Below are 144179 nucleotides of genomic sequence, written 5' to 3'. Positions count from 1 at the left end.
ATTGATTTGGAAGCTTCCTCCAACAATGGATTTTCATGCCTGCCCATCCTATAATATTCTTGACCACACCCTCTAATAAGTTTGCCATAGGCTGGCTACCCAATGCCTTTTAAGGTGTTCCTTATTTTTTGTTGACATTCAAGAGTATCAGAGAAGCTCTCTGTCTGCTTGTTATTTGTTGCTTTTGTCACATGACCAGACCATCCTCTCCTCCTATAGTAACATTCCTTGAAGGCATCTTTTACTCTTGTTCTTATTTGAAATTTTTCATTGGTTTCATGCTGCAGCCTGCTCACACCTACCATATGTCTTCCCATTGCTCTCTGTGTCGGATTCATCTTTAATTCTTCAGAGACTGTTGCATTCCATTTTTCATGGACGTAAAACAACACAATAGAGTGCTGGCAATAAAAAGCTTTTGTGGGAAGCTTGAGTTTATTGAAAGAAATTTTCAATTTCCCAAAAGCAAGCTAGTACACTCTCTTCCTATTGTTTAACTCACTGTCCATCTGTACTGTCTCTCAGATATATCTATAGCTACACACACACACACATGCTAATATTTCAAATGTTTAGGTGCTATCTGCAGACTTGCAATATTTACATTAAGGATAAAAAAGTGACAAAAATTCAGAAATGTGTTTCTAATTAAGCAAAGCATTCTGCAATATTTAAGGCAATTAGTGGTCATTAATTAATGAAATTATATTTTGGCTTTATAAATTTGAATTTCAAAAACATGAGGTTTCTTTCCTAGGAACCATATTAAGTTATTCCTACCCCCAATCTCCCACCCCCTCCATCATTTACTAATACTTCTGTCCAAGAACTTAAATTTTCTTGAGCAGAGAAAGAACTTGGGATATAAATATGTTTTAAAATGTTTAATTTTTTATTGAAAAAGTTTTATTTTTTTTTGGTTTTATATGACAGTCATCTCCTGTTAGACCCCCTTGTATCAAGTCCCCACCTCGTAATACAAGAAACTTTAAGCAAAATCAATTGCCACAGCAACTGTATGGTAACATATACTGAATTTCAAATCCAGTCTCCCTTATTTTTCCTAAGGCGTTTGCTTCCCCTAATTCCATTCTTTTCTGTCTCTGTGATACATTTGTCCAATGTCCACTAAGAAAACTTGTCTAGAAATACGTTATTAGAAAAAAGCTCGATTGGTATCATTCAGATGATCAAGGTTATGCTATTTCTGAGCACAGTTCTCATCTTTACCTATCTCCCTAATTCTCATGCAGTTCCTCCAGAGCAGCAGAGAGCCTGACTTTGATTCACCACAGGAATTTGTGAACATCTACTCACGCTACAATTATGGAAAAAGAGCAGGGTAAAGCCAAGTTAAAACCTTGCCTCTCTCAGGATGTAACCAGCCCTTTATTATGCATTTACTTACTCTCACCACTAGCAGATGATTGAATAACAATGGAGCAGTTTCTGATTCAGCTCTCCAGATGTAATTCGCAGTAACTTTATTAGTGGTGTCCTTATAAAGGTGCCTATCCCTATCCCCACATCACAACTTGGGAGTAAGCATAACAATGGAAAGAGAAATATTTAGAGCATGAAGACCTGGGTTCATATCCTGGCTCTGCCATTAACTACCTGTTTGACCTTGGGCAAATCACTTATCTCTCTGGGCCTCAGTTGCCTTATCTGAAAGGTGAGGGTAATAGACTCCATGACTTCTAAGATCTATTCAAGTTCTAAATCTATGATCCAATGGACTTATAAGTATATTATTTTTCAAAGATACAGGAAATGAAAGTACAGATAAAAGGAACGAGGCTCCTTTATTTCCAGAACTGACATATGAGATTCACCAGACACTTAAAGGAGGAACTGATCTTCCTAAGAATGCAGAATCAGCAGACAGCGGGTCAAGATAACTGAGGCATTGAAATACATGGATGTTAGGGCTTTAGTCAGGAATGCATTGGCTGGGTTTTAGACTGAACATATGAAAAATTCTGCAGATTGAAATAATAACAACAGAAGCAGGATGTCTAGAACTGGCATTCTAGAAATGACATTTAGGGAGGGTGAATTATGATTATACATGTTTGTATATATGTATCATACACAAATACATATATATGTATATGTATATATGTATTATACATAAACACACACACATACATACATACATATATACAGTGTGTGTGTGTGTGTGTATATGTGTGTGTGTGTGCCTCAGCTAAAGATGTGAGCTTGTGGCTTGAGAGTCAAATTATATTTATACTGTCCTAAATGTATGCCCTACTCACTCACCTCTCTGTGGCTTCCCACTCAGTGAAAATGAGGTTGAGATAAAATACAGTATGGAACCTGGAAGAAACATGGGATAAAGTCATACAGCTCTGTTTAATTTCCTGAGTCCTAGAACTAACTTTGATTCAGAGCTGATCTTTTCCCTTCATCTTTCCTTGTTTATGGCATTTAGGACACTTGGTACAGCCAGATCTCAATTAATGAGAATAATGAATTACTTAAAGCAGTCACATTATTCTAATTGACACTGCATATTTCTATTGTACTGGAGCCAATTATCATATTTTATATCATCATAATTTCAAATAGTGTACATCTGAATATAAATGATTACTTCATAGAATTCATTTATTAACACTAATTGAGATCTGACTATATTTGGAACTCCTTTTGGACTTGACATTTCATTTTATCTTGACCTCCACCTCCTACGACTAATTTGGACTATGTTGGTAAACCTGGTCTCTACTAATATCATATACATTTCCCACAGACCCAGGTACTAAATCAAATATATTTCTCACAATTCCTTGTGTGTGGAGAGGAAATAGATGAAGTACAGTATGACAAGGGAATGTGGCCATGGAAGTCAGTGATGTGCTAGTGAAGAACTAGCACATTCAAAAGGGCCCGTGAATCGGGCCCAATGTGGATGGCCACATTGCATGGAGAAAGAAGAACAAAAGCAAGTAAATAGTAAAATCCTTAGTAAATAGCACAGTGCCTGGTAGATATCTCATAAATGCTTGCTGATCGATTGATTTGTTGTCCATGTACAAGGAGTGACATTGCCTATTGTGTTTGTACTAGTCAGGTCCACAGAAAAGGTACTTGGACACTTAGCACATGTCTACTTTGAGAAAACAACATTAACAGCCTCAAACAAATGATGGCATGATCATTTTAAATTTCTATCATTTTAAAACTCTGTTTTCCTATTTTCCCTCTCTCTCTGAAGGAGAGCAAAAGAAAAAGAAAAAAAAAGCATTTTGAGGTCAAACTAGTAATACAAGTACTAGATGAAGGCTGAAAGCAACTAACAAAGGCTACACATGAAAATAACTTGAAAAAGAGTTTGCTGGAAATGAAAGATGGAATGAATTTCAATATCTAAAAAAGGCAGAGACAGCTGTAACCATCCTGCTATAAAGGCATAGAGGAAAAAAAGAGAAAAGTGAGAGAAAAGTAAATAAGACAATATTCTTATTAATGCCACATTGCATCAGAATTGACGCCATCCTTAAGCCCCTCATGGGATTCTTGGCACTTGGGAGATTTATAAGGTCACTGCTGATATCTTGACTAGCTCCTGATGTCATCATCATGTACTGAATCAGCTTCTCCGTCCTTGCTGTGCATGTTCCCTTGAGAGACAGAGCTTTTCAGACAAGCTGAATGCCCTCCACCAAGGCACTGGGACATGCAAATGTTTAAATTGTGGCATCTAGGTCACTTACAAAAAAAGTACATGGACAACTATTTCTGGTAACATTTTAAATTTATTGTGATGAGTCAAGGCTAATGCAAGGTGAACCCCTTCCCTTTATGATCATCTGCATGAATGCATTAGCTCATCTGTGAATTAAAAAATGGACCCCTAGACAGTTAGTTGGCAATGTGGCAAACAGCTCATGTAAAATGTAACAGAAGATAAGCAAGCACCAATCCCTGATGATGCCCCTTCAACTTTTCATGAACGATTTTGATTTTGTTATGAAAATGACATATCAGCTGACAAAATGAACATTAAAAATAGCTTGATCTTTGTTTTTCATTAACTGAATTTGTGAATTTCCATGAATAAACTACATTGTGCTTGCCTTATTAGTGAATGAAGTTATATTGCTTTCTGGGAAACCAAACCATAAACAAATACATTAATTCAGCCTCTCAACCCTGCTCCGTTCATGTTGTTCATCCATCTCTATCTCTATGCCTGTTTTGAGTGCTCTGTGAGAGCAAAGGTATCATCTGAGCCTTTTGTGTAACACAATCTAATTTATTGGCCAGTGTATTTCCCATTTGGGAAAATTCACATTTAGTCCATTGGTTTTATGTACTTTTATCCTTAGTAATGAATCCTATTATTTACCAAAAAACCAAAAAAGTAGTCAGCACAATTTTCTGCCCTTTTCAATCTTCTGGAGTCCGACAAAATCTCCAAGGAAATTCTGGGGTGAGGGGGATCACTTCTACCTGCCTCACCTGTAGTGCGAGGTGAGGTCGAATTCTCCCAGAACTATGTAAATACTGTCAATATTTAGAGGAATTCTCTCAGTGAGTTTCGATGATTACGATCACTGACTCTGAGTGAACTTTGTATCCCCAGTGTCTGAGACAGTACCTTAAACATAGTAGGTGTTTAGTATGGATTGTTTTAGATCAGATTGGACTAGTCTGGAAAACTAGATTAATTCCTAAGAACTTTAAGTAGATACAAGGATGTTGCTGATTAATCATAGAATTATAAATGCCAGACAAAAAAGTTTCCTTTAAGGACATCTAATCCAATCCCTTCATTTTACAGATGAAGAAACTAAGATCCAGAAGAGCTGATATTTATCCAATGTAATAAGTTTATTTAATGATAGAATTGAGACTAAAACCTAGGTTGCTTGACTCTTATCCCTAGTCTCTTTCCTGTTGCATTCCAAGTCTATAGTTTTGGGCTGACATTCAAACTCCATCATTTGTTCTCAATCTACTTTTCCATTCACATCTCACATTATTCTGCTAAAGCAGGTGTTCCAAACTGTTTAAAAATCAATTTTATTTAATTTTCAGGTTCACATTCTCTGCCTTTCTCTTTTTCCCTCTCACCCTTGAGAAAGCAAGAAAAATATTTACATACTGTTTAAAGTCAGTTGCAAACATGTATAGCCAAACAAACAAAAAAATCCTGCATTGGCCAGGTCAAAATCCAAGACCCAGTAGCAGTACCAAAAGATATGCATAGTTTAATAGCTTTTTGGAATTAGTTCCAAATCACTTTCCAGAATGAATGGATCAGTTTACAGTTCCACTAACAGGGCATTAGTGTAGTTATATCCCATAGCCATTCCAATATTTGTCATTTTCCCTTTTTTTGATCAATTTTTGTTAGTCTTTATAGGTGGTAGGTGGTATCTCAGAGTTGTTTTAATTTTTATTTCTCTAATTCTTGGTGATTTAGAGCATTTTTTCATATGGCTATTGATAGCTTGGGTTTCTTCCTCTGAAAACTGGCTATTGACTATTTATCAACTGGAGAAAAGCTCTTATTTTTGCAAATTTGAATCAGTTCCATATGCATCTTAGAAATGAAATCTTTATCAGATCTTAAACCTTTTCCAGCTTAAGATCCCTTTGAGAGTCTGGTGAAGTCTATGGATCCCTTCTAATGATATATAGATAGATACACAGTCTTTTTCAGTCATTTCTAACTGTGATTCCATTTGGGGTTTTCTTGGTAGAGATACTTGAGTGGTTTGACATTTCCTTCTCCAGCTCATATTACAGATGAGAAAAGTGAGGCAAACAGGGTAAAGTTACTTGCCCAGTGTTGCATAGCTAGTGCCTAAGGGCAGATTTTAACTCAGGAAGATGAGCCTTCCTGACTCCAGCCCTGCTATTCTATTCACTGCACCTCCTATACTCATAATAATGAAATATATAGGATTATGAAGGTAATCAATTATAATGAAATATAGTTACAAAGCATTTTTTAAAAACAAGTTCAAATGTTACTGGTTAAGAATCCTTGATCTAAATGAACTCTTCCCTCAAACTAGTTTGCTAACCATTCCCACAACATGACTCATTTTCTTTACTTTGTCCTTATACTTTTGTTCATGCCCTTTTTTCTCCTCTTAATCCAAATTTTTTGAGGACCAGCTCATATCCGTACTCTGGGAAGCTCTCCTTGGCCACCCCTTCTGGAAGGAATGCTTTCTTTTTGAACAAGGATAATTGTTATTATCATCATCATCACATCATTTACACAGCAATTTGAAGTTTGCAAAGCACTTCACAAATATGGTATCATTTTATCCTTAAAACATTTCTAAGATATATTATTCCCACTTTATAGGTGAGGAAACTGAGGCAAACAGTAGTTAAAAGTGATATGCCCATGGTCACAGATCTTTTAAGTGCCTCTGGTGTTCCTCACTACAGCACTCCATGTACCGCATCACCTAACTTCCAACCTCTGCAAAGAACTCCCAGAATACAAGATGCTTACATAGAAAGCAGATCATAAGACCTACAAATGAGAATTCCACTTTGGATCTGTATCCTCAAACCAATATATATTAATCACAGACCAGCTATGTGCCCAGAGCTATTCAGACACAAGAAAAACATAAGTCATAACCCCTGTTAGGAAAGTATTTCTACCTTAATTGGGGAGATGATGAGTACTGAGGACAATTAAAGACAGCCCAAAACAACATTAGAATTAGAACTGCTAAGTGATTTGGGGGCAAATTGGAAATATAGATAGAGTTTTAGTGGAAAAAGACAACAGAGAATTGAATGGTTGGGGAAGAAATGAGATAATTCTTGAAGAATGAGTAAGAATTAGGTAAGCATGGCAAAAGTACTTTAAATATTCAGCTTCTATATTTCAATATTGACCTTCTGTTGCTTTTTAAAATCCAGGCTGCTTTTAGCAACAAAGAGAAGACACTGATACTGCCCTGTCTTTTCTCTTTTCTCCTATGATTCTGGTGAGAAACTCTGAGAGTCTTCCCCTCCCAGACTGACTCTTTTGTGAAGGCAAACTAGGTCATCTTTTGCCTCAATTCTTGCCTAGCCTTCATCTATTGAATGGGTGTTGCCTCAGGCAAACTGAGACCTGGGAAAGACCCTTAGCTTAAAAAGGACAAGGTTTCCCCTTGCATCTTGGGCCACAGCCAGTCACCCTGACCTATGTCCTGGACCCCAAAGATTTTGGAGGAGAAAGTGAAGCTGATGACTTTATACAGCTCTGCCTCACTTAAATCCAATTCACTCGCAAGTTAAGACATCACCCTTCTGATGTCATTGGTCCTCTTTGAAAATGAAGGATGAACAAGAACAATGCTTCTGGTTTTTCTGTCTGCCTTATGTTTAAGCTAGTACTAACTTGTCATCCTACTCTACCTCCGAGTAGAACTCTCCCTCATAACAAAATACATAATGTCCGCCAAAATGAATCAACAAATTGATCCTGCTTGAGAATTCAGATCTTGTATCTATTTCTCTTGGTCTGCAGTGTGGTATAGTAGAAAATTCCTGAATTAGAAATCTGGAGGCTTGTGTTGAAGACCTGTCACTCATTAGCTATGTGACCTTGTATAAATTATGTAATCTCTCTAAAGGACAGGTTTATCATCTGTAAAATGTAAATAATAAAGCCTCTACTATCTACCTTGCAAAACTGCCATATCAAATGAGATAATACATGTAAAGCATTTTATAAAATGCTTTGTAAATGTAAGATAATTATTAGTCTTCCTCTCTGTATCATACACACATAGTTTCTGAGAAATGTAAATTATATGTTATGGTATTGTTCTTATTTCTTGACAGGACTTGTGATTTTAATGGTGTTTGGAAGAGCAGATTAGGAAACTCCTTCTGCAAATGTAATAGCACCTACTCAGCCATTTATGATCTTAGAGAGTTGTTTGGGGGCACTGAAAGTTAAAGAGATTTGCCTAGGGTCGCATAGCCAGTATGTGTCAGAGTCAGTCAGCAGCTGAATTTGAATCCAGTTCTTCCTTAGTCCTAGAGAGTAGTTAGGCTGTCATATTCCCTTTTCTCCTTCTCATGGTCAAGATTAGTCCTGAAGCTAGGCATGGGGCTGAGTCTGCAGGTAGGAATTAAATAGATTCAGCCTTCAGGGTTACAGGGCTGTGGGGAATGGAGTCAGGCAGCTCACTACAAATGAATAAGGGGTAAACTGGCTAAGTGAATCAGATCTTCAAAGGGCAATCTCTCTTTCAAGGGAATACCCCCTTCCTCTTCTTGCTTGTCCCACTTGCCAGCTGGCTGGCTATACTGACTGATTCCCATGCAACAGTTCAGGAATGGACCTAAAGACTTAGTGGTGGGAGTCTAGATTCATTCAGTCAATAAGAAGGTATAGGCATTTGAATTTAATCACATCTGTCTTCATGACTAGAAGCTATTACAGGAAAAATAATAATATGCTTCTAAAGGAACTACATGGAATACTCATTTGGTTTGACTTTTTTTGTGCTGAAGTTTTCATGTTTAATTATCATGAGATCAATCAGAATAAGGAATCTTCATTCTAATAACAGTTTCACTAATAATCTAAGTGAGATCTATATAATCAATTGAAACCAACAAGGTAACTTTTAATTCTCTGTTGATTCAACACTATAATTTCCATTTACAAACAAAGAAACTTGAAATAAAACCTTTATCTAACTTTCTATCATTTTTTTTTTTCTGAGAAAGCTATTAGGCTTCCCTGAAACCTCCTTTTGGTATTTGAGTTGACTGAATTGCTTCTCAACCTATTTGTAACTTCTAGATAACTCGCATTCCTTCTTTAATTTTAATATATTTTCTTGCTTTGGAGGGCTAATTAGTCTAGAAGCAATAACATGATAACAAGATAATTTATTTTCACTATATTTTTGATCCTTGAAGAAGCAAAACTTGTGAAGGAAGGGAGTATGCTGAATATTTGAGTGTGATGTTTAGATGAAAGAGATTCAGATAACCATCAGGAAAGTTATTTTCAAGTTCTGGGAAAAAATCTAATTTAAGCCTCTGAAGGACCTTTTTTTGAAATTTTCCCATCATTGTAACAAAAGCTTTAGGAAATATATGGAAAAAAATCCCCCATAAAATTAGCAACAATAACACTTGGCAAAGCATCTGAGATCATAAAGTATTTTTGTGAAGTATTCTAATGCTGACATTTTTACTAACATGGAAACTGAGGCAGTAAAGTTAAAGGGAAAGATTTAGAATTCAGTGACAGAGTAATAATTATCCAATATAAATAGTTTTTAGAGAATACAATAACATTAGTAATTATTAGTATATTAATAACTTCATAATTATTATTTTAGTAGAACTAATAGAACATGCATAGATATAATTTGAGTGCTATCATTACTATTGATAAGATTATAATTCCTAGTAGAGTACCTTTTGTGTAGTGGCAAATAAATAACTATTGAATAAATGAATGAATTTAACAATTTAACATAGAGAAGATTTTTTTTTACTATGTGGTTTTTTTCATGTGTGAGAAGAACATCACTGAGAAAGTGTATGGAACTAAAAAAAAGATGTAGTTAGAAGAGAGATAACTTATGGATAGCCAGAGTGCTACATATCATATACTAAATTCCACAATAAATGGAAAATAGATAAATAATCTGAATATTAAGGATAATGCCATAAATTAATTAAGAAAGAACTAGATCCTATGCCTTTTACTACTTTGGGTCAGAAATGAGTTCTTAACTACAAATAGGAGGAATTGCAAAAGATTACAGAGTTAATTTTGGTTATGTGGAATTGAAAAACTCACATAAACACAAAAATTATTGTATTTTGGATAACAAGGAAGTGGTTGTCTTGGGAAGAATCTTTCTATCAAATATCTCTTGGACTCTAAGGTTAAAAATAAAACAACAAAACTATGTGCAAACAGGGAAAATACTCTAATACCTCATTGGGAAGAAAAAGAAAAGCCATGCAAACATGAAATGAGTAGGGGAACTGGACATCACTTGAACTTTATTTTATTCTAAACTGGTCAAATGAGGGCAGAGCACATACATGCAGTTTAGTGTAAAAATATATTCAACTCAGTGAGGATATAGGTAGGAATAGGAAGAAACAAAAGGAGTAGTGTTAGGGGGCTGGAATTAATCACAGAATGAAAATACTATAGAAAAGGTTAAAAGGAAAAAAATAGAAATGGCAACAACTTGAAATAAACAGAGAGTGAGAAATATAGGGAAGAAAAAGTATAAGAAAATAGGATGGAAGGAAATAAACAATTAATTATTATAACTCTGAGTGTGAATAGGAGGAACTTATCCACAAAAGGAAGAGGTTAGCAGAAGAGATTAGAAAATATATTCCAACAATATGTTGTTTACAAGAAACACACTTCAAACACGAAGATCCACAAAAAATAAGTGGTTTGGATCAAATCTATTATGCTTCAGCTGAGCACAAAAAAAGCAGGGGTAACCATGCTTTTTGAGACAAGGCAACAGCAAAGATAGACTTGAAAAGAAATAAAGAGAGATACTAAATTTTGTTGAAAGATAAAACAGACAATGAATTGATTTTAATACCTAGAATATATGCACTGAATGACATACCTTCTAAATACTTACAGAAAAACCAAAATTATTTGCTAGGAGAAATATATAATAAACTCAATAAAGAGGCATCTTATTTTCCACCATCAGTCCTAGATAAATCTAACCAAAAAATAAATAAAGAATTTAAGGACCTGAAAAGAACTTTAGAAAAATTAGATTTAACAGACCCATTATAATTACTGAATGGAAATACAAAGTAACATACATATGTTTAAGCTGTGCATGGCACCTTTACAAAAACTGACCATTCATTAGGAAAAAAGCTCACAAAGTGGGACCTGTGGGTGTCTTTGAGACCATTTTAGGGTATTTGTGAGTTCAAAACTATATTGATCATAATATTAAAGTGTATCAATTTCTAATATAGGAAACATTGATAGATATAACCTAAATAAACAAAAGCTCTTTGGAGAAGAGTGTTTAAAAAACTTTAAGTGTATTAAGACCTGAGGCCAAAAAGTATCAGAACCACTGTTTTTTGATATTAACAACCTCATAAATAAATGCAGATAATCAGAAATATTATATACACTCTTTATTGCCACAATGAAACAAGAATAAAGGCCCCTGAAAGAAAGCATAAAAATCAGTTGGATATTAAATAACTTAATCTTAAAGAATTGGTGGATCAAAGAACAAGTAATAGTAACAACAAATCACTTCATTAAAGATAATGACAACAGTAAAACAACATACCAAAATTTTTGGAAAGTAGCCAACACAGTTCCTGGGAGGGAGGGGGAATTATCTCTACAGAAAGTATTATTATAAAAAGAGAAAGAACAAGTCAATGAATTGGGAATGCAACTAAAAATGCAAGTAAACCAACAAATAAAAAAAATCCAAGTAAGCATCAAAATAGAAATCCCAAAAATTAGAGATTAGTTAAGCCGAAAGAGAGATAATTGACTTGATAAAACTAGGATCATTAAAAAAAAATGCAAAACAGGTAAACTATTATTAAAATAGATAAACCATTAACTAATTTGATGAAAAATAAGAAAGGAAAACTAAAAATGAAAATAACTCACAATAAATGAAGAAAATATAAAGAATATGATTAGAAAGAATTTTGCCCAACTATATGCCAATAAAACCAACAACTTAAATGGAATAAATGAATATTTACAAAAATATAAATCATCTAAGTTAATAGAAAAGAAATAGTGAACTTAAAAAAACCCCCAAATTTAGTGGAAGAAATTGAATAAGTTATAAATGAACCCCTGAAGAGAAAACCTCCAGGATCAGATAGACTCATAGGTGACTTTTATGAAACATTCAAAGAACAATTAATTCAAATACTACATATACTATTTGCAAACACACACAAAAAAAGGGAGAGAAAAAGTCAAAACAGAAGTAGGAAAATTAGGCCAATATCTCTGATAAACATAAATGCAAAAACTTTAAATGAAATATTAGCAAACAGACTAAAACAACATCACAAAGATTATACACTATAAGCTAATTGGAACAATACAAGAAATGTAGTGTTGATTTACTATTGGAAAACTATAACATAAAAAACCATGTTAATAACAAAATTATCAAAAATCATATGATTATTTCAATAAATAAAAAAGTCTTCAATAAAGTAAAACATCGTTTTTTGTTAAAACACAGGAACAGATGGTCTTTTGTTTAAGATGATAAGTAGTATATATCTAAAACTAAGGGCTGCCATTATATGATATGTAAATAAACCAGAGTTTTTTCTAATAAAATCAGGGGTGAAACAAGAATGTGCACATCACCACTTTTATTCAATATAGTGCTAAAAATGTTGGCTATAGCAATAAGATAAAAAAAAATGAAGGAAGAGGAATAGGGGAAAAAAAGAAGGAAAATGATCGCTTTTTGCAGATGATGGAATGGTGTACTTAAAGAATCCTAAATAGTTATCTAAAAATTAATTGAAACAACAAAGAACTTCAGCATACTTGAAGAAAGTAAAAATAAATCCACACAAATCATCAGAATTTTTTTTATAATAGCAATAAAACGCAGCAGGAAAAGAGAAAGAAAAATTCTATTTAAAAATATTAAAGAAGATATAAAATGCTTGGGATCCTATCTGCTAACATAGACACAAGAAGTATATAGATACAACTACAAATCACTGATCACAGAAATAAAGACAGATCTAAATTGTTAGAAAAATATTAATAGGTGGAATGAATCGATATAAAAAAGTACAGTTCTACCTACATTAATTTATATACTCACACCTATCAAACTACCAAAGGATTACTCTGTAGAACCAGAAAAAATAATAATTAAATTTGTATAGAGGCAAAAAAGTCAAGAATCTCTAGAGAAATAATGAAAATGAGTGGGACCAAAGGGGGCCTAGTAGTTTCAAATATCAAAGTATAAGACAAAATAGTTATTCTCAAAACAATTTTGTACTGGTTAAAAAATAGAAAAATTCATCAGTAAAACAGATTAGGTATATATCATGTGAAAGGAAATATATTTTGTTCTAGTATCTGATAAATACAAAGACACCAACTACTGTGCACTATTTGACAAAAACTGCTGGGAAAATTGGTTAGCAGTATGGAAGAAATTAGATTTAGACCAACACCTTACATCTTATACCAAGATAAGCCCTAAATAGATAGGTGTCTTACATATAAAAAGTTATTTCATAAACAAATTAGAGAAAAATGGGGAAAACACTACCTATCAGATCTATGGATAAGAGAAAGTTAATGACCAAAGAAACAATAGAGAGGATCACAGAAGATAAAATGGATAATTTTGATTATGTAAAATTAAAAAGATTTTGCACAAGCAAATCCGATAAAGCTAAGATTAAAAGTCAAATAACTAACTGGGAAAAAAAATCTTTGCAATGAGTTTTTCTAATAAGGGTCTTGTTTCCAAGACATATAAGGAACTAATTTGAATTTGTAAGAAAAAATGCCATTCCCCAGTTGATAATGTTCTAAGGATATGAATAGGCAGTTCTGAAGGGAAACAATATAAGGCATCTATAACCATGTGAAAAAATTTTCCAAAGTGTTACTAATTAGAGGTATTCAAATTAAAGCAATTCTAAGATTCCATCTCATAGCCAACACATTGGCAAAGATCACACATGCAAAAAAAAGGGAAAATGATAAATGTTAGAAAGGATGTGGGAAAACAAGCACATTGGTATATTGTTGGTGGACCTGTTAAGGAGTAAAACCATTCCGGAAAGCAATTTGAAATTATACATAAATAGTTAATAATACCGAATGCCTTTTGACCTAGTCATACAACTGCTAGGCTAAATAAAAGTGATCAAATAAATAGGAAAATGCTCTATGGCTATAGCTCTTTCAAGAAACTAAAGAGATACCCATCAACTGAGGAATGGCTGAGTAAGTTGTGGTATATGAAAGTGACAGAATACTATTGTGCTATAAGAAATAAGGAAATAAATGATTCCAAAGAAACATTTAAAGTCTTATATGAACAGATACAGTGAAGTCAGTCGAATCTGAATAATTTCTTCTATAATATTAATGTTATAAAAAAGAAAAATTTGAAGACTTTCATAAACTAACAAAGAATTAAGTAAAGAAACTGGAATAACACTGTATGTAATCATAAATGCAGCAAATACAATATAAAGGCAAACAACTTTAAGAGCTATAAGACTTATGACTAGTACAATGACCATCCGTGATTCTAAAGAATAAATCATGAAACATACTACCAACTTCCTGAGAGACAGATGATGTATTTAGGGTGTAGAATAAGACAAAGATATGTTGTATATAGCCAATAAGGGAAATTGTTTTGCTTGATTATATATATTTGTTCAAAGGAATTTTTTTTCTTTACTTTTTTTTCAATGGAGGGATGGACAATATGAGAGAAAGAAAATAGACCTGTTAATTTTAAAGAAATAATTTTTTAAAAATAGAGAGATTGGTGGATGCTATAGATATGGAATGTGACATGTACTTTCAGATGAAATAAAACTTTTTAATAACTCTCTAATAAATATTTGATATCCAGGATAAGATAGATAACTAATAGAAATATATGACCAAAAGCCATTTCTCAATAAAGAAGTGGTCACATTTGAACTATTTGAACTATTCTGAAATGAAGAATTGCAAATCATTAATAATCACATTAAAGTATGTTCTAAAACACTAATAACAAGAAAAGTGTACACCAAAACAATGAAACTTCACTTCACATAGAGAAAATTGGCACAGATGATAAAAGATGGGAATAGTTGATGTTGAAGAGGCTGTGGGAAAACAGGCACAGTAATGCAGTATTTGTGGAGCTAAAAATTAACTAAGAACTTCTGTAAACAATTTGGAATTATTCAAATAAAGTGGCTAAATGCTTTGACTCAGAGACTTCATTGCTAAACATATACACCAGCGTGGTCAGGGACAAAAAGAAAGGCTCATATGTATACCAAAACATTTCTAGCAACTTTTGTTTTTCATAGTAGCAAAGAAGTGTGAATAGAATTGATTGGGGAAAGGCCAAACAAATTATGGGACATGAATATAATGGAATATCACTGTCCTATAAGAAATGATAAGCATGAGGAATAAAGAGAAGAATGGAAGACATGGACTGATGCAGTGAGGTAATTGGAGATTGAACATGACTGCAAAGATATAAATTAAAAAAATGCCATATGGCATTTTTGCATATCGCAAATTATTTTTTTGAAAAACCAAAGTTGCCCCCAAAGTAGAAATCTGAGAAGACTCTTCCTCCCACTAATTTATAAAATTTGTGGTCCATGAGTATAAATCAATGCATATAAAATCATGCTTTTTCAATGTGCAGAGCCATTTTATTAAACTTTTTTCTCTTTTTTTTTACCCACTTTTTAAAAAATCTTTTTTTTTCTGTTTGATACAGAATATCTTGGGGAGGCTTTCAGGCAAGCAGACAGAGGGAAATCTTGGTGATGTAAAAACAGGAGACACAATCTATTTTAAAACAATCTGTCAGTTCAAATATGGCACCACAGTTAGGATCACACAGGATTTAGTGGCTTCCATATTAAAGGAGTGGAAGGCTTGGAACATGATATTCTGGAAGGCAAAGGAGCTAGAATAACCTATCCAGAAAAAATGAGTGTAATCCTTCAGGGGAAAAATGGATTTAATGCATAGAGGACTTTCAAGCATTCCTGATGAAAATATAAGAGCAGAATAGAAAATTTGACATTCAAACAGAAGACTCAAGGGAAACATAAAAAGATAAACATGAAAGTGTCATCATAAGAGTCCCAATAAAATTAAACTGTTTATATTCCTACATGGGAATAGGATACATGGAACTCTTAAAAACTTTATATCATTAGTAGGGCAGTTAAAAGGAGTTTACAAAGTTAGAAGGCACAGATGTGTCAATTATGTTGGGATGATCTCCAAATATCTATGTCTATATCTGTATCTATATATATCTATAATGCATACATATATATGTATACACACACACACACACACACACACACAAAATGTGACAAAGAGGAATTCACTGGTAAAAGGGAGAAGTGAGAAATAGAATGGGGAAAATTTTGTCACATAAAAGAGATATACAAGGAAGAGCTTTTACAATGAAGTAGAGAATGGGGGGAGGTGGCAGGCAATGCTTGAACCTTACTCTCATCAGAATTGATTCCAAGAGGGAAGAATACTCTCTTTCTCCCTCTCCCTCCCTCCCTCTCTCTCTCTCTCTCTCTCTCTCTCTCTCTCTCTCTTCTCTCTCTCTCTCCTTCTCTCTCTCTCATTTGTGTATAGAAATATAACTTGCCCAATAGGTAAATAGGAGAAGAAGGGGATAAAAGAAAGGAAAGGGATGATAAAAAGAACAGATTAAGGGAGGCAGTGGTTAAAAAAGTAGACTTTTCAGGAGGAACAGAATAAAAAGAAAGAAAATAACAGAAGAAAATTGGATAGAGGGAAATACACAGTTAGTAATCATAGCTGAATGTGAATGGAATGAGTTCACTCATAACACTCATAACAGATTGCAGAATGGATTAGAAATGGGAATCCAATGATACGTTGTTTACAAAAGTTACATTTGAAACAGAAAGACACACACAGAGTCAAAATGAAGGGATGGAGCAGAATCTAATATGTTTCAGCTGAAGCAAAAAAGGCAGAGGTAGCAATCATGATCTCAGACAAAGCAAAAGGAAAAAGAGACCTAATTAAAAGATAATTGAGGAAACAACATTTTGCTAACAGGTACCATAGACAATGAAGTTATATCAACAAACTTTAGAACATTTTTTTCTAATAAAAGCCTCATTTCTCAAATATATACATATGCATATATAGACTATAGAACTGAGTCAAATTTATAAAGATAAAAGCCATACTCCAATTGAAAAATGGTCAAAGAGTATAAAGAAGCAGTTTTCAGAAGAAATCAAAGCTATCTATAGTCATATGAAAAAATACTCAAAATCATTATCGATTAGAGAAATGCAAATGAAAACAAATACTGGAGGAGATGAGGGGAAAAAATATACACAAATGAAATGCTGATTGAATAGTGAACTTGTGAGACTATTCTGGAGAACACTTTGGGACTACAGCCAACTTTGCATACCTTTTGACCCAGCAATACCACTACTACGTATGTACCCCAAAGAGGTCAAAGAAAAAGGAAAAGGCTCCATATGTACAAAAATATTTATAGAAGCTCCTTTTGTGATGGCAAAGAATTGGAAATCAAGGGGATGCCCATCAATTGGGTAATGACTGAAGAAGTTGTGGCATAGGGTAGTGATGGAGTACTACTGGGCTATAAGAAATGTTGAGGGGCATGGTTTCAGAAAAAAGAAACAAACACATATCACACGACCTATATGAATTGATGCCAAGTTAAGTGAGAAGAACTGGGAGATCATTGTGCACATTAACAGCAATGTTGTAGTGATGATCAACTGTGACACACTTGGCTACTCTGATCAATGCAATGATCCAAGACCATTCCAAAGGATTCATGATGAAAAAATACTTCCACCTCCAGAGAAAACTGATGAATTATGAGGGCAAATTAAAGTATAATTTTCTCACTTTCTTTTTCTTGCCTTTTTTTAATAGCTAATGTGGAAATATGTTTTGCACAATTTCACACATATAATTGATATCTTATTGCTTGCCTTCTCAGTGGGTGGGCAAGGTGTGACAGGGAAGATAGGAGAGAATTTAGAACTCAAAATTTTTTTTAAAATGTTAAAAAAATAAATAATAAATCAAAAAATGATAAAATAGTCATCCAGTAAACTTAGTTAGCAAGGAGATTTACTCAAATACCATAACAAGAATAGGATTTATAATCCTTCCTCCATTACCTGGGAGACACTCTCCCACAAACACATCCTATATCCATGGAAAAAGTAGGCAAAAACTTAAATTACGAAAATAGAGAAGCACTTCTGTAAAGAACAAATGTAACCAAAGTATTTTATAACTGCTGGTACTGAAAGTCTCAATGTCCTTTCAATCTCCAAAACTGCAGAGCCTTGCTATTTGGTTTTTTTATACCCCTGAATTGCTGGACTTCAATGTCCCATGTCTATTTAGATAGTGTTGAAGAAATATACTGCTGTGTGCAGTATCTCTACCAGACAGGTGGCTCTTCCAGCACACGGTACTTTCCCCTCATAGGGAGCATCTTAGCTGGAAAGATCAGTTGCCTGGATTTTACATCTTCACACTCAGCTGCTATCCTCAGCTGCGGTACTGCTATGCTTTTTCAAAAAGAGCAGTGAGCTTTGGCTTAGAACCCTGGGCCTTGGATCTGAGGTTTGTTCAAGGGAATGCTGGAGCCAAATCAAACCAGCTTCTGAGAGCCATCCTTAAATTATTAGTGAGAATATTTATACCTCAGAAATTGACAAATATATAAAGCAGAGTTTGATTTATTGTTTTGTTGATTTTCTAGACATAGGCGAAAATGTTAATATTGCATATTAAACTTAAAAGTGCATCAGGCACACTTTTATTTATTTTCCAGAAAATTGGTTAACACTTACTAAAACCATGGGAGGTAGGAATGCAGGAGTACAGCCTTCCTTTTAATGACTTTTCCTGGTTTAGAGCTGAGTCACCTTAGGGAAAAAATTCACCTTACCTTATATAGACCATTTAGTACATTTCCCAAATCTTCATCTCTGCAGAGTAGGCAATCTGTCTTAATTTTAGCTCTTTTGCACCTAACAGAAAGCACTACACAGGCAGACCATAAGATGATAGGAGCATAGATACAGAGCTGAGGAGACCTCAGAGGCCACATTTTCCAAAATCAGAGGAAACTGAGGCCCAGGGTGGTTGTGACTTGTCCAAAGTCATACAAGTAAGAAACATCAGAGGGGAGACTTGAATCTAGGTCCTCTGACTTGAGTCAGTACTCTTTCTGCTGTATGACTTTACCTTCCACAATTGAATTTTTTATGAATATGTAGGAAATGAGATATTTTTTGAAAATGATTTTTAAGAAGTATTTGCATGAATTTGTGAAAATATAGTCTTCTTTATAGGTCATTAAATATCAGTACTACTTAAATGCCATCCTGATACCACAGAGTTCTGGGTTTTATTGTGAGTGAAATTTAACAAAATGGTAAACTGAGGCAATTTTCCGTGCAAGATAAGTTATTAATAGGATACCAAACCTATTAGTAAAGGTGTTTCTAGCCTGCCTCCATCTGTGCCAAAAGACCAAGAAATGAGAGCCAACAGGCCTCTTAAACCTAGGTGAGTCTTCTTTCTGACTGGCCTGACAATATTTCATTTGGATCTCCTCTGGCAAAGGCAACGCAATCCCAATTGGCGGACATTTTATTGAGGATGTCCCTTAACAGTTCTTAGCTCCTCCCTATTTCTTCATTGTTATGTGTGGGGTGTGGGGAGGAGAGGCCAAGACTAATCCTCAGGTGAAAGGATTAGTCTGCAGCTCAGGAAAATGGGATGGCCACACCTCTCTGACATTTGAAGAATGCCAGTGCCTTATGAGACCCAGCTGCCTTTAGCAATCTTAACTAGAAAAACCACCACAATCAGGATCTCCCTGGATTGGTCTCCTTCTTGTAGACCAGATCACCCCCAACTTCAATGAAGAAAAAGCAAGGACAAGGGACATATCTCCTGGGGAGAGCCTAGCTCAAACTGACTTCTATTTATGGGGTAAACAGAATGGAGGGTCTCATTGGAAGTGGTCTAGCCTAAGCTGGTTAAAGAGTAGATGCCTTGCGGGCTGGGAGAAACTTCAAGACCTTTAGAAGTAGGATCTGACAAAAATGAGAAAAAAAGATGGATCACAGAATAATATAGTAATATCAGTTATTAAATAATACAGCATAATACTAATTTTCCTCAGTTTTGAATCAGAGTACTGGAGTTTGAATTCTGGTTCTGCCACTTCTTACATGCACAACCTTATGTAAGCTGATTAAAGTTATGGAGAAGGATTTGATATCCACTAACGTCCCTTCCAACTTTATACCTATAATCCTGTGATGCTTAGCAGTGTAATCACTTAGTACAATTGTGAAAAGACTAATGAAACACAATGCATCAAACATTACTATATAGTTTTTGCCAGCTGCAGAAAACCTATAAACGACATCTTGGGTTTTGTCCCCAAGGCTGCTTTGAGTCATTAGCACATACAAAACTCAGTTCCTACTCATCTTTCCTCATTGTCTGATTCTTTCCTTTTTCTTCTCTTTTTTCCTTAGCTGCTAAGTCAGTAAACATTCCATTGGCAAAGGTTAGAAATGCTGTAGCACTTTTCAAGAAGCCTCTTTTCTTGGCATCTGTGAAATGAAAGTGACTATGACCCACACTCTTCACATCCACTCAAAGTCAAGACAATTGCCTAACTGGAGTTCTTCAATATCCTCCATGGTATGCCAGCCAAGGAAATTAGAGAATTGTTGATGGGCTAAGAAACTGTGTGACTGATTCATACTGTAAGAAAAAGGGAGGAAAGATGCTGGAAGCAAAAGAAAATGTTTGGTGTTAAACCAAGGTCAGGGTGAAAGGAAGAAAGGGTAAAATATTAATAGAGAGGTTTGGGGAAAGCCTGAATTGGTGCTCGGTATCAATAGTCCTGGAATATTGCAGAAGCGTTCACCTTAAAGCATAACGCTGGGCTCACTTTGGAAGAAAGAAAGAACACTACAATTTGGTGGTTGAAATGGAACAGCATAATAGTAGAAAATGAGACACTGATGAGTTCAAAAGGTTTCCAAGACAACCAACATTTACAAAACATGGCAAACAACCTACAGCATTCTCCTCAGTGGTAGAGTAAGAAATATTGCCTACAGTGAAAAGGGATATAGGAGGAGAAGATCTACCATAGACTAATAATAAAAATAACAACAATAACAATATTTCATATTTCCATAACAATTTCTAAGTTGATAAAGTGATTTCCTCAAAGCACCTCTGTGAGGTTGAGAGTACAAGTCTGATTATTCATGTTTTAAGATAAGGAAACTGATCATCAGAGAGTGTCCGTAATAATATAAATGTCAGAACTAGGATCAAGCCAAGTCTCCAACACCAAAGTCGGATCTCTCCCAAGAACAAAGATTTAAAAGGACACAGCATGGATATGAAGATAATTTCCATTAGTCTGAAATTTTCACCTTATTTAGCAATAGATATAGAGAATACAAATACGTATTATATTCTTTTAATTCTTTATATCTGGTAAGTTTTTTATATGAATTTTCTCTCCACTGGAGCAAACTACAACTTCCCATGCTTGCTTTTCCCATCTACCTCTTTTCAAGGTTCTCTTCTAAATTTACCACTGGCTGGCACACAATTTTTAGGTGGTGATGGGTACTGCAACTTCTTTGCACCCATTGGAGATCTCTTGGTTGTATTTTTTAAAATAATATTTTATTGACTTTTTTTTTGCTTTGTTGTTTCTTTCCAAATTATCTCTATACCCCTAGAACCCTAGCTTGTAATAAAGTTCAATTAAGCAAAACAAATTCAAATAATAATCATATCAGATGTTCTATGCCTCATTCTCTGTTATAACCTTACTGCCCAGAATATTCTTTTGTAATAAAAACAACACCAAAAAAGCAAAACTGACTTTTCTGTCTGTACCTGTCATATCTGGCAACTGTCATACATGGCCCCATCACCCTTTTAGTAAAAGAATTCCCAAACTGAGGTCCATGAATTTATTAAAATATATTTTCATAACCATTTCAGTATATTGTGTTTTTTTGGTAATCCTATGCATTTTATTTTGTTCATTTTAAATGATTATTTTGAGAATGGGCTCCATAGACTTCACTAGATGGGAAAAGGGTCTGTGACATAAAAGAAGTTTAAAAATCCCTGCTCTAAGGAGAAGAGGAAAGAGTATTTCTTTATCATTTTCCTGGAATCAAGATTGGTTATTGAATTTTGTTTAGGTATGATTGCTTTTTACTACCATGTTTTTTATCAGCATTATTATAGTCATTATAGTGTTCTCTCCAAATGCCTCTTATTTATTTACTCTTTCTTATAGTGCAATGATACTCTATTTCAATTAGATACCAACATTTTAATAGCCATTCTCCAATCAGTGGGCACCTATGTGGTTTTCAAGTTTTTGTTACCATAAAATTTGTTGCTATGGATATTTTAGTACATTTAAGAATTTTCTTTTTGTGTTGACTTTCTTTTAGTATGTGTCAAGTAGTGAAATTTGGGATCAAAAGCTATAACTGGTATACATTCATTTATTACATAATTTCAAATGGTTTTATAAAAGAGTGAGAACTCTTCAGAGTTCTCTCGAGTATATTAATGTACTTGACTTCATGTGGCCCCCCTCATCACTGATTCTTTCTATATTTTGTTATCTTTGACAATTTAATGAATTCAAGGTGGAAAGATTAAAGTTATTTTAAGTTATTTTAATCTTATTGCTGATTTAGAGCATTTTCTCTCTCTCTCTTTTTTTTTTAAAATTTTTAGGCATTTGGGGTTAAGTGACTTGCTCAGGATCACACAGCTAGTAAGTGTCAAGTGTTTGGTCTGAGGCTGGCTTTGAACTCAGGTCCTCCTGAGTTCAGGGCCGATGTTCTATCTACTACGCCACCTAGCTGCCCCCTTAGAGCATTTTGTCTTAAGATTGCTGAGTTTGTATTTCTTCTTTTTAAATACTTCTTATGTTTTGCCCAGTATAACTACTAGGGAATAGTCTTTGGTTGTAACGTCCTCGTTACTCGAGGAGGGCTGCCTGGGTCATACTCACCTGCAGTGTTTGGGCGTCCCCGGCTAACGGAGTGGAGTCGACAGTGAGGTGTAGTTTCAAATGGTTTATTCAGCCATTAGCTCAAGCTGAGTAAGCAACCCCGCTGGTCCTGCCTTCAGCGTTTTATGTCTTTTACTCATGGGAATATACCCCAATGTAACAGTGAATAAAGCAACAAAGTTTACATATCTTTACCAATAGGCAACACCGAGCATTTTTCTCATGCGAATACCAATCAAAGTTATCAACAAGTAAATTTCTTTGCAACATTATCCTGACCGTGTCCTTCTCCCGTGCTGTTCCCGTAAAACACCATGTACTGCTCATTCCCAGAATGTTCCCAATACTTGATACATGAACTAGCAATACTTGATACATAAGTTAGCAATACTGGATATATCTTTGTGCTAGAGCTGACTGTGCTTGAGCTAGCAACATTGTTTTATAGCTTGAGCTTGCCTAGTATCAGAGTTCTGCTGATTGGGGGGTGCAAGGTCCGCGGACGGAGAACCAAGCCAGGATATTCTGCTCATGTACTAACACCCAAGAGGGGCCTTCGCCCATCAGTGAAGCCTCATGAACAGCCTGTGGTCCTCAACGTCCTACAGATCCCTAACATTTGGTATTACACATTTGTATTCATTCCTTTTATATCTTGGAAATCAGACTTTTACCTGATACTTGTGATGCATAGATTTTGTATTCACTATATGGCTTTTCTTATTATTCTGGATGTATTTATTTGTATAATTTAAAACTTTTCAATTTTGTATAATAAACAATGTAGTTTTTCTTCTATTAATCTATATTTGGTTTTCTTAAGAATTTTTTCCCTATTTAAATATGAAAGGTACCATTTTTATTTCTAATTTTAAAAATGCTTTGACCTTTTTTATTTAAGTCACATATGCTAGGGATTTTTGTGGTATATGATATAAGAAGATGAACTGAACTTGCTTTCTGGAATACTGTTTTCTAATTTTCCTAGAAGTTCTGGTCAAAGATTCTTTCCACTACTGCTTTGTGCTCTTGGGTTTATAGAACACTGGGGTACTATGTTAGATTCTGGATTCTGCTAATCTATTTTGTATCTTTTTTTTTCTTTTCGTCTATCTATCTATCTATCTATCTATCTATCTATCTATCTATCTGTCTTTAGTTTTCAACATTCACTTCCATTTACTTTTGAGTTTTAAATTTTTCTCCCTTTCTCCACCTCCTCTCTCATAAACAGTATGCAATCTAGTATAGGTTTAGCTTGTTTTCTGGACCTATAGGTCTATTTTTTGAGGAGTACCAAATATTTCCTATGACTATTACTTTGCAAGATTTGAGATCAGACAAATCAGTTTGAATGTCTTCATCATTTGATGGTTTCGTTATCTCCATGGAAATTCTTGACTTTTTCCTGTCAGATAAATTGTATCATAATGTTTACTAGTTCTTTAAAGCATCTCTTTGGCAGTTTGATTGGTATGGCACTAAGTATGTAATTAGTTTAGGTAGTATAATAATTTTTATTACACTGTAATAATCTGGCCATTAACAGTAATTATTTCTACAGTTATTTAAGTCTTCTTTTATTTATATAAAGGACACTTTGCAGTTGTATTTATAAAAATCTTTAGTATATCATGGTAGTTTAATTGCTACATATTTTCAGCATTTTGCTATTGCATGAAATGGAATTCCGCTTTAATATATCCCTACCTGAATTTTCTAGCAACATGGTGAAAGGCATGATTTAAACATTTTTCTTTCTTTGTAGTGACTTTATTGTTATTTTAATGAACTTTTTTCTTTATAAAAAAACCATCACATTGGTTGCAGAGACACACTTTTGCCTTCTCTTTGCCTATACTTATCCAATCATTTTTTTTTACCCTTTTGCTATGGCCAGCAATTCTAGTATATATCAAATCATAGTGGTAGCAATGGACATTGCTACTTTATGCCTGATCCCATTAGGAAAGCTTCTACTATTGTGAAAATACTAGCTTCTAGTTTTAGATGTATACTATGGCTGATAATTTTATTTTATTCCAATACTTTCAAGCACTAAACTACCAGATGCTGTATTCTGTTGAAGATTTTTTCTTTCATGTATCTACTAATATAATAATGTAACTTTTGTTATCTTATAATTAAAAATGAACTTTTTTTGGTTTAATTTCTCCTTCATTTGAGTGTCTTGTCTGTAATTGTCCCACTTTGTAAGGTCTCTTCTTGCCCATTTTTTTTTTGGTGAAAAGTTTGTATGGCATACGGGTTAATCATTTTAAAATGTTTGATAGAATTCATTTTAAATCAGTTTGGCAAAGGATATTTTTCTTTGGGAATTTGTGGATTACTTGCTCGATTTCTCTTCCTGAAATATGACTTGTTTTTAGATCATCTATTCAATGTTCTAATCTGGGAATTTTATACTTCAATAAATATTCATCTGTTTCATTTGAATATACAGTTTTGTTGACACATAATGAAATACAATATATTTTAAAATTGTATTCTTTATTTCCTCTCTATTTGTTGTGATTGATCCCTTCTCTTTAAAATTTTGGTAATTTTCTTTTCATCGTTCTTTTTGAAAAATGAATGGCCAATGGTTTGTTTCTTAATATGTAAACACTATCTGTTTAAAATTAAGAGCCAGCATAATGTAATGGAGAAATACTAGAGACCTCAATAAGATTTTCTAAAAACCAAGGATGTCCATTATCACTGCTATTATTTGATATAGTAACAATAATTCAAATCAAGGCAATAAATATTTGTCAAATGCTAACTACGTGCCAGGCAATGTCCTAAGTGCTGGGAATACAAATACAAGCAGAAAAGACCCTCAAAGAGCTTACATTTTAACAACGTAAGACAACATTTAAAAGGAAGTTAAGAGGGGTTTAGGTTGGGGGGACATAATGAGAGATAGATGGGGGCATTGTTGGAGGAAGTCTCAGAGGAGAGTCAAGAGCATAGGGGAAAATGGAGAGAAATGAAGACCACCATGTAGGTAGACTACATGGCCTACATAAAATGGAGGTTCTGGGAGGGACCAACAAAAGCAGAAGGAGGGGCTGAGAAGGGTCCTTCTTATGGGTGATAAAGACAGGAAAAGAAACTGAAGTACTAAAGATAATCAAAAAGATAACGAAATTATTCTTTATCAGTCTCCTAGTTTTTGAATACATTAATGAAGATCAACACTGATCAAAAGAACATTATTTCATAAGTTGAAATTGATAAGTATATTGCCAGAGGTAGGGATAGAGAGGAATGCTATCATCCAGGTACTGAGCTCTTTGATGGGGGTAAGGGGTGTGTGTGTGTGTGTGTGTGTGACCTTGAAGCCAATATATTGCAGCAATAAGGATATGTATAGTATGATGCATATCAAGTCAGTCTCTATTGAGGAGAAGTTATAGATTATTTCAGCAATGGGAGCTTGGAAGAGGGGGTAGGAAGGATTAGACAACCTTTTCCTCTTCATCCAATATGTCTGGAGCAAGACTGAAGGAGCAACTCACACTAGAGCGGGGAATCACTAGAAATCCATCATCTCCTAGAAAGATCCTGATTTCCTAAAGTGTCAAAAGATGTAGAGTGATAGAAAGAGGTCAAGGATAAGGAGCACTTTATTGATAATACATCAGGGGTGCCAGAAGGCACAATGAAATGGGTGGAAAGAAGAGCTGGAAGGGAGGCAAGATAGATGGAGTCCAGAGTCTCAGAATCTCTGATAAATAGGCTAGGCATCTTTGAGTGATACATACAAGTTTTGGGGCAAAACTTCTATTACCTTTCAAAAAAAAGGAAACATGGTTGGTCTATATAAATGAAGCCATACTGGTGATTACTGTTTACTTTTCTAAGTGTTTACAAGCCATCCCTTTAATAATACACATTATGCATCTTGAATGATTGAGTGACAAGGTCAGACCTATGACCCAGAAATACCATTTTTGGCAGCTGTTTAAAGGATGGATTGAAAATGAGACAAGGAGACTTTTTAAAAAAGCTTTTGCAATGGTCCAAGTAAGAGGTGATGAGAGTGTGAACAAAGGTGGTAGTTATGCCAATGGAAAGGAGGGGTTGCACACCAAAGATTTTTTGGAACTAGAATTCACAAGATGTCAAATTTGATATGATTTGATATGCAGGCCAAGGCTATGTGAGGAGTTGAGGATGACACCCAGGTTGTGAACCTGAAAGACTAGAAGAGTAGTGTAATCCTTGAAAGATAAAGGGAGAAGGGGTGGAGCCAAGATGGCTGAGTGAAAGCAGTGACTTGCTTGAGCTCTCCTCCAAAACCCTCCAAACACTCATAAAAAATGGCTCTAAACAAATTCTGAAGCATCAGAACCCACAAAAACAGAGTGAAACAAATTTCTAGCCCAAAACAATCTGGATGATTGATCAGAAAGGTATATCACGCAAGGCTGGTAGAGGAGCACAGCACGGTGTGGGCGCGCAGGTCGCAGCAAACCTGGAGCAGGTCTCAGAAGATTGAATCGCAGGCAGCTGTGGAGGTTTCCAGATTCCTCAATCTAAAAATGCCAAAGACCACTTAGAAGGTCAGTGGGAAAAGTCTGTTTCTGCGGTGCTGAGAGAGGAACACAGGGTCTCAGCTCCATTCTCCAAGAACATGGCCCTGGGGGGGAGGCAGTTGCCCCCTGAGCTTCTGGCCCATAGACTGAGGAGGAATCTAGAGTCTGATCAGAGGGGGATTGCAGGGATCTCTTTGCCAGTGCTGAGGCAGGAATCTCTTGCTTTGCCCGGGCTTGGATCTGGGTCACAGTTCTGGGTGGCGGTCCTGGGGTGAGGAGGAATGCTGGTGTACTGGAGCTTGTAGTGGCTGTGCAGAGGAACCCCTCCTCACAGTTACAGGATAGAAAAGAGGACTTGTCGTCACAGGCCAGGAAAGGAGTAAATACCCCACCCCTTATCATACCATCTTGGAAGAACTGAAAATTTACAGGTCCCTACAAGTATATCTGAAAACAGCTACACAAACCCCTGAAGCTTGGGACAGTACACTCTCCACATTGGAAGCAGACTCTTACCTTAACAAAGAGTTTAAAACTCAAGTAATTGGCTGGGATCATGAGCAAGCAGCACAGAAAGAGTCAGACTATATTATCTTACTTTGGTGAAAAAGATCAAAATATACAACCAGAAGAAGACAACAAAGTCAAAGCTCCTACATCCAAAGCCTCCTAGAAAAATATGAATCAGTCCCAGGCCTTGGAAGAGCTCAAAAGGGATTTTGAGAAGCAAGTAAGGGAAGTAGAGGAAAAACTGGGAAGAGAAATGAGAGTGATGCAAGAAAATCATGAAAAACAAGTCAACAGCTTGCTAAAGGAGACCCAAAAGAATTCTGAAGAAAATAACACTTTAAAAAACAGCCTAACCCAAATGGCAAAAGAGGTCCAAAAAGCCAATGAGGAGAAAATGCCCTAAAAAGAAAAATTGGCCAAATGGAAAAGGAAGTCCAAAAGATTACTGAAGAAAATACTTCCTTAAAAATTAGAATAGAGCAATTGGAAGCTAGTGACTTTATGAGAAATCAAGACACTGTAAAACAAATCCAAAAGAATGAAAAATTAGAAAACAATGTGAAATATCTCATTGGAAAAACAACTGACCTGGAAAATAGATCCAGGAGAGAGAATTTAAAAATTATTGGACTATCTGAAAGCCATGATCAAAAAAGAGCCTAGACATCATCTTTCAAGAAATTATCAAGGAAAACTGCCCTGATAGTAGAACCAGAGGGCAAAATAGAAATTGAAAGAATCCACAGATCTCCTCCTGAAAGAGATCCCCAAAGGAAAACTCCTAGGAATATTGTAGCCAAATTCCAGAGTTCCCAGGTCAAGGAGAAAATATTACAAGCTGCCAGAAGGAAACAATTCAAGTACTGTGGAAACACAATCAGGATAACACAAGATTTAGGAGCTTCTACATTAAAGGACCACAGGGAATGGAACATAATATTCTGGAGCACAAAGGAGATAGGATTACAACCAAGAATCACCTACCCAGCAAAACTGAGTATAATCCTTCAGGGGAAAAAATGGTCATTCAGTGAAATAGAGGACTTTCAAGCATTCCTGATGAAAAGACCAGAGCTGAATAGAAAATTTGACTTTCAAATACAAGACTCCAGTGGAACATGAAGAGGTAAACGGGAAAGAGAAGTCATAAGAGACTTATTAAGTTGAACTGTTTACATTCCTGCATGGAAAGATGACATTTATTACTCATGAGACTTTTGTCAGTATTAGGGTAGTTGGAGGAAAAAAATTATGTGTATGTATATATAGATAGAGGGCACAGGGTGAGTTGGAGATTAAGGGGTCATATCTGGAGAATAAAGTAAGGGATGAGAGAGGATTATACTCAGAGAAGAAGAAAGGGAGAGGTAGAATGGGGTAAATTATCTCACAAAAAAAACCAGAAAAGTCTCTTACAGTGGAGGGGAAATGGGAAGGTGAGAGGGAGTGAGTGAATCTTATTCTCATAGGATTTGGCTTACGGAGGGAATAACATACACATTCAATTGGTATGGAAATCTATCTTACCCTACAGGAAAATAGGGGAGAAAGGGACAAGAGAGGGGGATGATAGAGAGGAGGGCGGATTGGGAAAGGGGGTAATCAGAAGCAAATACTTCTGAGCAGGGACAGGGTCAAAAGAAAGAATAGAATAAATGGGAGGGCAGGATAGGATTAGGGGGAAATAGAGTTAGTTTTTCACACCATGTCTACGATGGAAGTGTTTTGCATAACTGCATATATATAACCTATATTGAGTTGCTTGTCTTTACATTGAGGGTGGGTGGGGAGGGAGGAATGGAGAAAATTTGAAGCCTAAAGTTTTAAAAACATATGTTTAAAAAAAGTGTTTTCACATGCTACTGGGAAATAAGAAAGACAGGAAATGGGGTACAGAAGCCTATCCTGTCCTACAGGAAAATATAGATAGATAGAGGGTACAGGGTGAGTTGAAGATTAAGGGGTCATATCTGGAGAATAAAGTAAGGGATGAGAGAGGATTATACTCGGAGAAGAAAAGGGAAGGGGATAAAAGAAGAGGGGGAGAGATAGAAGAGAGGACAGACTAGGGGAAGGGATATGCAGAATGCATGCCATCTTGGGATGGGGGGAGGAGTGAGATGGGGTGAAAATTTGGAACTCAAAATCTTGTGGAAGCAAATATTGAAAACTAAAAATAAATAAATTTATATTTTAAAAAAAGGAAAGATAAAGGGAAATTCAGAAGTAGAGTTGGTCTTAGGGAAAATATAATAATTGAATATCAATAGCAAATTTTAAAAAATTGCCATTCAATGTCTGATATAATCAAAGACCAAGGGAAAATTGTGGAAGCAACATTACAGAGTACATTAGACAAATTCAGGATTTTAAGGAAAAAGAACACTGTCATACCTATGTTAAAGTAATTACAGGATTTATTTGGTGATATACAAGCCATGTAGACTTCCTGGCCAAATGGTACAACATATGTGTTCCCTCCACTTCACTGTCATCAAGAATCCCCACTTTGGTTTGTTTTGTGGGCATAAAGCTATATTCAGGTGTAGCTGAATCTCTGGGAATCAGTTCATCTCAGGCACCAAATGGTTATAGATGTCCTATAGATTTGGGAGGATCTGCAGTTTTATACTGAGGTAGAAAAAGGGAGTTGGAACCTCTTAGAAATGTTTGAATATTGATTAGGTCAGATAAGGCACAGCACAGGGGGTGCCAGAAGTCCTATGGAGTCAGGAGTTGTAATCACGGACATTCATTGGTCACTGTAGCTGTGTCTACTTGTGTAATCTCCCTTTTCCTATGGGCAAGAGATTTCATCAGAGAGCTATTCCCTCTCAATTTACCCAATGCAGAACATGAAAACTCAATTATCCAACAAGGAGAGTACACCTAGGGAAGACACTTGAGAACACCATTGTTTTAACTCTGTAGATCCATTCAAGGAACATGCCACAAAAATCAGCCTCCTTTTGTATTTCCCTTCTTTCTCACATTATGGCCATTGAATTTATCTTAGGTGTGATTTTAGGGGTAAGCAGCACACCCACTTTGCCTCCTCCATCACCCTTATCATCTCTAATCCTCTGTACTGCTGCTTTGCTCCAGTGCACTGATAATCTGGTTTATTCCACTGTTCCTTTTGGAAACACAATTCAATTGTCAACAATTCTGGAAACTTTTAAACAAAAGTTTTTTTCTGCCATCTTCTTATAATGAAAACCTGACTCTTTGCTGAGAAGGCCAAATATCTTGTAATCCTAATCAAGTTAGCTAATGATTTATTGATTTTGTTGGGAATTAGCTCTTTGCTTTGTTTATGAGTTCAATAGTCTATTTTTCATTCCATCTCTTTATCCTCTGATTTTAATTATCTTTTTATTTTTGTGCTTATTTAGAGGTTAGTTGTTGATTAAATTTTTTACAAATTATTTTTGTATTTTCTTGATATATATTTTTAAAGATTATTTTCCTTTTTGGATTACTGTGGTGGCCCTCTATATAGATTTAGGTATGACTCCTTATTTTTGTCATTCTCTTAAAGATAATTATCAATTGTTTCTTCAGTTCATTCTCATCATTTAGGATGTCATTATACAGGCTCCATTTACATCTGTATCTTTTCCCCATTCTTTTATTCTTTGACATTTTTAGAGGATGTGATGTTATTTCTTTATTTTTTACATATATTTATGACTACTTTGTGCCCTAATCCATGATCACCTTTTAAAAATTTATCATGTCATGCTGAGAAATATGAATTCTTATAGTTCCTCTCAGAAATTATCAAAGGCCTTTTGAATATAATTTTCCTAACATTTGTTTAAGCTCTATATTTTCCTTATGATTTGTCTTTCTATTAGATTCATCTAACTCTGAAAGAAGATTATTAAAATCTCAAATAATTATGTTTTTATCAATTCTTTTTTTTTCATTATAGCTACTTTTACCTTTAAAAAATTTAGCCACTTTGGTGTTTGGTACACATATTTAGTAATTCTACAGTGTCATTTTCTAGGATGTCTTTATATATAATGTAGTTTCCATATTATCCTTTTTAGATGCTGTCCATTTCTATTGTGATTTTATCTAAAATCATGATTACAATTCCTGATTTTTAATAACCTGAATAAATCTTGTTCTGGTTTCTCATTTTAATTAAGAGTATGTGTCTTTAAACATGTTTTTATTGAAAACAGTAAATTGTTGGGTTTTGTTTTCTTATTTAGTCCCTTTCTTTTTACTTGAGAGTTTAATAAATTCACTTTTAGGGTATATGTTGTCCTTGAAAATTAGAGCTGGTCTCAAAAAGGCCAGAAGTCCCTTGTTCAAATACCTGACATATATTGGCTGCCAGGTCCTGTGCAAATCAATTAACTGCTCGAGGTTGTAGACAATTCTCTAAAATTATAAACTACAAAAATAGTGTTTACCTACATTGTTGAAGCAGTTTCTTTACTTGAGTGTTCACAGCTAATGTCTACATCAAATTCATTTATTCACATATTTTAAATCAGTACTTAGACCCAATGATTCATTTTTCTTATAGTCATAGAGTCTTTCTCTTCCTGTGGACCCTCAAGCCTCCCTCCAATATGTTGCTTAAAGCCAAATTTGGGGACTTTGCTTTTATTGTTATTAAATCATCATCATCATCATCATCATCATCATCATCATCATCATCATCATCATTAAGAGCAGCAACAATAGTATACTCTTCATTCTCCCAGCCAGGATAAGAGTACAATATACAATTTTTCCTGCTCTGTCCTCTATTTCCTTAGTTCAAATAACTACTTCATGACAATTTAAACTGCTCTTTTTTAAAGTATCAATGATCTATTGATTGATAAACTCACTGAATATTTCTCAACTTATCAACATCCTTAACCTTTCTTCAACATTTCACACTATTAAAAAGTTATCAGTGTAACTTATTTTAAATCACACACACACACACACACACACACACACACACACACACACACACACAGAGCAGTATCTAAAGTAGGTTTTCTTACCCTGGTGCCCATGGATCCCCAAGGGATATTTGGATAGATTTCAGAGAACTTGGAAGGGATTTTTAAAATATTTTTTACAACTTTATTTTCACTAACCTCTAATTCACATTAGGAAATTCACATTTCCTTCAATGAAGAATTTTAAAATAAAATATTAATCTGAATATGATATCCATATATCCATAGCTTTCAAAAGATTGTCAAAGAGGCCTGTGATGTACAAAAGGTTAAGAACCTCTGATCTAGAGGAACTCATCATCTATATCTCTATATATGCTGCTCCTTGGCACGAAATATTCCCTTAACATCCTTCTTTACAATGATATGTATATCATCTTGTTTTATCTCTCACTTGATAGTAATGAACAAATGGTTGATGAAGACAACTATCACTTCTGCAAGGAATTTAGTATGATTTTGTTACATAAATGGAAGACATAATTTTGGAGGAGAGCCTTACAGTCAGCATTTTGTCCTACTAAATCAAATATCCTCTTTTTTTTTTTTCAGGATTGGGGGAGAGGTATAGTGAACGAACAACACATTCTGTGAGATCTTGTATATTCTAGACCTTTCAGTGAATTGGAGGATTGTTAAGATGTGGTCTGCTGTGGAATAATATTTGTGCGGACAGGCCTGATCCTTCCTCATATCTTCATTAAAGACATTCTCTCTGCCTATCTAGATTATTTGCCCTTTTTTAGTGATTATTTTGGTAGTAATGAGATATTATTGAGTTTCTTTTAGTGATTGTTTTGGTAGTAATGAGATATGATCCTTTTTCTATGCTTTTGCTATTTTTCCCTTTCAAATACCTTGAGAATTAATCTCTCAACACCACCAAAAAGTAGTTGCTTCCTGAATAAATGTCCTTTGTGCATACTTGTTCTAGTTCAGATGATTTTTCCATCTTTGTTTTTTCAATGCCATTTCCACTTACTTATGTGGCATATGAAAGCCTAACACGTTAAAGTTTAAGAATCTGATGTGTGTATATACACACACACACACACACACACACACACATACACACATACACACACATACATATATATGTAGAAAATATATAATTATATATATTTTCCAGTTTTTAATTTATTGTTATCTTTCTAGTTTTATACATTTTATACTCTCACAATGTTTTAGTTTAGTTGGTTCTTTCACCAAACTTTATTTAATTTTTTCCCCCCATTGATTCTTGGTGTTTTATAAGGGAATAATTATTCATAATCATATGCCAACCTCCTCCGTAAGATTTTACAAGTGAGTTTGTTATAATCTGCTGCTTCTCTTGGATGCCAGATCTTTCTTCCTGGCAAGGAAATCTTTTGCTGGCTGAAGTAGTTTCTAGTCTATTCATCTCCTTGTTATGACAATTGATTCACACTGCTTAATTTTTTTTAATTTGGACTTATTTGGTTAATTTTTATAAGTGGGAAAGGGAATGGTAGTGCTCCTCTCATCTAGAGTTGAGCTCTGGTTATACATTTTAAGGAAATTGTTATGATCTACATTGTTCTCCATTTGTTACTCATACTCCATATATATTTGTATATAGACATCTAAGGTAATGAATTTTCTTGCCCTTTCTCTTCATTTCTCTTGTATCCTGTGAATATGATTCATATTTTATTTTTTCTATTTCATATATGAAGTCTTTAAGATACCAGACTTAGAAAATCTGTCTGGGTATTCTCTCCCTCTTACTACTTTATCAGTACAGATTTCTTTTGATTCCAGGAATTTTCTATCAGCTGGCTTTTGTTAGGTGCACAGTGTCCTGTCCCTGGCTAAGAAACTACCATTCCTATATTTTAACACATAATCAAGAAATAAACACCACTTTCTCAGATATTGTCATCCTAAACTGGGATTTGTTTCCCAAATTTGCATTTTTCTTCTGAATTACATATCTATAATTGTCAACAATAATGAAAACATCACCTGTATGCCTAAGAATTTTAGTTTTTTGCCAAAGAACATAATTCTTAGTCATGTTTTCTAGATTTCTTTTTGATGGTGCAATCTGTCCCCATATGAATCCTTATGTCTTTATGTAGTTAAAAATTCCCAAATAATGTTATTGATGTATTGAAATTACACCAAAACAAAATAACATTCTAGAAAATAAAAACAAATTATGGAACAGTTTATTTTATAATCTCATGAAAACTATGTGATGGGAAGTATTCAACCAAGGATTTAATAAGTAATTTCAGGAATTCTGCAGAATGGATTCTTTATTAGGTAGAAAGTTATGTCAAATGACCTCATTTTAAGTTCCAAGATTCTAAGATATGCATAAATATGAGTGTCCAATCTTAAGAAATGGATTTAAGTAGTAGTCAAGTATATGTGATCAAATAAGAAACATAACATTTTTTTATAGATAGAATTAGAAGTTATAAAACTTAGTCCCTAAACACCATTCTTAGATCCAAAGATGATTACAGTTTTTGTGCTTTTGAACTCTTTGAAGGCAAGGAATTTGCTTGTAATTCTATATTCACCCTTCCTTAATATCTCTGAAGCATTTACCAATGTTGAAAAATTTTGCTTTGGAATTTTTCCTTCCCTTCTTTCCATGACATAGAACTCCTATGATCTCTCTAGTTATCTCGTCCCTTCAGTACTCTGAAGGACTCCAGTTTCTCCTCCTGCCTTGAAAAGTAGTCAGTCACTAAGACCTATATATTTTATCTCCAGGATAACTCTTAAATCCATCTTTTCCTTTCCATTCCAATTCTTTATTACTTCTCATTGGGACTACTACATTATAGTTCCCTAACTGCTCTTCCCTCCACCTTTCTTCTCTCCCCTCAAATCTATTTTTTATTTTGGATAATTTCCCCCAAATAGTGCTCTGGTAAGGTCATTACATTGCTCAAAATTCTATGCTGTTATAGCGATACCTGTAAGAAGTCCAGACTATTCAACCTAGCATTCAAAGTCCTCTTTCTCTAGTCTCCTTCATTTGCTTATTGTTTAGCTAAAGCAGACTGCTTAAACACCTCCAAAACAAATCTTCATGTTCTTGCTTCCATATCCTCTCCCTAGAATATTTTTTCTTTTTCTCCTTTAACCTCTCATCCAGATCCAGGAAAACAATATGAACAATGACTAAAAAATGTAAATGGAAAGAAAAACAACAAGGTGTAATTTCAATACCCATCTTCACGTGCCTATTTCTTCTGAAAGGGATTATGTCACAATGGATAGAGATATGACTTTGGAGTCAGGAAGACCTGGGTTCAAGTCTGACCACTAAAAAATATTATCTAGGTGATTCAGAGCAAGTTACTTAACTTCTTAATGACTCATGCAAATTTCTAAAACTATAAATTAAGTTGAAGAGCTGGAATAGGTTGGTATTCTGCATTGCCGTATGTAGTGGGAGTTTTCCAACTGTAGCATTATATACTGATAAAATTATAGAACTATTCAAAATAAAATTTTAAAAATATCAATTCTTTCTATCAGTTCACTAGAGTGTTTAGTAGAGATCTGCGGAAAGCAGGCATCTGATTGAGAATTTTTTTTTTTGTAATTTAGATCATCCAAAGGGAAGAAAAAGTATTTCAGAGTATGTTTAAAATGATTAATTTACCCCTATGATGCATCTTCCCCTTGGGAAGTATGACATATTTCATAAAGAAAAAAAGGTTCCATTTGAAAGACCTCCCAAATGTTTCTGAGATCTGTTTAATCTACTGACATAAAATGTTAATTCTAGCAGTATAGGTAGAAGTCAGGTGCATATAAATATTTGGGTTTGTACCAGGTGCTGCTGAAAATTCAACTCTAACTGAACCATTCATGCTGATGTAAAAGGATTAGCCAGTGGTGCAAACCTAATCGCCCAATTTGCAGTTGTGAATATCTTAACTCTTTCTGAAGATGAGTATTTAGAGTACCATGCATGTTCTTTCTCTTGAAATGAAAGTGCAGATACATTAATATTCTTAAAATGCATGCCAGTATCTCAATTAGCACATATTTTACTACTAAATAGGTATGTAAATATACTAATGTACTACAGACAATTTTCAGTATTTGTTTTATTGATACCCTAGTTCCTGTGTATAGCTCAGTGTTTAGACCACAGTAGGCATTTAATAAATGCTTGGTGATTGATCACTTATTTGAAATGCACATTTTCTAGGAAAATATGCATTTAGTCTTAAACATAAGGAAACACAAATGTACTTAATTCACGTAGCAAAATGATATAATCTGTTTCCAGTGACAAAAAAGAATCTCTGTTGAAAATATCAGTGGGCAAGACACTTAATTGCTCTAAGTTTTAACTTTCTTATCGAAAATGCTTTTATTATGTGAAGGCTTTCTTTAAGGCATAGGGTATTGAGAAGTCTAAACAACAACAACAACAACAACAACAACAACAACAACAACAGCACTGATAGCAGCAGCAGCAGCAGCATCCACCTCAGATTCCATGAGTGTGGGGATCACTCTGTGTAGAAACTCTTCATTGACTCAGAATAACATCTCATTTGTAATTTATAAGCCTAAGTTGTCTGGGGCACTGAGATGCTGTCCATAGTCAAGGTCTTGAATACAGGACTTCTGCAACTTGATGGTTTTAATAATTTTAGTTATTCCTTCCACATTATGGGGGTTAGAGAGATAGTACCCTGTGATCTGGAAAATCTGCATAAAATTTTTTGGCTTTCCTTTTCTACCCGAAAAGAGGTCTGAATTATTATGGTACTAAAAGATAAAATATGATGATATTTTGTAAAATATAATATATTTTATATGTAATATACACAGATATAAAGATAATATAAGGTATATAATACATAAATATATAAGTATATATGACATAAATATATAAATATAATATAAATATATGATATAAAAGATATGAAATAATAGATATAAAATATGACAATACCATAAATATATTTCATGCATTTCTGAGTTTCTAAACTTTTTCTGTGTCATCTGCTGGTCTTCACATGTCCTCTGTGACTTCCTCAAAACTCTCCCAAAATTCCCATTTAATTTCTTATGCCAACCCACATTTATCAAAAGTACAATGGGGAAAGTCATAATGTATTACTGTCAAAGGCAGCATGCTTTTGGGGTTTTTTGTTTGTTTTTTTTAGGATAGGCAATGGGGTTAAGCGACTTGCCCAGGGTCACATAGCTAGTAAGTGTTATGTGTCTGAGGCTGGATTTGAACTCAGGTCCTCCTGAATCCAAGGCCAGTGCTCTATCCACTGTGCCACCTAGCTGCCCTGTGGTTTTGTAATGGATAGAAATCTGGTCTTAGAGTTATGAAGACCTTAGTTTAAGTTTTACCTCTGACTCACATCGGCTACTTTGTGCACTTCATTGAATCTCTCAATGCTCCAAGTGACTCACCATGATCTTCATGGGATGGATGGTGTTTCCACATTAACATTACCCTCTACTTATGAATTCATGAGTCTGAACCTAATTAAATACTATTTCTAATATCTACTCCACAGGGTTAGTGTAAAGAAAGAGCTTTGTATACCTTTAAAGCAGTATAAAAATGTGGACTAAGACATGAATTTTCCCAGGTTCTCAGACATAAGTTTGTTCACCAACTCATCCTTTTTTTTGGTTTTCTTTTTCAAAGTAGTGTTAGGCTAATTTGCATGACCTATGGAAGTTGCCCAGAAAGAAAAATACATAAGTCCCCCTCATCTCTCTCCCCCCAATGAAAAGTTCTTATTGGAGCAGAAGCATGCCACTAAACTACTGGAGAACAGTTAAAGTAAATGGCTAGGGATTCACCATGGGCTAGTTCACAGTGAATATCAGGGACTCACTGAAGCAATCTCAGTAGGGCGCGTTGCCATAGTACCTAAGATGGCCATTTGTTTGTCAGCTGGGGCTGTGGGACCCAGGTGTGAAAGACTAGAGAAAGTGTAAATACTCATGGAAGAATCATTTCCCTCATTTCACATTAAAAAAAAAAAGACAAGTCAGCTCTAATATATTATTTGAAAACTTTATAATCCATTAAATATTCAAACTAAAACCCAAAGTTACAGCTTGTGATTTTTGGTAGAGAATAATTTATCCAAATTTCAGAACAATCTTGATTTGTTCACCTCTGCAAGTATAATCTTGTCAATGTGCTGTAAAATGATTTCATACATAGAAAGGAAAGGAAATTTTTATTCTTGATAAATGTATATTGATGAAATAAGCATTTGTATTATATTTCTCTTGTCTGTTTAGCTTGAATGTGAATTGACCTGTGTTAATTACAGAGAACACTGCATAAATTTCTATTTGAAGCAGGCTGTCACCTAGGGAAAATAAAGTGATTTAGAATAGAAAATTAAGTTGCAGACTCATCTTTATCCTTCCACAGCACTTAAAAGAAGAATTAAATCATTTTGTAATCTGGTGTCTTATCACAAACAACTTCATCTATTTTAATTCAATTCAACTAATATTTATTAGTGCATGCTATGTGAGGCAATGTGATGGCCATGGGGAACAGCAAGATAAAAGCAAATCATTCCTTACTTTCAAGCAACTTACATTCTATTTTTAATTAGAGAAGCGTTTCCATCATGTAATAGGTATTTTCTTTTCCAGTGGCAAAGCAAATGTATGGGTGGGCAAAAAACAGAGGGTAAGAGGCTGTGTTGCTACCATTCATCTAAGTTCTTTAGCTGGTCGGAGAATGGACCTGTTTATTTAATTGATATTAGGAAATCCTATTAGGCTAACTCCCTCTGACAAAGGAGGTTGGTACCTTCTCTACACCCTATTGTTTTAGAGAATGAAAAAGAGAATCGAGAGCTAACAAAGACTTGCCTAGGGCCACACAGCCAGTAATACATTTCAGAAGCGGATCCAATTCTTCCTGGTTCCCTAATATGCCATGCTGCCTCAGTCAGGCATCATTAAATTGAACGAAAATAAAGACAATAGGCAAAGCTTTTATAAATCTTCTTTTCTCTTCCCCACATATTCAATTCCATACAAATAGGGTCTAAAATGATTCCTATTTTTATAGTTCTTCAGAGTTTCCAAAGGGCTTTCTTCCATGGGTAATGCATATACGATTATCCCTATTTTACAGATGAGACAATGGATATTCAAAGACACTTCAACTTGATTTTGGGACAGTCAGATAATAAACAGCAGAGTCCATTCTCTTCGAATCCTGACTCTTCCTCTTGATAGTTGGATGACCATGAACAAATCATTAACTTCTCTGTCACCTCCGAGATAAAAATGTGAAGTTATTTCTGAAGGTCCTTTCTGGCTTAAAATTAATGATTCGATAATATTCCAATTCCAGTGCTTTTTTATTTTACAGATACTAGTATCAGAATCTTATACATTGAATGTTTGGAATAAAAGGCCTTCTCTGAAAGCTATGTTGAGATCTTTAATTCCACATTTCCTGAGTTAAAAATGAAATATTTGGTGCAGAGATGTTAAGTGAGCCATGCAGGATCCCAATTGTAGGGCCAGAGTTAGGACTCAAATCAATGTCTTCCTGATTCCAAGACTAGCCAGCGCTCGAGTGTTGTGGAAGTAAAATCACTATGTAAGTGATGCTTATGTATGGACAATCAACACTGCCCTACCCATATGTATGATCTATCCTGTGAAAGGAGCCCTACTAGACTGATGGTGTCACAGTGGAATGGCATCCTCCATGACGGCTGTACCTGAAGCTTACAATTGTCATTTACACTAGAGAATGCAGGTTGAGGGTTTTTAATACCCATATGTCTTCATTTCTCTACAGGCAAACAGTCTTCTCAGTATAAGTGTCCCAACAGGCATAAGCAGATGTGGCAGTAGAGGTAGTCCCAGCAGTAACAGGTACTGTCCCAAAAGCAACAAATCTCTTCCCTATCTACTGCCAAATAAAAATCACGTGTGGATTGAGAATCTCCAATCTAGTTTAGTTATATTATAGAGGAGCTAGTATTGAATGGTGATATGGATCTGAAAAGAGACAATGAAACTAGAGGTGGGTACCTATTACATATAACTTTACGCAGGAACATGGCAACTGGTGTGGCAGTTTGGGGGCCAGGAATGTGATGTTGAGGGTTGGGAGAGTCATCATAAAACTCAAGACTTGGAAAACCAATGAGATGAGAAAACAGGAGGTAGTGGATTGTTAATGTCAGAGGAAAAGCTGCTTGGAACATCACAATGAGAAAGCATTAAAAAACCCCAACAACTCTAAGGGGAGTTGTCCACAAAAGAAGAATTTTTGGCAAGGCCATTCTGTGGCCAGAATCTGTTGTTGGTTGTCCTTCATTCTCAAGGATGATCATGGCATCAGGAAGGTGATGCCATGACTTGTAAGTAGATTGGATTTAAGGGAGGGAGGGCTGTGCAAAGTCACTAGCCTTACTTTCTCCTCTGGAGCCATCTGGGTCCAGTGACAAGATATAGATCAGGATGACTGAAGATGACACCAGATGCAGTGGGAGACCTCCACAAGTTAAGGTCTTTCCCAGGTATCAATTTGACTGAGGCAATGCCCGTTCAGTGATTAGAAGAGGTCAGAATCTAAGAATGTTACAGAGACAGAATCCTCCATAGGGGAGAGACCATGTTTTCCTGATTGCAAGAAGATGATGGTACATGACAGGAACAAATCTAAGGCAAAGAAAAGTATGATAATGAGAGAAGGAAGCTCTCCAAGGGCACACTGGAAGTTGAGGGCAATATCAGGATAGGAACTCTGAAGGAATAGGGTTGAGGTAGACAAAGATGAAGGATTAGTGAATGAGAGCAAAAGAAGGGGATTTGGAGAGAAGAGAGAAGAGTCTACTAGCTATATAATCTGGTAGGTTGTTTCACCCTTCCCATTCAACTGAATTTGTACCATGTGACAAAATTTTTAGTTCAAGTTCTGCTATTAGTTACCATCCCCATGGAGACTTGGGGGAAAGGGCATGAAGTCTCTTTCTTCTCAGGAGCCTCAGACATATTTTCCCTTAGGGAGGAATATTTATTCAACAAAATTCATCAATGGGATGATGGAAAGGGAAAATTATTTGTCTTTTTTCATTAAATTAATTTTATTGATATCTTTTGATTTTATGTTATCTTCTTATCCTAATGTATTCTTTCTACATCTGCTTCTCAGAGAACCATCTCTTATAACAAAGAATAAAAGGAAAAAGAAAAAAATAATTTAGAAAAACTAATCAACTAAATAGAAAAAAGCTATTTAAGAATAAAAAAGAAGGCAAAGAAAAATAGTTCAGAAAAACTAATCAACATACAAAAAGTAACATATAGTGTTTAATATTCAGATCATATATTCTTTTTTAAATTCATTGTTGTATGTGGCAAAAAGTCTTGGTCTAAATATAATTTCTGACAGACTACTTTCTACCTCTTCTAGTGATTCTTGTAAAAAAAGTGTTCATAAGTAATTTATGATTTAGAGTTTATCAAACACTGTTTCAATTATCACAATTATTTCTGATCCTCCCTTGTATAATCTGTGTTTTGGTAGATTAATACCTTGATATTTTATACATTTTTCAGTAACTTTTAATGTTACTTCTTTTTCCATTATTCCTTCAATGGGAGGGGTAGCATTATTTGGTAACCTGCATATTATTATGAACTTATTTAAATTTTCTATTACTTTCTTTTCTTATGAATCAGCCATAGGACAGTTATTTATTTTTTCCACATAAAAGAAAAGCTAAACACCAAAGTTCAGAAGTGCTATATTAAAAAGGACACAAAACAGGATACAACAACTTTTAACTACTGTTACATTCTCTTAGAATATTGAAACCCAAAAACATCAAAACATTAAGCAGTTCTGCTAAAAAGGCATTTTTACATTTCACCTCAGCTCTGTACTGTCTTCCTCAGGAGTCTATGTCTTCTGCTAAGCCAAGTTAAGGCTTGGTGCTTTTCCTTTTATTTGCAGTTATCATTTCCAAAATAAAGATGAAGCTTCAGAAGGCTCTTATTGCTGCTAGTCAACTTGGACTGAAGGACCCAGGACTTTTGTGCCTCTTGAACTTACAAGGTTGCCTCTAAGTCTAGACAGGTCCAGCTTGAAATCGCTGTTTTAGTTATGTATGATCATGGAAGAAACAAAGCAGAAAAGATAGATGGGTCTCCAAGTCTCAGGTTCAGACCCACCTAACTCATCACCTGTGCTTTAGTTACCATTACTTTTTTTACATTTCTGATGGGGTGAAAGAAAGTGTAGCCCCTTCATATGCCATACAAGAAACCCAAGGAGGAAGGGTTACTTGCCACATAAAATGATAAAGCCCATTGTGATTCAAATGGAGCTACTTGACTATGCCTTTAGCCCAAATCACTCTGGCTCTCACTGATTGGTTAATAATAGGCCCCAGCCCTGGTCTCACTTGCTCATTGTTTGGATTTTGATGGCTCAGAGTGAGATTAAATAGCAATTGTTTCTGCTCTGGCCAGAAGCTCTGAAGGTCTTCCCCTCTCAGATAGATTCTTTCCTGAAGGCAAATTAGGCCATCTTTTACCTCAGTTTTTACCTAGCCTTTACTACTGAATGGGTGTTGCCTCAGACAAACTGAGACCTGGGAAAGACCTTAGCTTAAAAAGGCTAAGGTCTCCATTGTATCTGAGGCCATCTCCAGTTGTCCTGACCTATGTCTTGCCCCTGGACCCAGATGGCTCTGGAGTAGAGTGAGGTTGATGGCTTTGCACAGCTCTGACTCACTTAAATCCAATTCCCTTGCAAGATGAGACATCACCCTCCTGGTGTCATTGGTTGTCTTTGAGAACGAAGAACAAACAACAAGTAGAAGGAAGAGAGGAGGAGAAGGATGATGAGGAGGAGAAGGAAGAGGAGGAGGAGGAGGAGGAGGAGGAGGAGGAGAAGCAGAAGAAGAAGCTGTCTGTCCTATCCTCCCGTTGTACTATTCATGGAGTAGAGTGGGTTGGGAGAGGACAAAGGAATCATTCACTGTTTGCTGAATCATACAAAAGGGCTAAGCCCTTTCAGCACCGAGCCACATGTTGCCTCAAATTAAGTGGCCAGGGCACAGCTTCAGAACTCTTGGCTCAGCACTCCATGGAAACTACTCCAATCTAGTCTCTGCTACATAAATAAGCTATCATGTCATAGGAAGTAGCATAGTTTTCTTTCCTCTTTATATATGTTTATGCCTTTAATTTCTTTATCTTGTCTTATTGTCATTGCTAGCAATTTCTAGGACTGTTAAATAACAACAGGAAAAAAATATATACATTTGTCATTTTGAAATTTCTGTAGGTACAGAGAGAAGAAAAGGCTGGGTTCTCACACAAGCAGCCTGAGTGAAGATAAAGAAAGGAGTGGTTTCTTAGAAATAGTCAGACAACATCTGGATATCAGAGATGCAGGTGCTATTTATGATTGGTTCCATTCTAGACTACAGTCTCTATTTAGTTCCTTAACCACATCATTGGGAGCTAAGAGTTTAGCTCTATGAGATTCTGAGACCCAAATGTGGACAAGTGATGATCATCCTGCTTTACTGTCCTTAAAGACCCTAACAATCTTTTAAGTGCCGGTTCTTCAAGATCCAACTCCTCAGTGAGGCCTCCTCTGAAAACCATAGCTAGAAGTAATTTCTCCATCACCTTAATTTCTGTGACACTTAGAATATTAAGGCTCGGGGGCTGGAAAAGCCCCTAACAATTTCCTGGCTTAGTTTCCTCATTCTATAAATAGGGAGGTTGGGTCCATAGGGATGTTTAATAATGTACCTCTGGCTGCTGATGAATCTGGGGCGTAGACCAATGCCTCTTGACTCCCTGTATTGTTGATGGCATCTACTATACCACATTTAACAATTATGAAATACTTTCTTATACTGTGGGATATATTTTAATGTTTATGATGAAGCCAAACAGCTACTATAAACTCCTACAGGCAGGATCCATGCCTACTTCTATATTCAACAAAGTCTAGTACAGTTGGGGAATATATCATTTGCTAAATATTTTTTTCCAAATTTTGATTGATTTTTAGACAGTCACATGGGATGGGCCAGGATAGATGAGTTTCTATCTGCACTAATGGAGGGGACATCTGCGAGATCATAGATATATTTGAGTATTCGAAATCCATAGGCTTCTCATGCTTGTAAATGCTTTGTAAATTGTTTTGTAGCTTAGATCATCAAGGTCTAGAATATATTGGTTTTGTTTGCTTAGAGATCCTCTATTGTTTTCTTCATCATTCAGTTCATAGCCTGTAGGATGGGAAGATGGAGAGGCAGTGGCAAGGATGACCAGAATCATTTGGCCTTCTTCTAGCCCCTCAGGAAATAACAAACTAAACTCTACTGTACTGTGCCCCAGAAACTTAGCCACTGACTCTAAAATGTTATACTGTGGCTGCTGTGGTGTCAGGACACTGCTGGGGTGTGTGTGTGTGTGTGTGTGTGTGTGTGTGTGTGTGTGTGTCTAAGCTTCTCAGAGCAAAAAGAACTAAATGTAGGTTTCTCTACACCAAATATAAGTAAGGCATTTCCAATCTCCCTGAGGGCTTGACATGTCAAAATGCATACTTTCAAAATTAACTCCACAGTTCAGTCACTGGAACAGAGCGTATTGGAGATATTTCTCAGTAGATAGCAGCAGCAGCTATGGTAGCTGCAGGCCCCTGAGACTCCCACAGACCTACACACCTAGCACTAAAACATAAGGCTTGAACTTCAGACCTTTTACCACAGGTCATCCAGTTCATAAGGATTATTTTAAAAATCTCCTCAGCCCCTTTCCTATACATCAAAGCCCTCTATCATTTTAAAATAGTTTACATACTGGTGTCCCAAAAGTCTTAGTGCAGTGTTAAGCGTGTTAAAGCTTAATACTGAAAATATTGTAAAGGAATGCTGCAAATGCTTTTGTTCTTTAGGAAACCCTAGCTTGGTAGCAGCCACATTTATATCTGGCAACAATAGAAAGGGTGAGGAATAATTGCAGACTTGCTGAGCGCCCTAGAACACCTAGCTGAGGGCCCCCCATCCTAAGTCCTCATTCACTGCTCTTTCCATTATACCACAGAACCTTAACATTGAGAGACGGAAGATTTTTTTAAAGTGAAATGACTTTAGAAACCTAAAACCTAAAACATTGCTTTTTCCTGTCCCCAATCTTGCTTGTGATGCATGTTCCTAAATATTTGACTATAACCTGTCTGTCACACATGCAGTTGCAGCAGCAAATTCAAGTTCTATTTGAAAATGAGTGCAATGCTTGAGTATCTTTCTGGTAGGTAAATATTTTTAATCGCATTCCTAGGGGAAGCCCCCTGGCAAGATGCAAAGAGTACTTTATGTGGAGTCAGAGGAAATGGGTTCAAGTCTTTGTTCTTCTATTTTCTACTCACATGGCCCTCTTACATTTGCATCACCTCCTTAGGCCTCAACGTCCTTATCTGAAAAGGGAGTTAGCTGGTCTTTGAGGCCTCCTCCAGGTCTATATCTATAATTTTATTCACCACAATGGTTGGAGGTTGTCTGTAGCTTTAAAATGACAGTGTAACCACTCTCTCACCTGGGAAAGTGGTGACAACCCACACACACTCACATACACAAACCTTCTTCTTCATGTGTTTTGCCTCTACTAGCCCCAGATTTTTTATTGGTATAGATTGGCATGTCTTGTTTTATGTTCATTTAGGATGAGAAAGAAGAAGAGTCAAAGAGGGATTGGTAAGAAAAGACATTAACCTCCCACCTCTGCAAAGAATATAGGGTAGAGGTATCTTCTCATATCTTTTTTTTTCAATCATGCTTGTTCTTTATAATTTTACAACATTTGCTTTTGCTTGTTTTATGTTTCATCTTTTCATTTTCATTGCTGTTGTCATTGTGTTTATCATTTTCTTGGCTCTGTTTACTTCACTCTATATCAGTTCACGTAAATCTTTCCAAGCTTCTCTATTCATCACATTCTTAATTTTTTACAGTACAGTCATACTCCATCACATTCATGAACCACAATTTGTTTAGCCAATTCTGATTCATTGCATATCTACTTTTATTTCTAATCCTTTGCTATCACAAAGAATGCTGTTAAAATAGTTCTGTGTATTTGAGGACTTTCTTCTTATCAACAAGAAGCCCTATCTCTTGACTTTCTTAACTTGTCCCTCTGGCTTCCTTTAAGTCCACACTAGAGGAAGCCTGTTGTAAGCTCTCTTAATTCTAGTAGTATCAATTCAATGTCAACTTGCACCTGCTCTGGAATTTATAATCTTAAGAGTTGCCCCAATATTTCTCACTTTAAGGCTATCCCTCTATCTACTACGTCATGCTATATCTTTCCTGATGCTTACTTCTCTTTGTCTATCCAAGATCTAGCATTCCTTTAAAGCCAAAGTCAAGTCCCGCTTCCTCCTAAGTCTTTGTGGGCTCTGGAATCATACGATTTGGGCTCAAATCTCATCTCATCTGCACATTACCTATGTGACTTTGGAAAAGTTCTTTGACCTTCCTGGGGTTCAGTTTCCTCATCTGAAAAAAATAACACGGTTAGACTAGATGACCCCTGAGGTCCCTTCCAGTTCTAAATCATATGATCCTGTCTATTTCATTTATTATTTCCCCCTTCTTTGAACCTCAAATAAGATAATATTCCTAAATCCTTCAGCACACTGTTAGTTCCTTTTCCTCCATTAGTCTATAACACACTATTTGACAGGGTCTCACATTTGCTGTTACATGCCTCATCTCTTTAGCCATGCACATAGGTGTTTCTGTGAGATTTGGAGCTGTTTCACATTTCTTACGCATGTACCATCAGGTACCTTTGTAGAGTGCTGAGTATATAGTCAGAACTCCACAAATTCATAGTTGTTTCAATGTTATTTGAATTCCCATATGTGTTGATGGGACTGAAATCACCATGGCTTTTCTCTGTGTACCATTTTAAGGCTTGCAAAAGTTACATAATCAAATGTCCATGAAGCTTCTGGTATTAAAGCCTCTTATTCAGCTGCTAACACATGGAACACAGTGACTGAATGCTATAATTTGAAAATAGTTGCTGAGCAGCCAAACTAAATGAGTGCAATAATTAATGTCAACTCCCAGGTGCAAAAATGAATAATACTAAGTGGAGGAAGGAGCTCTGCTGGAGGGGAATGAACTCCCTAGGACAAAGGATGTGAATAAGCCCTGGGTGCTGCTGAAAACCAGTGATTTGAGGCCATGGACCTGCCTACCAGGGGGTCATATGTAGGGGTTTGGTGCAGACTCTCTTTATTTTGCTCTAAGCAGAGGCCTCTTGAATAATACTTCATTCTTTTGTAACAGGAATGTTACACTTTTCCAAAAAAACTTTTGCTTCAATGATTTAATGTGGTCACCACAAAATCTCTGTGTGGGTTATCGAATTAGGTTGGGTCTCATAATATTTGTGTAATCAGGGTGTGGGGGAGGCAGCTAAATGGCACAATGGGTAGAGGGCCAGGCAAGTTTTTATGTCTTTTATGTCCTTCTTTCCAGGTCTTCCTGTCCTCAGGTCCAGTGCTCTATCCACTGTACTAGCTACAATACTGAGCAGAGGGCTCATCTGGAATCAGGAAGATCTGAGTTCAAATCCCAACCCGGATGCTTTCTATGTGACCCTGAGCAAGTCACTTAATCTCAGCCTCAATTGCTAAATATTTTTGTAAAAAGGAAGTTGTGTATAATATGAATCTGAGAGTTATGCCCAGAGAGTTAAAGAGTTACATATTTTCATGTAAAAATATGTAAAATATTAGTGGCTACTTCATTGGATTTTTTGTCTCAAATGAGATTAAACATGTAAATTACTTTGCAAATTTTAAAAAACTACACAAATATTTTCTATTAGTAGTAGCGTTACTTATTACTTATTTACTAAGTTTGCAGTCTTGAGCAATTCAATTCAACTCTGAGATTCAGTTTCCTGATCTATATAACAAAGAGATTAGACTTAGTGATTGTCTCAAAGATTTTTTTTTCACTTCTAAAATTCTACCACCCTATTACCTTGGAAATAATCAAAATGAGCCTTATTCAACACAGTTGAGTTTTCTGTTGAGTGTGTGAGTGAGATAGATTTAAATCACTGTAATGCTGTTATAGACTTAATTCTTACAGCCTTTCTGCTTTTGTTTAATCAGATAGATTGCATAAGCCAATTAAAAGTTATGATTATTCAATCTGGCCTATTTGAATGCAGTAGGTCATATCCATATATGTATGTATGTATGTGTGTATATATATATATATAAAATATATATTTTCACAAAGTGAAGTAGACCTAAGCTCATGCTTGTGTTTCACTTTCAGGTGAAATGTGTCAAACCAGATATGGATTCTGTGTTGGTGCTGCCTACAAAATTGAATAACTGATGTATATACTTGGGCACTATCTACATCAGGATATGAAATGTGGGGCAATGGGAATATGGAAGCATTCTTAGATGGCATTCTACTACATTACAAATATTTTTCCCCTCTTTCTCTGTTACATATGTAAAAGAACATAAAAGATTTAAAATTCTATGAGGTGAGGAACTACAGTCTTACTTAAACTTTGTATCTTCTCAGCACCATGTTCCTTTCATACATTAATCTCCATTTGCCTGTGACACCAAGGCATACTTTGTGCCAATATTATTATTAATCCTTTATTTCCTACTGCATGACAGCAGGGCTGTGACATTGAATCTTGATGCTGAAATTCCTTTTCTCCCTTCATGGAGTTTCCATAAATTGCTGTTGGGCATGATGTAGATTTCTGATGAGTTCCTTAAAGAATCTTGATGTTGCTTTCCTCATTGTGTTTACTTTGTTTTCAGCTTCCAGTTTAAATAATGACATCTGCTATTGTGGAAATGACCTGTGATGCTGATGAGAAGTCTAAACACTACAACTTTTCAAAGTTCACAAGATCCTACTCTGGGCATGAGGTGGTGGTCTTCTCACTTCCCACTTCCTAACAATTCTCTTTCAGAGGTTTGGCTGGAACCACTTCCTCCTCTAGGTTCTCAGACATTCACTAGATTCTCAACTCGTGGGTTATGGAGGTGACTGACTCTCTTCAGCCAATCCCAACACATTTCCTTTGGACTTGTGTCACTCCATTTCATCTAATGCTTTCACTTCCTCTAAATTGATCAAGGACTTTTTTTTTCACCCATTCCAATGTGCTCACTTGATTGATTCAATATAAGTGTCTAGACCCATTTCACTACTATTGCATACCTCTGATTAACTGATTCACTTGAGAAGTCTGGGGATTCTGTAATTATGGAGGTCAAGGTGTAGAACACCTCTCTTACATATGTATATATTTGCGTCTAATTTCATAAAAGGTTAGAGGATGTAGGGCCCTTGAAAGCAACATAGAATAGTAGAAAGAGCATTGGATTGGGGTATTAAGAATAGCTGACATTTTCCTAACACTTAAAGGTTTGCAAAACCCTTTACAAACAGTATCTGAAAGGTAGATTGACATAGCAGATAAAATACTGACCTTGAATTCAGGAAGACGTTAGCTCAAATCCCATTTCAGACATTCCCCAGCTTGACCCTGGATAAATCACTTAGCCACTCTCAGGTTCAGCTTCCTCATCTTTAAAATGGGGACAAAATAGCCTCTACTTTTACTTCTCAGAGTTGTAAAGGATATTGTAAGCTTTAAAGCACCATATACATCCTAGCTACTGTTACAATTGCATTTGAGTTTCACAGTAACTCTGTGAATTATGGACCAAATATATTTTTATCTGTGTATTATTAATGAGAAGACTAAGGTTTAGATAAGGAGAAAGCTGAAGGAGAATCAAGATACTCAAAGTCCTGCATGTGGCAGATCTAGGCAAGCACATGTTGGTTACCTTGGCTATGGGCTTGAACTGCGAGTGACCATGGCCATTGGCACTGAGGAGAAGAGAGAGAAATCTTTTATTTCCCAGTGGTAAAAGACATGAATTCCAAACCTAGCAGGGCCACACAAAGGGATGGAAATGGACCTTTTCTACAGGTTTTACAGCTGGTTGAAGGGTAGTTCTTTATTGGATTAGTCACTAGTTATCTTACATACACAATACTGGGCAGCTGGTGGTGCAGTGGATAGAGTAGTGAGCTTGACATCAGGAAGACTCATCTTCCTGAATTCAAATCTTGTGTCAGACACTTATTAGCTTTGTGATCTTGGGCAAAGTCACTTAACCTTGTTTGCCTCAGTTTCCTCATCTGTAAAATGAATTGGAGAAAGAAATGGCAAACCACTCCAGTATCTTTGCCAAGAAAACCCCAAATGGGATTGCAAAGAGTTGGACATGACTGAAATGACTGAACAATAACATCTTAAATACAATCCCTCAGTTATGGAAAACAAAGGACCTGGGAGGGGAACATGTCTAGCAAGGATATAGACAAGCAGAAAGGAACAGAGTAAATGCTTAGCTCCATGGGAAATGATTTAGTCTAGAAAAATGGTAGCAAGGAGGAAGTTGTCTGATTACCTCTGTTATATTTGCATAGTTCCAAATTGTTTCCCAAAATAGTTGTAATAACTCAAAGCTGCCTCAGTAGTGGATTAGTTTATCTCTTACCCTATAGCTCTACCATCTTTTGTTTTGAATTTTTCCAACTTTTACTATCTGTGCCAATTTTATTCATGCAAGATGAAACCTCAGTTATTTTAGTTCATATTTATCTTATTATTAGCAACCTTGAGCACTTTTAAAGATGATTTTGATAGTTTATAATTTTTCATTTTATAAGTTTATACTTTCATGACATCTATTGAAGAATAGTTCTTACTCTTATAGATGTGTGTCATTTCCCTAGAGATTTTAGAGGTCATATTTTTATGGGAGATGTTTCATGCCAAGACTTCTTTAGTCTATACATATTCTTTTGATTATAGCTACATTTAAAGCTTATTTTATATATCAAGATATAATCAGTCTTTTATAATATTCTCTACCTTGTGACTTGGTATAAATTCATGACCAATTCACAGCCGTGAAAAGATAAAGCCTTCCATTGTCTTCCAGCTGTTTAATGGTGTGACTTTATGTTTAGCTCATTTATTTATTCAGTTTTTACCATCTATAAACATCAGCTTAGCTTTTGGTACTCTAAACATGAGATCCTTATCCAAAGACCAATGGGTAGAAATACTGTAAAAGAACTGAATTTTATCAATCTTGATAGATAGTCTTACTATGAAGGAAACTTGAAGACAGAAGGAAATTACAACAAAATGGAATATATATATATATATATATATATATATATATATATGTGTGTGTGTGTGTGTGTGTGTGTGTGTGTGTGTGTGTATGTTTATGTATATGTATATGTATATGTATATGTATATGTATATGTATATGTATATGTATGTATATGTATATGTATGTATATGCATATGTCTAAAGCTACTCCAGGGGCTCCCTATTATCTCTGGGTTCAAATACAATTTTTTCTGCCCATCCGGTCCCCTTCCAGTCTTTTTAGTTTTTTTTTTTAACATTTTTCTCCTTTCTCTATACTGCAATCCAGTCATAATGGCAGCTCCTCATCTACCACACCACATCATCCTTTTCGATGTCTTTACATTAGTGGTCCCCATGCTTGAAATATTCTCTTTCCTCACCTCTTACTCTTAGAATCCTTGGGCACCTTTAAAACTCAGCTAGTTAAACATCTGAAGAAGTCTATGTCCCTCATGTCCCGATATAGGGAAGCTTTCCCTTCTATTCTGTGTTTTTCTTTCTGATAATTTTCTTTCCCTTCTTTATGAGTTTTACTGATGGCATTTCAAAATGTTTATAATTTGCTTTTGTGCTTTTGATGACCAAATTAGCTAATTGTTTATTTATTTTTTTTTGTTTTCTTTATAGGCTTAATTTTTTTTTTAAGAAAAAGTTTCCATTGTTTTCCTCACCTTTAATGTCAAAGGTAATTTTTATTCTTGTTTGGAATCCTTAATTTGCTCACATTCTCCTCTTTTTAGAATCATAGAATGAGAAGATAATAGGTCTAGGGCTGCAAAGTGTCTCACAGAGAGTCCAGTCCAACCTTCTTAGTTTTAGAGATGAGAAAACTGAGGTCAAGAAGTTTCATGACTTTCTCAAAGTCATGTAGATAATTATCATCAGAAGTGGGATTTGTTACCCAGGTCTTCTGACGTCAGAGCCAATGCTCTTAAAAAATTATTAGACAGCATAGTTATCTCATCAACACAACGATTTAAAGGCAAAAGTGGCATTCACTTGGAAACCTGTGCACTTTACACATAATTGTTTCTAATAAATATTCTCTATTCACTTCCAAAAACAGTAATATTAACAACAACCTTACCCCATGGAGGCAGACACTGAAATACTATTTTTTTTTAGTAGTAAGATGACACAGTGTTTCTTCACTATTCTTCTTTGGCAATGTTATTTAGTGCAACACCACCGCATGCAATTAATTTATTAAAATAAATGTGGTATATCAGCATAAATATTCTTTTTTCCTTTTAGAAAATCACTCCCATCTGAGGCAAATGAAAACAAAACAAACCTAAAATAAAACATCCTCAATATACAAATGCATACTTTAGCTAAATGAATCCTTACATTTGCAATGTCTGAAAGTATATCAATCAATCAATCAATATTTGTTAAGATACTACTATATTCCAGACACTGTGCTAAGTGCTGGGGATACAAATGGAGCAAAAAGCAGTCCCTGCCCTCAAGGAGTTTATAATCTATTAGAGGAGACAATATACAAGCAAATATATACAAAGTAAGCTATATATGGGATAAATAGGAAATAATTAAAAGAAGGAAAGCACTGGAATTAAGAGAGTTTAGGGAAGGATTTTACGTTTCTAAATTTTAAGTGCATTATTTCTGTCAGGAGGTGAGTGGAGTGTTTTATCTTTATTCTTTTGGATGGTTTATCACTTTGTTGATCAGCATTCTAAAATCTTTCAAAGTTATTTTTCTTGAATATTGTTATCATCATAGAAACTATTTTCTTGGTTCTGCTTATGTAACTCTTCATCAGTTCATAGAAGTCTCCCTAGGTTCCTTTCATATTCCATATACCATGGCAATGCTCATTCACAGTAATAAGATAGCTAGTATTCACATAGCTCTCTCTCTCTCGCTCTCTCTCTCTCTCCATACATACATACACATACATATATGTATATCTATATATCTTGATTCTTATAACAATCCTGTAAAGTAGTTACTGTTATTATCTGCATTTTATAGATGAGAAAACTGGCACTGAAAAGAGATTAAGTGACTTGCTGAGGTGCTAAGGGTCCCACACCTGTTAGGTATCTAAGACAGGAATTAAACATGTGTCTTCCTGACACATTGAGCTACTCTCTTTCTCTCCTTTAAAGTGAATCTTCAATGAATTCATTAGTTCTCTTTCTTTGTCACTATCTGTGTCTGTGTCTATCTCTCCCTTTTGTCTCTCCTCCCTTCCTTCTCTCCCCTCCTCTCTTCTCCTTTCCTCTTCTCTCTCTCCCTCTCTCCCTCTCTCTCTCTCTCTCTCTCTCTCTCTCTCTCTCTCTCTCTCTCTCTCTCTCTCATGACTGAGTCATCATTTTCTCTTTACTTACATTTAAGTCCAGTTTACATCATTAAGTTCCAGCTGCTTGGTCAATTTTCAAGGACCTTGACGAAGACACTTGACCTGCTCTAAACTTCTCAGAATGAAAGAACTACATTTTATGATTTCATCTTTCCTGGTGATATACTATGCTATATTTCAGGATGGGCAATTTTAGAGTGCAGGATAATCTCTCTTTTATATATAATATTCTAGCCTCTATAATTATGGGTTATTCTTTGTTGTGGCTAGATGAATTCTAACACTTTGCTTTCTACCCTCTGTTTCCAATACTTTCGAACAATTTTGTGATAATTTCTAGGTATTTAAACTCCATATATTTCTTCATATTTTGGAAGACCAATAATGTTCATATTGCCTCACTGATCTCTGTCCTTTAATTCTGTGGTTTTGATTTGTAGGTGTCTTTTTTTTACAGTTTTGTGATTTTCTATATTCCTGTTATTTCATTTTTTTCTATTAGTGCATTTTTCCTTCTCTCTACTCTTAGAAAATTCAAAGTTATATTGAGGCTTTCTACCATCTTTTTTGTTTCAACAGTTTTATTGCCAATCTTACCAGTATCAGAATTTCCTCTTATATCTTTGGTTGTGATTGTGATAATAAACCACTCTGGAAGATCTTGTGGTGTATGAATTTTCTTCCAGAGGTATTTTTGTTGCAAATATGTTCTTCTCTTCTGGAAATTTCTAATAATTTTCTTTTATTCCACAGCATTCATTCATTGCACCTTGTCCTCATTTTTGCTTACTCATTTTGTCATTCTTCATGATAGTTTTCTTGAGAGATTTTTTTTCCTATAAAGGCTTACTTTTCTACCTCTTCTCCCTTACCCTTTTATCTATTTGATATATTTATTGTCATTCTGAGTTTGTGTGGGAACCCAAGATTATTCATGATCCCTCACCTAGAATTCAGACTCAGAGTTAAGAGACTCTGTTAAAGTACTTTGGTGAACATATAAATTTTATAAAACATGGATATTCTTAAAAATCATTACCTTTTGGGACAAGCACTGTATTCAGTTATTCAACAAATGCTTATTAAGCACTTACTGTGTACAAAAACAATGTTCTAGTCACTTAGAGGCACTTTTTTTTTTGCAAGGAAAATAATTTTTGTTAGAGGCAGCTAGTGGTGCAATGGATAGGACATTGGTCCTGGGAGAAAAACAAGTTGAAATATAGCCTCAGATGCTTACTAGCTGCGTGGATCTGGGCAAGTCCCTTGACCTCTGTTTTCCCTAGTTTCCTCAGCTGTAAAATGGGGACAATAACAGCATCTATCTTGTAGGGTTGTTATGAGAATCAAATGAGATTATATTTGTAAAAGAGCATATTATAGCCCCTGGCACTATATTTACATAGCAGGCACTATGTAAATGTTTATGCTGTCCCCTACCTTACCCTTGCACTTCTCCCCAAGAGGGATAGAAAATTTTTAAAGAAGATAAGGTCAGAGACATCATGGAGCTTGAGCTCTGGTTTAGCTGAACCATCAGTGAAAAACCAAAACTGCTATTTATCATTCCCTGCTATTTGTCTATTCAATCCAAGACTGCTATTTATCCATTCAATTACTATAAAAATGACTTTCAAGTGTTAAACATCCTATTGCATATAAAATGTAAACCAACATAGATTTGCAAATAGTAAGACTGAAAACAAATAATTCTTTTATTTATTAAGTAAATCATCAGGGTTTTGTACTTCTATTAGACACAGTCTGGGCTGAAGAAGCATATTTCTCCTTCATTTTAATATAAATGCTGATAGAGGCAAAGCTGTGTTATCTATCACTTTACCGATGGGAGAACTCTAGAAAATTGCATTTTTGCTGTCCTCAATGAAAAACCTTTGATCTAATAACCTAGAGCAGCACTGAAACATAACAAATTCAGGGCTAATGTATCAAACAGTTAGCATAAGTCATTTTTGGTGATGAAATATTCTCTCTGCTGGAGACTAAAAGGCTAATTTCATAGGATTACAGAATCACTGACTCTGAGTTGGAAGTAACCTCAGCTATTGCAACTAGGTTGTGAATAGGACTGTATTTTACAACAACCCTGAAAACTGGTCATCAGTTTCAGCTTGAAAGGTTCCAGTTAGAAGAAGGCCTTTATTTCCTAAGGTGGTTGTTCAATCATCTACAAATCTTTGAGACCCCATTTGGGATTTTCTTGGTAAAGATCCTGGAGTGGTTTGCCATTTCCTTCTCTAGCTCATTTTATAGATGAGTAAATGGAGGCAAGCAAGGTTAAGTGACTTGTGCAGGGTCACACAGCTCGTAAGTATCTGAGACCAGATTTGAACTCAAGAAAATGAGTCTTTCTGATTCCAAGTCCAGGGCTTTATCCACCATACCACCTAGCTGCCCATTTCCTGAGGTAGCCCACTCTGTATTTAAACAGCTTTAATGACCAGGAAGCTTTTCCGTAGGCTCAGCCTAAGTCAGCATCTGTGTAATTTTTGTCCATTTCCTTCTGGAAGCAAGACAGATCTAATCCTTCTTCCCTATAACTTCCTTTCAAATTCTTGAAGTCACCTACGATGACCTCTCAAAGTCTTCTCTTCTTTAATATGATCATATCAAAGAGATTCCATGTGAAAAAAATGAGGCACAACACTTTGATTATTACTTGATTATCTCAGAGTCTCTTTGATACCATCACTCCATGGTAAAAAAAATATATATATATATATATATATGTATATATACATATATATATATATACGTATATATATATATATGTATATATATATGTATATACATATATATATACATATATATGTATATATATATATATATATATATATGATGCTTTCCTCACAAAAATACTTCTCTCAGTCCAGCCAGTCTTTCATGTCCTTTGATTTATTCTTTCTCTATTTTTCCTCACTCTGTTCATTATAAAGTACCACATACAATCGGATCAGAGAGCAGCTAACCTACAGCTCCAGCTGAATAATGAGGGAGAAAGCTAGATTGCAGAAGTTTTATAAGGGTAAGAGGAGAGGAAGTTGGAAGTGCCTATTGTAGATGACTTTTTTTGGGGTTTCTCTGAGATGAGGAGGAAAGATATGTGAAGACAGCTAGTGAGTATTTTAGTGAGAGCTTTCAGGAAGGGGGAAACTTGGATACATTTGAAAATATCAGTGAAGCACCTAGAATATAGAGATTTAAAAATGGAGGGAGGGGAAAATGATAGTGGAGGAGAATGTATGGGAAGACCAGAAGAGATGGGATGGGATCTAAGGCACATAGGGCCTGACCTTTGCAGGGAGAAGGGCCTCCTACTCATCAGAGCCTGGTATGAAGGAGGTGATAGTGGATTATGCTGTCAGGGGAATAGTAGATGAGGAGAAGGGAGGAGAGGGAGCTCTCTGCAAATGGCCTACTAATTATCCTGTTTCTCAAGTATCTCCCCATTCTAATCCATACAACAGACATCTGCTAAAGTGATATATTTTTTTTTTGGCTAGGCAATGAGGTTAACTAACTTGCCCAGGGTCACACAGCTAGTAGGTGTTATATGTCTGAGGTCAGATTTGAACTCAGGTCCTCCTGACTCCAGTGCTGGTGCTCTATCCACTGTGCCACTAGCTGCCCCCTAAAGTGATATTTCTAAAGTAGAAATCTAACCATGTTACTCCCTTAATCAATAAACTCTGGTGGCTCTCTATTATCTCTTTACAAACTCTGTTTGGAATTTAGAATCTTTTGCAATCTTGTCCAAACCTATCTTTCCAATCTCATTATATATTGCTTCCTTGCCCTCTCTCTAGAGTACAAACTGGCCTATTCTCATCTTCATACCTTTGCTCTGGCTGTTCCCTTTGTCTGAAAGACATTTTCTCCTCACATGTAGCTCCCAGAATCCTTTCCTTTCTCTAAAAGTCAGTTGCATCACAGCTTCTTACAAACATCCTTTCTGACTCTAACCACTTCTAGTGCCCAACATCCCTATCTATCAAGTGTTTACCTCCCTTATGTTTATTTTTCTTTTCTTCTGCACCTATTTATAGAGATGCATGTTTTCTTCTCCAATGGAATGTAAGTTCCTTGAGACCATGGTCTGTTCAAGTTTCAGCCTTTGAATTCTCCAGCTCCTACCACCTAGAAGTTCTTTAATAAATGCTTGTTGACTGATTTATCAAATTATTCTTATATGTTAAAAGCAATTTCCATTTACTTCTGCTATGACTATCAAAATAATTAAAATGAATGTTTACATTCTAATACAAATGCTTTGAGCTCCCTGTCTGGAACAATTTCCCTAAAATTCATAGGCACATTTTGGGGAGGGAGGTTAAATTGTACACTCCTGCCACATTTTGACAAGCATGTCTAGGATCTGGAAAGTATTTCAGGAAAGCAGACTTCAGCAATTTTGCAACAGGAAATGGTTTGTTTTCAAAATCTAAAAGTTAACTTTTGAATAAGGGTTTTTTTTAGTCATTAGCTTGCTTTTATGTGCTTCATACTTTTAAAGATTTTTAAGCAGGCATAGACTAATGAAGATAGCATGACTTAAGTATCAGTTCACTGGAAAGGGTTTGTTTTTTGTTTTATTTTGTTCTTAAATTTCAGCTGACACTTGCCCCTTTCCACATGTTGAATAAAAAAGTTTTTCTTGTCATTAAAATTCATTTGAGACATACAAAAGCCTGAATATTTTAAATACAAGCTAAATTTTTTTTGCTCATATTCCCTTTTTAAGGAGTTTAACCATGTGGATGAAATAAAATGTTCAAATATTATGTGTCTTTCTCCACTGCTATATTATTTTTAGATGACAGCAGTGGTAGGTGGTTGGGATGGCAAAGTATCTCCCCTAAGGTAAAAAAAGTTAAATAGCTTATTTCAGAATGAGAGATTTAGAAGAAATATAAGGAGATATTTCTTAACAATGAAAGTTGTCAGACATTGAAGTGAATTATGTACAAAAAAAGTTTAAAATTCAGATATATTCTCAGCTGTCTGGACTGGTTTTTGTATGTCGACTCACCTGAAACTCACAGGAGAGCTTCATGTCTTCCCAATATTCCTTCCATCCCCAAGACTCAGTAATACTTCCCGATACCAAGAGCAATTGCCCACATTGGATAACCAACTGTGCTGTTCAGAGAGGGTATCATTACATTACCTTTCTGGGTATGATCCTTAGAAAAACACTGAGGGCAGTTGCTATGGGGGCATTTCTTGATTTCATCCATAAATTGATTTCACCATATAAAACTTCTGTGGTGATTGAGTAACTTTACCCATGGGAAGTTATGTAACTGGACTTGGAATCAGGAAGACTCATTTTCTGAGTTCAAATCTGGCCTCAGAAACTTACTAGCTGCATGACTCTGGGCAAGTTACTTAAAGCTGTTTGCCTCAGTTTCCTCATCTGTAAAATGAGCTAGATCAGGAATGGCAAATCACTTCAGTATCTTTGCAGGAAAACCCCAAATGCAGTCACGAAGAGTCAGACACAACTGAAATGACTGAACAACAACATTTTACCGATACTTCTTAGTTTAGATACACTTTGAACCATCCTCCTCCTTTCTACTACTCTTCTGAGAAATCAAATAGAGATCAGTCTTAGGCATAGAACTTTAATGTTAAACCTAGCATTTCCAATTTCATCTCTTTTTAGTTGATTATAATCTTTCCTTTTTTTTTTTTTCTTCCTTTCTGATTGCCAGTTACTAGGATATGGAGGAAAGAATAATGGAGAGGTATTTATCATTGGTAGAAAGGTTTTTTTTAAAAAACCATATTTAAAACCAAAAACTATATTTAACACATATAGACACGCACAGTACAGCCATTATAAAAGGTATGAAAATGAGAAGGTTGGGCTAGATGATCTCTAAGTCATTTTCCATCTTTACTATTCTATAATTCAGTAATATAATGCTACAAGAGCCTCTGAAGATGATGTATATCTTGCCTTTACATTTTGTCTGCACTTAGCTTCTCTTGGGAGGAATCATGATGTAGTAGAAAGAACATGGGATTTGGAATTGTAAATCTTGGTTTCCAGTCCTGGCTCTACCATCTAGTGTCTGTGAGACTTTGTCCAGGAAGGAAGATTTGGAAGGAAGTAGCTTTTTGTGTTCTATTGAAGTGGGACAGGAGAGAATATGTCCATTACTGGTTCCAGGAGAAAAGGACATGGAATGTTGTGTGACTCCCTGCTAAGGAACTCTGAGCAGTCATAAGTCAGCCTGACATGAATAATCAAAATTTGGCATGATCCTAATATATGTCCTAATCCTAGGACATATATTCAGGAAGTTGCAGAAAGCCTCCTGAGAACTGTTGATCTTTATTTACTCCTGGTGATTCATATGGGGACAAATAATAACCCAGAAGGAATCTGGAAACCATTTTTATAAATTACAGAAACTCAAGATGGTAGAGGCATAGATGATGTTCTCATAATTCCTAACAACTAATAGTACCTTAAACTTTGCTAACAGCTGGCTAAGAATATGGTTTCCAATGCCCATCAACTGAGGAGTGGCTAAACAAATTAAGATATATAAATGTGATGGAATATAATTGTGCTGAAAGAAGTAATGAAGGAGACAATTGCAGAAATACTTGGAAAGACTTTTACGAACTGGTACAAAGTGAAATGAATAGAACCAGAACAATCTGCACAGTAACTGCAATATGTAAAGATAATCAATTGTGAAAGTCTTAGTAATTCTGATCAATAAAATGATCAACCACAACTCCACAGGATTCACAATATAAAATGCCATACATTTGAATGAAGCATATTTTTCCTTTATTTTTCTTGTTGCTTCCCCCTACCCCCAAGAACATAGCTTATGTGGAAATATAGCTTCACATATATAATGGGTATTGTATCTTGCCTTCTCAATGGGTGGAGGAGGGGTGGATACAAGAGGAGAATGAGTAACTGAAGATAAAAATAAAATTAAAATATACATATATATTTGAAGTAAATATATAGTAAATAAAATATATTACATATAGTATGTATGTTATAAATACACACACACACATATGTATGTGTGTGTTATCCAATTTGGATTTCTGGATTAGTATTTACAGTACAGGAACAAAGTACCCATAGAGATATATTTGTTTAAAAAAACTTGCAGAACAGATCAAAGGCGTTTTATATAAAAAAAAATGAGAGAGAGAAAATGACTCCCATTCATCCATTAAGCTAGGTACTACAGATAATAGCAGATGGAACTTTAGAAGTTCAATAATTCACAGGATACACTGTCCAACAAGAGAGGACAATAACTCATGTCCTCAGGTTGTTTTACACAAATGCACAAAATATGAGTAATAGAATTATAAAGAAATTTTAAGGCAAGGAAGTAAATTTGACCTTGCTATTACCACTGAAATGATGATATGTCAATATGATTCATGATTAGAATATGGCAATAAGAGACTATTTTTTCCCCAAAGGAAATAAATCATCAAGAAGATAAATTTATATGATGAAATCAATGAAATGATGGGTGTGGAACTAACTTACCTTTAAGATCTCTTTCATTTCTAAATTCTTATGATCCTTAAATGCTCATTTAATGGAAGTCTATAGTGCACATACACATACACACACATGCATATACATATATACATACACATATAGATACATATACATCCATACACATATTAATGCATACATAGTCACATATATGTCTACACATGTATGTGTATATGCCCATGTATATGTATATATATCAGGGCAGCTAGGTGTCAGGATAGATACAACACTAGTCCTGGAGTAAGGAAGACTTGCATTCATATATAGCCTCAGTTACTTACTAGCTGTGTGACTCTGCTCATCATTTCATCTCTGTGAGTTGCAGTTTTCTCAACTGTAAAATGGAGACAATAATAGCACTCACCTTCCAGAGCTGCTCTGAGGATAAAAAAAAATAATGTGTGTATATACTTTTGTAACTTTAAAGTGCCATATAAATACTAGCTATCATCATCATCATCATTATATAAGCCATAATTATGCATTTCTCTTTCTGGCCCAGTATTCTGTGGTACTAAAAAAATAAATATCTACCTTCATTGATTCTCACCCTGGTGTTCATTGCCATGTATCCTTCCTCCACACCCATCATTTCATTGATTTCATCATATAAATTTATCTTCTTGATGATTTATTTCCTTTGGGGAAAAAATAGTCTCTTATTGCCATATTCTAATCATGAATCATATTGACATATCATCATTTCAGTGGTAATAGCAAGGTCAAATTTACTTCCTTGCCTTAAAATTTCTTTATAATTCTATTACTCATATTTTGTGCATTTGTGTAAAACAACCTGAGGACATGAGTTATTGTCCTCTCTTGTTGGACAGTGTATCCTGTGAATTATTGAACTTCTAAAGTTCCATCTGCTATTATCTGTAGTACCTAGCTTAATGGATGAATGGGAGTCATTTTCTCTCTCTCATTTCCTCTCAGATGAGGAAATTGAGAAGTAGAGATTTTATATAATTTATCCAAGGTTATACAACTAGTTTGTAACAGAAAATGGATTTGAACTCAGATTCATTGAATCCAGTGTTCATTCCATTTTGCAAAATTGCTCTTATTTAACTGCCTTGGGCTAAAGGCAGAGCAACTGAAAAAAAATTTTTTTAAAGATTAAGAAATATTAACATTAGACATTAATACAACTGATTAACCTTGCTTAATGGCTAATTATATTTAAATTAATTTTAACATAAAGTATTATGATAATTTTCAGTAATTTAAATATTCATCATGGTTTTTTGGGCAGATTTATCATTCATTTTCCCTCATATGGCTATATGAACTTATTGTTTATTGTGGATTCTATTTTTCTGGATTTTGTTTTGTTTTACATTATTTCAGAAACTCTTTCTAGGTTTCTTCTCCTCCCCCCCCCATTTCCAGTCAGTCTTAACTAAATTATAAGACCCTTTTACATGAATGAACCAGAATTTATTTAACCTTTACTCTATTTTGGACATTTATTGTTTCATTTCTTTCTTCAACTAAATATAATACTAAGAAAATGAAGCCAATAAATTTTTCACTTGCTTCTATGATACTTTCATTCTTAAAGAGGAAGAAGAAAAGTTGAAGCGTTCTGCTGTTTTTAACCTGATGTTGACCAATAAAGAAGAACTGGTTCCAAAAATAAAAATGTAGAATGTAAGTTCCTTGAAGACAGAGATAGCTTTTTCTTTTTCTTTGTATCCTGAGGGCTTGTCATAGTGCCTAGGACAGAATAAGTACACTTAAGAAATGCTTGTCGATTGACTGATCAATTAGAAAATACTCAAAACTCCATTTGAGAGATGATTATAATAATTAAAAAATCTAAATATGGATATAGTCACATTAAATTTTTTTTGAGATTTTGAGACCTTGTGCTACTAGATCCACTTCATTTCCACTATTTTTTCCATTATTTTTATTGAAATTATTGACCTTTCATTCCTCTACATGAGTTTCATTATTATTATTATTTTACTTGTACAAAAGTTTGATTAGTATGGCACTAAGTCAATTAATTTACATAATATTGTCATATTGGCTCAGTATCCTGTAATTTTCTTGTTTATTTCTTTATATTAAGCCTATTTCTGCTGTTCCTTTGTCAGAGGTCATGACTGATAACCCTGCCTTTTTTACCTCACTTCAGATAAAACATAATAGATTTTGATCCAGCTCTGTTTTCAACTGTTTAATTTTTTCTGTTTCAGTTGTGTTTCTTAGAAACAACATATTGTTTGATTCTCTTTTATTTTTCTAACTTCTTCCATTTTATGGGTGAGTTCATCCCATCCACATTCATAGTCATGATCATTAATTGTATATTTACTGGGAGCGGAGCCAAGATGGTGGCATGAAAGCAGTGACTTGCTTGAGCTCTCCCCCAAACCCCTCCAAATACTCATAAAAAATGGCTCTAAACAAATTCTGAAGCAGCAGAACCCACAAAAAGACAGAGTGAAGCAAATTTCCAGCCCATGACAACCTGGATGATTGATCAGAAAGGTGTATCGCGCCGGGCTGGGAGCGCAGTGCAGTGCCGCATGGGCGCGCAGGCCACAGCAAACCTGGAGCAGGCCTCAGAGGACTGAATCGTGGGCAGCTGTGGAGGTTTCCAGACTCCTCAGTCCACGAATGCCAAAGACAACTTAGAAGGTCAGTGGGAAAAGTCTGTTTCTGTCGGTGCTGAGAAAGGAAGGTAGGGTTTCAGCTCCATTCCCCAAGAGCGTGGCCCTCGGGGGGCAGCTGCTTCCCGAGCTTCCGGCCCACAGACTGAGGGGTAATCCAGTGGATGATCAGAGAGGGACTGCAGGGATCTGTTTGCCAGTGGTGAGGCAGGAATCACTTGCTTTGCCAGTGTGTGGATCTGGGTCACAGTTCTGGGCAGCAGTGCTGGGGTGAGGAGGAGCGCTGGCGTGGTGGAGCTTGTAGTGGCTTTGGAGAGGAACCCCTCCTCACAGTTACAGGACAGAAAGGAAAACTTGTGGTCACAGGCCAGGAAAGGAGTAAACACCTTGCCCCTTATCATACCACCTTGGTAGAACTGAAAATTTACAGGTCCCTACAAGTATATCTGAAAACAGCTACACAAACCCCTGAAGCTTGGGACAGTACACTCTCCACATTGGAAGCAGACTCTTACCTTAACAAAGAGTTTAAAACTCAAATAATTGGCTGGGATCATGAGCAAGCAGCACAAAAACAGTCAGACTATATTATCTTACTTTGGTGACAAAGAAGATCAAAACATATGACCAGAAGAAGACAACAAAGCCAAAACTCCTACATCCAAAGCCTCCAAGAAAAATATGAATTGGTCCCAGGCCATAGAAGAGTTCAAAAAAGATTTTGAGAAGCAAGTAAGAGAAGTAGAGGAAAAACTGAGAGTGATGCAAAAGGAGACCCAAAAAAATACTGAAGAAAATAACACCTTAAAAAATAGCCTAACCCAAATGGCAAAAGAGGTCCCGAAAGCCTATGAGGAGAAGAATGCCCTAAAAGACAAAATTGGCCAAATGGAAAAGGAAGTCCAAAAGCTTACTGAAGAAAATACTTATTTAAAATTAGAATAGAGCAATTGGAAGCTAGTGACAATTTGAGAAATTAAGGCATTGTAACACCAATCCAAAAGAATGAAAAAATAGAAGAGAATGTGAAATATCTCATTGGAAAAGCAACTGACCTGGAAAACAGATCCAGGAGAGAGAACTTAAAAATTATTGGCCTGTCTGAAAGCCATGATCCAAAAAAAGAGCCTAGACATCATCTTTCAAGAAATTATCAAGGAAAACTTCCCTGATATTTTAGAACCAGAGGGCAACATAGAAATTGAAAGAATCCACCAATCACTTCCTGAAAGAGATCCCCAAAAGAAAACTCCTAGGAATATTGCAGCCAAATTCTGGAATTCCCAGGTCAAGGAGAAAATATTGCAAGCAGCCAGAAAGAAACAATTCAAGTATTGTAAAAACACAATCACAATAACACAAGATTTAGCAGCTTCTATATTAAGGGTCCAGAGGGCAAAGGAGATAAGACTACAACCAAGAATCACCTACCCAGAAAAACTGAGTATAATCCTTCAGGGTAAAAAATGGTCATTCAATGAAATAGAGGAGTTTCCAACATTCCTGAGGAAAAGACCAGAGCTGAATAGAAAATCTGACTTTCAAATACAAGACTCAAGTGAAACATGGAAGAGGTAAACAGGAAAGAGAAATCATAAGAGACTTATTAAGGTTGAACTGTTTCCATTCCTGCATGGAAAGATGATATTTGTAACTTATGTGACCTTTGTCAGTATTAGGGTAGTGGGAGGGAAAAATTATATGCATGTATAGATAGATAGACAGACAGACAGACAGACAGACAGATAGATAGATAGATAGATAGATAGATAGATAGATAGATAGATGGCATAGAGTGAGTTGAAGATGAAGGGGTGATATCTGGAAAATAAAATCAAGGGGTGAGAGAGGATTATACTGAGAGAAGGAGGAGGGAGAAGTAGAATGGGGTAAATTATTTTACATGAAACAGACAAGAAAAAGCTTTTACAGTAGAGGGGAAATGGGGGAGGTGAGAGGGAATGAGTGAATCTTATTCTCAGGATTTGGCTTAAGTAGGGAATAACATACACAATGAGGTATGGAAATCTATCTTACACTACAGGAAAATAAGGGGGGGAGGGTACAAGAGAGCAGAGGGTTGATAGAAGGGAGGGCAGATTGGGGGAGGAGATAATAAGAAGCAAACACTTCTGAGGAGGGACAGGGTCAAAAGAGAGAATAGAATAAATGGGGGTAGGATAGGATGAAGGGAAATATACTTAGTTTTTCACAACAACACTACTATGGAAGTGTTTTGCATGACTACACATCTATAACCTGTATTGAGATGCTTGCCTTTTCAATGAGGGTGGGTGGGGAGGGAGTAAGGGAGAAAATTTGTAATCCAAAGTTTTTAAAACACATGTTCAAAATAAATAAATCTACTCCTCAGAAATTTCTATTACTTAATTCTATTACTGATTTTATTTTGGGCCAAGCCAAACAGGTCTAACCATACTTTCCCAAGTCAGCCTTTCAAACAAGACAGCTACTCTCTCCATGATTCCCTCATTCTCATCTCCAATAAATCTTTTCCAAGATAAATATTCATTCCCTCAACTTGTTTTTGTATATCATGTATTTGAGTCCCCTCATCACCCTGGTCTCTCAACTTTGGATACATCTTGTTTTGTCAAAGTCCTACAGAAAATATGATGAATTAGATCTCAAGTATGGTCTGAACATAAAAGAACGTTAGTGAGGGCAGCTAGGTGGAACACTAGATAGAGCATCAGCCCTGGAGTCAGGAGGACCTGTGTTCAAATCTGGCCTCAGACACACAATGCTCACTAGCTGTGTGACTCTGGGCAAATCACTTAAACCCAATTGCCTCACCAAAAAAATAAAACAAAAAAACCCCATCATTGGATCCCACTCTTTGGCCACAAAGCTTTTTAATTAATGCAACCAAAGATAACATTAGCTTTTACTGATTGTCACGTCACTGTTGATTCATTTTGAGTTTGTAAACCACTAAAATTTTTATATCATATCTGCACAGGGTAGATCAGAATACTCCTCACATTTTGTAAATATGGAGTTGATTTTTTGATCCAAAGTGCATGGTTTTTGAACCACTTTCCTGGTGTAGGTTATCTTCCATAAAAGTAACCTTCTTAGATGTAGAACAAAATTAGTGGTCTTTAATATAGTTTTGTATTTCAATACTTTTATCCAATGTGGGAACTATCCCTGCTAGCTTTGCATAATTTTCCAATTTTATAAGTAAGCTATCTGTGCCTTCATCCAGTTGGTTGAAAAAAAGTGTTAAACTAAAGGACAAAGGACAGATTTATTGGGTCCTTGACCACAGCCTTTCTCCCAGATTAGCTTTTACCTATCAATTACTTCTTTTTAGGTCTGACTATTCAGTAAGTTACAAATCCATCTTACTTTGCAACCATCTAGTTTACATCTCTCCCTCTGATCTATGAACATAATGTGAGAGTCTTCACCAAATGTCTTTTAAAAATCCAGTACTTTCTTGACCGAACAGTCTAATAAACCTTTTTTTTCCCCCAAAGGAAATGTAAGTCTAGCATAATGTACATTTGAATAACACATATTAGCTCCTGAAGATAAATACTGACTTGTGTGACTCTAAACTGCCTCTTTAATAATATGTTCTAGAGAAAATATGGGAGTTGTTTAAAGGTTAAACATGAGTGAGCAATCACATAAATTATTTATGTGATAACATGGTGGTATGATACAAAACTCTATCATCATGAAGGGTCATAGAAGGATTCTGATTAGCAGAAGCCCTATGAGTGATTTCCGTTGGGTAGAGGAACACATTTCACTCTGTGGGGAAACAGATAGGGAAGGGGAGAAGGGAAAAGGTAGAACTAAGAAGGAAGGTATATTAAGGACGGAATTAGTCTGAAGCAAAACAAACTCTAACTATGGAGGATGGGTCAAGAAGAAAGGTTAAAAAAAAAGGAAGGATAAAAATCTGTCATTGGGTTTGGGGCTAGCAAAAGAGAAGGAGGGCAATAGAACTGAAAAACTTATACCAAATAGAGAATATTGGTACTGAGTTCACTCCTCAGTAACTGCCTTCTTTATAAAGAAGGGACAGGGGGTAGCTAGGTGGTGCAGTGGATAAAGCACTGGCCTTGGAGTCAGTAGGACTTGAGTTCAAATCCGGCCTTAGACACATAACACTCACTAGCTGTGTGACCCAGGACAAATCACTTAAGCCCATTGCCAAGAAAGAAAGAAAGAGAAAGAACAGGAAAAAAAGGGAAAAGTATAAAAAGTTAGGTGAAGGTAAAAACACATTTAATGATCATGAATTGGGAATGGGAATGGGAATGGGATGAACTCATCCATAAAATAGCAGAATGGATCAGAAAGCAAAATTAAACAATACATTGTTTACAAGAAACAATTAAAACAGGAAGATCCACACAGAGTTAAAGAAGATGCTTGAACAAAATCTATTATACTTCATTTAAAGTAAACAAACAAACAAACAAACAAGGCAGAGGATAATAATCATGATCTCAGACAAAGCAACAATAAAAATAAACTTAAAAGAGATAAATATGAAATTACATTTCATTAAAAATACCATAGACAATGAATTAATATCAACACAAAACATATATTTGCCAAATACTATCACATCTAAATATTCAAGAGAAAAGTTAAATGAGTCACAGGGAGAAACAGACACAATTACAATAGCAGAGAACTTCAATTTGCCCCTTTCAGACCTAGATTAAATATAACAAAAAATCAACTAATAAAATGTAATAGATCTGAATAAAATTTTATTAAGGTTAGATATGATAGATCTAATGAGATGATTGATCTGTCAGGTTGAAGGGGGTTTAAATGCATTCTGTTTGGTGCCAGGAGGCAGAATTAACATCATTAGTCAAAGAAGAATAAATAAATTTGGGCTTGAAATCAGGAAAAAACTTCTTAGCAGTTAGAGCTACCCCAAAATGGAATGGTCTGCTTGTGGAGGTAGAGATGGTTCACCCTTGTAGGAGATCCTGAAGGAAAGGGGGGTTACTAACTTTCAGGTGTGTTGCAAAGGGGATTCTCTTTCAGTTAAGGGATGAAATAGATGGCCTCTGAGCTCCCTTTTAGCTCTGAAACTGTTTCAGCATATTGCTAGTTATAAACAAAGCACCATCCAGGTACAATTGTACACCAAACTTCATATCCCCTCCAGCCTTTCACTGTAATCACCTTGCCATCCTAACTTCTTTTTCAGAACTATCTCTCCCTAGAGGAGCAACTCTGGCATGAGCTTCCAGAAAAGCATCCCTAGTCCCAGAGTAGTAGGACCCCTGCCTCCTACTGTCCCCTCAACTAGCCACTATAGATGTATAGCCCAAGACCAACAGATCACATCACGCTTTAAATCCCATTCAGTTGTCCATCGTGGCTATATGACCATCTCCTCTGCTGCTGCATTTCTCTCTCTCTCTCTCTCTCTCTCTCCTCACCTTCCCCCACCCCTGAAAACATCTTCCTTCCTCTTCTTGCTCTATGCTCAGTAATCAAATCAATACTATCATATTATCACTGTTTCTGGAAAGGGCATGCCAATTGACTACTCCATGGATCATCATCTCTGTGCATTCCCTAGATGCTTCCTTCTTTTCACATCATTCTTATATATGTGCTGTCTCCTCCCGTGGAGTATAAGGTCCTTGAGTCCAGGGATTATCTCCCTTTTGCATTGTTCTCTCCAGCACTTATCACGTTTGGCATATAATGAGTGTTTTATAAACACTTTTTATTTATTTAATTTTTTTAAATCATTCTTTGTTTTCCTTGACATGTCATAAACAATTCAAACTATGGAACTGGTGACCACTGGGTAACCACTTGGTATAACAGATACAGAGACCTAGTTGAAGCGGTCATGATGCAAGCAAAATGTATCAAACTGATCAAAATAACAACTGAATTTAAAATTCCCTTACTCTCGTCAGTTTCCTGTCTTTCTTGGAATTCTCAGCAACACCATTAGAAATCTAGTTTTATTTCCAACTTGAGCCCGTGTGGAATTACCACTTTGTTCTAATCAATATCTTCTATGAGCATCACAAGAACCCTTGAGAGAACATCAAAGTGTTTCTGCCTATCCTGTTGGAGGGAATTCCACCCCCTCCTCCAAGATTTATAATGATCACTGATATTTTCTGCATTGATTTCTGCATTCACTCAGGCACAACATTGAAATAGAAATTCTGCTCCAACCTGTCTCAAGCCTTTAAGGTTTCATTTTCTCTCTTTTTGCAAAAGATTAGATATAATTCAAAATTAATGCAGCAGAAACCTGATAACCTGACTGTGCCAAGATGCTATTCTATGCACAGGTCTGTTCCTTTATGAAAGCTATTGTGATGTGAAAATGTATTCATCCTGCCAATCTATTTTTATCAAGTCAATTTTCTATTTCTTTTTACAACCTGATGTGCTGGAGGTATGTTTTCTTTTTTTTTCTCATCTTAAAAAAAATATAAAATATTCTTGGGTCCTTAAAGTTGTACTGCATATCAGTAAACATTTCCATTTATTTCATTTAGGGGAAAATAGTTCTTTTCAATTGGGCTGAATTGCTTTGTGTCTGGGTAAACATAGAGCTTAAGTGCTAAGCATAGCTTGTGAAAATGCTTGCAAAAATCAAGACCATACAAAACAAGATGATGAACCCTAGAATTAAGGTCAGAGATATGAATATTGTTAAATTCTTGATGTTATTGGAATAGCACTTGGGTACATCTTCATAGTTGGTTGTGATAATGAACATAAATTGACATTTCCCCTCATCTCCCATCTCCTGCCTACAAAATTCAGCATCTCCCTGACTTGCCCAGGGAAGTTAGTGTCAATGAGTCTTCCAGGGAAGTATATTTAAATTGTCTGGAAGAACTCAGGATCTCAGTACTGGCACTTATTATCATTCACTTGGAATATTCCAATGACCTCTTAACCAGTCTCTCTACCTCCAGTGTGATTCCTTCAATCCATCCTTTATATCAAGGGTTCTTAACCTGGGGTATGTGTACTTATTTTTCTTTTCTTTTAAAAAAATTATTATTTTTCAAGATCGTTTTCTCTTTAAATTTTAGTTCCATATTTTCTCCTTCCCTTCAACCTCTCCTTCACCCACTGAGAAGGCAAAAAATATATCAATTACAGATGTGAAATCATGCAAGAGATATTTCCATATTAGCCATATTGCGAAAAACAAAGCAAAACAATAAAAAGTGAGAAAATCAACCTTCAATGTGCACTTAGACTCTATCAGTTCTTTCTCTGGAGGTAGATAGCATTTTTCATCATGAGTCCTTTGGAATTGTCTTGGAAATTGTATTGATCAGAATAACCAGATCTTTCACAGTTGATCATTGTTACAACTTTGCTATTACTGTGCATGCACTTGGCATCAGTTCATATAGGTCTCAAAATGGTTTTCCAAAACCATCTCTCTCATCATTTCCCCCTGCACAATATGCTTCCTCCTCTTCTTCTTCCTCCTCTTCTGTCCATGTGAAGTGTATACCCTTACTTGTGGGTGCTTTGTCTAAAGAAACATAAATTTTGATTGCTTAAACATCACAAGGTATCTTGGGGTTTGGAGGCTAGATTTTTTTCTTCCCTACTTATTTATTCTATCATTTTTTTCAAACTGGGACAATTAACTCTTGTCTCAAGTAGTTTTCAATTTATGATTTCTCAAAATATAGCTCTGGAAAACCAGGCTTTGATGAAGCCCTTTGTGATTCAAATGGAACTACTTAACTATACCTTTAAACCCCCATCACTCTAGCTCTCACTGATTAGCCAATAATAGGCCCCAGCCCCAGCCTCATTTGCTCTTGTTTGGGTTTTGATGGCTCAAAGTGAGCATAAACAGCAATTGTTTCTGTTCTGGCCAGAAGCTCTGAAGATTTTTTTCCTGATTGATTATTTTGTGAAAGGAAGTATGGTCATCTTTTACCTCAATTCTTACCTAGCCTTTAACTACTGAATAAGTGTTATCTCAGACAAACTGAGACCTGGGAAAGACCTTAGCTTAAAAAGCCCAAGGTCTCCCACTGTATCTCGGGCCACCTCCAGTCATCCTGATCTATGCCTTACCACTGCACTCTAATGACTCTGGAGAAGAGAGTGAGGCTGATGATTTTGCCCAGTTCTGCCTCACTTAAATCCAATTCACTTGCAAGACATCACCCTTCTGATGTCATTGGTCCTCCTTGAGAACACAGAATGAACAACAACAGCACTCCACCACAATCATATGCCACTTGTTCAGTGATGAACATCCTCTTGATTTGCAGTTCTTTGCCACCATAAAAACAGCTTCTATAAATATTTTTGTACATATAGATCCTTTTCCTTTTCTTCTGATTTCTTTGGAATATAGGCCTAATAGAGGTATTGCTGGGTCAAAGGGTATGCACGGTTTTATAGCCCTTTGAGTATAGTTCCAAATTGTTCTCCAGAGTGATTGGATCAGTTCACAACTCCATGACTAGTTCATTAGTATACCTATTTTCCCTCATCCCCTCCATCATTTGTCATTTCTGATGGCATTTGTGTTTGTCTTATCAATAGTGATTTAGATTTCTTCTTCTGAAAACTGTCTGTTCATATTCTTTGACCACTTATCAGTTGGAGAATGGTTCTTATTTTCTTTAAATTTTATTCAGTTCTCTATATATTTAAGAAATGAGGTCTTGCTGTTAAACTTTTTGATGTTACTTGCCTGTTCATGGTACCTTTTAGAAAATGTAGTTTCCCTGATTATCTCATTTATTTAGGTCTCTTTGTTCTTTTTGCTTTGTCTGAGGTGATGATTGCTACCTCTGTCTTTTTTACTTCAGCTGAATCATATTAGATTCTACTTCAGCCCTTTAACTCTCTGTGTGTGTCCTTCTATTTCAAATGTGTCTCTTTTAAACAACATATTGTTGGGTCCTGGTTTCTAATTCATTCTATCTGCTTCTGTTTTACGGGTAATATCATCCCATTCAGATTCATAATCATGACTTTAACTGTTTATTTCCTGTCATCCCATTTCCTTCTGTTTATTCTTTTCTGTCTCTTGTCCTGTCCTTCAAGTCTGTTTTGCTTCTATTACCTCCTTTAATCCCCCCCTTTTTATCATCTTTCCCCCTTTCTTTTATCCCCATCACCTCCTATTTACTTACTGAATAAGATAGATTTCTATATACAACTGAGTATGTATATATATTCTTCCTTCTTTGAAACAATTCTGATAAGAGTAAGGTTCAAGCATTGCCTGCTAATGCCTTGCCCATTTTACCTGCACTTTAAAAGCTCTATCTTGCATGCCTTTTTATTTTAGAAAGAAATTTCCATTCTATCTTGACTTTTCCCCTCGTCGCAGTGTATCACTCTTTCTCACCCCTTCATTTCTTTTTGAGATCATCCCATCATATTCAACTCACAGCCATGCCCTCTATGTAAACTCCTTTTAACTGGTTTAATAATGATAAAGTTCTTATGAGTTTCATGTATCATCTTCCTATATAGGAATGTAAACAATTTAACCTTGAGTCTCTTAACGTTTTTGTTTCATATTTACCTTTTTATGCTTCCCCTGAGTTCTGTGTTTGAATGTCAAATTTTCTACTAACTGTGGTCTTTCCATCAGGAATGCTTGAAAGTCCTCTATTTTATTAATTATCAATTTTTTCTCTTTAAGGATTTTATTCTTTTTTGCTGAGTTGGGTATTCTTCATTGTAATCCTAGCTCCTTTGCCTTTTAGAATATTACATCACAAGCCTTCTGTTCCTTTGCTTCTAAATCTTGTGTGATCCTGATTGCGGATCCATGATATTTGAACTGTTTCTGGCTACTTGCAATATTTTCTCCTTGACCTTGGAGCTCTATAAGTTTGTTATAATATTTCTGAGAGTTTTCATTTTGGGATCTCTTTCAGGAGGCTATCAGTAGATTCTTTCAATTTCTATTTTATCCTTTGGATCTACAATATCAGGACAATTTTCCTTGATGATGTCTTGAAAAATTACATACTACATTTCTTTTTTTTAATCATGGCTTTCAAATTGTCTAATAATTCTTAAATTATCTGTCCTTGAGCTATTTTCCATATTTCATATTTTATTCTATTTTTTCATTCTTTCTACTTTGTTTTTATTGTTTCTTAATGTTGATAGAGTCATTAGTTTCCACTTGCCTGATTCTAATTTTTAAGGATTTTTTTTTCAGTGAGCTTTTGTCTCTCTTTTCCCATTTGGCCTATTCTGTTTTTTAAGGAATTCCACTTTTCAGTGGATTTTTGTGCCTCTTTTACCATTGGGCCAATTCTGTTTTGTAAGGTGGTATTCTCTTTAGTATTTTTTTGTGCTTCTTTTAGCAAGCTGTTAATTCTCTTTTCATAATTTTCTTGCTTCACTCTTATTTCTTTTCTCAATTTTTCTTCTACCACACTTATCTTTTTCTTTAACTCTTCCAGGATTTTTTGTTGAGCTTGGGTCTAATTAACATTTTACTTTGAGACTTTGCTTGTAGCTTTTTTTTTTTTACCACTATTATCTTCTTCTAAGTTTGTGTTTTGCCTTCCCTGTTATCATAGTAGTTTTTCATGGTTAAATTTTTTTTTTGTTCTTTGCTCATTTTTCCAGTCCATTTTCAAACTTTGAACTTTATGCTAAAGTTGGGCTCTGCTCACCTGGGGTTGGGGAGGCACTGCTCTGAGCTTCAGGTGTTTTGTTCCACTGATTTCAGAGCTACTTCTGAGGGTGTGCAAATTTTTGGTGCTTTTGAAGTGCTGTGATCCATGGAGAGATATGGTCACTGCTCTCCTGGCCTGTGCTCTGGTCTTTACCCAGGAAGGGCCCCTGCTCTCCAGAAGCCACAAGCACTAGGACTCCTCTTGTTTTCCTAACTGTGACCACACATACAAAGACTAAGAACCTCTGGATTAGAAAATCATCTGTAAGGTCCCTACTGACATGGACTCACACCAGACACTATGATATTTTGTCTCTGGGTCTGCTTGTATGGTTTTTTTGGTTCAGTTTTTCAGTCATGTCTGACTCTTCCTGACCCCATGAATCATAGCACACTTGGCCCTTCTATCCTCCATTATCTCCTGAAGTCTGTCCAAGTTCATGTTTATTGTTTCCATGACACTATCTATCCATTTTATCTTTTACTGCCCCCTTTTCCTTTTGTTTTCAAGAGACTATTAATGACTCAAAACTATGTGATTTTAATATTTCACATTTAATAAGATGTGTCAATGGAAGCATTACTATCCCTAAACCTAGAATCTCTCTGTGAGATCTGCCTGGCCCTACCAAGACCTTGTGTGTATTCTATCTTGTCTAGTTCAAAGAATAAAGAAGTTACAATTGTTTGGAATGCTATCTGTGAAGATGACCACAGTATGACATATTGGAATATTATAGAGGGCAATGGGATAATATTAGGGGCCTTTGGGCAGAAAGGAGAAATAAAGGAAAATGTCGAAGGATGAAAGAAAAGCATTTCACCCATTTCACAGTTTGTCCCAGGACTGACCTTTTTGATAGACTTGATGGAGAAAGGAAAGATGGTGTGTGTGTGTGTGTGTGTGTGTGAGTGTGTTTGTCATCACAAATTATTTTAGTTTTTCAGATGAATTCCTTAGAACCTTATATAGACCCTGGGGATGTCTTGTCTGCAGTTTGAAATATGTATGACTAGAAGACGTTATTTTTTTTTCCTTACAGGTAGCTAAAGCCTATTATCTTAATAGGCACAGACAACAGAAGATCCTAAGGAGTGATCTTTTTTCCCCTTAAATGCCTTTATTAAAATACCAATATAACCATAATTAACATGATGTCAGAAAAATATCATAAAAGAGATGTCACATTAAAGCAAGATTTTAAAGAAAAAGAACTCTTAGGTATATTAGATATTTAAATATTTATTGAATGACTATTTTATAAGTAAAGCAGTATTTTTAGCCTTCTAAGGGGAAGATACTTCATTACCTAAAGAATCGGGGGTTTCGTTGGCCTTATCAGTCAATAAACATTTGTTAAGACACTAGGTATTGGTGAAGACTTTGAACTTCTGTAACTTAGAATATGACCTTGAAAACTCTATGCTGTATAATACATAGAAACAAAGTACTAAGTGGCTTTCAAAAGAGTAAGAGATCAATTACTTCTCACCTGAAGCAGTATGGTATAATGGATAATGTTGAACTTGGAGTCATGAAGACCTCAGTTTGAAACCCTCCTTAGACCTTGTTAGCTAGATGACCCTTACTGAGTTACTCAATCTCAATCTCTTCATCTGTAAAATAGGAGTAATGATAGTGGCTACCTCACACCTACATTGTGAGGATCAAATGAGATGCTGTGATGTACACTGCATCCCAAAGTCTTGGTTCAGTTTTAAGTTATTAACACTGGGAAGGGCAGGAGTGCCAAATTACACAAAAATCTTTTCTTTTTTTGTACTTTGAGATTAAAAAATTCTCATCTTAATATTAATTTTCTTTATAGACAAAAATAGCATATTGAGAATAAATATAGCTTGGTCCTTCAAGGAATTACTAAATTTTTTTAGTGTCAAAGTTTAAAACTTCACTAAAACTTTTGGACACCTTGTATAAACATGAATACTTGTGTTTATATATATGCATATATATACACACATATGTATATGTGTGTATGCATATATATGTATGATATGTATATATATATATAGATAGATACACATATACAACATACATATCACTTTATTAATCTTAAAGCACTATATAAATACGAGGCATTAGTACTGATATTTCAGCTGAGGGGATCAGATAAGAATTCATGATATTGGTAGCATTTGAGATTGAAAGATGGATACCATTTTGCCAGGTTGTTGTTTTTTGTCCTTTGTATTCTAAGAGGACCAATGACATCGTGGGGTTATATCTTGACTTGCATGTGAACTGGATTTAGGTGAAACAGAATTGCACAAAGTTGTCAACCTCACTGTCTCTTCCAGAGTCATTGAAGTCCAATGGCAAGACAAAAGTCAGGATGACTGGGAAGGCCCAAAATGCAGTGGATGACCATGATGTCTTTGACATCTAACCATGCTCTAAGTACTCCATAGCTCCTGCTTTAGCTCCCTTCATGGCCATTGGAACAAAATGTTCTCATCCATCCATTCTGCTAGGGCAAGTCTTCCCAAGCTTGGAGTAGACTTATTCCTATTTTTTCAGGTAGCTATGAGAGAAAGAACATTTTAGACTAAGGGAATGATATGACCAATGAGACAGAAATCACAATAAACGTTAGTAAGTGAAAAGGAATGTCATATGGGCTAGTTTGATGGAAGTGATGGGTATGAATAGGAAAGGTTGAGGCAAGAGTTTCAAAGACTAAGTTAAGGAGTTAGGCAATGGAGAATTATAATCAAAAGAGCATTTTTGGAAACTTTGGCTGGCAGTGTTCAGGGTGGATTAGAGAGAAAGGCCATTCTGGAGGCAGGAAAAGAAGAATTAGGAGGCTGCATACTTATGTGAGGCAATAACGACCTGACCAGGGTAGAAATGAAAAAGAAAGGAAAAATGCAAGAAATGTTTCTGAGGAAGAATCCATCATGTATGGAACAAAGAAGAGGTAGGAATTAAACAAAAACAAGTGAACAGAGTGCCAGATTTGGAATCAGAAAATCAGAAGACTTGGGAATGAATCTTGCTTCAGCTTCTTCCTATCTTGGGCAGCAAGTCATTTCACTTTTCTGGACCTTCATTTCCTTATCTGTCACATGGAGATAATTACACATGTACTATCTATTTCTGTGGCTGCTATGAGAATCCATTGAAATTATGTATGTTAAAGGTCTTTGTAAATATGAATGTGGAGTCATATTCACTGAAAGTGATAGTTCATGTAAGCCATGGGACTGGAACTATTTAGCTTAGGTTAGAATTCCTCTGTTTTTGGTCAAAGAATATGACCTTGCAGTTTTCAGATAGAGAAATCCAAGCTACTAACAGATATAAGGTGTTCCAAAAGACTTGGTGCAGTTTTAAGTTATTAAATCTATTAATATTTCAAATGAATTAAATGCTCCAAATTACTAATTCTCTATACTATTATGATACTAATATGAAAAATGCAAATTAAATCACTTCAGAGGTTCCATCCATCTTTTTGGCAACAAAGATCATGAAAATGGAAAATGGCAATTGTTGAAGGGACTTCAGTAGAGAGGCAAATTGATCCAGAAAGCTATTTAGAACTATGCCCCTAAAGCCACTAACACTTGCATGACTTTTGACCCAGGTTTACTATTACTTAGAGCACACATTCTCTTTTCTTTTTTTTTTCTTTTTTCTTTTTTTTTTTTTGGTGAGGCGATTGGGATTAAGTGATTTGCCCAGAGTCACATAGCTTGTAAGTGTCATGTGTCTGAGGCCAAGTTTGAACTCAGATCCTCCTGACTTCAGGGCCGGTGCTCTATCTACTGTACCACCTACCTGACTCCTAGATCATACATTCTTAACCTTTGTGTGTGTGTGTGTGTGTGTGTGTGTGTGTGTGTGTGTGTGTGTATGTGTGTGGTGTGTATGTGTGTGGTGTGTATGTGTGTGTGTGTTTGGGACTCATTTGGCAGTCTGGTAAAACCTATGAACCCTTTATCTGGATGCTTTTAAATGAATAAATAAAATATATGGGATTATAAAGGAAACCAATTATATTGAAATATAGTGGTTATATATGTTTGTATATATGTATGTGTGTGTATATACATACACATATGTATGTGTATTGTGTATACATGTGTATATATGTATACATGTGTATGTGTATATATGCACACATATGTATATTTGTGTACACACACACACACACACATACACACACACACACACATATTCATGGACCCTATCTTAAGAAGCCCTGCCTTACAGAGATCGAAGAAAGAGAAAAAGGACCCCTATGTACAAAAACATTTATAGCAACTCTTTTCAAAGTAATGAAATACTGGAAAACTAAAGGGTTTCCCATCAATGGGGAATGGCTAAACAAATTATGGTACATGAATGCAATTGATTATTGCGCTATAAGAAATGACAAAACAGATAGCTTCAGAGAAACCTGGGAAGACTTGTGTGAATTAAAGCTGAGTAAACTGAGCAGAAACAGGACAATGATTTATAAAATACCATATTATATACATATATATATATATATATTTATATATATGTGTGTGTTTGTGTATGTATACATACATACACACACAAGTATCACTGCATATGTATATATGCATATGTACACATACACATATATATGTGCATATGCCTATACACACACAATCTATCTATCTATGAAACAACTGTGAAAGACTCAAGAATTCTGATCAATGAAATGACTGTGATTTCAGAAGAAGCACGCCACCCAACTTTTGACTCAAATACAGGAGACATACTTTTTGGGACACAGTATTTGTGGCTATTTGTTTTGCTTGAGGGCTATTTTTATGAGGGCTAAAGGAAAAAATAATTTCCCTGATTTAAAATTTCCCTGCTCAATGAAAACATGACTCTTCATATTATCCTAGGGTAACTCTTTAATTTTCTTTCTTTTTCACTTTTAATAAACATTTTATTTACTGACCAACAAAGTAGTTCTAAAACAATAGCTTCTGGAAGAACCACTTGATTTTGCCTATCTTGTACCTTTCCTCAAATTTGACCTTGGCCTCCCTCCTAGCCTTACGTTTTAGTGCAGGGTCACGGAACACATCCTTGTTGACAACCGTTTTGTCGAATGGAATATCCACAGAGTATCCGGTGGACATGAGGTGATTGCAGTTATAAACTTTCACAAAGAACTTGATTTTTTATCTTGTAGCAATCTTCTTTTTGCCCATTACTGCAGTCACTTTGCAAGGGTAGTGGTCAATACCTGCCACCAAGGCATGGCTATAGGACCTGTCGGAGGTCCCATCATCAATGTTCTTGACGATGACTGCTTTGCGCCCAGAGTATCTCCCAGCCAGGACCAGCACCACCTTCCCGGGTTTTGTGAACTTGCCATTTTGTAGTCTGGAGCCCAGTAACTCTTTAATTTTCAAAAGGACTTTCAGCTACCTACAACCTTGAGCTAGGGATTTAAAAAAGTCAACATTTCTCTCTGCTACTATTGACTTTATAAGAAAGTTTATCAACTGGTCAAAGCTAAAGATTCTCTTTTAGCTCTCTCTACAAGTCAGCTGGGGAGAGTAGCTCATTAACTGGGAGAATAGAACAAGAGTTCCCTGCATCATCTCTCCGAGCTATCCTAGAAGCTACACCATTGTCATCATGGCAAAGCTAACTTCACTCCTATTACCATGTTTTAGACAAACAAAACAGGCTCATCATACTGCTTAGTCTAATTCCTATTAGTGAAAGGGTGCTAGACCTAGGATTTAGCAGGCCTGAGTCTAAACTGTAGTTTGAAATCCTGGATTTAAGTTTGTCCACCAAACTTTCTAGCGGCATGAACATAAGCAAGTCTTGGTCCTAACTTCTGTAGTAGGATGTTTGTGATGAATGGCTGACCCTATTTAGCAGTAGGAACCAATTTTTATGTTAAGAAGTCCACCTGTATGCCCACCAGTTGCCACCAGAAGGCACTCTGGCATAACTTCAAAGTTCTCTGACTCTCAGAAAGCTGGTCACCTCTTTTACTTAGGCCCTGCATCTTTGCATGTGGTATAACCTATTTTATTTATCTAAGGTCTGCATGTTTGGACTACCCATTTATTTGGCTCACAGCTCAGCCCTCATCCTACTAGGAAATATCTTTCCCTTTTAGTATTTCTTTCTTCCCAAAGGCATCTAGTATTATTATCCCATTACTTTTGGAACATTCATTATGTCACTGGACGTGTGCTTTATTGGTTTACCTCTAATTCAAGGACATGTTAAATAAAATTGCAATTAGAATTTTAGAAATCAATAAAAAGCATCAACCAAATCAATAGTATCACCCCAAGCTCTTATGATCTTCCTCATTCCAAACAGCAAGTTTCATATCTACAGGCAAACAGAAAGTTTAGTTCCTTCACTAACTGCTCCTATGAGAATTTGGCAAACTATTTACTTTGAGACTTTTTGGCAAAACTCTGGCTGTTTTAGTGATCCAAGCAAACACCCAAAGCATTTCTCTTGGCCTCTCCTGAGACAGCTGGGACTTCACAGGCTGAATGCTACTAGTGCTGAAGTTAAGTCCAGGCAATTGCCATATTCATATCTCAATCCCAATGTTTTAATTTATTGGGGAGAGGAGGGAGAAGGCTTCCCATAAGCATATATTCATTAAAAGTAGGAAAAGATAATTTTCCCATTCAGAAAATAAGCATGCTAGTACTTTCTAACTGGCAGGAAAATAACATATTAATAGTTTCCCTTAGCAAGCCTTCTTCATTTCTAATTCTTAGAATCCTTAGCTTCCTTTATGGTTCATTTCAGGTGCCTTTCCCCACCAGTTGTTAGTGCTTTCTACTTCTTGAAAATATCTTGCATTTGCTTATCAGTTTCATCATTGTCCTTTTGTCCTTCCCTTTGCCTCATACCTAAATATAAGCTCCCTGAAGGTAGAAACTACTTTTTGTTTTTGTCTTGTCTTCTCAGGACTCTGTATATAATGGGTATATGCTGGATACCTTGTAGGTATCAAATGTTTGCTGAATGAGCTGTGTGATGATGGGCAAGTTAATTTAACTCCAAGCTTGTACCCTTTTCTTACAGAAAAGGTACCTCAAAGGTATAGGATTGTGAGGAAATAGCTTTATAAACATTGAAGTGTCATATATATTTGAGAAATCATTCATTATTCTTTTACTTATAACATGTTCATGTTTCCTAAGCCTTGGATCTCAGATTTCCCTTTCCCAACTATAAAGGCAGTGAGCATAGTGTAAGGATAATTATCTGTACTGACAAGGGATCTAGAGTAAATAATAGAGGAATGCAATCAGGACAGCGATAGCAGAATAATTGCCCATGAACATGGAGAAGCGGGACCACAGGCCAAAGGATAGAGCAGGGTCTAGAGCAACAGAAGGTCCAATCAATATCAGGAACAGAAATTGAGAACAGAAGTCAATTGATCAGAACAAGTCAGGGAGAGTAAATATTTATATAGGGCCTGACACTATGCTAAATACTTTTGACAAATATTATCTCATTTGATACTCACAGCAACACTGGGAGGTAGGTGTTATTATTATATTCCCATCTTAGAGTAGAGGAAACTGCAGCAAACAGAACTTAAGTGTTTTGCTTAGGGCCACACAGCTAGTAAGTGTCTGAGGTGAGATCTGAACTCCAGTCTTCCAGGTTCCAGACCTAGCGCTCTATCCTCTGAATCAGCTGCCTCTAATAGTAATAAAAGAGTCAGAGGATAATGCAAGCAAGCAGAGAGTAGGAATAAGTGCTTCCTGGTGCCTCTGACAGGACATTACTCTTCCAGGGAAAGAACAATGAATTCAGTGGACACAGTCTGATATGCAGAGCTAGGCTGAATCTGGGACATAGCTTATTATCACTCAGTTCCCCCAATGGTATGACTGTGTCTAGATTTTGGGGCAGAACAATAAAGGTTGTGGGAGTCCATTCAGATCCTATAAGGTCAACAAATAAACCAGTCAGTCTCCTGTTTACCTCTCCCAGAGGCTTTGTGCTGACCATACACATAAATGTGGAAATAATAGGGAAAAAAATGAAGGATCCCAAGATCACAAAACCCACATTCCTGAATTATATGAGGCCAGGGACAGTAATTTTTCGTCTTTTGTACCCCTCATAGCACGTTACAGGGTGACTTCCAAATATTAGTTGCTTAATAAATCTTTATTAAAATGAATTTGATTGAATTTTATTAGTGCATCATAACATTTGATCTAGAAGGAGCCTTGGAGATCATCTAGTTCTTAACCAGGGAATATGTGAACTGGATAGAAATTCAGCAGTAAACACTCTGATAAGGGGGCAATGGCTGTCCCCACACTAACAAGGGGTCTAAGACACAAAAAAAGTTATGAAGCCCTTTCTTTTTAAAGATGACAAAACTGAGGTCCATAGATATTAAGTAACTTCCTCAGGGTCATACAGGTGGCTGCCACTCTCATGAACAGTGACAGCCAAAGCATACCTCTTTGCTAATAATGGAAACTTTGGAATCAATATGATGCCATGTGCCCAATAGGTGTGTTTTTGTAGTGTTATTGTAGTAATCTGTTAAGTAGTTTTATACTCTAATAAAATGTATTTTAAAAATAAATTATAAAAAATGAATTAAGGTAGTAAGTTGGAGAACATGTCTGGCACATAACATCTAACATCACATTCAGTGCTCTTTCTACTAACTGAATTGAGTTGAAATCAATGTTTCAGCCATCTTCTGCTTCCATAATCACCCTGCATCAGATCTCTTTGAAATCTCCCACATATTAGGACGGTTTAAACAGCGCACCAGTGTAGACTCCAAAATGTTATCTGCTTAAATACATTCTGGATCCCAGCCCCAGTATAATAGAATTGCTGGGGCTATCATCAGCATGCAATTGCACTTTTGCACCTTCCTCCCTGGCACTCTATTGTAGTGTGCTAATATTTCTGACTTACATTCTGAATGATTCATCACATGTTCTGGTGGCATATGCTTTTAAACTGCGTCTCTTGGTGTATATATGTGTGGTACTCGTTCCTCCTATTTCCTTTTTAAAGAAACTACTTATTTTTGACATTCATTTAAAAAAGATTTCTGAATTCTGAATTTTCTCCCTCCTTCCCACTCCTCACCCACTAGTTGAGGAAGCAAGAAATGAGATATCAATTTTACATGTGAAATCATGCAAAACGTATTTCCATATTAGTCGTGTTGGGGGAAAAAAAGCCAAGAAAAATGAAGAAAGTGAAAAAAATTATGCTTCAATCTGCACTCAGACTCTATCAGTTCTTTCTCTGGAGGTAGACAGCATTTTTCATCATACATCCTTCAGAATTGTCTTGGATTAATGTATTGATCAGAATGGCTAAGTCATTCACAATGGGATATTGCACAATATTGCTGTTCTGAGTACAATGTTTTCCTTGTTCCGCTTGCTTCACTCTGCATTAGTTCATACGTCTTCACAGGTATTTCTAAAGTCATCCTTTTCATCATTTCTTATAACACAATAGTACTTCATCACAATCAAATACCATAACTTGTCCAGCCATTCCCTAATTGATTTCCAATTCTTTGCCATCACAAAAAAGAGCTGCTATAAATATTTTTGTACATATAGGACCTTTTCATTTTTCTTTGATCTCTTTGGGATATAGACCTAGTGCAATTGCTGGGTCAAAGGGTGTAAGCACAGTTTTAGACCCCTTTGGGCATAGTTCTAAATTGTTTTCCAGAATGGTTGGATCAGTTCACAACTCTCCCAACAGTGCATTAGTGTCTCACTTTTTTCCATATCCCCTTCAACATTTCTTATTTTCCTTTTCTTTCAGATTAGTCAATCTAATTCAAAAGATGATCAATGGATTTTTTCAATTTCCATTTTACCCTCTGGACTGACAATATCAGGGCACTTTTCCTGGATAACTCCTAGAAAAATTATTGTTTTTTTAAATCAAATTAACCAATGATTTGTCTATTTTATTGTATTTTAAAATAAAACCAGCTCCTAGTTTTATTTATTAGTTCAATATATATATTTTTACTTTTAATTTCATTAATCAAAATTTTGATTTTCAGGATTTCCAGTATAGTGTTTAATTATAAATTTTTAAATTTTTTCTTGTGTTTTTTTTAAATTGCACATTTAATTCATTGATCTGCTCTTCCCATATTGTGTTTATGTAAATATTTAGAGAAATAAATGTTCCCTTAAGTATTGCTTTGGCTGCATCCTACAAGTTTTGGTATATTGTCTCATTGCTGTGATTCTCCTTAATGAAATTATTGACTCTTCCCATGATGTGTTCTTTGACCCACTCATTCTTCAGAGTTAGCTTATTTATTTGCCAATTAATTTTTAATCTATGCATCCATGGCCCTTTATTAGATGAAATTTTTATCACATTATGGTTTAAAAAGTATGCACTTAATATTACTGATTTTCTGCATTTTTCTGAGGTTTTCGTGCCCTTACACATGGCCAATTTTTGTAAAGGTTCCATGAATTGCTGAGAAAAAAGTATACTTCTTTCTATTCTTAACCATGTTAGATAGTTCATATCTATTTTGTCTCCCTAAAATTCTATTCATCTCCTTAACTTCTTTCTTATTTATTTTATGATTAAATTTATCTGGTTCTGAGAGGGGAAAGTCGAGGTATCCTACTAGTATTGTTTTTCTTTCTATTTCCTACTGTAGCTCATTTAATTTTTCTTTAAGAATCTGAATGTTGCATTTGATGCACATATATTTAGTATTACTATTACTCCATTGTCTATATAGCATACTTGAACAAAATGTAGTTTTCTTGCTTATTTCTTTTAATTTGCTTATGTGTTGTCTGAGATCATCATTGCTATGTCTGCTTTTTTTTTCTTAACCTCAGATGAAGCATAACAGATTTTGCTCTAGCACCTTGTTTTTTACTCTGTGTATGTCTCTCTGTTTCAAATGTATTGCTTATAAACAACACACTGTTGGATTCTGGTTTCTAATCCATTTTTCTATCTATTTCCCTTTTATGGGTGAGTTTATTTCATTCACCTTCACAATTATGATTACCTGCTGTGTATTTCTCTTCATCACATTTCCCCCTGCTTATGCTTTTCTCTATGTTTCTGTCTCTTTCTCTTTATATATCTCTCTGTCTCTATACCCTGTTCTTCAAAAGTCTGTTTTTCTTCTGGCCACTGTCTCCCTTAATCTGTCCTCCCTTCTTCTCCTCTCCCTTTCTGTATGTCCCGTATGTGTAAGATAGATTTCTATACTTAATTGAGTGCATATGCTATTCCCTCTTTCAACCAAATGCAAGAAATGAGGTTCAAGCACTGCCTGCCACTCCCCATATTCCCCTCCAACATAAAAGCTCTTTTGTACCTCATTTATATGAGATAATTTCCCCTATTCTACCTTTCCTCCTTCTCCCAGTGTATCACCCTTTCTCACCCCTTCATTTTTTTTGAGATAATCCCATCATATTCAACTCATATTCATGCCCTTTCTGTATACTTCTTCTAACTACCCTAATAATGTAAGTTCTTAGGAGTTACAGTATTATCTTCCCATATAGGAACAAAATCAGTTTAACTTTTTTGAGTCCTGTATGATTACTCTTTCATGTTTACCTTTTTTTTTATGCTTCTTGAGTCTTCTATTTGAAAGTCAAATTGTCTATTCAGCTTTAGCCTTTTCATCAGGTATGCTTGAAAGTTCTCAACTTCATTAAATATCTATTTTTCCTCCTCAAAAATGACACTCAGTTTTGCTGGGTAGGTTATTCTTGGTTGTAATCCTATCTCTTTTGCTTTCTGTAATACTATATTACAAGTCCTCTGCTCCTTTAATGTGGAAGCTGCTAAATCTTATGTCATCCTTATGTCAGAATTGTTTCTTTCTGACTGCTTTCAATACTTTATTCTTGACCAGAAAGCTCTGGAATTTGGCTATAATATTCCTGAGAGTTTTCATTTTAGTATCTCTTTCAAAAGTGAGCAGTGGATTCTTTTAAGGTCCATTTTACCCTCTGGATTGATAATATCAAAGGAGTTTTCCTTGATAATTTCTTGGAAAATGATGTCCTAGCTTTTTTTTTTTTTTATCATGGCTTTCAGGTAGTCCAATAATTCTCAAATTATCTGTTCGTGATCTATTTTCCATGTCAGTTGTTTTTATGATGAGATATTTCACACTTATATTTTTTCATTCTTTTGACTTTGTTACATTGTTTTTTGATGTCTCATGGAGTCATTATCTTCCACTTGAACAATTCTAATTTTTAAGGAATGATTTTCTTCAGTGAGCTTTTGTACCTTTTCCTCATTTGACCAACTTGTCTTTTTAAGGACTGTTTTCTTCAGTATTGTATTTTGTGTGTGCCTCTTTTACCAAGCTGATAACTCTATTTTCATAATTTTCTTGCATTACTTGCCTTGTTTTCCCCAAATTTTCTCTGTTCTCTGATTTTAAAAATCCTTTCTGAGCTCTTCCAGGAATTCTTGTTGGACTTGTTTCCAATTCACTTTTTTTTTTTAACTTTTGAGAATTCGCTTGTAGCTGTTTTCACATGGATATCTTTGTCTGAGTTTTTGTCTTGATCTTCCCTGTCACCATAGTAGCTTTTTAATGTCAGGTTCTTTTTTGTGGTTTGCTCATTTTCTCAGCCCATTTCTTGACTGTTAACTGCCGGGAGCGCCTGCGTCCCCGGCTGTGGTCTGATGCCGGCAGAGCGTGAAGAGAGAAAGAATCACGGGCCAGGTGAGAGCAGTGAAGAACAAACTCTGTTTATTGATCTGAGGGCTCAGGCTTATATAGTACTGGATCAAGCAATAGTAACATTGTTATTCATGAAAAGTACAAATCTAATTAAGTGATTTCCTTACTTCCTTGTACCTTGTCTGTTACATTCTTTCCTGCATCCTGTCCTGTACCCATCTGTTTCCTCCCTTCCTGCATCCTGTTTTGAAGAGACAGAACAGGGAGGTGGTGAGCTGACATCCTGAGTTTCACAGCTGTCAGGCTTAGTACAATCTGCAGGTAAGACCCGGGCTGGCCTAAGCCTTCCAACTCCCCAAAGCCGGCCCTCTACAGTTAACTTTATGTTAAAGTTGAGTTCTGCTCCTAGGATGGAGGGGCACTGTCCCAAGCTTCAGAGTTTTCATGCTGTTGTTTTCAAAACTCGTTCTGAGGATCTGTAAGTTTTCAGTGCTTCCAAAGTGGTATGATCCAAGGAGATGTGTGGGCACTGTTCTCTTTGCCTGTGTTCTTGTCTTTACCTAGGAAAGGATCTTGCTCCCCTGTAGCCACAAGTGCCAGAACTCCTCTTGGTCATGGAACTGTGACCAGATCCCCTACTCCCTATGGCCAAGCATTAGTGCCCCTCTTCATCCTGAAACTCCAATCCTGAACTGTGTATGGGCAATACGATGGGGTCTTACACTCAGTAGCAGCAAAGTATCCCCTGTAATCTCTTTCTGACCAGTTGTTCAATACCTTTACCATCCATTGGCTAAGAGCTCTTAACGCTGCTGCTGCCACTGTTACCACCCCCTCCAAGGAGTTCTGCTGCTGTTCCTGTGACTTGTGCTTGGCTCCACCCAACCACCACCCCAATGTCACAGATTTCTTCTGCTGACTTCCTAAATTGTCTTGGGATGGAAAGATGTCTCATTCTGCCCTTTGTTGGCTCTGCTGTTCCAGCATTTGATTTGAGGCATAATTTTAAAGGGTTTTTTTGGAGGACAATGCTGGGAGAGTAAGCTGGATTACTGCCTCTATTCTTCCATCTTGGATCTGTCATGTTTGTCCTATTTCTTAAAGAGAAAGTGCCCTCAAATGAGCTTCTGAAGTCATTGATCCTTTCTGACCTAACTTTAAACAAGGATTGCAATGCTTGCTCTAGTACTTCAAAATATTGTTGTCTAAATCATAACAGATACCATTTTTAAAAAAGTATGTAAGTCTTATAAATGCATATATCATCCTCAGCACTAGGCTATTCTTTTCACCTACATTTTCTTGGCCTGAACCAGAGCTGCCAAGCATTGTAAGAGAAAATCACCAGTCTTTGCTGACTGAGTGCATTACAAATTCATGCTATGTAATCTCATTTGGGCTTTTACTACTGCATGGCATTCTTTTCATTCATTTCAGATTCTCTAGTACAATGTTCTCCAAACATTTTTTGATCTAGAATTCAATCAGTAAAATGTGTTAACCATGTGCCCCTATTATGTATAGGATATAGACAAAAGTCTCAGTGTGGTTTTCAGCTATTCAATCTTAATGATTAACTGCTCTAAGATTTTGTATATATATATATACATATATTTATGTAATAAATTATATACATGTATATGTTTTAACATGTTATACAAAATACAAAACATTCACAAAAGTAGAAATTTTAAAAAGATGAGATAAAGATAAAATAAATCACATTTTAAAATTTGTAAAATGCATTAATGGTGCAAAAACTTTTAGCTTTTCAGAGCAATGCAATTTAATATGCTTCATTATTTTTCAAGAATTCCTGTACACATCCTGGGGGATAGGACAAGCTTGGAAATAATAATTCTTAGTAATTAATTATTCAGTAATTTGACCAATATGGCTAATCAAGCAGGTTTCTTTTTCTTTTTAAGGTACTTCTTACTGAAAGATATATAAAACTATAGTCCAATAATGGGCAATAAACAATGACCAAATATGACTCCTAAAGATAAATGATGACCAAGGGTGCAGAATGAAACATATATCCATGCATGTAGGTACACATACTGCATATAAGCATATATGTGCTGAAAATAAGATTTTTGGGAACCCTATATACACACATACGTACATACATACACATACACACACATACGTATATGCACACATGCATACATGCATGTATACTGAGTGTCCCTAAAGTCAGTGAAGTTTTAAGCTTGACTATAAGACTTTTGGGGCACACTGTAATTTGGACATAGCCAATTTTTTACTTGTTTTATTTGATTATGAATATTTGTGAAAATATTTGTTTGTCTTTCTTTTTTCCCCCATTGTGATTGAGGTGAGTGAGAGGAGGAGAAAACATAATGTTGTTCATTTTAAAAATTAAATTTAATTAAATGTTTAAAAAATAGGTCACAGCACTAACAACAGCTCTTCAACAGACGTCACGTTTCTCTGTGTGTTGATATTCACCATATACAATTAAAAAAGATTGAAGTCATTCATTGTGAAGTTCCACTTCACCCTCCTCCACACACAGAATCACAGAAGAGATTTCACAGGCCCTTTAGAAAAATAATCCTCTGTATAATCTACTTGGCCAGCCTTGGTTTGAAGATCTTATAATACCTCATTGTCTCATTGTCAACTTATTTCACTTTGGGATGACTCTAATAACCATCTTTTGGAGAGGAAAGCTAAAATTACATTAACAGATAAGTTTTATTCTTACATAACAAAATCTGACTCATTATTTCCAAGTAAATGAAGGGAATGACAATCTGAATTAATGCAAAGTCTTAGTGATATAATATTTTTGAATAATTTTTGAAATATTTTTGAAGAAATGAATTATATTAACAATGATTTTTTATATCAGCATAGAAAACGTACCTCAAACAACTCAGAGTGTTATGAAGTAAAAAATGCCACAAGAAACTCATAAGCAGTAGAATAATTTATAAATATGTACAAAGGAATTGTTCTCAACTTGATAATATTCCTTTTGTGGCAATCCTTCTTTTAACCTCATTACATCATGCACTCAGCAAATCATTTAGTCAAATGAGATCAAATAAGATAATATGTGAAAAGTATTTTGCAAAAAAAAAATTACTTTTGATGGGAGCCTGTGATTTCCTTGGAAATACTGGTGAGCAAGCTCCCTCTGCTTATTGTTCTACAACTTAAAGCCTTAGGGAGTTGGAAATTTAGTAGCCTGTGGTCACATAGCCAGTCTGTATCAAGGGTTACCTTGAATCCAGGTTTTCCTAGCTCTGAAGCCACTTCTCCTTTGTATAACTCCATTCCATCTCCTTTGTAAAGAGTACTATGTATGAGGGCCATATATGAGACAGAGAATGGTGTATTGGTTAAACTTAGTAGTGAGAACAAACCCTAAAATATGAAGTAGTTTTAGAAAGAAATTTATTTGGTCATTTGGTAAAGGAGACACCTGAAGGAAATGTTGGCTCCCTGTTCAGTCTTCGTGAGGTTTACATTATATACAGTTCAGACAAGGACATGAGGCTATTTGCCTGATTGGCAATAGGTAGTCTCCAGAGAAGGAAAGTTGGAGGTGGATATCAGCAGGTAAGTCAATTTAATTTCTGAACCCAAAACACAAGCTTTGGGTAGATCCAAAACTAGACCTGGGTGGAATCAAGGCATCACCTGGAGGTCTGAGGTAAAGCTGACCTCTACATTAAGTTTTTGGTTTAGACAATTCTATCCACATAAAGTTAGGTTCAAACAATATTAATAAATAATAAAGTGTTTCCCCCATAAACATTAGCCTCAACGTCAGAAAAACCTGGTATCAAGTCTTACCCCTATCACATTCTTGCTTTTTGAATCCAGGCAAATCTTTTAAACTTTGAGTGCTCCATACGGCATTCTAAGATGAATTAATTAATTGCAGATTAGGTGCCAATTTGCATTGGAAGAGGGAGTTTGCCCACTGGGAAAACAGAACCTTATGAAATAATAGATTTGATTTAAAAAAATACTACATAAATGAGGATTTTATTACTATTTCATTCTTACCTTTTTGATGGAATTTGGCTAGAAATAGTCCTGGGATAAGTAGATGCATTGCTATTATTCTCTATACTTAATAATATAAGGGTTGTTGCATAGGTGGGTATAATGTTGAATAAGCATATCCTTTGTAGGTTTAATGAAAGCATCCTTGTTACAGCTTTGAGAGCAGATAGAATAAGAAAGATGACATGCAACTCATTCTTTTCTCACATGACTTTGTCAGTCAATAAACATTTATTATATAACTTCTTGCACTAGGTGCTATGCCAGGTCTCTTCTGCTAGCTTCTGAAAGTTTTTCATTCCATATAGCTTGAAGATGATCTGTATTTGGTATGGCAACAGTTACAATTAATGTGGCTTCATTATAGTCAGAAATAATTTCCTAAAATTCTGAAGATAAAATACATGTGAAAGTCCACCCAATTCTTTGGCACTATTTAAATTTTATGGATTCAAATCTTACTTAAAATAAGTCAGTCATGAAATATCATTCAACATCAGCTGTTTTTGTCATTTGTTGTTTTATATCCTATATCAGATTCGATGAAAAATTTCCAAATACCAAACAATAGCAAATTGGTTGAAACAATCACAACACTAGAACAGCCAAAGAAATCATAATCTTGAGGTAGAGGTGATTATACTTGTTCTACTTAGCCTCAGAGAACAGAATTAAGATCCATAAATGGAAGGTATAAAAAAGGTAAATTTAAGTTCAATGAAAATGAAAAGTTGTAGTAATTAGAGCTATTAAAAATGGTAAGTCTCTGAAGCTGCATGGTCACTTGTCAAGTATATTGTAGAAGAAATTAATTTCAGCTATCATCTGAACTAAATGGCCACTGAGTTTCCTTTCATCTCTGAAATCTGGTGATTATGGATCTCTATATTGAGTTGATTTTATTTGAACCAGTTTTTAGCTGCAATTTTCCAAGTTGTTAAAAAGTTCCTCAAATTTGTTTGAACCACAGAAATAACTTCTAATGTATATATTTGAAATTGAATAATTTTCCCTCCTGTGGATACTTGAGTTTAAAAATAAAAGATTGAGTTGTGCTATTTCCCTAACTAGCTTCATTAAAGAAAATAACGTAAGACATCTTTTCAGAGCTTACTAAAAATTAATAGTATTTACTGCTTGATATTTTCATTTAAATAAACAAAACATTTAACTACACTGAAACATGGAAAATCTTGCCAAGTAGTAGGAACTATTAGTAAAGACTATTTTGATACAGGGACCCTTGCCTTAAAACCTCTCTTAGATCTTCACCCATGTTTTTCTCCTATCCTCCATTCTCAGTATGAAATAGCTTTCCTCTTTGCCAAGGCTATTCTTGATAGTTGTCCCTTGATTCCATCCCCTCCTATATCTAGGCTCTTGCTCCATTCATTTAAGAAACATTTAAGTGCCTTCTGCATTGAAAGCATTACTAATTCACATAGGTGATGATGAAAGTTTCTATAAGACATAGTCCTTGACCTTTTGGTGTTTACACTGTAATAGGAGGTTAAGTCACAAAGGTGAAGGATAATGTACAAGAGCACATGAAACTTCATTGCTTAGTTGCAAAACTAAGGGCTATGTAAATCCCAAATAGGAAGGTTAATTATAGGTGTTAGGGAAGGCTTCATGTATGAGGTGGCATTTGCTTTAGTCTTTAAAGGACAGATTCCACTATTGAAAATGGAGAGAGAAGGGATTCCAAGCATAGTGAATAGCACTACCTTAATCTGTTGGGAAAAGGATGAAAAACCAGAGACAAAGTATGAGAGGTTAGATGGGAGAGAGAGAATAAAAGGAGTATGGTTTCTCTGCAACCAGGGGAGGAGGGAGTAATGCAAAATTCAGACTAGGTAGTGAGGAAGTGAACCTATTAAGTGTAGATTTTATTTTTTTTAAAATCAATTCATTAGTGATGTAATATTCTTCTTGATGTTACATTAGCTGGATTAAATATCAGGATTATAAAAAGGTTTTGAGAGCCTTTTTTTGTTTTTGTTTTTAGGATCGGGGAGATATGGGCATGTTTATAGGCAGATAGAAAGGAAAAGGTGGAGGTGGAGAAACTAAAGATGCATGCAATAGAGACGATCAAGAAGGAGGCAGGAGGAAAGGAAATTAAGAACACAGGATTGGCTTGAGTGAACAGTAGAGATGGCTTTTCTTCTCTGGTCAGATAGAAGAATCATCCTCCTTCATCTTCAGTGTCTCCTTTCCTGGCTCCTCTTTCCACTGCCAACAAACATGTTTAGGTCTTCCCTTTTCTAATAATGATGACCCCAAACTTTTCACTTTTTCCTACCATTTCAAAATGTTATCCTATCTCTGGTCTCCCACTCATCGTTAAAATTCACTGATTTCACACCCTCATCATCCAATTTCTCCTCCACCAGAGAAACTTGGCATTATTTCTATCATTCTTACTGAAACTCCTCAATACAAGGTCCAACTGAAAGATGTGTATTTGGGAAATCCAATGGCCTTTTCTCAAATCCTTCTTCACCTTCCTATAGTTGACAGCTCTTCTGTCATATGTTTTCCTTTTCTTTGGCTTTTTGATATTGCTTTCTCCTGCCTCCCCTTCCTTCCTGAACACTCCTCAGTCATCCTCCTTGCCTTCTGCTTCTTTCTTCACTTTCCTGACTGTGGATTGTGGACAAACCCTGAAGGTTTGACCTCATATTTTTTTTTCTTTTATCTTTACACTTTTCCCTTTGGTGATGCCATGACTCAAGTGTTTCTTTACATTCTCTTACTTGGAAATACAGAAGAAAAATAATACCTACAATAATTCCATAACACCTTAATAGACAAACAATGTAGGGATCCCCAAATACCTGGTGGCATAATAGTGGAAAGGAGGGAGAAATAAAGTTTAACACACTACGTAAAGTGGATTGTCTCAGCCACTATTCCAACAACTACTTTTTGTCCTTGGATAAGAGACACTTCCAGTTTACGCTAAATGGTTACCTCAACCTTGTAGTTTTGTCTAAAAGTACTTTCCCCCCCACATTTGTAAAAGTATTTAGTCACCACCTCTTGTCTCCTGTCCTTGAATGGGGAATGTCTTATTCTGATAACAAACCTTGCCAGTTGCATGACAAATACTCCTCAGACACCCCTCCTTTTCCCTTGAATGATTTCCCTTTTCTCTATTCCATTCTCTCCTATGAAAGACATTACATATCTATCCTAAGTTGATGCGGAATGTTACTGATTGACTCTGTACTCTAAGTAAGCTTGAAAAGTTATTAAAACTAAATCTGTACCCTAGGACATTGAAGCTGCTATCAGCAGTTTCTTTTGCATGCTAATGCATTTCTCTGTTTGGCCTCCTATCTTTAACTTATAATCATTGGACCCCTGATGATGGGCATGCACCTCCTAAGAGGCTCATTCCTCTAGTCAAGAGAAATCCTTGACAGTAACATCAACGACTTATATGATTTAATTAATCACCTTTATTCAGATGGTTCTAATATGTATAGATCCAATGTTATTTCTCCACTGACCTACAGTGTCACATGTCCAGTGCCCTACTGGAAATATAGATATCACAAAGCACTTCAAACTCAGATGTCCCAAAACTGAACTCATCATCCTACCAAAACCTGCCCCCTCTACCAGGTTGTCTATTTCATTTGATAGAACCACCTTCTTCCTAGTTATTGAGGCCCAAAACCTTGGGGCCATGGAGGGATCCAAGGTAAGGTCTCCCTCAATTTTCACATCCCATGACTTTTGCAGATTATTTTGTCTCCATGTTTTCAATGCTCACATTCATATCTTTGCTCTTAAAAGCCTTCTCCATCATCATAACCCCATTCATCTTCCTCACTGCTTCAGGAAATCCTTCCCTATTTCAGTAGTTGAAATATTGCCCTCTTCAAATTCTTTTTTTTTCTAGATTTCTATTTTGTTTTTTACCATATATTCAGTCATCATTTGTTAAGCACCTACTACGTGCAGGACACGATATAAGGGCCTGGGAACAGGCCCTCTGGAATTTTACATTCTACAGGAGGAATACACCTCATACGTAGATGTACTCCTTACAAAGTAATTTCAGGAAGAAGAGGACACCAATAAGAGGCATGGGGTAGGGATGGGGGACAGGGCTCAGTAAAGGAGCTTTGAAGTAAGCTAGGGAATATAAGAGGTAGAAGTGATGAGGAAATAGATTATAGACATGGAGTACAACTTGTGCAAAGGCATGTGTATGGGGAATGTCATAACAATCGATCAATCATTAAGAACTTATCTAATGCTTAATACTTGCCACACATTGTGCTAATCTTTGGAGATATAAATACAAAGAACAAAACTATCCCTACTATTAAGGAATATAACCAATCTGGGCATAGGCATCAGGCCAGTTTGCCTGGGGTACAGAGTAAGTTAAGGAGGAAAACATTAAATGTCTGGAAAAGTAGATAGGAACGAGATTGCAGAAAATTTAAATGCTTGCCTAAGGCACTTCATTTTTTCCTCAAGGCAAGCCATTGAAGTTTTTGTTTATTTTTAAATAGGGAAATGACACGGTTAGCTTTTTTATTTTTGTAATATTAATTTTGTAGATGGGAGGAGTGAATTGGATTGGGGAAAAACTAGAGGCTGTTATAATAGTCTAAGCAAGACATGATGAGGATCTGAATCAGAGTGCAGAGAAGGGGACAAATTCAAGAGGTATTATGGAAGGAAAATCAACAAGACTTAATTGGATATGGGAGTAAAAGAGAAGGAAATAACAAGAACGATTTGGAGATTGTGAACATGTATGTTCAGAATGATAATATATGCCTTTAATAGAAACAGGGAAGTTTGAAATGAAGATGGATATGTTTGGGGACAGATAATTATTTTTCATTTGGAAATGTTAGGATGGAGATGCTGATATTTTATCCAAGTGAAACCTATTCAGCAGGCAGAGATTAATTCAATTACTGGAGTTCAGGAGAGAGATCTGGATTCATAGATCTAGGAATAATATACCTAGAAGTGATCATTGAATTTATATGAGCTAATTACACATACACACACAGAGAGACAAAGAAACAGACAGAGAAAGGAAGAGGAGAGAGGGGGAGAAAGAGAAGAAGAGGAAGAAGGAGAAGAAGAAGGAAGAAGAAGAAGAAGAAGAAGAAGAAGAAGAAGAAGAAGAAGAAAAGATTATGATGATGACTACAAGGCAGTGCTTTGGGAAATACCCAGCAAATCCAGCAAAGAACAAAGAGAAGAGAAGTCAAATTAATTGAAGAAAATGAAGACACTGTAGTCCAAGATGGGAAAAGAGACCAACCAGAAGGAAAGAGTGGTAGATGAAGTCAAAAAGTGCAATGTAACCTAAGAGAAAGATGTTTCAGTTCATTTGTGATATCCTGAATCAGACTGCAAAGAGAAAGGAATAAACAGGAGGTAAGGAAATGGAGACAAATTCTTTCTAGGAGTTCAACTGTAAACTTTCTTCAGCAAGAGTTACATGGTGATAGTTTGAGGAGAAGACAAGGTTTTCAGATTAAGGTTTTTAAAAGGAGACAGGAACTGGAACCTGATTATGGGTAGCAATGAGCCACCCAAAGGCTGGTGTATAAGTAGAGACTGAAGGTGAAAAAGAAAGGGGGAATGATCAAGACACAAGTTCCCAGAAGATGTGACAAAGAATGGGATCAAGGGAAAAAGTGAAGGAGTTGGCTTTGGAAAAAGGAGATCACTTCATCAGAGACAAAAGTCAAGGGAGAGAAAAACAGGTAAAGATGAGAGGTGTTTAGAGGTATAGAATAGGGAAGAAGAGAGATCTCAGGGCATATGGCCACTATTTTCTCAGTAAAAAACAAAAAAGAAGTCATACTCTTTAGGTGAAAGGAAATTAGATAATGAAGACCTTGAGGAGACTGAAGATTAGAACAGTCTCTGGGGAAAGTGTGATATTTAGTCAGGGAAGAATAAAATGACTCCTGAGGAGCAGAAAAGAGCCTTATTGAAATTAGGTATCAGTAATTATGGGGGGCAGTTAGGTGGCACAGTTGGCTAGAGTGCCAGGCCAGGAGTCAGGAAGATTCATCTCCTTGAATTCAAATCTGGCTTCAGACACTTAGCAGCTGTGTGAGCTTGGGCAAATCACGTAACCCTATTTGTCTCAGTTTTCTCATCTGTAAAATGAGCTGGACAAGGAAATAGCAAATCAGTCCAGTATCTTTGCCATGAAAACCTCAAATGGGGTCACAAGTAATTGGACATGACTGAAACAGCTCGCCATCACCAACAAATCAGTAATCACAGTAGATCTGGTCAACATAGTTATTAACTTTCTCCAGAAGTGCTCAGCTGCCCACAAGTTGAAATACAGAAAGTAAGTGTGAGGGTAACCCAGGTCAGTGAAGTCGGTGAAATGTGAGTGATGATACAATGAGGCAGAAGATATTAAAGGATACAGGCGAATATATCATTAAAATGGTCAACCATAGAATACCAGCTGGTAAATCTAGGAAACTGAAGCCAAGTAGGGGTGAAAGATCAGAAAAATTAGAAGGGTTGGAGGAACAGGAGGCCACAGTGGGGATGATAAAGACTAGTTTGGGAGAGCTGAACTAGAAGGAGAGACCATAAAAGGCTGTGGAATTTCAGAGTTTTGGACCATTATGCTAGACTAGTTATAAGTAATATCAACATCCTATGTTGGAATGGTGATGCAGAGAATTGAAGTGGAGAGGGTTGATGAAGTGGGAGGCCAGGATGTTCAAGGGGACATTAATGTGTATATTGAAGTCTCTGAGTGTGAAGATAATGGTTGAAGTGAAAAGGAGGAGTTTGAGCTAGGTAAAGAACTCCTTGAGAAGGGAGGATGATCTGAAGATTGATAGATTACTGTCACAAGCATCTGGACTAGGCTGATACAGATGTGTACCTTAGATTCCAAAGGATGTGAGATCAAAGAGTAATGATGGCAAAGATTCTGGCAAGAATGATTCCTCCTCTTCCTCCTATTCAGGGTATTGAAGAGGAAGGACAAAGATGACTTAATCTTAGAGCAGCCTTGTAAAGCAGAACTGATATGACAAGTTCATTCTTTTGAAGTCACAAGGACTCTTACGGGGTAAAAAATTTTGGGATGTAAACATGGATATTACGGTTTAAGAATATAAGCACAGGAACTCCCATTTGTTGAAAAATCTTTGACATTTTACCACTACTACTTTAACTTATAAAAATATAAAGCCATGCCATGTAGAACTAGGACCCATGTACAGAGCAATTTTACTCTATCTCCCCTTATTGAAACAAGCAAAACCTTTTGAGTCTCTAATTTTTATTCAGTTTTATTATGTTTTTTTTTTTGATTGCTGAAATGCAGAAAGAAACAATAATGCTGGAGAGAGTGGTCTTAGATTCAGTATCTTCCGGAGAGACTCAGGTTTCAATCAGAGCAGGAAGATAGAATTTGAAGTGAGAAGACCTAGGATGAAGAAAGGATTGTCAATAATAAAGTGGTATTCCAGAGGCTATAATGTAAGAGGGAGGTAAAGAATAATGTGGATTGTGAAGAGATAGGGCCTGAATATCTAGGAATGAAGTAAGATGGGTAAAGAATGTTCACTACAGCAGATGTCAGTTCTGAACCACAGGGATAAGCAGCTCTGGGGCATGCCCACTGTAGCACGAAGAAATAACCAGTTGACTAAAGTTTCCATCTTCCAGGTAGTTGCAATTACTGAATATGTAGGCAGTGTTTGGGGGCATTCCAAACATGTTCTCAATGCCAGCCCTACAGCCACTTTATAAGATTGAGGGGGATAACGCACATTTGAAGACATCCCATTTGAAGACATGGAAAGCAGTTCCTGGTCGCTGAGTCCCTAGAAGTCTACAGAGGCTGAGTGACTCTGTGAACTAGACTCAGAGGATAAAAGGACCTAATATCTATAGTAGCTATTTTGTGAGTGTTGCAGTAGAGATGTCTTTAGGACTGTTAGCATTCACTTCCACTTTCACTTTTTCCTCCCAACAGATTCTTGGTGATGTAGGATTGATTGTGAGATATTTTTCTCTCATAACTAATTTTACAAAAGAAAGGAGGCAAAGAGAAATCTGAGGAGTTACACAGAAATCTAGGGCTTGGTATTAGAAGGACATGCTCTGGCCTCTCCCATCCCCCCATATACACTGGGAATCTTACAGGCTGCTGTTGCAGGATGATGGTAATCAGAGCTGTGGGGTAAGGCAGAGGTTCTGACAAGAGCTGAGAGGATGGGCCTCTCTCTCTCTCTCTCTCTCTCTTTCATTCACACACACACACACACACACACACACACATACACACACACACACACACACACACACACACACACACACACACACACCCCAAGCTCCTGTTACCTTCCTTTTTCCGATAAGGAGCTGTGTGGGGAGAGATTTTCCCCTTAACTGTCCAGCTCATTCAATTTCTGAACTGCTTTCCTTCCAGGAAGGGAAAGAGTTATGGGAGAAGAGACTATTCTCCTTCTCTTGTCTGCAAGTAACTAGTGTTCACATCTGGTCCTATGGATACCAATGCTATCCAATTGATATAAAACTGGAAATTTGGTAGGGATTAATTCTGACTTCTGAGAGAGGAAAAAGGTTCTGTCCCCCCCCCTTTTAAGAGACAGTGACTTTTGACTTCCTTCACTTTAGAGCTGAAATGAAAGAGTAGATTTATTTTTGTACTTCTCTTAAAAAGCTAGAGATAGGATGTAGCCCCATCCCTCCTTCTTTATCCATCACCCCTGTAGTCTAATATGGGTACCCAAGAAGAGAATGAGTCACATGTAGAGAGAGAAAGCAGAGAAAGAGGTGCTGAGGGCTGAGGCAGACCTGCTTTAAAAATCTAAGAATTTCTAGTATCTAATCCCAGACCTAACCAAAAGGTAGGGGGCAAGAGGTAAAAGGTTAGTAAATGTGTATTGCTATAACATGGACACAATACACCTACTAGGGATAATTATCACACAGCCAGATATCATATTATCACATGTCCAATTCAAGTGCCCCTCCCCCCACTCCTTTTGCCGCTATGGTCATATTAGAAGTGGGATCAGCAGATCCCAGCTCTGAACTTCTTTACATAGGAGAGCTGGATGTCCTGCTGGCCTTACTGTGTTTCACCCAGCTCCCTCCTACCCTACATTACAATGTGACCAGCTGTCTTCCTATGGTACACTGAGGTAGAAAGAGGTGACACCAAGGTTTTACACCTGGGTGTTGTTATTCTTAAATCTATATATTTGTTTCAGGGGATAGATCAAAATTACCCAGAATACATTTTAAAAGTTGGCCCCTTGGGGTAGCTAGGTGGCGCAGTGGATAGAGCACTGGTCCTGAAGTCAGGATGACCTGAGTTCAAATCTGACCTCAGATCAAACACTTGACACTTACTAGCTGTGTGACCCTGGGCAAGTCACTTAACCCCAACTGCCTAAGCAAAAAAAAAAAAAAGTTTGCCCCTAGATTTTTTCCCCCTCAAATGCTAGCTTTCTGATTTTGACTCTAACTTTCTGATGCCCAAAGCCATCTTCAGAAAATACATGCAGATTCAATAAATGTATTTCCTAACCAAAATAACCAGATTTTTCAATGCGCAATGCATCAGATAGAAGGGGTGCCACACATCTATTTCAATGAGAGTTCTCGCACAAAGGTAAATGCTTCTTTAATACAACTCATCTTAGTAAGAGCCACCAATTTCAGACTCTCACATCCCTAAAACATCCTGGGTGAAAAATAAGAGTTCCCTACTGCTCTTATCAGCATGTGAATATGCTGAGTGATTACAGGTGTAAATTTTCCCAGCCCTTAAGTTATCTGAGAGAACAATTCCCAGTACTAAATTTTGCTAAATAAATAAGTAACTTTACTTCAAATGAGTCCTGGCAACCACTCTAAGAGCAAAGGAATAAGCTCAGCATATTCTCATGGGATGGATATAACCCCTATAAATTTTTAAAAAACTAAATGGCTTTCAGGTTGCAAGGGGAATATCTCATATGTTCATTGACTATCTACCATTTATCTCAAATAAAAACAGAAGAAAAATTGATAGGAAATATAGGTATACTTATGGAATTTGATGACATATACATCTCATCTTACACACACACACACACACACACACACACATACACTTTTAGATACATGAGTTTGTCCATACATATCTGTGTGTATACATAAATACATATATCGTTGTATATTCTCCAGATTTTTCTACCTTGCCCTTGTGGGTACCCTTCCCCTCCCCCTTTCCAGCTACTTTTCATATGTTGTCTTCCCCCATTAGAATGTGACCTTCCTGAGGTTATCTTTTTTGCATGTAGGAATTGCTTAATAAATATTCTCATCCTCTGTGTGTGTGTGTCACTAGCTAGCTAGCTATATGTATTGGGGAGGACTGGACCCATAATTTCATGGTGTAAGGAGCTGTAGGGACAAACTACCAGTGCAGATCTTCATCTTCTCTAAAGCTTATGGTCTAAGAGAGTTGCCTGGGCCACTGAGAGGTTGAATGACTTGGTCACATGGCCTCAGAAGTAGAACTTGATCCAAATTCTTCCTGATTCAGAGGTTAGTATTCTATAGGCAAGTATTCTATTACTATGAGAAATTATGCATTCTTCTGGAAGTCTGAAATATGAGCACTCTTGGAGACAAATTTGATCTTCAGAGAAACGTGGGAAACTAAACTGTAACCAACTGAAAACCCTAGTCTTACTGCTCTCATACATGTGATCTCAAAGAAACTTGTCAAAAACACTACCACTAAAAAATGTAGAGTAATTCAAACGTTAACAATACTTCCGGGCAAACAAAACTAAGCCTGATTGTTTGCCAAGGATCTGAAGCAATGCACCAACTTATTTATCTTATTGACGTGTGATGGTCTTCAATTGAAGGCATTGTTTCTTGGCAAAGACATTTCTTAAATTACAAGAATGTACTCCATATCAAAGAGGCAAGACAATTTCTACAACGAAAAGGGAAAACAAGCATTTCTTCTCTTATCATAAGGGGTATCAAGACTAGGAAAAGTGTACTATTGCCTATGAAACACTATCTCCCCCTTAAAAATATGTCTCAATACCGATGTATAAGGTACTAGGAGTCTTGTATGGCGGGAGGATGAGAAGAGCTTTTGGAGCATTAAGCACTTGAAGAGGCAGACTTGGCCTTGGGAAGAGGCTACAGATGGAGAGATGGTGGGCTTCAGGTGGACACAGAGCAACATGAAATCACTAGAAACTTGTCAGAAGAAAGGCAACTGAAAGGCAATCTGTTACTTTTCACTGTTGCCTGGTGTAGCCCTACATGTTTTTATATCTTGGTGATTCACATAGCATGACTTTGATCTCCATATAATTGTTAAATAAGTGCATGTAATCAATTGTGCCTGCTGGTACAGAATTGCATGTACTTATTTTCTAATATGCTCTAATCACCTTTGGTGGCCATAATATACAGGTGATTAAAAGTCAGTGAAAAGTCATATAGTGAGTCTATGTCAGTTGCAGCATTTTTTTTGCTCTTTAATTTTATTTTTATTCTGAATGCAAAGACAAAAAAAATTGTGATAATTAGCATTTCCATAAACAGCAAAATACACAATAAAGGATTGTATATGAAATCATGAGTCTCCATTACATATGCTTAAAAGCATACAATCAATTTTATATTACTTTCAAAATTGGTCACCTCAACTGTGTTTCCTTCTGTTCTCTTTCATATGTTTTCAAAAAACTGTTTCAGTGGTCATATTTGTGGGCTATTGCTCATTTCCTCTATCTAGACTCCCCAGTTAGCACCTTATTGTAATGTGCTTTAAAAATATTTCATCTGATCCTCAAAACAATCTTGAGAGGTAGGTGCTTTATGATCCCTATTTTACAGAGAAGGCAACTGAGGCATAGAGATTAAGTGACAGGGTTACACAACTAATAAGCAGCTGAAGCTGGATTTGATAAGTTGTGACATATTTCCACTGGTAACTTGTGTGCAAGGAATAGTATATGAGATATAGTATAATAATAATAATAATAATAACAATAACAACACAACAATAATAGTTAGCATTTATATGCAGGTAGCACAGTGGATAGAACTCCCGGTCTGGAGTCAGGAAGACCTGAGCTCAATCCAGCTTCAGACACTTACTAGCTGTGTGACCTTGGGCAAGTCACTTAACTCTGCTTCAGTTTCCTAATCTGTAAAATGAGCTGAAGAAGCAAATGGAAAACCACTCCAGTGTCTTTCCCTAGAAAACCCCCAAAGGAGCCATGAAGACCTGAACATGACTAAAACAACTGAACAATAACAACAAACCATGGGTGTAGGCCTTCCCTCTCTCCACTGGCACAGAAGCATCCACACTTTTTCATCCCATGGAATCATTATCCACATCTTTCCACAAAACCTCTCTAAAATCACCCTTCTGTCAGCCAGTCAATAAACATTGATTAAATGCTTCTGTGTACCAGGTTCTGGTACACTGATAAGCAGTAGAGATAGAAAGAGGCAAAAGATAATCCCACCTTCAAGGAGCCTTTAAGCTTCTGTGATTCTGTGATGCGCAAAGCCCTGGAAATCTTCTCCTAGTTCAGTTAGTATTTTTTGTATTTGATCTGTTTAGGTTGATCCCGGTGAGTGAATTCCTTCTGCCAGTGTAGATCAACACAACTACTCTGCAATCTGTTATCTCTGCATGGCAGAGTAGATAGAGAGCCAGTTTGAGAATCTCGAAGACCTGAGTTTAAGCCCCTGCCTCTGATGTAGCCAGATTGTGTGACCCTGGGCAATCCTTTAGCCTTTCTGTGTCCCAAGGACCTCTCTAAGAATATAAACTGTACAGAAGATGATAATCTGCATTAGTAGAAGAAGTGCCCTACCAGGAACTCTCTACATCCACGAAAACACAGGTTCAGTTTTAAAAATAAAAGTGTGCCTGTGATGATTGTTGTTGTGGCTAAGGCTGGTAGATGTTGGAAGGAAGATCATAGGATCTTGGGTTTAGTACTGGAAGGGACTTTAAAGCTCAATTTGTCCAACTCCTGCAATTCAGAGAAGAAGGAACTAAGGCTCAGGCAAGTTACGTGACTTACCCAAGACCACACAGAAAGTCACTTGTAGTTCCGAGTTTCAAATACAATTCTTGCAACTCTAAATTAAAATACAGCAAAACATTACTCTGTTGTGGAAATAGGGAAGATGTGAAGCCTTCTTAATATGTCCCAAAATATTAATAGGCATGTCACACTTTCAAAAAAATCCAAATGTTTTTCTTCACATCCCTTTAAGTTCCTAAACCGAGTTATAAAGGCATTGTGTGGGAACCTCATCCATTAACAATCAATAAACAGGCTTTGGACTGAAAAACTACTTTCTATGCAGTAGAAATGATTGAAACAAAGCTCAGAACTGGATCAAATGTTAAGACACTGCTGCCAGGTTAACTCTGGCTTCTGTTTGTTTTCCACCTAATTTATTTTTCCCCCTATTTTTTTTTCCAGCTATAAAACTAAAGACTTGTACAATAGAAGACCTTGCCAAAGTTCAGGGTGATCCTATAGGGTATTTCTGAATCTTGGCTCAAAATAGACAAACTCTCAACCCTAATGGAAGCGCTGGTTTGACAGAACTATCAGTTCTGTGCTTTAATCCAGAGCCTTAATACATCGTGTGTTCCCGGTTACCTGGGAAACAGTAACTCCATCCAATATTGGCATCATATTTCAAGTTTGCCCCTGAGACAGAGTGCACTGAGAATAGGGTGAGGGAAATAGTGTTCTGAAGCAAAATGATTTCGTGTGGTTAGATGTGATAAAGGAAATAGGTCAATTTGGAAAAGGCATAGCTAGCAACACGTTCCTTGGCAAAACATATGGGATCTTGGATAGGCTGAAACTCATAGATTTCTCCCTCTTCACTGGACAAGTTGTAAAGTATATCTGTTACTGAATGAATGGGGAAAAAAATCCATTGCACACAGACTAAGTATATGCTTTTCTTAAATTAGATTTGAGTGTTTCCAGGCAGGACACAAATTCTTTCCACTGGTCTTGTAGTTGCCTGTATTCTTATAGTTCATTCTTATAAGCCTAATTTGTGAAATGTAGGAATTGATTTTGTGTCAGAAAGGAGAGTGACTAGATCTTAAGGGAGTAAAAGAGAGGGGAAAAAGTAACAATGGAATTTTGGCTCTGGGAATGATCAGGATGGTGGCACCATTGTTAAAGAATATAGTTCCTTGAGCAGCTAGGCAGTGCAGTAGATAGAGCTCTGGTCTTGGAGTCAGGAAGACCTGAGTTCAAATCCGGCCTCAGACACATGACACTTACTAGCTGTGTGACCCTAGGTAAGTCACTTAACCCCAATTGCCTCACTAAAAAAAGGGGAAAGAAAGAATATAGTTCCTTTACCTGGTATTTAAGGCCCTTCACAATCCTGCTCTTCCCTACCTTTCCAGGGCTAAGTTATATTATTCAAGTTTTGCATCCTATGCTATAATTATAGTGTAATACTTAATAACTTTCTAGTTAGTCTTCCTGCTTCCAGTTTCTCATCTCCCTAGTTCAGTCTTCACATAGTTGCCAAAATCATTTTCCTAATGTACACAATATGTCAGTCCTGTACTCAAAAGCCTTCAATGTCTCTCTATTGCCTATAGGAAATAACACAAACTCCTTGGACAGCATTCAAAGCCCTTGATAATTTGATTGCAATATACCTTTTTAAGTTTCTTCAAACATTACAACTCATGAACTCTATATTCTAGCTAATGTAGGCTACGGATTCCCCAATCTTATCTTGCTTTCTCCTACCTTTGTGCATTCACACAGGAAGAATACACTCCTTTCTCATCCCCACCTTCCAAATTTTTTTTTATGGCTTAGTTTAGATACCACTAAAGCCATAACTAGCTCCTTGGGTCTCCAGGGAAAGCAGAACAAATTGGGATCACAAGTAAGGAGCACTAAATGTGCCCTCAAATCATCTTTGTAATTCGGGATGTGAACATAATCTAAGAAGTAATTAAGATAATTTCAATTATTGAGAGATGAAATCGTAGGACACCACCATGGGAAGGCAGGAAATAAACATCTCTCAAGTGCCTTCTATGTCCTAGCTATGTGCTAAGCACTTTATAAACATTATCTCATTTGATCCTCACAATAACTTATTTTATAGCTGATGAAACAAAGGCATTCAGAGGCTAAGTGACTTGCTCACCTAGCTAGTATTTGAGTAAGTATTTGAGATTTGAACTCAAGTCTTCCTGACTCCAAGTACAGGGCTCTGCTCTATCCACTATACCATCTAATTTCCAACTAGCTGAGAGGGAAAGGAAATATCTCAGGATGCTGATCTCTGGGAAGGTTGACCCTAGAACCACCTTAGATTACTGGTGGGGAGACTGCCATACCTTAAGGAAAAGGCTCAAGGAAGAAGCTCCTCTTGTACAGAGCCATGGTGATAGATAGAAAAGGGGGTAAGAAAGTGCCCCAAATGACAAATTATCAAGGTAATTACTTTTTCTTGCTAAGTAGAGCAAAGAGCATATAAGTTATCAGAATATAAATTAAAATTTAAACTTGGACAATTTTTTTTTATTCCTTGCTAATTTCTTTGCCCAAGGGCACTGCCCTAGCTGCCCTGACCAAATTATGACTCTCAGTACCACCTCTTTCCTGAAAATTTCCTTGCTTTCCACCTACACCCCCACCTGAAATTATTCTCTCCCTTCTTATATTTTCCTATAGAGCTTTGCCTGTATTTCTTCTTTTTCTCAATCACACTGTAACTTTTATTATACTTATTTGTGTATGTGCCCTATCCCTGTTCCCTTTCTAAGTTCCTTGAAGTTCAGAACTTTGCTATTTTTCATCTTTGTGTCCACAGTATCTGTCAATTATTGTGCACATAGTAGGCATGTACTCTGAGTGAATTAGTGTAACCTAGAAATTAGGAATGCTATGAACAAAATGTGAGGGGAATTGGTTAGGAAGAGCAGAAGGCCCTGAGCAAGGATACCATACTTGGACATACTAAGCTAAAGATGTAGGAAAAGAAGGGGTGAATTAAGAAAGTGATTTAGAGAGCTTTGGAATTCTGAAGAAAGCTAAAGATTGAATTTGGGGATAGGGAACTTGTGAGTTGAAGTTGAAGGCAGGGGAGGGGAGAGGAAAAGAAAGAGAAGAAGAGCTACAGCATAGGAGAGGAGCTCAAGAGGAAAGTAGAAAAGTTCCAGAGGCAAAGGAGAAAATGAGATTTGAGCTGAAGAAGGCTTCAAAGTGAAACAAAAGAAATTGAACAGAAGTATGTGAAAAGGAGTAAGAAGGAAAAGGAGCAGAAAAAGAAGGAAGAGCAGGAAAGGGAGACACTGCCAATGTGGAGGTGGTGTACCAGCTCCCATTCAACTGTCCCAACTTACAGCTGAAGAGGCTACCCTGAGTTCCTTTGCCCGTGGTGGGGTCTTATTTTCTCATCCTCAGAGCAAAATTTATGAAGTCATAGTGGAACCCCCAGGACTAGCTCTATGATGATGAGTAACCACTACACTTTAGGTAAAGATTTGCATCCGGTTTCCTGTTTACTATGTGAAGATTCAGCTTCATAATCCCAAACCAATCCAAACTGCAGGAGGCTTCATCCTCTGTTCATTGGTGTTGTGAGAGTCTTGCTGAGTTTCTTCCTGGCTAGAGTGTTCATAAGAAGCCGCTGGAACTAAGAGAGCAAGGAATCACTTACTGTCAGATCTATGGAGACTGGAAGAAATTAGGACCAAACAAGAGACAGAGAACAGGATAAAATGCAAAATGGGTGACTTTGATTACATTAAATTGAAATGTCTGGCACAAAGCCAATGCAACCAAGATTAGAAGGGAAGCAGAAAGCTGAGAAACATTTTTACAGCCAGTGTCTCTGATAAAGTTCTCATTTCTAAATATATAGAGAACTGAGTCAAATTTATAAGAATTCAAGTCATCCCCCAATTGATAAATGGTCAAAGGATATGAATAGGCAGTTTTCAGAGGAAGAAATTAAAGCTATCTATAGTCATATGTAAGAAATTCTCTAAATCACTATCAATTAGAAAAATGCAAAACAAAACAACTCTGAGGTACCACATCACACCTATCAGATTGGCTAACATGACAAATAGGAAGATGATAAATGTTGGAGAAGACATGGGAAAATGGGAACATTAATGGATTGTTGGTAGAATTTGAACTGATCCAATCATTTTGGACAGTAATTTGGAACTATGCCCAAAGGCCTATAAAATTGTGGATACCCTTTGACCCAGCAATACCACTTCTAGGTCTGTATCCCAAAGAGATCATTAAAAACAGGAAAAGGACCCACATGTACAAAATATTTATAGCAGCTCTTTGGGTGGTGGCAAAGAATTTGAAATAGAGGGGATGCCCATCAATTGGGGAATGGCTAAACAAGTTGTGGCATATGAATGTAATGGAATAATATTGTGCTATAAGAAATGATGAGCAGGAAGACTTCAGAAAAACCTGGAAGGACTTATATGAACTGATGCTGAATGAAGTGAGCAGAACCAGGAGAACATTGTACACACTAACAGCTACTGACTTTGATAGACTTAGCTCTTTTCAGCAATGCAAGGATCTAAGACAACTCCAAAAGACTCATGATGGAAAATGCTATCCATATCCAGAAAAAGAACCATGAAGTCTGAATGCAGATGGAAGCATACTATTTGCTCTCCTTTTCTTTTGTTGTTTTGTTTTATTTCTTCTACCATGTGGTTCCTCCCCTTAGTTCTAATTCTTCTATACATCATGACTAATGTGAAAATATGCTTAATATGAATGTAGAACCTATATCATATTACACGCCATCTTGGGCAGAGGTGAGGAGAGGGAGAGGGAGAAAATTCAAAACTCAAAATCTTATGGAAATGAATATTGAAAACTAAAGATAAATAATTTTTTAATTTTTTTTAAAAAGTTGCTAGGCTGGCTGCTGAGTTAGAGTGTGTTCTGTGAAGTAATCAGCAAAGACTGGATTTTCTCCTTTTTAATGCAATTTCAAAAGTTTTATTTGCCTTCTAGTACAAAACATGGGGGAAAATGATAATTTCTATTTGTCTTAGATTAACATAAGGAAAGATCTGATATAAGAAAAGAAAAAGTTTTATTCTAATAGGAAAAAAAGATTTTCTTAGTAGGATTGAATTAATAAGTGTTGTTCACGAGAACAACTCTAAAAACATGATATGATTTTAGAAAATTGTTTATTAGGTTATTTCATAGAGAGAGAAAGAATTGTCCTTGTTGTTTGTCCTTTGTTCTCAAAGAAGACTATGGCATCGGGAAGGTAGTACCATGACTTGCAAGTGAATTGGATTTAAGTATTCAAGAGGGAGAACTGGGCTAAGTCACCAACCTCACTTTCTCCTCCTGAGTCAGATGGGTCCAGTGGCAAGACATAATTTAGGATGACTGGATGCAGTCAGAGACCTCCACCTTTTAAAGTTGAGGTCTTTCCCAGGTCTCAGTTTGACTGAGGCAATGTTCATTCAATGATTAAGGCTAGGTAAGAAATCAGACCAAAAAATGGCCTCTTTTACCTACTTAAAAAAAAAAATAAATAAAATCAATCTGGGAGGGGAAGACCCTCAGGATTTCTGGCCAAAATAGGAACAATTGCTAGAGAGAATCTGAAAAAAGGAGTGAGTCCCTCTACAACCTCTTTGTGAAGTTAGATTATAGAGTTCAGACAAGAGCATAAGGACATTCGCCTACTTGGTCTCATGTAGGCAGCTGGTAGTCTCCAAAAGAAGGGCATTTTGAGATGTATATCAGCAGGCAAGTCAATCTAATTTAGGAAACCCAAAATACAATCTTTGGGTGGACCCAAAACAAGACCTGAGCAGCTGGAGGGGATCTATGTTTTCCTTAAAACCAGCCACTTTTCCTGGAGGTTCTCTGAGGTCAGCTTGACCTCTACAGTAAGTTTTTGGGTTGGATAATTTTTTTAAACATGTAAAGATAGGTTCAAACAATATTAATAAATGATAAATAATAACCCACATAAGCTTATACCACAATTTTTTCCATGTTGAACTATCATTCATGTAAAGTTGTTTCTTCCTCTTTTTTTGTCATTCTTTAAGGGAAAATTATTTATGTAATGAAAGTGTTGAATAAAATATTTCATTATTTTTACAACTCCATTTTAAATCTCAGATTTTTTAGGACCTGGCGCTTCTGGTGAAAATTTTATAAGTGCAAAATGAAGCTAGAATTTTCAAGCAGATAACTCTGGAAACGAGGAGATAAGGGTACTAGTCACACCCAGAATTCTTAAAGAGACACAGTTTGTGTGAGATAGACTTTGAAGAAGAAGGGACTGCAAAAAATGAGCTATAGTAATGGCAGTAGTAGAGAGACAGGGAGCTGGAAGTAATCAGCAGCACAGTAGCAAGGAAAAATAGAAAAGGAGAATTAAAAGAGAAGAAATTGAAAAAGGAGAACTCAAAGTTGTGCTTTCTTCTTCTTCTTCTTCTTCTCTTCTTCTTCTTCTTCTTCTTCTTCTTCTTCTTCTTCTCCTCCTCCTCCTCCTCCTCCTCCTCCTCACCTCCCTCTTTCTCCATTCCTCCTCTTCTTTCTCTTTCTCTTTTTTTTTCCCTGAAGGGTACCTAGTCCTTCCTTGCCATGAGTGTTTGGAGCACAAAAGATATCCAAATATGGGGGTGGGGGGAGCTAAATAACTAGTGAATTGGATTTAAGTGAGGCAGGACTGTGCAAAATCATCATGAAGGCTGAAGTCTTTTGTCCCTATCTCTACTCCTCTTTGAATAATTGTCATTCTCCTGGGGCTCAGAATATTTGAGAAATTCAGAAAATAGGAGGGCAATGAATGGGAAAGGAAGCCTTTGGAGTCAGTCAGAATCTCTAAGGCTAGTTGGGGTTTTCCCAGTTTGGGAATTAGCCCAGTGCTCTCAGTAAGCAAATCCTCATGGGGTAAGGGATTGGGTGTGTTGGAGGGCAGGGTTAACTTGGTTAGCTGAAGGTTACACTTTTAGTGTGAACATTTATACCACCATCTCCAAAAACTACATACAAATCAGGGTTTGATTTATCATTTTGTTGACTGTCTAGACTTAAGAAACTGTTAATGCAGATTAAATTTAAAGTGTATATACAGTTTCTTTTTTTTTTCCCCATAGAGCAGATAGTTGTTAAACATTTACCAGCATACCCCATGGTAGAGGACAACACTCCCCTCAGATGACTTGTTTCTGGGCTGAAGGGAAGGTTAAGATAGCAGTTGAATGGCATCCTGTATGTTAGCCTATGGGCACTTAGAGGCTTTCACTGTTGCTTTGGCCTTGGCATCCTGGGCAGGTTTGAATGTAGTAAGGTTGGCTTTTCAACGGTCAGTAATCCTCTTACTGACAATAGTCAATGACTCTAAGGAAGTGCTTTGATACCCTAAAAGAGCAAGTTAGCAGGTTTAAATGCTGTTTCAGGCAATGGCTTCTCATGAATCTCTTGGCAAGCCTGGGGCTTGGCCGCTGACAAGGGTTGAGATGGTACACAGTGGGGGATAGTTAATTTAATGATGATCAAGCCAGCATTACAAAAGGCTAGAAACTCATTCCACTCTTGCTTTAATGCAATATCAGCCTCACAGCATTGCTTTGTGTGGCTGAATAGCCTCAGAGGGCTCCCTGAAATGCCAACTGCAAACAATAGCTATTGCCTTTGTGTTTTCTGTCTTCTCAGAAGTATTTCTTATCCTTTGAGTTTCCCAGTTGCTAGGGACAGAGCTTTGGAAAAGAGCAATTCTGCCTTATCTTTCTGGACTCAGGTGTGTGAACTCCATGTAGGTAGGGAGGAAGCTCACATTCTGTTGTCCTCCCCATCTAATCACAATAAGAGGATTCCATAGATTGATGATATTTTATAATCTCTAAGTTTGTACAAATAAGATTGGACTCACTTTCAAGAGAACTGCATCTCATTCTTCTCAGCATCCCCCATGTTGTCTAGCATATTTGGGGGAGGGTAAGGGGGGAGATTACAGTGCTTATGATTTAATTGGTATAGGAAACTATTTATTAGGAAACTTACTTCCAATGCTGATCAATAACTGTTCCACTCCTTGGTATTTGCCCAAGTCTTTTAAGAGTTAAATGACTTGTCCAGGGTCACCCAGCCTACGTTATAATGATAGCAATAATAATAATATTTACATAGCACTTTAAGTTTTGTGAAGCCTGTATTATCTCATTTAATCCTCACAACAATCCTATGAAATAGGAGCTATTATTATCTCCATTTTACAGATGAGGAAACTAAGGCAGATAGAGCCTAAGTAATTTGCCCAGAGTCACACAGAAAGTATCTGAGGTACCATTTGAATTCACATCTTCCTGACTGTAGGTCCAGTGCTTTATTCATTGCACCACCTAGCTGCCTAAACACCTATGTTGATCAGAGGCCAAACGTGAACCCAGGTGTTAGTGTCGTAGAAGTCAGCTCTCCAGACACTTTGCCATGCTGTTTCTCACTTTGCATGGTACACATGAAAAGCAAATACTCAATGGTTTCTGCTATGCTTTGACATAGAGGAGAGGATGACCGCAAACCCCAATGTTACTGTCTCAGTAAATGATGGTGAGAGACACAAGGCAAGATTTAAGGAGGAAGAAAATGCTTTAAATGGTAATGTAAAAGGAAGGCCTTTAATTCACTTCTTTCACCACTGGCATAAATTAATGTCCAACCAGGTGGTGAGGGAGGGAGAAATTGAATCTGCATGAAATATTTGAAATATTTCTTAACTGACCAGCTCTCCCCTCCTCCCCCTTTAATTAGGAATTCAATTCTGACAAAGCAGATCATTTGTTCCTGTTTGTTACTTGCATCTGAAAAGGAAAAATGGCTTTTTTCAGAGACTTCCTACACAGGGTTTATGCACAGGTGAACACTCCTCAGTACTTCATTTTGTAGCGGTGTTGGGAGAGTAGAAGAGGGGGTAAGAAATTACTGCAGAGTCTCTTTTGGATTCCTCCAAAGTAGATACACCTATGTCAGTTGGGGCGGGAAGTGTGTGCTGTAACAGAGGAATATGACTGTGGTTTGTTCTGTTATATTTCCTGGGTATTCAATGGTAAACCAATCACTTCTGTCTTCTCCATTCTATTACCAGAGAGAAGGTTATGGAGGCCCTGTATTGATTCAAGTTATAGAATACAACACTCAAATCTCTGGAGGTTTGAAGTTGAATATTATCCAGTGTAGAATGGAGAGTCACTTGGTGGGTATGACGTATCCCTGAAGAATAAGTAATGGTACAAAAATCATCAGAGAAATGTATGACTAGACAAATGGACATGTGACAAAATTACATGGATCAAGCCAGGGTCTCCACTGGAATACTGGAGTATTGAAGCCTAAATTCTTTCACATAACATTAGTCTCAGCCTGTCAAAAGCTCTCTGGATCCCAATTTTGCCATCCAGAATATTAGCTTTATTAGCTTCATGTTAGCCATAGTTTTCATAAGCATGCCTGCCATATGTATTTCCATCAAGTCACTGATTAAATGGCTTAGTGACTTGATCATCATTAAATTATCCCACTGCTTGCCATCTTATCCCCTGTTGATCAGGGTCAAGCACACCGAGCCCTCTGGTATTATACTGGAAACCTGATCACAAGTGTCACTGATTACTACTCTTTGAGTTCTGTCATAGAAATAGTTTGACTTTAGCTTAATGTATCATCTCCAGTCTACATCTCTGTTTCTCAGGGCTTCTTAACCTTTATTTATTTATTTTGGTGACATGGGATGCTTTGGCAGTGTAAGTGAAGCCTATGTACTCCTTTCCAGAATAACGTCTTTAAATACATAAAATAAAAGACATAGCATTGCAAAGAAAATTAATTGTACTGAAATATTCTTATAAAAAATATTTTTAATGCTTAGAGACCTCAGTTTAAAAGGTTCTATGTTGTCCATAGAATATCATTAAATTTATATGTATATATGTGTGTATGAATATATATAGTATATATGTGTGTATATATGTATATGTATGTGTGTACATATGTGTGCGTGTGTGTATGACATTGGCAAAAAAAAAGTAAATTAGCCTAATATTATTTGTTTTTAATAAACCCATGCTGGCTCTCAGAAATTATCACTATCATTCTTAGATGCTACGAGCTATCACTTTAACTATATGTTGTAGAATGTTGTCAGGATTCAAAGACAAGAACCTATTTGCTTCATCCTTTCAAAATTCCAAACATTTTCTTACCTATAATCCCATGGTACCTATGTCATTCTCTGTGATTTCTCCCAACCATTCACAAATTCTTTCAGTACTGTGGATAGTAACTGGAACTTAATGGAATCAGGTGTTTTCTCTTATGCTTTCTTCATTAAGCTTGGGTATCATTTTTATTTTTGCTAACCATTTTTGTTTCAATTTATTTTTTCCCAATTTGAAAATCATTCTTTTTGTTAGAAAAAATGAGCAAAGGAGTTATATGGTTTCATTTCTTATCCTTTATATCTGACCCTTTTCATCCAAAATAGCTTTAAAAAAGACCTGTTGTCATTGTTGTTGTTAGTATTTACCACAAACATCTGATCATTCTTGGTTTTACCCTTTATGATATTCTTTTAGACCATGCCACTCTTTTGTGTATGTTGGCATTTACTTGTCCTGCCTTTCACTTTCTCTATAAGTCTTTTAAAAGCCTGATTTAGTAAACAAGTTCCCCATCTAGGCTCATCAGTCTTTCTAGATGACTCAGCCTTTCATTCCCCATTGGAATCACTTGCCGTGGTATTATTAGAAATTTGTCCGTGAGAGTCTCCCATCCCTTTTTCTATGCATCCGAAGTAGAAACTTAAGCCAGGGAATCCTGCTGACCCTTTCTCTGAACTATGAACTGTATAGGGAAGAGTAAAATGAGAAGACTAGAATGTTAGGATACGGATAGGGTTGTGAAGAAATTTAAATACCATTTAAATTTAAAAGAAATTTGTAGTTGATCTTATAGGTAATAAGTAAGGATTCACTGGAATTTACTGAATGGGGCAGGAAGCAAGAGTCCAATCTGTACTTTAGGAAAATCACTTTGAAAGCTATATGAAGGATGGATTGAAGTGGGAAGATCAAAAAAGAGGTTACCACAATAGTCCACATGAGGAGTGATGACAGCCTGAACTAGGTTGGTGGCTGTGAGTAAAGAGGGAAGTACACTTATGAGAGATGTTATATAGAGAGAAATAATAGGATCTGGCAACTGATGAGATATGTGGTGTGAGAGAGAGAGTTTTAGAGGATGACACCAAAGTTATGCACCTAGGTAACCAGAAGGATGGACATGTCCTTCAGAGTGATATGGAATTTTGGAAGTGTTAGCATTTGTGAGGAAGAGGTAATTCTGTTTTGGACATTTTGAGAACAGATAGTTAAGATCTTCCATCACAGCTACATTCTGACTTGGGCAGTTTTGTAATTTGCTTCCAGAATTCATCATTCACATTATCCTTCTGGCTGGACTATCTGTGATATTCCCTTACCATAGTATAGTACTCTCCTCTATTTCCATTTTTTATATTCTCCCAAATGTTGTACATAGAATTTCTTTGCTCTAGTTTGTGGATTTCCGCAGAGGAATATGTATATGTATTTATCTATATCTATAGATATAGATCTGTCTCTATATAATACATAATACTATGGATATTATATATGCACATCTATATTGCTACTCCAACACACCTTTCACGAAATCTGCTTCTTTTGAATACTATATTTTCTTCCATTTTTATATTTCTGTAATAAAATATAATAATCATAACATTTACAAAATGCTTTACAAATGCTATCTCATTTTAACATAATAACAATTCTGGGAGTTAGGTACTATAATTATCCACATTTTACAGATGAGAAAACTGGGACAGTGTACAGAGTGATTTGTCCCAGGGCCCTTCAGGTCCAGCATTCAATATCTTCTTTGTACATAATTGTCTGCATGATCTCTCCCTCATTAGACTGTGAGCTCCTTGAGAGCAGGGACTGTTCTTTTTCTCTATGTCTCCATTGCTTAGCACAATACAAGGAACCTAATAGTAGGCACTTAATAAATGCCTAGTCCACTGCTCCACCTAGCTGCTAATGAGTATGCAGTAATGAGTTACAGCACACCTAGTCCATTAGTTGCATCTCACTGCAACTTATAATCTTTGTATTTACTTCTTACCAACTCCCTATCACGTTCCACAGTGACTATTTCAAATTTTTTCCACTATGCTCAAACCTCCAGCTTTGTCCCTAGCCCCTCTCACTCTAAGCAGAAGGCATCACTTCTTACTACTTGGACTGGAAACCAGCTGGAATGAGCATTGGACTGAGAATCAGGACACCCAGGTTCTTGACCTAATTGTGGCCTTGGGCAAGTTATTAACCTCTCTGAGCTTCATCTTCTTTTTCTATAAAAATGAGTGGGTTGGACTAGGTGAGTGCCTCTTCTAGCTCTGAAAGTCTATTTCTAGAGAATCTTTGTAATCTCTTCTAGCCCCAGGAATCACGGGCAGCTGCTAAATAAAATGGCTTGGTTAAAAGCTCCACTAAAGGCCAAACTGGGTATTATACGTACTAAAATAAATTAAGCAAGAATATGTGGAAAGTCTTCACTTAAAGATGTTTTCTGTGAATCAGACATTTGAATGCTCTCTGAAGGAAAACAGCATAAGATGAATCATTGCAAGTGGTTTTCATTGTTCAAATGAAAGGGAAGGCAACACAGCAATATTTCGGGACATAAGGTCATGGAGCCTGACTTCATTCATCTGTGTCTAGTGTCTGTACTTCTCCTTGGTTTCCAGCATGTCAATTTGTACCCATTAAGCTTGAAACATGTCAGTATGGTGAAGGAATGCTGTAACATTGCAGATAAAGCCAATGCTGCTTGGCTCCAACAATTCTGAAACATCTTTATCTAGTCACTGTGATTGTGATACTGGACTTGATTGGTCCTAATAGCACAGAGGAGTGAACACCAGAGGCTGATACAGCTGCCTTGTCATCATAGGATGGACCACATAAAAGAGTCCTTATTCAGCTTTTTGGCCTCTGGCAGATTCATATATTAGAAGCAGTGTTGTCAAAATGAGCCTTCAATCACAGGGCACTGTTTAAGTCAAATTGAAGCAACCATATTCACAGCTTGTGTGCCTTCGTGTCACATGCAATTTATGGTGAATAAATACTCTCTAAGTCATAAGTGAAATACCTGACTTAGGATATGGAAGTGATCTCTAGAACTAAAGTATTTTAAGTCTAATGCTCATTGCATTCTATTTTGAATTTTAATAGTTTATGTATATCCCATCACCCTCACTGGGCTATAATTTTCTTATAAGCAGAAACTGTGTAGTATTGGTCTTTATCACCATCAGCAGCTAGCTGAGTACTTTGGACATCAGTTGTTTAGATAGTGATTGGTGGATAATGATTGATACATCATTTCAATGAATTAATATAAATTTTAAAATCCTCCTTGCTGTTATTAACAGGTAAATCACAGAAAAAAATTGAGAGGCAAAGTTCCATAGAATTATAAAACTGGAATGAACCTTAGAGGGCATACAGTCCAACCTCTATCTCAAACATGAAAACTCATTTCAGGTCCTCACACATAAAAACGAAGTTTCTTGTGTATCTAAACATTCTTCATAACCACCCTATATTCCCCCACCTGACTCAGAATCTCCATGATGCCAACACAATTGGTAAAATCAACAAAAATATATTAGTTAAATTAGTTATTTGGAATTATCTTGCCCCCTTCCCCCCTCCAAAAAAACCCCTTCTCCCTCAATTTTGTACCTGACAGTGGTGGTACTGTATATATATAAAGCTAAAACCTTCCAAATGCTGCATTGCAGATTTTCCTCATGATTATATTTCATCTCTACATGTACTGTCTCTCTCCTAAGTATGCCCAGCTCAGGAAAGAAGCAATAAAACCTAGAAGCTCCTAGACTTTCTTGCTTTTTGTTGTAATGTAAACCTTATAATTAATTTAACTCTTAGGTTCTTATTTGTTGTCACTATAGTGATTAAAAAAAAGATGTTTAAGTCTACCCTGGGGTCTTTAATGTTAAAGTCTATGCCTGGAATGAACTAAACTCTCTGCCCCCTCACACCCACTCTTCTATCTGCCAAAGTTCCTTATTTCCTTCAAAATCTCACTCAGATGCTACCTCCTCCAAGAAACTTTCATTGACTGCCCCTGCTCCCAGTGAAAGTGATCTCTACCATGACTCACACATTGTTTATTGAGTAAATGAATGAATGAATGAATGAATGAATGAATCCAGCAGGGGTCTCAAATGTTCTTTAATCATTGACAATTTTACTAAACACCACGCAGGGAACGTCCCTTGAACTTTTACATGAGTGTCATGGAGGGGTTGCAAAGGGAGCAAAGTAACTTGATTACCCTTCTATGAGCAGTAGTTTACACATCCTAACCCATTTGTACATTTAGAAATGGTTCAATAGAGCACTGTTCCTGTCCAATAAAGCATTTCTTCTCAAAACATGTTCATTAAATGTTTTTAGGTTCCTCCTGTGACCAAAGCCCTAAGGAAAACTTAGAGAATTTGAACACTAGAAGGTTCTTGACTACCTATTGCATACAACTGAACATTTAAATGCTACTGTGTATAAGACTGTGCTAAATGCTGGGGGAAAATATTAAAATAGAAAAGGAAAAAAACCCACATCAGTCTGTGTGCCCATGGAGCTTTCACTTACTGGAAGAATGTAAAGTATGCTTGAATAAGTAAATACAAAGTAATTTGAGGAAGGAGAGAAAACACTAAAACCTGGGTGGTTGTAGAGGAAAGTGTGGATTAGAGAAGCATCTGAGTTAGATCCTGAAGGAAATGGGAAACTTTAAAATATCAGAGTATGGGGTGATGGGAAGAAAGGTAGAATGTTCATGCCAGGCATAGACTAAAGATATCTGAGCTGAACTTTTAGGTAAGTAAAGATTCAAATAGTCTGAATCCAGGAGGGATTGTATTCCATGCGTGGAGAAGGATGGTTTGTACAAATGCACAGATAGGAGATGGAATGTTGCCTTTGCTGAAAAGACAGTAATTCAGTTTGGTTAAAAGATAGAGTGCATAGAGGAGAGCCACTGAAATCAGGCTAAAAAAGTAAGCTAGACACAAATTGTGGAGGGCAATAAATGCCAGGCTTAGTGAGAAACCCACATTTTATTCTAGGGGGAATAGAGAGCCACTGGATGCGTTTTTTTTTTTTTATCATTTGTTAGTTTTTAAGTAGAGTAATGGTGTGGTTAGATTTGAGCCTTGAGAAGATTACTTTGGCAAATGTATGGAGATTTCATTGGGATAGGGGAGAGCCCCAAAGCAAGAAGAACATTAGAGAGTTATTACAGTGGTCCAAGTAAGAGGTAAGGAAGGCTTGAATTAGGGTGGTGGCCACGAGAGAAGCAGTGTGGTAGGGATAGGCTCAATAAGGCTCAGCAAAATGATTGGTGAGGTGAAAGAGAGCAAAGCATCTATAATCCAAAGTCATAGTTGACAGGGATGATGAAGATAATGGGAGTGCCTTCTAGAAAAATAAGGAAGTTGGAGGAGGGCAGAGTCTAACAAAGAAAATTATGGGTTGCATTTGGGATATGCTGAGTTGGAGATACTGATGGAAAAGTCAAGGTGGAGTTGTCCAGTGGGCAGCTGTTAATATGGCATGTGAGCTCTGACAAAAGAATCAGGCTGGATTTTAATACCACCTGGGTAGAGATGATAATTTAACCCATGGAAACAGGTAAGATCACTAGAGAAGAATGTGGAGAGAAAGAAGAAAAGGGGGTCCAGGACAGAACTTTAAAGGATGCCATTTTTAGGGAGAGTGAAACTGAGGAGACTGAAGAGGGGAGATCAGATAGGTAGGAGAACTAGGAGAAATTTGGGACAATATAATGTGAGGATGCCAGGGTCAAATGAAATATATTTTAAAAGGATATTTGTAGGGAGTGAGAAAGGAGCCAGATGACATGGAGAAATTGAAGATAGAAGAAGGTGGGAATGATCAATGCACCAAGCTCCTAGAGGAAATAAGGGAGAGTGGCATTAATGACACAAGTAGAGGTCCATCTAACCTTGAAAATCAGAAGGGCCACCTCTTTCTCAAACATTGAAGCAAAGGAAGAAAAAATGACTGTCAGTAGTTGATTTAGGTAATGGAGTAGAGAGATGCAGGAGCTACTCATGGATGGTCTCAGTTTCCTCAGCAATACATGAAAAGACCAGTTTATCAGCTGAGAGAGGGAGAGTGAGGAATCACAAGGGTCTTGAGGAGACAGAAAAAGATTGTAACAGCTATTTTGGGCAAGGGCGATAGAGACCAATCGGGGGAGAATAAAAGGATTAATGAGCAGCATTGATGAACCAGTAGAGATTAGGTATCACAAAGGCACAGTCAACATGGTGGCATGACTTCCTCCAGGAGTCAGTTTGGAGTGGGAGCAAGAAAGTGTATCCGATAATAGCAATGTCCCTTGATGAAGATTGGACGGCTTGAAAGGACTTATAAAGAGGTAAGGTAGTCAAGAGAGGAAGATAATGGATAGTGGAACTAGCGAACTACAGAAACTGTTTATAAGAATTGTGTGAATGTCCGCCCTAGGCTTAGTGCAGAACATAGGCAAAATTTGTCCCCACTGACTTGAGGAAAAATGGGAAGACAACTGAAGCCTTATTCTCAATTCAAAATAAACTGGAAACTCTTTCAGTTTCCCTGAAGCTGAGATTCCCTTTTCCCTTCTTTCCATAAAAAAATAAAAAATAAAAAATAACAACAGTAGCAACAACAATAACAGCCCCAAGTTCTGTTTGTGTCCTTTTATTGATTTTGAATCATAGGATATCATGGAAAAATTATTGATGAGTTATTATTTCCAGTCCTGTCAAAGACAGAAACTGGTTCATTCGCTCAGAATCAGTTTGTTTCCAAAAATATACAGTCTCAGTGCACAGAATCAAAATGAGTGCAAAAATCAAGTGTAGCTTGGGCAAAAACAAACAATTTTAGTTGGTTGAACACTGAATACTGAAGGTTTATTGACAGTTGGCATTGCTTGTGGGACAGCCTGGGCAACTCAGAACTGTGAAAGAAAGGGTCCATCTTGACTTGTTTAATCTTCTCTCTCCTGTTGACTTATGTACGTGAGGTGTTAATTTACAACTGTACTGGTTTGTGATCTATTACTGTTGCTAATGTAGACAAGAGAATACAGAGAGGGCAAAAATACATGTATATGTATATACACATGTAGGCCTGTGCATGCAAGTGTATGTGCATTTGTATTTCTTTCACACTATCCCATCACTTCACTTCTCTCACTTCAAAACCAACGGAGCTGAGAACTGGCAACACTTTCTCAAAGAAATTTACTTAATCGAATAGAATCATGGATATAGAGCTGGAAGAAACCTTAAAGTTCTCTCTCTAGGCCACCTCCCTCATTTTACTAATGAGGCATCTGAGCTCCAGAGAGGTAAAATGCCTGAGTTCACATAGGTAGGAAGAGTGGCAAAGCTTGGATTTGAATTAAAGTCTTGAGAGATTCCAAGTTCAGGACTCTTTCTACTGTCCCAGGCTTGGAATATTTCTGAAGACATGAGACCCATCTTGACATTTAAGACAAAGTATGTGGCAGGGGTTCAGTTAACCATCTCTCAGGTCATTGTCTTCTCTGATCAAGATGTTTCATCCATTATAATATTGGCGTCTGGTTTGCTAAACAAAAACAAAAACAAAAACGAACAAACCAAAACCAAACACCATTAACAACAACCCAAAAACCAAAAAGCAAAAAACTTCACAACTGGTTTTATCACCCGGTTGAACTAGGAGCTTTGGAAACACTTGTGCATATCAATCAATCCACTCAGTGCTGAAATAATGGCTCCTGTAAGTATCCGGGGAGATAGGAAACCCTGCAGCAAGATTCAATACACACCCGTAGTTACCTAGCTCAGCAAACCTCAATGGACTCCAGGATTCTGTGTAGATAAGCAGTTTATAAGAATTGTGTGAGTATCTGCCCCAGGCTTAGTGCAGAACATAGGCAAAATCTGTCCCCAGTGACTTGAGGAAAAACAGGAAGCCAACTGAAGCCTTATTCTCAATTCAAAATAAACTGGAAACTCTTTCAATTTCCCTGAAGCTGAGATTCCCTTTTCCCTTCTTTCCATAAAAACTAAATAAAAATAACAACAGCAGCAACAACAAAAACAGCCCCAAGTTCCGTTTATGTCCTTTTATTGATTTCGAATCTTAGGATATCATGGAAAAATTATTGATGAGTTATTATTTCCAGTCCTGTCAAAGGCAGAAACTGGCTCATTCTCTCAGAATCAGTTTGTTTCCAAAAATATACAATCTCAGTGCACAGAATCAAAACGAGTACAAAAATCAAGCGTAGCTCGGGCAAGAACAAACACTTTTAGTTGGTCGAACACTGAATACTGAAGGTTTATTGACAGTTGGCATTGCTTGTGGGACAGCCTGGGCAACTCAGTCAAAAAGGATAATGAGATAAGAAAGAATACATGTTCACTACTTGGGAATACAGAAAGAAGTGACTTCATCATCCTAGTGCACACCCTGGGAGGGAACTACCTACATGGGAAATATATCTATCAAGGAATATCAAAATCTATCTAGACCTTTGGAGAGAAATCTTAATCAGTTCCCTGAGGTACAGAGGGGTTAGGTCACTTAGCTAGAGTCACATAAATAGTAAGTGTCTGAGGCTGAATTTGAGCAAAGGCATATCTTGTTACTTCCAAAAGCACATCTTGTCATATCATATCATCACAGCATAGCCAAGCATATCAATCATTATAGACCTTGAGCCAGAAAAGAGCTTAAAAGTCTATCTAATCCAAACCCTCCATTATACAAAAGAAAAAACAGGGTCCTAGAGAGGCACGAATTACAGTCTACACAGGTAGAAAGTGAAAACAGGATCCCTTGATTCCAAAGCCAGCACTCTACTCACTCTACCACATATCATCAGCATCATCATCATCATCATCATCATCAACCTCACTAACTTTTAAATAAACCTTTAAGATGTACAAAACACTTTACATAAACCATTTTACTTGATCCTCAAAATAATTCTAAGAGTTTCAGATGATGAAACAGAGGCTGAGAAAGATTAAATGACTTGTCCAAGGTGATGCAGTAAGTAAGTGTCTAAGGTAGGATTCAAATTCAGGTGTCTATGACTGCATGTGTGGCATTCTTAATTGCTATTCCAGCCTGCTTCTCATAAATACAGTAGATTATTAGCTATGGGCAGCTAGGTGGCACGCGGATAGAGTACTGGCCCCAGAGCCAGGAAAACATCTTCCTGAGTTCAAAGCTGGCATTAGACACATATTAGCTGTGGGACCCTGGGCAAGTCATTTAACCTTGTTTTGCTTCAGTTTCTCATCTTTAAAATAAGCTGGAGAAGGAAACGGCAAAACACTCCAATAGTTTTGCCAAGAAAACCCAAAATTGGGTCAGGAAAAGTTGGATACAACTGAAATGACTGAACAACAACAACAAAGATCATTAGCTACTATGGAGAAAAGACAAAGACTTTTTGTACCTTAAGTATGTAAACCTCAAAAAAAAACTGTACAGCATTAAAAAAATCATTACCTGCATGTCACAATGTTCCTGAATTTTGAACTTTTACTATAATACATATGAATTTACATCACACATTCAAAAAATATGCATCTGCCTCAAAGTGAAATTTTTTGGCATTCAAAATATGTTTATAACTCGTCCTTCTTACCTTCCTGATGCTGCAACCCCTTCTCCCTTCCTTGTCCCATATTGCCTATATTGCCTTCTGTTAGTTCCAGCCGCAGTGAGGAAAAGTGGGCAATTGTTCTCAACCTTTTTTAAAATATTAAAAAAAATAATGAATGCCATTTCCACAAGAGCCAGAGGATTCCAGTCAACATTCACGATGTGTCCACTTTTTGACATATACTTCACTAGTTTTCTTCCTTTTTTACTACTACTAGTACTAGTACTACCACTACTACTATTACTACTGCTACTACTATTACTACTACTGCTGCTGCTGCTACTACTACTGCCACTACTACCTAATAGTAATATAGTTTTTACTATGTGCCAGACACTGTGCTAAGCACTTTACAATTATCCCAATTGATCTTCATGAGAACCTCAGGAGGTTGGTGCTGTTATTATCCCCTGAAGAAAAAATCATAGTATTTATGCTCCTTTTTCACCAGAGGTGAAAGGCTTCACAATACAGTTCTAACAATAGTTAGTTTAATTAAACATAAAAAAAAGATCATGGGGATCATGGAGGTGAAGTGGCAGGGCAAGCCTGTAATCTCTGCTACTAGGAGACTGGCTGGTAGATCACTTGAGCTCTGGAGCTATCAATTTCAGTAGGGCTAAAGCTGATCAGATATCTGTACTATCTGGCTCCAATATACTGAGTCCCTCAGGGTTGCCTAAGGAGGACTGAACCAGCCTAGGTTGGAAAAAGATATCAGATCAAAGCTTTTGTTTCAGGCAGCAGTGGGCATGGCCATAGTGCTTCCACACTGGAAGAGTTAGAGAGATTCGGGCTTGAAATAGATAGATAGAGTGATAAATAATGGGTGGATGGATAGATAAATAAATAAATAGGATGATAGATGGATAATAGGAAGATAGACACATAGATAGATAGATAGATAGATAGATAGATAGATAGATAGATAGATAGATAGATTTTTGGAAAGAGAAAAAGAAAAAAATCTTAGAAGAGTGTCCAGTTTCAGTACTTTCATTGGATTCCTTGAAGTGCCATATAAAGTACTCACTGAATAATTGATTCAGCATTTGGCATCATGTCACTGTTGGTTATGAATATGCAACTACAATTAAAAAAATACCCTGAGAAAAAACATCTATGATAGGTGAGAACACTCTGTGGTTCTCATTTTACAAATGGAAATATAAAATATAAGAGGAGAGAAAGAATACTTTCTTGAATATAAGGTTTCCCCATATTCTTCTAAAGGAATATCAGTCTCAAAATATATGCAATTATGCACAGTATGCCCTTTAGATGCAGTTTTATACACCTTCTTTATACACCACTTGTCACTCGCATGCCTTTCTAAAACTTTTGTTGATCAAATTTTTAAAAAAGCATTTTTTAAAGCATTCATTCATTATTAATGCCTGTGAAGTCTTTCTGCATGTTGGATAACCACAGCTGTCGTGAAAATCTGTAGCCAAAAAAGGAAGATCTAAGAGTATCAAATTAAGGCAGAGACAGGATTTGAAACTTCAAGGATATGTAATGGGATGAAGACTTCAGGAGTTAGTGTTGTGCAGTGAGGCATGGTCTATTTATGAGGAGTGCACAACTTCAGAGGAATATTACACAAATTTGATTTGGCCATATACATCTCCCAGATGGTGCTGTTCAGAAGCTTCTTATATTAAATAAAAGAAAAATAAAGTTATTTAAGCATGATTTGAGATTTTGCCACAAATGAAAGTTATTTGAAATCAATAAAACAAGGATTTGTTATTAGCTAACTACTCTGTGTCAAGTATCATATTAGGTTAGAGGCACACATACAAAAGTGTTAATGGACTTGCTCTCAAGGAGCTTATATTCTATTGGATTTAAGAATGAAAAATGAACTTCAAAGAGAGGTTTCCCTACATTCTAAGCTTTACAAAGATGGACTATGGAGTATTGTAAAACCAGAATCGTATTCTACGTACATAGCAAGAGATCTGTGTAGATAGTTCCAAGGATTCTGAGTCACTAGGCAGAGTTTGGAAGAGGTGGATTTCTGCTGCATTCTACTTTCCTGTTTTACCTTTTCCCAGAAAGAGGGGAGGGATTTAATTTATTTGTGAGCATATATTTGCATACATATTTCTGTGTATGTAAATATACATGCATATGTGTGTACTTACACACATATGGATTATGCAGGGTATCCCAAAAGTTTAGTATAGTTTTATGCTTTAATAGGTTAAACAGCACTAAGACTTTTAAGACTCGCTATATATTCTATCAATTCCAGTGGGCCTCTAGAAATTAATAACTGAACTCTAGGACAGTCCTGTCTTCTAGTCTATAGTGTTTCTACTTGGCATGCATTAATTAACATGATTAACTTTGACTGTCAATCTGAGTCACTCCTGATATGATAAGCCTGAAAGAGTATTTCTGAAGTCCAAAGAAGAGTGTTTGGTCTGGAAAAATCTAAAATTTTTCTCCTGTTATTCAGACTTACTACAAGATTGTGTTTATTGAGTAAATACTTTTGGGGGGCTTATTTTTCTCTTTTTCTCCCACTCTAGAACAAAGCATTCTAATTTGACATCATGCATGGATTACAATAAAATATCAGAAATAAAAATCTATGGAAGGGCATGGGTTATTGCCTAAAAGGGGAACAAGCTTGCTGTCACACTCACAGAGAAAGGATTTCTAAGGTGAAACTCAGAGCAAATCTGCATTAATCTACTTCGTCCTCACTGCCCATCATGTATAAAGTACAAACATTTGAATTGCTATTGATCAGTCATCTTCAGCTGTGTCTGACTCTTCATAACCCCATTTGGGGTTTTCATGGCAAAGATATTGGAGTGGTTTGCCATTTCCTTTTCAGCTCATTTTACAAATAAGGAAACAGGCAAACAGAGTTAAGTGACTTTCCCAGGGTCCCAGAGCTGGTAAGTGTGTGAGGCCAGATTTGAACTCAGGAAGATGAGTCTTCTTGACTCCAGGCCTGGTACTCTATCCACTGCACCACCTAGCTGCCCCAATATTTCAACAGTGAGGCTTACTCCTAAACACTTTTATTTTTATGTGATTAACTTGTAGGTACCATTTTATGCTTACAATGTTAATTGCTATGGAAACAACAATAATACATTAAAAATGAATAATATAAAAGTATTATGACAGACCTGTGACTGAAAGGAATGTGAGGAAACATACCTTTACTTTTTTTTTTGCAGAGGTGGGGGGGAGACCATGGGTATGAATACAATATCAGACTTTTGGAGGGACATGTTGGTTAATTTTGTATTCCTCATGTTAAAACAGTCTTTATTGTAAGGGATGGTTCTCTGTGAAGAGATATGGAGGGGAATACAGGAGAAAATATATGTGATATAAAAGCAAAAGATAGCAATAAAAACTTGTTCCAAAAAACCAAAGAACATTGCTTTTATTTTCTTATTTTATCCCCATAACTCTATGATATAGTCAGTATCAGTGTGATTATCTCCATTTTACAGGTAAGGAAACAGAAGCTCAGAGTTAAGTGACATGACCAAAGTCAAATAATTACTAAACAGCAAAGCCAATGAGTGAATCCAGTGAAAATTTCCACAATACCACATTGCTTCATTCATATTGTCAGTGCAATTTTATTTATGTTAAAGGTGAGACATTGTGGTATAGACCAGTTGTGTCAAACTCAAATAGAAATGGATCCCTGGGAGCCTTGGATATTGACTTAGAAAACCACAAATTGACATTATCTGTATTGTATTGTATTTTTACCTAATTTGTTAGTGTTTTTCTATTACATCTTGATCTGGTAGGTCTATATTGGGGAGGCTTTTGGTGGTGGTCTCAAGTTTGACATCTTGTATATAGATGCTAGCATGCTGGATATGAACTCAGGAAAACACAGGTTAGAACTGGCCCTTATTAGCTGTGTGTAACCATGGGTAAGCTCTCTGATCCTCACTTTTCCTATCCATAAATTGGGAATAATAATACCCATAAGTACCTAACCCACAGAGTTGCTCAAATAAGCTAATGTATGTAAAGCAACTTTGCACAATTTAAAATAATATAATAGAATATAATAACATGCAATTAACATAATACAATATGTAATTAATATAATACCAGTCAACATAATATAATATGCTATAACTTGACATACATGTTCCTGAAAATATACAATATTTTATGCATAATTGTGCAGTAAAAAACAAAGCTTACGGGGAAAATAGGGTTGGGGCAAAATGCTCAAAAGCTTCATTAGTGACACAGTAAAAAAAAATGAGAGAGAGAGAGGTATCTAATAAAAATGGCAGCACAGTTTTACACATGTTAAACGGTTTAGAAATGCATAAATATTACAATGAAAGGGAGATGTAAATTTTTTTTGGTAAAAGAATCACTGGGTGTCATCACCTTTTTACTGCTTAAACACCTTATCATCATCTGTGACTACTTAAACTTATGTATAGAAGCATACATATTATAGAGAGAGAGGGAAGGAGGAAGGGAAGAAGTGAGAGGGAGTGAGAGAAGGGATGGGGGGAATATTAATGGGGGGTAGAGAGAGAGAGAGACAGAGACAAAGACAGATGGAGGAGAGAAGGGAAGGGAAGGGAAGGAAGGGAAGGGAAGAAGAGAGGAGAAGAAAGACAAGATGGTCTCAAAAAATGTTATTTACCAATATCATCACTGTATTAGAACCAAACCCTATTGTAAAGTTTAAAAAAAACCCATAATATCCTGCTATAAAAATTTTTCAGTAATTTATCCACTTATAATATTTGTAACATTGTTTTTGTGGAACTAATTGATCCTGTAATACCATTTCTCTAGGCATCACATTTTTAAAGGACAAATTAATGACGGTAGGTGGGGGTATGTCTGTATCCGATTCTTGTTAAAATTTAAGGGGAAATAGGTAACTTGAAGGAATCCAGTAACAATAAAAAGTCAAAAGAGTCGATAGAAGCTTCATCTGTACATTGAAATCTCTTCTAAGCCATCTGGAGTGTGAATAGAGATCAGTAAATCAAGAGAGAAGTCTAAAAATTCTAGTAAAACACAGTCATCAATTTCAAAAGGTGGTAACACCAACTGTGAAAAGAGATTCAGAAATTAAAACCTATTTGAATTTTGTATTACTGTGAAGATAATGCTCCTTTCTGAAAGCATATCAATTCCAGAAAATAATAAAATGCATTTCCTTAGATGGAGGAAGATTTTGAAGTTGAATGATGTCAGAACAGTCTGGCTTCCTGATGTTAGGAAGGTTTATCATTAGAGCACTATCATCTAATTAATCCTTAGAATCATTAACCTGCTCCCATGTTTTGAATAGATATAAATTAAATTCAAAAAGTATTTGAGTACCTACTTCGTGCTAAGCATTAGGATTAACACCAAGGATACAAAAACAAAAATTACATAGCTCCTGCCCTCAAAGAGATTACATTCCAATTTTCCTTAGAGACAGGATACAATTAGAATCTCTTTGTAACAAATACCATTACAAGGAAGGATTCTTTATGATAAACTTATCTGCCATATCCTGGCACATGAATCATGGTATTAGTTTTTCTTAATTTTTCCCCAATATCTTTTGTTACATCACATTTATTTCTGAATATATTTCCCCTTCCCTACTCTGAAAGCCATCCTTTAAAATTAAAGCTAAAAGAGTGGTAAAAACAAAATTCTCCAAAATCCATAAAAATATTGACCACATCTATCAGCATATGAAACATTCTACACTTCTATACCCATAGTCCCCTATGTACATTTTCTTAATTCCTCTCAGGGCTCAAGCATTATCATTAAAATTATTCAGTGTTCAGTTTACCTTGTTTCTTTTCCATAACATTGTTGAATTCATTGTGCAAAATGTTTTCTTACTTAGGGTAGGAGCCCTTGACTGGGAGTCAAGAAGAACTTAGTTCATATCCCACTTAAGCTGAGCTTAAATTCCCTTTCTGAAGCTGGGTGACCCTGTGCAAGTCACTTGCCTCAGTTTCTTCCTCTGTAAAATGGGAATAATAGTAGCATCTTCCTCACAGGTTTGTTGAAAGGACCAAATGAGATAATATATATACAGCTCTTTGTAAACCTCAAAACCTTATAAAAAATGCTAGCTCTTTTTCACTCTTCAACAATTCATATGTTTTCTCACATTTCTCCGACTTTTTTGTATTCACCACTTATTTATGTACAATAATAATCTGCTATGGACATTGTCGGAATTTGGTTGGATTAAACTCCTTGGTTTTCAGACATTTTCCATTACCCCAGGTTTCTGGCTGACACTCATTAGAGAATCCTATGAAATGATTCAAGGATTGGCTGACTATGCTTAATACAAGTTTCTTTCTGTCTCAGTTTCTACCACATCAGACGGGTCTAGAGTTTAACTTAGTCAAGGTTAACAGAACTGCATGATTCTTGGATTTAATGTTGATGAAGAGCTTTCATTCTCAGATGATTAAGTTGCTTTTACTTTCTCCAAAGGGTCATTACTTCCTCCTCCATACTTCGGGTAAGTAACAATTTTGACCATTTCCTAGAATACAGAGAAATCAGCAAACTAAAATTTGCTTGCTGCCAAACCAACATGATTCACTAGTCACATCTGAAAACTTCCTGAATATGAAATGCAGCTGAGTTATAGATTAGGCGCTGAGAGAAAAGACAATGCATCTGTATCTGATATTTGATAAATTCAGAGTAGAAAATATTTATTCTTGTCACCAAAAATCTATATCTCCTTGTTTTTCAATAATGTTCCTATTCTTGAATATTTCCTTTAACAATATGATTTGGGAGTGGGAAAAAAGAAGTTTTGATAATATTTATTCATTTTCTTCTATAACAAAAGAAGAGAAAATGGGAAAGTCCATACTCTGTCAAGGTGATTCAGCCAGTATAATTCACAATCTAATTCCAATCTACCTTTCAAGAGTTATTTCACATTTCTCTTCTTTACACACTCTGAATCCCAACCAAACTGGCCTACTAATGTTTCCTTAAACTTGACTTGCCTTTGTGCATTTGGACTTGCCGTCTCTCAGGATTTGAGGCTATTCTCACTTCATTTCTGGTATTTGGAATCTTTGTCTTCCTTTACAATTCAACTCAGGTGTCAGTACTTCCACGTAGCCATCCTGAAGCCTCCAGCACTCTGTCTTTAAATATTTTCTACAATGCTTCATCTGTATCTCTTTGTTCTACCTACTTAGATATATGTATATAATATTTCACCTCCAATAGAATATAATCTCCTTATATACTAGTAGATCAATGAGATCCTGGATCTACAGGAATATAACACTATATTGATTAATGTAATCAATGCTATAAAATGAGTAACATGAAAATATAAAGAGGTATATAACCACTTAAAAATCTTTATATTCCCAGAAATTAGCAAATACTTAATAATAATTGACCAATAATTTTTCTTTAATGTAATATAAAGGAGGGTGGCAAAAATGTTGGAACATTTGCTTTGGAATGAAGAAACTAACAAGGACAAAAGCCTGCAGATTTCTCAGAAAACTAACCCTTATATATCATAAGTATCATAAGTAATCATAAGTAATTTGTTGAAGAAAAGAATTGGAAGGTGATCAGTATGGTGAGAACCAACAGATACCACAAAATAAAGAAAATTTATTTTAACTTAATGGACAGAAAATGACTAGTTGTAGAAATGGGAGTTGTTACAGAATCAGATGGCTGTCTACAATTAGATCATCAACTGATAAGTGCCAAGGTCAAAATAAACTCCAAATCAGAGGGAATGTTAAGTACAAGAAGATATTGTAGGCAATCACAACAGCTTGAACATAACCCATTTAAATAAGTTGTTTACTCCAATAAATGGAAACATAAAGATTTTTTAAACAATCTTGATGATCACTACATCTTACAGAAGTTTGTCTGATATAAAAGTCATCAGACTAAGGAGACCAAAATAGCCAAGAAATCTCTCATTCAACAAACATTTGCTTTCTTTCTTTTTTTTTTTTTTTGAGTGGAGAAATACAGCAGGCAAGAACAATTGTGATTTATAGTGTAAGATTATTGGCAAAGCTGTTTGGATGATGACTACAAAAAGTATAATGCTTCTCATAAAATAGCAAAAAAAAAAAGTAGAGAGGCAAAAAAGTCTACTGAAAGTTTGGTGTGAGACCTAAATAAGCCAGATTATCCAAAGAATATTTATGGATGAAATTGGAAGGAAGGCATAAAAAAATTTGAAAGGATTGTGCCTGTCAGCATTTCTATAGTGGTCTCATCTCATCAGTGATGACAGAACACTTACACTGTACTTCCTAACTACCCAGTACCCTATATGAAATAGCTGAAATTGCACTTGTGAACGTAAAATTGGGAAGAAGGGTTGGATAGGACCAAGGATACAGAGAAGTAACTGGTGCTGGAAGCGACACGATTTCAAAGGTACGCAAGGATTAACTTGAAGTACGGTATGGGTAAAAGATACTAAAAGAATGTGAAAAACTACAAGAGGTATTAGTTCCAAAAAAAGTTGTGAAGAAGTCATTAGCAACTTTTATTCCATAAGCCTCCTTTTCCAACTCAATAAAATAATGAAAATTGTCTATATACACATTGTCAATATCTTTGTTGAAAACAAGGCAAGTATTTACAGAGGACATCATAGCTGTACAATTGACAGAGTTATAAATACAGCAGCATCCTGCTGGACTTATTAATTATAGATTACCAGAAAAAAAAAAGCAGTTGACTCAGCAAAACAGTCTTACCGGTTCCCTTCTAATAAGTTATCTCCTAAGCATATTAAAATCATGTAAAATTCTTTGATAGATATAAGTGAAGAAATAACTTTACTTGACAAGCTGCTGTGAGTATCAGTATCAAAGAGGGCAAAAACGAGGAAACATTCTCCTAAGAAAAGTATTTGCTTTTGTCATGAAGGATGTATTACATAAAAATCCAAGTAGAAGAGAGATTTGCTCTAGATGGTACAATTCTTCAGATGATCTTTTTCATGGGTTAAACTGTATGTGTTGTATTGAGGTATCATGGTTGCATTAATAACAGCTATATTTATAGTAGCAATAATAGTAGCAGTATCAACAATAGAAGTTGCAGTGATGACAGCAGTAACAGCAGAAGTAGTAGTAATAGTTACTAATTTGGTGCTTTTAAGTTGGTTAAGTGGTTTACTTTATGGTATTTAATTTAATACACTATGAGCTATTTTCATTAAGATAAAATATAATTTAACAGAGATTAGTCTAGTACTGTATATAAAAATGCCCAAGAGCAAGAAGATTGTCCAGATTTTGGTGTATAAAGTTGTAGAGGCAACCAGTTGAGTTTGCATATAAGTATATGTCATTTGAAGAGGTACTACAAATGAATGGTGCCCAGAATTTAGAAGGAAGAAGATAATGTTCTGGAGCACATCTGGAAAACAGCACAGCATTTTCAGTTATCCCAAGCTGCACTCTGAAGTAAAATTTAATCTTTTAAAAGTCATTATTCTTTGATCCCATATGAATGCAAATCATGAAACACCATGATGATAAAAGAATCAAAACTGCAGGTGAATCAAAGAAAAATGGAAAGGCACTTGGTGAATTTAAGTAGCATATTATCAATTATGCTTTGCATGCAATGGAATAAAATACAGCAGCAAGGAAATTTATGATCAGAAAAGCATATCAATTGGTCAAGTAGTGAGAACAAGCATTAAGAGGTGTACAACACAAGGAGTATACTGGTATACATAAAATACCAAACTTATCAGAATAAGTCTCTAGTGACATGGTTAATTCCTTTATGGAGGATTTGTGGAATGAACAAATAGGATCCTCATAGGATGAGGAAGCACAGATGGGCTAAGATCTACCAGTAGAACAGTTAATGAGATGATGGATCTAATGTAGTATCTGAGTATCTTGCAGTCATGGAATCCCATTGTACTAAAAATGACTAATAGGAAGAATACAAAGAACACTGGATAAAATGAAAAGCAGCCGAATAAGAATAATGTGCACAGGTGCAACAGTCATCCTTCCTTCCTTCCTTCCTTCCTTCCTTCCTTCCTTCCTTCCTTCCTTCCTTCCTTCCTTCCTTCCTTCCTTCCTTCCTTCTCATTTTATTGACATATTTTTTACGTCATAAACATTTCTGCATATTTTGTCTTCTCTTTCCAGTGTAATCCTTTCCTTAAAGTAGAGATTAAAAACAAAAACAACCAACGTATCACATCTGACAACATATACAACAATTCCTTACCCATAGATTACTAACCTGTTCAAAGAAGAAAGAAAATAAAATTTCTTCATTTCTTCTTAGGGTCAAGATTGCTCATTCTAACTACAAAGAATTCATTTTTTTTAAACTAGCTTTGATTTCGTTGTTAAAAAATGAGTTTGTTGGTTTAGATCACCTCTAAGTCCTAATATTCTCATAATTCCTGACTTTAGTTTTAAAGAAAGGCTTCAAAGAAGCCAGAGAAGTTATTACTTGACCAATGCCATAGAGCCAGTAAATGGCAGAGCTAGGAATCAAACCCAAAGATTCTGTCTCCAAAGTAAATTGCTTTTTCCATTGTATCTTAACTATCTTTTCTTCATCAAGCCTTAGTTTGCTATCTCTCTCTTATGCATATATGTATACGTTATGTGCCTGCCTCCTCAATTCACTGTAGTCTTGTTAAAGGCAGATACAAGGTCTTATTTTTAAAATTTCTACCAGGATTCAGCACAGTACTGTGTACCCATTATATGCTTAATAAATGTCTGTAGAATTCTGTTTGAGAGAAGTATTGATAGCAATGCTATCAGGTGCTATTTATTACTTGTCAAGAAGAGTAGTGGGCTACAGATGCAACACAACAAAGAGCATAAAGAGCTGCTAAAACTGCAAGGGTTAAGGGCTAGTTAGGGTAGTGGGACAGGATGATACTTACTACCAAATGTAAAAATGCATAAATGATTTTGTAGCAGTAAAGCCTCTTCTAATAGGGGGAGCCACAGTACAGAACTGAATCTGTGGCTGCAAGATAAAATCAGAGCTGTATTCGTATAGTAACAGAGAACTCTGCCCCTCTCATCCTTATTAACACAAATGAATCTTTTGGGAGGGATTTCAGGTAGCTAACTTAGTGAAGTTTGAAAAAAATCAGACAGAATGGTATAGATCCATGGGGAGAACAAGAGAGATGGGAGTGGTAACTATGACAGAAATTGCTCTAGGATTTGTGGGAGTCCCTTGGTAATGAACCAGAATGTTCAATGTATATACCAAGTGGGTGGGTAAAGACTGAGAAATGACCATCATTTCTTAAACTTCAAGCACCTAATTACCAGTTATATATGTTACCCAGAGAAACAATCTACTTAATCAATAGATTTTACAATATATACTTCTTAAGGTTGCACTAAAAATATTGGGGGGGGGACTTTCATGGGGAATTTTCACTAAGAAAAACAAATAGAAAATGTGTCTAAGTTTTGGAGTTAGGTCCTTGGCCTAGATTTCTTTCTTTCTTTCTTTCTTTCTTTTATTTTTTAGAGTGTGAATGACTGATGGTCCTATGATCCTTCACAGAGTTATTTGCATTTTTAAAACATTATTCATATTAACCCAAATGAATCTATAATTGGGGGAATTTCAGCTTACTTAGTGAAATTTGAAAAAAATCAGGCAGAACGATAGACTGTATGGGTAGGGGTCACCATATAAGCATTCTGGGTCCAGTCACAAAATGATTGTGTGTGTGTGTGTGTGTGTGTGTGTGTGTGTGTGTGTGTGTGTGTGTGTTTGTGTGTGTGTAGGGGGAACCTAGTGTCTGAGTCAGAAGACCTAGGTTCAAGTCCCAGATTCTATATTTACTAACTGATAAATTCAGATTAAGTTATTTAGCTTCCTTAAACTTAATTTGTCAAAAGTGGATAAATAATACCTTATATGACTACTTTCCATGAAGTAGAAAGCTTTTGTAAATGTTTGGCAGGTAGGTGACAGTGGATGGAACACTAGGCCTCGAGTCAGGAAGAGCTGAGTTCAAATCTGATCTCAGACACTTACTGGGTATATGAATAGCTAGGCAAGTCACTTAATCTCTATCTCAGTTTCCTTTTCTGCAATATGGAGATAATAATAGTATCTATATCCCAGGGTGATTGTGAGGATAAAATAAAATACTTATAGAGCATTTTATATACTTTGCAGTACTAGATAAATGCTAGGTATTAAAAATATTGAAGTTGCCATAGAAATGAGATCTATTAGTTTCAGTTGTATGACCTAATAAAAAGTAATTTAACCTCCCTGAGTCTGTTTCCACATGTTTAAATGAAGATAATACATTTCCTACCTACCCTTCAGAGTTGTAAGAGACTTAGATGATGCAATGTACGTGAAACATAAGGTATATACATATATTCCAATAATGGTAGCAACAACAAGATGATGATGATGATAGGAATTATTTCTTCCTTGGGAGCTTCCTCTCAGAGTTAATTTTTTTTTTCTGAGGCAATCGGGGTTAAATGACTTGCCCAGGGTCACACAGCTATAAAGTGTCAAGTGTCTGAGTCTAGATTTGAATTCAGGTCCTCCTGACTCCAGAGCCAGTATTCTATCCACTGTGCCACCTAGCTGCCCCATTAATTTTTCTTTCTGACAGTCATTCCTCTCACCATATCTGAAACCAGAGATTACCCCTCTCCCTCATTTTTTTCCCTAACAATAATAATGGCAAAAGCAATAGAAAGCTAAGGGAGAATGAATTGAGAGGGGACACAAGGGACTATTCATGTATTTTTTTTTTTTATGTTAGGTACATCCCGTTCACCTAATCCATTTGGACTGCAGGCTTTTCTACACATCTTCCTAATATGCTCAACCCTCAAAGTCCATGCCCAATAGTCTTGCTATCCAAACTGCCATTTAGTCCTCCAGGAGAATATAGAAGGACTGAAATATACAGAGCAGGAAATGGAATTATTTGCCTTTTGCAAAATAACAATAACTATTATTTTTGTGCTATTTCTAGGCTCTCCCAGAGAGAGAATGAGAGAGCAAGCAGCATTTGCAATACTGCAAGGAAGCAAGTTCTCTAGAGAATTCCAGTCTAATTTTGTTGCAGGGCCCAATGCAGATGGGAAATTTTGATTAACTTTGACTAAGCATCTGAAATGGATTTGCAAGCCCTTTTGCAGTTGGCTTGCCAGTAATTAAAAACATAATTTCTAAAGAACGGCAGTGATGTGCCTTTCTATTAACTCAACACTTACCAGAGGACCTGAATAACAGTCCATTGATTATATGTATTAAATTGTTCAATGATGACACAATTTAGAAGTGACTAAGCGATGTTAAAAATGAATTTGGAAATATAACAGATTTCTATTTTGACCACTTGCCAAGGGTATTTCTGGCTGTATTTATTAGACTAGTCTTTCACTATTTCAGTGGATGTTTCTTAGGTTCAATATTTGGTTTGAGATGAATATGCCCTTTATCAAAAAAGTGTTTTGTTGCTTGGGGACAAATAGCAGGAAACGTTAGTAGTGAAGCATGAACTTAGTGGCATTAAAGTCCCTGAAGTCTGCCATATGCAGAGTTGCTTGAATTTTAAGCATGGTGCCTAAAAATAGTTTGCTTTTACTAAGGGCTTACCTCATAATAACTTTGTGATACTAATATTGCATAACTCTTTAGGTATACAAGGATTTTCTTGGGAAAAAAACATTAGAAAAAGGTATCATAATTATTACTATAACCATTTTACAGATAAGGAAACTAAAACTTAGATTAGCTGGTCCATGGTCACACAGTTGCTAAGTATATGAAAGAAGTATGACATAATGGATAAAATGTAAGGCTTAGAACCAGGAAAGGCTGGATTCATATCCCACTTCTGATACTTATTAGCTGTGTGACCATGACAAATCACTTAACCTCTCTGATCCTCAATGTCTTATCTGTAAAATGATGTTATTGGATTGGGTAGCCTCTAAGATTCCTTCTAATTCTAAATCTGTATGATCCTATGAACCAACATTTGAACCCAATTTTTATGAATTCACATTCTATGCTCTTTCCATTGCACTTTAAGGTAGAGACAGGAGGTATGAGTCAGATGAGTCAAACCACCTTGACTACCACCTCTCTTCAGACAATCCCGGACACTAAACCTAAGAGCCATGGGAATAGCAACACCTCTCCTCCCAAACCAATGCTCTTTCTTTCAGCCTGGCATCCATAGTCATCACTGAAGAGAGCAATCCCCATGTAGAAGGGACCTACCCTTCTTGTCACTGTCAGCACTAACCAATGACCAGTTGCCATTGATGGGTAAGCCGAAGAGCCCAAGCAATGGCAACGTTTCCCAGACCACAGGTCTTGCTACCAGCCCAGAGGCCACAGCCATCATTTAGAGAAGAAATGTTATGAAGAAGGGGGCCAGCCATCCCTGCCAACTAATGACCACCTGCCACCTATGATGCAGGTGAGCCAGCCTACCTGAAACAATAAGGCAGCCTGAAAAAGAGACAGAAGGTAGCGTGTACCAGGTGAATTAAATCACTACTAACATGTTGACTGCCACCTCAGAGCCCAATGAAGAAAGCCCATAATCTTTAATGTAAGAGTCCTGAGAATGGCAATGCCTCACCTCAGACCACCAGCCTTGTTTTAAGCCTTCCCCAAACCCATTAGACATCAATCTGGAAAGCAGCCCCCATGGAAATGTGACCTAGCAATTGCTTCTTCAAGTTTTAAAGCACCTGGCTCCTCAGTAACCACATTTATTGAAGCCTCAGAAAAGAAAGTTCTTAACACCAAGGGCTTTGGTATCAAATGGCTCTCAAAATCAGAAGTAGATAAGATTTTATTGGTAAAAATTATTTTAAAGAAGGTATTTTACCACATACTTTGCAGCTGCACCCTAAGGAGCATGAGACATTTCAATCTGACTTGCAGCTGAAGCCTCCTCTAACAGAATGTGAGCAACTTGAGAGGAGGGATTGTCATCACTTTCCTATTTGCTCCCACAGTACTTAACACAGTGTTTGCACATAGAAAATGCTCGTTCATTCCATTCATTCATATATCAAATTTCCTCACATTGCCTTGGAGCAAATAAAGAGCCTCTTGAAGGGTTACCTTTTACAAACTCAAATCTTCAAAGTAGCAGGAAAATTCACACTATGGAAAATTTCTTGTCAAAAGCCACAGATTTAAAAACTTGACACACCAAGGTTTATGTTCTTGCAGCAATCAGAAGATTGAAGGCAGAAGATATTATGGTAGCATTTATGATATTTCTTCCACTGTAGAGGCATAGATTTTTTTTTATGGTTTAGACAGTGTAAGCCAAGTGGAAACACTTTAGACTTCTATCCTGGACATCTAAAAAGCTCTATTTCAATAGGTGCCATCTGTTTAAATGAATGAGATTCTACTTTTCCAGTTTTTGCAATTGTTACTGTCTCCTATTAGGTTTTAAGACAAATAGCTAACTAGAAGAAGGTCTGGTACTAAAGATAAACCCTGGAATTGAAAAAAAAAATTTATGAATCCAAGCTGGTAGCAGACAGCAAAGAACATGTTAGTTTTCCATTTTCAAAATGTCAGGGGTTCATTTTTCATTATTTAGTATTTTTGTCTTTTTTATTTACTTCTAGTTGATCTTGCTTAACTAAAGTTTATGTCTTCAGTGAAAGATATTGTCTTTTGATACTCTTATGAAGGGCCAAATGCATGATTATAAGAGCAATGGTTGAAAAAAAATTAAACAATTCCAGTTCCTCCATCAATCAGGAATTTTGAGAAAAAAAATGGAAACAGTGGTCAAATTTTTTTTTTAGGCAATTGGGGTTAAGTGACTTGCCCAGGGTCACACAGCTAGTAAGTGTCAAGTGTTTGGTCTAAGGCTGGATTTGAACTCAGGTCCTCCTGACTTCAGGGCCGGTTCTCTATCTAATGCACCACCTAACTGCCCCCAGTGGGCAGATTTTGCAGTACTGTTCATTGATGTATGACCCTGGGCAAGTCACTTGAACTCTGTTTGCCTCAGTTTCCTCATATGTCAATAGGGCTAATAATAACACCTACCTCTCAGGGTTGTTGTGAGGAACAAAGAAGTTAATAATTGTAAAATACTTAGCACAGTGCCTGGCACATAGTAAGTGCTATATAAATGTAAGCTATTATGATAACCAGACATAGGTAGAATCATAGGGTCTTACAGCTGAAAGAGATATTATAGCTAATCCAGTATAATGCCTTCATTTTACAAATGAGGAACCTGAAGTCCTAAAACACCAAGTGTTATGTTCAAGGTCATAGTTAGTTCTTACCTGATCTGAGACTCAGAACTCCAGATCTCCTACTGACCAGTTCAATATTCCTTCTTCTCCACCACAAAACCCACTGAGTTAAGGGATTCATACCAAGAAATTCTTACCCCTAGAACTGAATATTTCAAGTTTAGGGAATTGTGAAAAGTAGCTTGGTAATGTATTTTAGTCCAGCTTTTCTCAAGAGTTCTGAAGATGCCATACTTCTATCACTCAGGGTTTTCCCATTCATAGTAATTTGGTGCAGAACAAAAAACAAAAAACAAAAACAAACAACAACCTCTAACTTCCAGCCTTAGAAGATAAAAGAACAAAAAAAAAATATCTCTGTATGGAAGAGAGGAAAAGCAGCCTGAGAATGGTGAGTGGGAGGACAAAAAAATTAATGAAAAAGGCCTTAAACCAAGATGGGCAAAGAAGAGGGCGTAGGAGAACAGATCTCTTCCAACACTTGTTTTTGGCAAACATCTGCAAATTCTGGTTTATACATTAATGTCTTTACTTGCAAGAGAAAATAAATTGATTCTGAATGCCATCTCTAATATAATAAACTGGCATCTCTAAATGATATTACCATTCCTAACTCCTACGTTTGAATCAACATAGTTCAATTGTTAGACTTTCCTTCAAAAATCCTGCCATTTCTGCTTAGTCTTCTTAGTTCTCACATATAACTTTTAATTCCCCTGGAATTTTGATGGAGAATATATGTCAATGCTGTAGGCAGCAGAACTCTATTTGTTTATACTTCTGTCCCCAAAACTAAATGTTGGCTTAAATAAGAAATCCTCTCAAGATTTTGGACCTTTATTAGAGAAAGGGCATTTATTTCCCAAGCCTTGCTTTTCACTTCAGACTCAAAGAATGTTTTCATGAGTTTCCAGGTCTAGTCTGGGCTTTAGTCTAATCTTTACTTAAATAAACAAATAATCAACATTTAAAAAGGAGTGTAAATAAAAAGCATACTCTGTGCATTTGCTCATTGTACTTCAAATGCATTGGAGTATGCAGGGCAATGAGAAAACACAGGTCAAAAGATTCCAAATCCAAGGGACTAGTTATATTTTCTTCCAGTTAACCACAAGTCTAGGTAAATCATGGGTTTAAGTAAGGGAGTTTTGCTGTATAGGGAGGGAACAGCAAACCATAGATCCAGCTGGGGAACAGAATCTGGCCTGAAGGAGGCTCACAAAGGAAAAGAAGAGCAGATGGAGTCTGTACATCCAGGTAGGAAAGAAGAATCCACTGCCCAAAAAAGGTGAGTAGAATCAAGGAAGAATTCACATATCATCAGAAGAGCACCAGTGAATAGTGCTGCAAAATCTAGCCAAAGACTAGGTACTCTTTTCCATGATTTTATGCTAAGCAAACATGGACAAAGTCTTGTGAACATTTGTTTGAATATAGATAAAATTGGAAAATACATGCTATTAAATTATGAATTGGAGTCAGGAAGGAGAAGCCTTCAAGGGGCTTATTAGATCCTCTCTTGTAGACAGTCTAACAGATGACGATGATGATGAAGGAGATGATGATGATGACCATCATCATCACCACTACCATCAACATCTGGATCTTTGATTTTATCAGTATGCCCTGATGCAGTGCTTCCACAACTTCATGTCTTCTCATCTGATTCAAATCTTATGTTTCTGTCCACAAATCCTCCATTATAGATCCTCCTATAGTTCTAGTAATTTTAATGTGATTTCTTCATATATATAATATACATATATACATATATATGTATATATATTTAATATAATTTCTTCGTATAGTTCCAGTAATAAACTGGAGGTAGCAATCTCAATCAGGCTGGAGTTCTATTATATTTCTCACTACCTTTTACTCACTGGGCATAAGCCTCAGTTAAACAATACAACTGCTGTGATTGGCAAACCACTGTTTCTTACTCTTCTAATCTCAGTGATGTGAAAACCCTGGCTAGTTAAGCACATTCTCCTCTACTACCACTTTGTTCTTTCATCCTCATTCACCTCAGCCTTATCCCTCCAATGCACCAATCTCATTCTCCTTTAATATTGTCTCCTTTAAATTGTTATCTTTCTCTTCACCCCAATCTTTGTTTTTTGCTATGGGACTTCAATATACATGTTGATGTTCTCTGAAACACTTCAATCTCCCAGTTCCACAATCACCTCAGTCATCTCAGTACTCAAGAAACTAGTGGTTGCTTATTAACTCTAGAATCAGATGTAAAACTCAACTTTTGGACATGTAAATACACTAGAGATGGAAACCAATAAATAGTTCCAGTTTTATTATGTATTATTCTCCTTTATACACCTTTTGATCCAGTTAAACTGCCCTCCTGGTTCCCATGTAAAATATCCCAATCCCTATCCCTATGCCTATTCACAGATGATTGCTCACTCCAGGAATGGTACTTACTTCTCTCCTCAGCCTCTGGTAATTCCTTCACAGTTAAATTCAAATACTACCTATTGCATGAATCTTTTCCTTATTTTCCAGCTGTTAATGTTTCTTCCTAATTAACTTTGTATATACTAATAATACATATATATATATTTATTTATATATATATATTCCATATACACACAGATTTAAGTATGTGCATGCATATGTATACATACACATATGTATATGGATTTATGTATGTCTACATAACTATATTTATATGTATACGAACAAACATATTTATGTGCGCATGC

General features: G+C 36.2%; 1 pseudogene; it reads right to left on the bottom strand.

Annotated features, from left to right (window-relative positions):
* Positions 1-80393: 80393 nt before the first annotated feature.
* Positions 80394-139556, bottom strand: LOC110212791 (large ribosomal subunit protein eL27 pseudogene; annotated as a pseudogene).
* Positions 139557-144179: the final 4623 nt, after the last annotated feature.

The sequence above is a fragment of the Phascolarctos cinereus genome, unplaced genomic scaffold (assembly GCF_003287225.1).
Source record: "Phascolarctos cinereus isolate Bilbo 61053 unplaced genomic scaffold, phaCin_HiC Scaffold_726;HRSCAF=1367, whole genome shotgun sequence".
NCBI lineage: Eukaryota > Metazoa > Chordata > Mammalia > Diprotodontia > Phascolarctidae > Phascolarctos > Phascolarctos cinereus.
This window is presented reverse-complemented; position numbering and strand designations above follow the sequence as displayed.